Genomic DNA, 144,179 nt, shown 5'->3' on the forward strand with positions numbered 1-144,179 from the left:
CCTTCATAGGGCTGTGCTGACACCTTAGAGCCTGGAGCCTGCTTCCGATTCTGTTTCTTCAGCTCTCTCTGCCCCTCCCCTGCTCCCTCTCTCTCTCTCTCTCTCTCTCTCTCGCTCTCGCTCAAAAACAAATAAACCTTAAAAAATAAAAGAAAAAATAGAAGTGAATCAAACAATCGTTCTTGTGACAAAGTACACTCTCCGTTAGCATCTTCTAGTAGCAGGCATGCTGTTTGTCCACCTCAGTGCATTACGGTGCCAAAGCCTGATAAATTCCTTCCTCATGTCTTACCTGTGTAGTGTAGTATTTTCTTTTTTATTAGGAGTTCTCAGCTGAAGCTCCGAAAGAAAAGAAGAGCATTTTCATTTTTAAAATGCAATGCAATGCAATCCAAATTTGAATTAACTCTTTGTTAAAATTTAAGACACCTGGAAAAATACACATTTCCATGCTTTTATATTGTTTTTCATAAAGAGATATGGGTAACCATTGGAACCAATTTATGAGTTTTCATTGTTAGTCAATCCCCTAAAGGCAGAAACTCCCATCTCAAAGGAGAACACAATATGATCACATGCAGATCTATGGACTCAAACATCATTGGGACCCTTCACCACAGAGTACTTCTTGATCTCTATGTTACTTTAAGGGCTTGCCAAAGTAATTGATGAATCACTATATTATACACTGTATGTTGACTATGCTGGAATTTAAAGGAATTGAAAAATTGTCATTTGCCAAAAAAAAAAAAAATTAATTGGTTATTTGTTTCCTCTCTCTATGTATTGGTAGTTTATCCCAAATGGGTACATGGTCAACCACCAACTTATTATTCTTCCCTTGCCTTTTTAATAATTGAAAGAATTATTCTTTTCCTTTCTCTTTGTGTGTACATGTGTTTGTGATGTGTGTGTATGTGTGTGTGTGCATGTGTACAAGCACACACACTTTTTCCCTTTGGGCAAGTTTTATCCTTCAACCCAACTCGAGTCCTGAGTGAATTTCATAACAATGAGAAACTAAATCCATTGTACCATGTTTAAAGAATTACTACGCCCTGAGCAAATGAGACAATAGATGAGAAAACTTAACTTCTTTTTTTATGATTTTAGAGTTGTGTTGGCTTTTTGCAATTATTGTCTGTGATTCTGTCCCTAGATGGGGGTTAAAAAAACAACTTTCCATATCTAATTATAAAGAAAACAAGATGGCCAACAAATACACGGGGCATCCGTATGCACAGAGTCTATTTGCATAGAGAACTTGAAATATATTACATTTGTCCACTTAAATTCCCAATTAATCCTCCACACCAGTCTTTGAGGTTCACATTATTATTTTACACATTTTGTAGCTGAGGTTTCAAGCTATTAAATGACTTTTCAGTAGACAAATGGTTAGAAAGTGGGGGGATCAATTTGATCACAATTTTCAACAGAAAGAATATCCAGCTACCTAACTTTCTTATCTTGTTCCTTTTTATCATAGTCACTTAGAACATTATAAATAAATAAATAAATAAATAAATAAATGCACATATATGTACATATACACACACATATATACTGCACACATATGTTGCATGTATCTTCCAGTATGTAGAATCTTCCAATCATTAGACCAGGGAGAATACTTCTAAAAAAAGGTCTCTAACATCATGCAATATATTGCTTGAAAACATAACTTGATGTAAAGATGTCATCCTCATGCCATTAAAAACTACCTCCTAATTCATATATATATATACATATATGTATATATGTATATATATGTGTATATTTATATGTATATATACATATATATACATATGTATGTGTATATGTATATATGTATATATATACATATATATGTGTATATATGTATATATGTATATATATGTATATATGTGTATATATGTATATATGTGTGTATATATATATATATATATGTATATATATGTAATGTTTATTTATTTTTGAGAGAGAGAGAACAGGGCAGGGGAAGAGAGAGAAGGAGACAGAGGATCTGAAGCAGTCTCCATGCTGAAAGCAGAAAGCCCGATGTAGGGCTTGAAACATGAGATCATTAACCTAGCTAAAGTCAGATGCTTAATCAACTGAACCACCCAGGTGAGCCCATAATATTTATTTAAAATGTGTATGAGTTATCATGGGAGCAAGGGAAGGAGATAATGTTATGAACAAAAAAGAGATCAATGTTATTCAACCAAACTTAAAACAAAGACCAAAAACCAATATTAAAATGGGGCACCAGGGTGGCTCAGTCAGTTAAAAGTTCGACTTCAGCTCAGGTCTTGATCTCGTGGTTTGTGAGCTCGAGCCCTGCATTGGGCTCTGTGCTGACAGCTAGGAGCCCGGAACCTGCTTTGGATTCTGTGTCTCCCTCTCTCTCTGCCCCTTCCCCGCTCACACTCTGTCTCCCTCTGTTTGTCAAAAATGAATAAATGTTAAAAAAAATTAAAAATATATTACATTTATTGAACAAGAGATTATAACTGAAAATCTTGAGTTTCATTGGAGAAAAAGCAGAAAGGACAATAAATTTAATTTTTTTTTCCATTTAAAACATGGTTAAAAATGGTAAAATAATGAGTTGGAAGCTGTGAACTTTTAGTTTTTTTTTTTTTTTTAGTGTTTTATTTATTTTTGAGAGAGAGAGAGAGAGAGAGAGAGAGCGAAGGGGGAAGGCCAAAGAGAGAGGGAGACACAGAATCCAAAGCAGGATCCAGGCTCTGAACTCTCAGCATAGAGCCCAGTGTGAGGCTCAAACCCAAGAACCGTGAGATCATGACCTGAGCTGAAGTCAGATGCTTAACTGGCTGAACCACCCAGATGTCCCTGGAAGCTGTCAGATTTTTGAAGTCAGGTTTACTGTACCACAGTTTTCCTACAGTAAATTATCACCATGTTTAAGTACACAGTTTCATGATTTTTGACCAAGAAAGTCTTGCAAACACCAGCACAATCAAGACAGAATATTGCTGCTAGCCTAACAAATTCCATTATACCCCTTTATAGACAATTCCATCCTTTTCTCCAATCTCTGACAACCAAGGGGAAACCATTGATGTGATTTATCTCATGCTTTTTGTCCTCTGCAGGCTATGATCTAAATGGAATCATGCTGGAGGAGGTCATTGAGAGGATGTGACCTCTAGTTGAGTTGTGATCTGAAACTAGGCAATCAGAGGCTCCTTACTCCTCTCCTGTCTTTGAAATGCATGTTCGACCCATTATTCCAATGTTAGCAGCCATGACAAGGATGTAGCCTTGAGAGAGTAAGGTGATGTTGAGATCTTCTGGACTGAAAACATGACTAAATCCAGGTAAGGCCTCTGTATAAACTTTTAAATTTCCGGTGAGCAGGTGTAGCAACCTACTTGCCTTGCTTATTAAACCTGCCACCAATGGAGTGGTCTACCTCTTTCTTAAGTTTCTCTTTGCCATCCATGCTTGGGGCCAATTTGCAAACCAACCATAACAATGTAGCCTTTTGAGTGTGGCTTCTGTCCTTCATTGTAACTTTTGAGATTCAACAATGTTGTTACTTTTATCCATGTTCCCCCTTATATTACTAAGCTAGTCCCTTATATATATGCATCATCCATTGATGGCAATTGAGTCTGTTTCCAATTTAGAGCACTTATGTATAAAGCTCCTCTTCCTGTGGACCTATGTTTTTATCCTGAGTAAATAATAAAATTTCTAGAATCCATAGTAAGTGTTTAAAAGACTGCCAAACTTTAACAAAATTATCGTGTTGCTTTTTATTTCCACCAACAACGTCTGAGAAGTTCTGTTGCTTTTAATAATCTCCAGCACCTGGCATGTTCTTTCTGTTTTTTTTTTTTCTTTTTTAAAGTTTTAGCCATTTTAATAGTTATGAATGTGTTTCTTATTGTGATTTTAATTTGTTTCCTTAATGACTAATCATCTTGAACATTTTCATGGGCATATTTCCACCTTTATTTTACTTTGGTGAAATATCTGTGAAAATCTCTTGCTTATTCTGTTATTTGGTTGCTTGTTTTATTGCTACTGAGTTATAATAATTCCTTATATATTCTGGATACAAGTCTTTAAATGGATATGCACTTGCCAATATTTGTTTTCTAGTTTGTAGCTTGACTCTTTATATTTTTATAAAAATATAAAATATCACTTATAATAAAATATATTATATATATTATTTTTATATAGTGTATAATATTATATATTTTTATTAAAATAAACTATATTTTTATAGTGTCTTTTTGAAAACAAATTATGCTTTTAAGTACAGCTTATTAAATTTATTTGTGTTTGTGCTTTTTGTGCAATATTTAAGAGAAAGGTTCCTAACTCAAGGTGAAATTATTTCCTCCTGTGTTTTGTTCCAGAATTTTAAATTAAATTTTACTTCAGGTCTATCACTTTTCCCTTGACTTGGGTATATGGTTTGACATAATTTTCCTTTCTCCCTCCCTCCTTTCTTCCTTCTCTCTCTCATTTCCTCTCCTTCTTTTATTGCTTTTTCTTTTTCTTTCCTTTTTGTATTTTTTTTCCTGTGAATTAATGTCCAATTGATCAACCAGTGGGTTGAATCTTTCCGTGGGTTCCAAGGTCATCAAGTTCTGGGAAACTGGTGTTTCTCAGCACTCCTCTGAACAGCTGACTCAAATTCAGGCTTTGGCACCTGAGTCGATAATATTTGTCATTCAGGGGTAAGGCCACACACACACACACACACACACACACACAGGCACACACACACACACACACACAGGCGCACACACACACACACACACACACACACACACTGAATCCATAAAAAGAGAAAGCCACAGGGATAGGGCTGTCTTCCCGAAGTCAAGCTCACTATATATCTAGCAGGCTTTCCATGTCTCTATAGAATAATAAGGAGATGATAGGGATAGGTCTGGTCTACTTTCTGAAGACCTCTGTGTTATAAACTTTGCCAAAATCCTGATCTTTAATCTGATGTAAGTGGTTTGGTGTTTGCATTCGCCTGCTTTTGCACAGTAACTAATCAAAGTAGCCATGACTTTTATGACCTGGTCAGACCTAAAGGGAACATCTCATGGCATCATTTTCTTAACAGGGTTTAATGTTTATAGGTGCAAACTTTTCTGTCCTGCCACAGATGACTCCTCTTGTAATAATACTGGAAAAACAGAAAACACTATAGCTGCTCAGGCAGGCTTAGAATCCTGATGATGTTCTTAATTATTTCTTTTATAATGTACTCATTTCCATTACATAAACATAAATAATTAAGGCCTAAATATTGAGTTTGTTGGAATTACTTCCCACAAATAGAGAGGATTGGGTAATATATCCTTGAGCAGAGACGTCATAGAGTTTGAGACCCTTACATTGTATATTGTATCTTTGCTACTGTGGCCTTCTTTTCAATGCCATCAGTGACTTGCTTTTTGCTACATCCAATGGATTTATTTTACTTTTTAACTTAATAATGTCTCTGAAGAATTCTACACATCTGTGAAAACTTTCAGTGTGTGGATATATTCACTTGTATTTGATTCCTTCTGATTCTCTTACAGACTTTCACAGAAAGTGTCTAGGAAATAAACTCTAGTGTTTTGATAATTGCAATCTCTTGACTCAGTATAAATTGGACTCCTCAAAGAGCCATTACAGTTTATGAGATGTAAGGTAAGTCCTGTGTTTTCACATGTCATTTACTCAGTTATGACCAAACAAAAACGTTGACATAAAAATGGAGTTTGAAAGGATAATTTTAAGTAAGCTAAATATTTTTGTTATTCATTGAGTTACACGATGAAGAGGATATTCATTTATGTTGATTCAGATTTCTATATATCTTGACGTTATTACATAAGATTGTTGTGATATTTATATAGTTTTTAAAACTTCAACATCAAAGGTAGAATAAAGCCCTTAATTATTAAAGTTCATTCAATTATATTCTCAGGACATATTAATAACAAAATTTATCATTTTCAGTTACTGGTTTATGTATTTTTTCTTTTTTACTTTTGTAACAATTTTTTTGGAGCACAAAGCTTTATAATATTGACAGGTTAATAGAACAGTGTCTGTCGTATAGTAGACATTCAACAAGTATTTTAGAGAAATAAAAAAAAAAGTATGAATAGACTTGCTTATATTTTAAACTGTAAAATTATAAATCTTTAAGTCATTTTATACATAATTAGAATCATAATTCATCACTTCCTAGATGGTAAACATGTTTATCTATGCAATTTAAGGATCAAAATGTTAATATTTTATTATAATAGTTTAATTCAAATTAATAAAGCAAATACACATAATAAATTGTGCATTAATATTGTAGGAAAATTGGTTATTAATTTAGTCATTTCTGTTGCTGAAATTCATGAGTGGATTTTTTTAAACTTAGAAGAATGAAAAATATGTTGATTCATTAAGTAACTGTGATGTCTATTAATTTCTCTTGAGATTCAATAAGAAATAACATAATTAGGAAGCATTCTGATGTTGAGCCTTATATTTTTCCCAATGCAAAAGGTAGTAATTCACAATTTTCAAAGGGATTTATTACATTATAGTAAAAACAGTTAGTAAGGAGTCTTCATTTTCTTATCCTATAGTAATTATTTTTCTCTCACGGTATTCACCACCATGGTACTTATCCCTTCGGTAGTAATTGAACTGTATACTCCTGAAATTTAAGCTAAAAAATGCACCAAAGTTTGCTGTTGATGAGATCCATTGGGCATTAATTTTGAAAGGTTGATCTTTCTCAAAAGGTAATAACATCAGCGCTGCAAATTTGTGGCTTAAAAAGGTGAAATGATAATGCTTTTGAAAATAGTGGACAACCACCTTTAATGGCTTGTCTTGCTTTGCAATTTAATGGCTAAAAGTGTATGATTAGTTGCTTGAATTTTTGTTCCAAAAGATTTATCATTGAAAAAGTTTTTTTTTTCCTTTCCTTTTTTTTTTTCCTTTTTTGTATCTTCCTTTATGGTAACAATGGTACAAGACAAGCCAGATAAGTTGCATTTGGAGGCTCGAACATAATTTTGATTAAGATTTAAAATTAAATTGGCATACTGTTATCAAAACTAATAAACAAGGTTAGTTATATTCACTTTAAAATTAAATACAAAACAATGATGTTCAATGTTGTCAATTCTAGGTAGCAATTCAATGGAAGGTGCAGTTAGCAGAAAAAAAAAACAAAACAAAAACAAAACAAAATTTTAAAATGTATATGGAATAGATTCTTGGAAAAGGTAAGATAGAAATTAATGAGAATAAATAAAAACATTGTCTGAGTTGTTGAATTTAGGATGAATATCTGATCCAAAACTTAGTTGTATTTTCTGACCGCTTCAGAAAATACTTGGATGTAATTTTTTGAAGGTTAACATTTGTAATATTAAATGTCCTTAAAAAAATAATCGAGCAATGGATACTCAAAACATTTGTAAAGAAAATTATAAAACATTATTAAAAGATTTTAAATAATTATGAATTGTGACACCATGTTTATAAAGATGGCTTCATATTTTAAAGATACATGTGTTACAAAGTTGATCTTAAACACAGCACGGTTCCAAACAAAATTTCAAAAATATTCTGAAAGTAACAAGTTAATTTAAATATATGCTGAATAACCCAAAAGAAAAAGGCCTACTCATTCCTAAAGAAGAATCTAACAGAGAGCAATGTTATTACATGAAGAAAAACTTACCAATGAAGAAAGTTTAATATAGGCCGATGATTAGAAGAGTCAGATCCACATGTGATAATTAGAAGAAACAGATCTACACGTAAATAAAAATTTAATACAGTCCAGGATATCACTGCAAATGAATGGAAAACATATATTTTTTAAAAAGCAGCGAGGAAAATATATTGCCTGCATTCAAAAAAGAAAGATTCCTACTTAATATAATAGGCTAATAATAATAATAATAATAATAATTCCAGATATGTGTTAAAGATTTAAATATCTGACTCCCCCACTATGTTGGCAAAAACAATGTTAAATGCTTGACTATAACAAGTGTTAAGAAGTATATGGAACCTGAGGTATTTTGTGCTGTTTTGGGGAGTATAAATATGAGCAAGAAATTTACAAAACATTTTGTTATATTTTAAAGTTGAACATATATATACTCTGTATCTAATCAATGCCACATCTAGGGATGCACCTGGATAAAACTCATACTGTGCACCCAGTGACATATAAAGCAGCATTCATAGCAGCATTAGTCGTGATAGCACGTCAATGACAATTAATGTGACAGGTTAAGGAAAAATAATACTACAAAGCTGTAAAATTAAAGAGTGCAGCGGGATGCCTGGGTGGCTTGGTCAGTTAAGCCACTGACTCTTGATTTCAGCTCAGGTCAAAATCTCATGGTTTGGGGGGATTAAGCCCCGTGTCGGGCTCTGTGCTGACAGTGTGGAGCCTGCTTGGGATTCTTTCTCTTTCTGCCTTTCTCTGGCTTGCTCTCTCTCTCTCTCTCAAAATAAATAAATAAAAATAAACAAACAAACAAGCAAACAAATAAATAAGGCAGGAATACATAAGAACATTAGAAACATAATATTGAAGAAAAGCACAAGCAATCTAGCGGACAAACTGGATGCCAGCACGGTTCATAATATTCAAAAACAAAAAAAAAGTAGATTTGTTGAAAATATCTTTAAAGAATATGGATGAATCGATTTTTAAAACTGAAAGCTAGGGAATGAAAAATACAGAAGGGTGGTTGTCATTGTCACAGAAGCAGGGTTATAGGGGTGATCACAGAGACCTTCCAATCTGGGCAATTCTCAAAGTTCTTTGTTTTCTTTATTTAACTCAGGAGGTGAGTGTATATGTATTCATTTATTTTTGTTTTCTAATATTTGTTTTATATTTTTGAAGTCGATCAAGTTTCATCTTTTACGTGTGAAAGAACAATGAAGTTTAAAATCTTAATTAAAAGAAAAAAAAAGAGAAAGAAAACCACTTGAGGAAATTTTTTGAGTATAATACTTAGGTCAGAGGTGCCCAAGATGGCCATCGGGCTTGGTGATTTACTAGAAGGACCCCAAAAATTCAGGATCACAATTATGGTTATGGTTCATTGTAGCTACAGTTTGGGATTAAAATTGGCAAAGGAAAAAGGTGTGCGAGGCAGTGTCCAGAGGAAACCAGGCATAGCCTGCTCTTGTCCACTCTCAGTGATATCACACAGACTGCACTTGGTTTTCCCAGCAAATGTTGTCTGATGACTGGTATGAAGTCTTGCCAATCAGAAAAGCTTAATCAAATCTTTGTGTCCAGGGTTTCAATGAAGGGCAGTACTTAGGCTTGGAGAGCCCGCATAACTGTCCTTAGTTACTTAGTTTCCAACTGCTCCACTCCAGAATTCAAGCTGATTCAGCCTAGCCCAAGGTGTTCAAAGAAACCCCAGGTATACAAAAATAGGCATTTACCATAAATCACATCATTAGCTTAAACTGTTTGTGGTGGGAACCTGGCATCCAAATATGCTCTCATCAGGTAGGATATTCCAAGATTTCAAAAGTTATCTGTTGGGAGTCAGTCAAAGGCCCACTCTCGAAGATCTTTAGAATATGCAGAGTTTGGGCAATCCAAACTGACTGAGTTAACCCTCTACTGCACAGTACCAAAGTGAAAAAACTTGGTGACAGTGATTGTTACGTAATTATAAGCTGGCTTTTTAATTTTGTCAGTGTAGAAAATGAGTTAACTTTTAAAATGTTAGTTAATTATTCTTTATGAATATAATCAGCTGATTACTTCCCTTTATAACTATGATTCCTAATATGGTACTCTTACAGTACAGCCCATGATGATCCTGAATCATTTTGCTTTTTCTTGGCAGAGGAAACAAAAAACTTTCACCATTTTGTCTATAAATGTGTAAATCCCAGGTTCTTGGGAAATAAAAAAATAGATATATATTAGTTTGCCTTGCACTATCCCATGAAAATATACAACTATCTGCAATATTGAAGAACAGAATATTATATGGCATCTGCAAATACCAGCAATCTAGAAGCTCTGTTTCTGTGGGTACTGTCATTTAGGGCATATTGGTATATCCTGTGTTTGAGTTCTGTACTCAACTACCGATGTGTGGAAGGGGTGTTTTCCCCCAACACCACCAAGCAAGCTATGCTTTGTACACTAGCATAGTATATAGAAGGGTATCCTACAATGTAGCTCAATTCTGACACTGTCTACCTAAAGGTAGCATCAGATTCCACAGGTTAAGGATTCAGTCCTGCAAAACTGCCCTCGCCCTCAAATGCCATTCATAAGCCTGGATTGTTACCCATGTTTCTGATAGACTGGCTATTGATTGGAGCTTCCAAGGGCCCCCTCCTGGGATTATGATTTAAGGTCTCTGTCCTACAAGATTCTCATTCCCTTGAGGTGCCCATTACAAGTCCTGATTGTCACCTGTACTTTTGACTGAAATGGCTAAAAATCAGAGGTTCCCAGGTCCCTCCCTTGGGCTTAATTAAACTGCTACAGTGGCTTGAAGAACTCAGGGACATTTCACTTACCGGATTAGTAGTTTATTATAAAAGGACATAACTCAGAAACAGCCAGATGACAGTGATGCATGGGGCAAGGTATGAGAAAAGGGTGTGGAGCTTCCTTGCCTTCTGGGAGAGGGTTCCACTCTGCCTGAATCTCTAAGTGCTCACCAATATGGAAGCTTCCTAAATCCCATACCTTCAAGTTTTAATGGAGGCTTTATTACACAGGCATGATTGATTAAATCATTGGCCATTGTCAATAGATTCAACACCCAGCACTCTCACCTCCCCCTTCCCAGCCTTAGGTTGACATAGGGACATCCCAAAGGTTACCTCATTATTAACATAGCAGAAGACATCTTTATATCTCTCACCAGTTAGGAAACTTCCAAGGGTTTTATTTGTGTGTGTGTGTGTGTGTGTTTGTGTGTGTGTGTGTGTGTGTGTATGTTTATCCTTTTATTTTTTAAATGTAATTTATTGTCAAATTGGCTTACATACAACACCCAGTGCTCATCCCAACAAGTGCCCTCCTCAATGCCCATCACCCACTTTCCCCTCCCCTCCCACTTCCATCATCCCTTAGTTTGTTCTCTGTATTTAAGAGTCTCTTATGGTTTGCCTCCCTCCCTCTCTGTTTGTAACTATTTTTTTACTCTTCCCTTCCCCTATGGTCTTCTGGTAAGTTTCTCAAGATCCACAGATGAGTGAAAACATATATCTGTCTTTCTCTGACTTATTTCACGTAGCATAATACCCTCCAGTTCCATCCACGTTGCTGCTAATGTCATGATTTTATTTTTTCTCATTGCCAAGTAATATTCCATTGTATATATAAACCACATCTTCTTTACCCATTCATCAGTTGATGGGCATTTAGGCTCTTTCTATAATTTGGCTATTGTTGAAAGTGCTGTTTTAGAAGCCCTGTGCTAGAAACTGGGACAAAGAACAAATATCTATTTTTTATTATACATCACAATATCACATCCTTCCTAGGTGGAGGCACACTTTTCTAAACCTCGTGTTTCCTACCACATAAAAAATGCAACATACTGATTAACAGCTTTCAATTCTGGAGATTATATCTTCTATATGGGTGAGTCCACTTTTAACCCACTTGGTGGTTCCTTTTATAGGTTGACAACTCTGTGCAGGACGCACAGCAAGAAGGGCTTTTCCAACTGCAATGCAAGCAGTTCCAGACCTCAGTCATTTTTACAGCATTTCCCAAATTGACATGGGCATATCAAAATGATATGTGCAATAGCAGAAGCCTTTAGAAATTTTAAATAGATCAAATCTTTTTTCAGCAAATGTACTTCCCCCATCTTGAAAAACAGCATTATCTTCCTACTGGGTTCTGGCTAAGATAGAAATGACTGACCATAAGACACCAGGTTATCACGAGTCCTAAATTTTCTATTATGAACATGGTGTTATAAGGTCTCTTATTGATAAAGTCAGGTACTCTATGAAGAACAGTATTATTTCATGGAATTTGCATATGTGAAGCTGGGCCTGAGCAAATCCTGAAGGTTTAAGTAATTTTCAGGAGACCCTCACTTACTTTCCCAGCACAGTGTGGCACCAAGGGACTCTATGGCCAATTAACAGAAGAGTTTAAACAAAAGCAAAAGCAAAACAAAACAAAAAAATACAAAAACTAAGCCCGGTTTTTGGGAAGAAATACATACCGTAGTGATTGTACCTCAAAGAATGTACTGCAACAGTATTTTTACCCCAGGCTAGGGAATTCCTAAAGAATATTGGATGATTTATCCATTAAGTAGAGCTTCTAGAAGTTCTAGAACATTTTTATCTACACTGCTTGGTAGAAGAGATCTATTTCAGTTTGGCCAGTTGGTCAAGAACATGAAGGAATACAATTGGTAGCAAAGGAGAGATTCAGGGAAGTTATATGTGGATGGACTTCCTGGTATGGGTTGTGCACAGTTGACGACACACCCCTAAAAATGATTCTTCCCTACTCTGGTTCAACTGTTTGTATGAAGAAGAGTTAAATTTCCTCTGATGCACACAGTAGTGTTTGGACTGAATCGGAATCCTGTGGCAGGAATGTCACAATGCCCTTTCAGCCCCCCAACTAAGGTCATGGAGAGAAATATTTCATCCTGTAGCTCCCTAGAAACTAAAGCTCGAATATGTACACTACTCTTGGCTAATCAAAATTTCCAGTCCTAACTTAGAATTCAAAGCAAAATGAAAGATTATTCACAACAGCTGGAAATGCAAGGGGCCGGCGATTGTCCTATGTGAAACAGACTGTTTCCATGGTGAGATCCTAGCTCTTGTCTATTTCCTTTGGTTCCTGCCGGTTTCTCAAGGTCCTCACCTTCCCGATACTCTGAAGGAATTATCCAGTCTATTTTCTGCTTTCAAAGGGCATATCTGTCCTACTGCTGTTTCTCCCCATATCAATGTTTGTGAAACACGATAGTACCCTTAAAGTGAAGGATCTTTGTGTTTTAATAACAGACACACACTCCTTATAGAAAGGGAAATGTTCTTCACAATTACATATGTTGAAAACACAATGAAGAGATTGCTATTTTTTGCTATTTTTGTATTTCTTTTTGCCGGATGTGTAGGGTTAGTCAATGAAATAGGAAAAAAAGAAAGAAAGAAAGAAAGAAAGAAAGAAAGAAAGAAAGAAAGAAAGAAAGAGATTTTGGCATCTGATCTTTTGTTATTAAAGATCTGACCTTTTGCTTATTAAATAAGAAACCCTCTAGTTGCAACAAAAGTGATTTTAATTTTCCCACTAGCCATAAGAAAGAAGCCAGATGTTTACAACGTAATGTCTAGCATCCTGGATTTACCTGTTTTCCATTCTGTCTACCTTAAGAGTCTTAAGGTACAGACTCTACACCATTGCCGATAACTTAAAAGCTAGAACTGTGTTTGAATTACCAAGAAATACTGCTGTAAATGCTGCTATAATTGTTAAAGAAAGCTAATCGTTATTAAATGAATGCAACGTGCTGAACAAGGGGCTAGGTTTTACATGCATTGTCCCAATCCTCACATGAATATGATGAGATGGACTATTATTATTCATAATTTAAAAATTAATAACCACCGGGCGCCTGGGTGGCTCAGTCTGTTGAGCCTCCGACTTCAGCTCAGGTCACGATCTCGCGGTCCGTGAGTTTGAGCCCCGCGTCGGGCTCTGGGCTGATGGCTCAGAGCCTGGAGCCTGTTTCGGATTCTGTGTCTCCCTCTCTCTCTGCCCCTCCCCTGTTCATGCTCTGTCTCTCTCTGTCTCAAAAATAAATAAACGTTAAAAAAAATTGAAAAAAATTAATAACCACGAGGCTAAATAAGTAGCTTAGTGGCTCACAGTTACGAAATGGCAAAACGCCTATTCAGATCCAGGTTGCCTGAGTCATAAGCTCTTACTCCAGCATCTTATTATTCAAGGCATATTTTCTTATAGTCACTCAGATAATTGAATGCTAAACAAAAATCCGGGTGCCTAGGATTCTTAATAGTATTGAGACTGTACTTTAGAATCCCCTCAAATACCGAATGCTTTAAAGTGTCTTTCAGCATCTGATAGAAATCTTAGAATTTACAGGAGAGAGCATTTTTTTTGTTGTTGTTCAGTACTATTAAAATATTTACTTTATTCAGTCAAACGTTTTCCAGTGATGGAGACACGTGTTGTTTCCTAACTGGCTATATTAGAATCGATTATATTACCAGTTTTCATCTTTCTCATTTAAAAGAAGCCATTTAAGGGGTGCCTGGGTGGCTCAGTTAGTTGAGCATCTGACTCTTGAATTTGGCTTAGGTCATAATCCCAGGGTCTTGGGATCGAGCCCCGAGTCGGGCTCTGAGCCGAGTGTGGAGGCTGCTTGAGATTCTCTCTCTCTCTCTCTCTCTCTCTCTCTCTCTCTCTCTCTCTGTTTCTCTCTCTGTCTCTCCCTCTGCCCTTCTCCCTTGTGTTTTCTTTCTCTATAAAATAAAAAATAATACTAAAATAAAATAAAATAAATAAAATAAAATAAAATAAAATAAAATAAAATAAAATAAAATAAAAAATATAAAATAAAATAAACCCTTCAAGCCATACCACTGGAAACAAAGTGGTTGCACATCCCAAGTCCTCCTGGGGTTGGGGATTATCTTGAGGTAATGTCCCACTTGTCACACACTGGGAGATAAATACTCATCCCTCATAAGATCCATTTGTAAAATTTGGAGAGAAGTGTTGTCAATAGCTTATACAAGATAAATTCTACAATTCAGAATTCTAGATGGTTCTAAGGTAGGTGACTGCTGCGAATGGGACAGTGTAACGAAAGTAATGTTGTCTTAGAGAAAAGGTTATGCTCACTGATTATCTGTGGTATTTTCTTAGTTTATGTGTATATGTGGGCCAGGGGAGTAGACAGGGGATGATAGAGGCATTAATCTGCACTTACCTTACCTAGAGCTTTTTCCAAAAGTACCGCTTCATTCATTTTGCTCATTATTGCCAGGAGGCGAAAGCTGACTTGTGTCTAGGTTGGAATTTGGGAAAATCCAATGATTTAATTAATTGAGTAAAGCCTAAGTAAGCTCACCCTCATCAGTAAGGCGAATCTCACTTTCTATGAGCACATACGTATATTTGCATACAATGTGACTATTTTGTGTTTGTGCCTATAAATATCAATTTAGGGAACTTGTGACTTTGTGCCAGATATTGAATAATCATAATGGCATTAATGGTAATAATAGATAATAATGAATCCATTTGATGCATCTCTAATACAATAAGTTCTATAAATGGTGCTATAAATTATCCACGTTAATCCTGGTTTCAACCTTCTTTGTGGGATATTATTACGTTAATAAATGAAATAAAACAATTCAGGGATACAAATCTTGAATGGCTTACAAAATCTTAGAGACCACATCTGAGGTTAAAGTCAACTTTGGCTACCCCAAATCTTGCGTGTTTAACCACTACGGCACGGTGCCATTAGCTTGTTGATACCAATGGGAAAATAAAACATGTTTCAAGGAACGTGCCTGATTTTGAGAATTTCTATTAATATTCTACAAACAAAGATCAAAGTGTCCTACCCCGTCATGAAGCTCTTGAATATGCAGTCTTGTTTGCCTTACAGGACAATTCTATACAGTGAATAAAGTGGGTCTGATTTCATAAACAAGGATAGGTTGGCGTAAAGATGGAATGATTTGTAGTAGAAGAACCAGAATTAGAGCTCAGGTATCCAGACACTTCTTTTTTCCTATTTCCTAGTCCTTGCTATAGCCTCTTTTGCACCAGTGATAGCAAAATCAAGCCCGATAAGCAGGCAAACGTGACGATCTGGAGGTCTCAGTGTAGAGTGTTGTTACTCGTATAGCCAAAAAGCTGATGCTAATAGTGATATCTTGTCTGATACAACCCTTGGGAACCAATGACGAAAAACCTCCTAAATTTGGTACACTTTTGTTATTTAGCGGGTTCTTTAACACTAATTCTTTAATTGGAAGGTTCACACAAATTATTTAGAGGAAACCTTGTTATGATTATTGAATTGATTCCTTTTAAAAATTTTATTATTTATTTTGAGAGAGAGAGGGCGCAAGCAGGGGAGGGGTGGAGAGAAAGAGAGAATCCCAAGTAGGCACCAGGCTATCAGTGCAGAGCCCAACGAGGGGCTGGGCCTCACAAACCATGAGATCATGACCTGAGCCAAAATCAAGAGTTGGAGGCTTAACTGATTGAATTACTCGGGCACCCCATGATTATTGGATTGATTCTTTAACCACTGAATCTGTGCGAACGCCTTATTTAAAGTTCAATGTAGAATGTAGTTACAGCAAATAATTAATTATAGATTCTCTAGCCACTTTAATCACTGAGTTTATTTATTTATTTAAAAATGTTTAATGTTTATTTATTTTTGAGAGAGAGAGAGTGGGAGTGGGGGAAGGGCAGAGAGAGAGGGAGACACAGAGTCCGAAGCAGGCTCCAGGCTCTGAGCGGTCAGCACAGAGCCCAACACTGGGCTCGAATTCATGAGCTGTGAGATCATGACTTGAACTGAAGTTGGACACTTAACCAACTGAGTCACCCAGGTGCCCCACTGAATTGAGTTTTTAAACCACTACTTTAGAGAAAAAAGAAAAGACAGATTTAAGTTAGGATGTGAATATTACATAAAGCTTAAAAATGACAGTTGCACAGCATAGCCATGTAAACTTTTTTCTCTTTTATTTTAAGAGTTTGGATTGTTTCCCCATAGTTTCTGACATTCACCTTACATGTTTTCTTAGTCAAGTTCTTCCTTTCTACGATCTGGTTCCCAAAGAAGACGGACCACTCTTCTAAGTGTATCTGGAAGATTGCAGATGATTTTGTTGGGCGAGGCGACACTCTGAGGTTACCAAGCATGGCAGAGAGAATAGATCTCCAATATTTAATTGCCTTACTACTCACTACAGTGTTCCTCTAACATTACTAATCTTTAACTTCCTGCTGAATATATTCCATCACACTATGATTTATTTTGTATTTACACACATTCTGTTTTTTTTCCTTGATTAATTTCCCTCTGGTTATATAGCATATATTTTCTCATATAGCTAGCTTAGAAGTTCATTAATGATTGCAGAGATACAGTTTTTCCTCAAGACACTTCCTGTTTCCGGGATCTCACATCAGACATTGTCTTATCTCAGAGGTAAGAAAGAAACATAAACCCTAGGAGAGAAAAGCAATACTTATAGGACACGCGTATAAGATTTACTACTGCGAAACAATATATTTACATAGAACACACACACACACACACACACACTTTTCTTTATAAGAAAGCACAGATTGTGTATCCATGTTGTCAAAAATAAGATGAATTTTGAGACACCTGAGTATTTCATTAAAAAAATTGTCCTTCCCCTGCTCACACATGTGCTCTTTCTCTCTCAAAATAAACAAATAAACTTTTAAAAGGGGTTCCTGGGTATCTCAGTTGGTTACGTGGCTGACTCTTGGTTTTATCTCAGGTCATGATCTCACACTTCATGAGATCAAGCCCCACATGAGGTTACCATGCTGTCAGCATGGAAGTTACTTGGGATTCTCTCTCCCTTTCTCTCTGCCCCTTCCTGTCTCATGCTGTCACTCTCTCTCTCTCCCTGTCTCTATCTCTCTCTCTCAAAACAAATAAATAGGCTTTAAAAACTGAGTATTGAGTAAGCAATTAAAAAGAAACAAGATGTCCATTTATTTGCTTTAACGAATTTTATTTAATAAATTCTCATATTAGTGTTTATGAGATGCCAGTAACATAAACAATATTTACAAATATCCACTCATTTATTCCTCTAATCATCACAGAGTGGTTAAATAATTTAATCATTCTCACGCAACCAGTAAGCAGGAAAGCTAGGATTTGAATCCTTTCATCTCTTACAATAACTACTATGCCTTAACTGTTAAGTTCAACTACTTCCCAAGATCACAGTTATTTTTCTGTAGAATTATCTACAGAAAGTGGTAACTTTCTTCCTAGAGTTTTTCTCAACTTTCCTTTACATGGCAGAATGGGATTTCAGGATGGAAAAATAAAGCTTTGCTTCGAGGATTTTGCCAACTTTCACAATTCTACTGGTCTTAATCAACCAAGCCACATTCATCCCATTTCTGCTTGGAAGGAACAAATACATTCTTCATGCCTCCCAAAACACCACCTCTGAATAACATCCTCTAGTGTCAACAAAGATTTTTAATTACCTTTTTTAAAGAAAGTGACAGAAAAGAAAAAAAAAAGCAAATGTCACAGAAAAGGCCATCATAACTATGATTTTATTATCCTTCTATTTGCTTCCTTAGAAGAGAGAGTGAAGATGTTCTTGCTTCATACATCACTCAAGTCAACACGTGTGTTCTGATCCCATCTCTTTTGGACAAGGAAAACAAGAAAACCAGGATGTTGGAGAGTAATTATACCATGCCAACTGAGTTTCTTCTTGTTGGATTCACAGATTATTTGCCTCTCAGTGTCACACTCTTCTTGGTATTTCTTATAGTCTATACGCTAACTGTGTTGGGAAATCTGGGTTTAATAATCTTAGTTCATATCAATCCAAGCCTTCAAACCCCCATGTATTATTTTCTTAGCAACCTGTCTTTCTTAGACATCTGCTATTCTACCGCAATCGCTCCTAAAATGCTGGTGAATTTTTTAGCATCCAGGAAAAGCATCTCTCCCTATGGCTGTGCACTACAAATGTTTTTCTTTGGTTGCTTTGCTGATGCTGAGTGCCTCATTCTGGCAGCAATGGCCTATGACCGCTATGCAGCCATCTGTAACCCATTGCTCTATTCTACCCTTATGTCGAGGAGAGTCTGTATCTGCTTCGTTGTGTTGGCGTACTTCAGCGGGAGTATGACTTCCATGGTACATGTCTGCCTCACATTCAGGCTGTCATTTTGTGGCTCTAATATTGTCAATCATTTCTTCTGTGATATCCCACCTCTTCTGGCTTTATCATGCATGGACATCCATATCAATGAGCTTCTGCTCTTTGCCTTATGTGGTTTCATCCAGACCAGCACTTTTGTGGTCATATTTATCTCTTACTTCTGTATCCTCATCACTGTTTTGAGCATTAAGTCCTCAGGGGGCAGGAGCAAAACGTTCTCCACTTGTACTTCCCATTTCATAGCGGTCTCCTTGTTCTACGGAACACTCCTGTTTATGTACTTACGTCCCACCACTGACTATTCCCTGGACACTGACAAGGTAGTTGCAGTGTTTTATACTGTGGTCTTTCCCATGTTTAACCCAGTAATATACAGTTTCAGAAACAGGGATGTAAAAAATGCCCTCAAAAAGCTATTAGAAAGAAACTGGACTTTCAAATGAATAAGAATTAAAATCATTTAAGAATATTCAAGGTAGGGGCGCCTGGGTGGCTCAGTTGTTTAAGTGCCAGACTTTGGCTCAGGTCATGATCCCACAGTTCATGGGTTCGAGCCCCGTGTCAGGTTCTGTGCTGGCAACTCAGAGCCTGGTACCTGCTTCAGATTCTGTCTCTCCCTCTCTCTGCCCCTCCCCCGCTCACCCTCTGTCTCTCTCAAAAATAAATAAACACTTAAAAATTTTAAAAAAGGAATATTCAAGGTATAGTCTGCACTTCCAATATCATCATGCCATGAACACCTTGTATGTCAACTATTTTAAATTTATTATCATTTCTCAGAAATAAAGATAACGTTTCATCCTCCATACTTTAAAATGCTTTTGTCTTCTAAAAATCTTCTCTCCAAAATTACTCTACTCTATGAAATATGCTTGAGATAAAATAAGCAATAATATCTCTTTTCCAATTAGTGTTCACAAAATACTTTGTATATTGATTCATTATATTTGTTATCATGTTATACTCAAGGTCTATGTTGACTTGTCTATCAACCCATCCATAAGCAGAAACTCCTTGGCAGCAGGGGATATGTATCTTGGTTATTGTTCCAATTCCTATATAGTGCAGGAAATATGGCATATTCTCATCACATGTATGTTTAGTGGATGAATGGATGGAATAAATGGATGGATGGATGGATGGATGGATGGTGAAGTGAGTAAATGTAGCTTCCTGTGTCTGGGAAAATGAGTCTAGATTTTGCACTTTCAGAACACTTATCATCAGGGAAATTGATATCACTCATGATAAACAATGGTGGTTTCGCTGGTTCTTAGGAAGTTAGATGGAAGTCACATAGCAAGGGTCTCTTTAATATTAGTACAGTGTGAGGTTATAACACATTGATTTCTCTGGGATGCACTGATTAGTGTAAGAGATCCTCTACTGTCCCATTCACAGTGGGTACATGTGAAAACCAAACAAGTTTGTGAAGATCATCAAGATTATAAACTGTATACATTACTAATTATTTGCCCATCTGTTCCTGAGTGAATCTTTGAGTCCCCATCTTCAAAGGGGTGAACAATTGCTCTAGTTATTTTATTATGTATATTGACAACGCAAATCGATTGCAGTATAAACACTACTTTCTCTGCAATCACTTCTGGCGATTGAACTATCCGTAGTTGTTCTCATCCTTCGGTTCCCATTTCCTCTTTGTTTTATCTTGACAAAGTTGAAGGAATACATTGTATACATGTGAAAATATGATATTGTTCATTTTCTAGTAAATGTGGAAATATGAGTGACTGGATTAGTTTATAGTGGATGTAACCCTATAAATGGAGATAAGACAACAATAAGATATTGCCCATTGAAATGGGTTGTTTTGGGGATTAAATGAAACAATATATGTAAAGCTACTAATGTATGTATGATTTGAGAACTAGATGTTCAAATATGTATCAATCTCCTAGAAAACATGTAAAACTTGCACTTCTTGTTACAATCTAATGGAATATTAATGTTTATTATTTTTCTACCATTATATTATTATTTGATGTTAAGAAACAGTAAAGGTTTAATTTCCAGAAGAAATTAAGCATTAAAAAATATCTGTGAAGTTCAGGGTGCCTGGGTGGCTCAATCGGTTAAGCATCCAACTTCAGCTCAGGTCTTGATCTCACGGTTCGTGAGTTCGAGCACCCCATTGGGCTCTGTGCTGACAGCTAAGGTCTGGAGACTTCTTCAGATTCTGTGTCTCCCTCTGTCTCTGTCCCTTCCCTGCTCACACTCTGTCTCTCTCTGTCTCTCAAAAAATGAATAAACATTAAAAAAATTAAAAAAAAATCTGTGAAACAGTCCAACTGTTCTGAGATGTTACCAGGAAGCAAAAAACAAACAAACAAACAAAATAAAAATAAAGAAAACAAAAGAACAAAAACAAGATAAAAACACAACCTGGATTTCAATATTCAAATCAGTGACCTTCAACTTGTTAAAACACGTGTCCTACTATGAAGCATTTGTTCGAGTACACAATGTCATTCATTTGTAATTGTTTTTTTTTTTTTACTAGTTTCTGAAACTTATAGGTTAATTTGAATTATTCTTTTAATTTTAGAATACTCTGTTTTAAAAAAAACATTGCTGGGAATATTGTGGAATGAGCTGCTTCCTCTTCGTTATCCATCCATTGTGTGATGGACATAAGGTTGCATGAAAAGAAAAATATCAGCTTCCTTGTATGGACCTATTGAATCTAAGACTCATTTTTCCATTTTCCAAAACAAGTTATTTTTAAAATAAGTAAACCAAAATATATTTGGCTTTTTTTGTTGTTGGCATTGTTTTAATTTTCTTAAGTTTTTGTTTAAATTCTAGTTGGCTAACGTACAGTGGGATACCAATGTCAAGTGTACAATATGGAGATTCGATACTTCCATAGAACACTGGTGTTCATCACAGAAAGTACATTCCTTAACATGTATCACTTGTTTAACCCATCCCTTGCCCACCGCCCCTCTGGTAACCATCACTTTGTTCTCTATAGTGCAGGGTCTGTTTCTTGGTTTGCCTCCTGCTCTTTCTTCTCTTTATTCTTTTTGCTTTGTTTTTTAAACTCCACATGTGAGTAAAGTCATATGATATTTATCTTTCTCTGATTAACTTATTTCACTCAGCATAATGCTTTCTAGCTGCAGCCATGTCTTTGCCAATGGTAAGATTTCATTCTTTTTTATGACCAAGTAATATTCCATTGTATATACATACATATACATATAATATATTATAAATAACATGTATAATGTATATATATTATTCATAGTAACAATTTTATTATTATTAAATTTTTCAATGTCTAATCCTTATCTAAATAACAAATCATTCTTTACATGATTGAACTTTGCATTGATGAAAAGTGAAATTACAAAAGCTTTTAAAATAATGATGGAAATTCTAATGTTTGTCTAGGTTATGTATTGTCTTACAATTTATATTCAAAGTCATATGGATATTTTCTACCCCCCTCTCCTCTCTCTCTCTTTCTTCCTTCCTTCCTTCCTTCCTTCCTTCCTTTTTTCCTCCTTTGTTTTTTTTTTTTTTTTTTTTTTTTTTTTTTTTTTTTTTAATTTTTTTATTTATTTTTTTTGGGACAGAGAGAGACAGAGCATGAACGGGGGAGGGGCAGAGAGAGAGGGAGACACAGAATCTGAAACAGGCTCCAGGCTCCGAGCCATCAGCCCAGAGCCTGACGCGGGGCTCGAACTCACGGACCGCGCGAGATCGTGACCTGGCTGAAGTCGGACGCTTAACCGACTGCGCCACCCAGGCGCCCCTCCTCCTTTGTTTAATACTAGATCATGAGTGTGTATGGAAAGAGACTTTTTTTAATCCAATGTCACCAGAATTTCATGAATAATATATGGGTATCTGAATGTAATGAAATTTTCAGCGTGTAGTCAGCAATTAATATACTGATAAGTTACCATTATATCAGACTCCAAGTATCATTGATCTAAAATGCTGGAAATTAAGTAATGCGAAGAGTGATTTTGTTTTGGAATATTGTACACATAATTCCCCATCTATTTGTTGACAGACGAATTATTTGTTACCTTCAAGAACCGCTTTTCCACACAGTAATGACTATACACTGCTAATATGTTATCTTAGTTTACTTAACAAGCAATGCTTTTCTGTAATAAACATAAAAATAAAACTTTTTTCCTTATATTTTGATTCGTATAACAAAAACAGGGTAGTCTAATTATATAACTAGTGAATTTTCACCATTACATTCCTAAGTGCTCTTAAAAACTGCCACAATATATAGTCTTATTTAATTAAACTATATATTTTCCATTGAATTTATAGATTTCTTTTTATCTTCTTAGGCTTATTAGGTCAATAAATTGAATCAACACAAGAATATAAATGCTTTTTATTTTAATATATGAATATATAAATATAGTGAATTCCAAATTATCTTATTACTTTAATACTGTTTAAAATCATACTAACATTCCCTTCAACTGTTCACAAAACACCCAGTCTTAAGTCAGTTTCTGAATTACGTATTTGAAATTGGTTTCATGAATATGATAAATCTTAGGATCTAAATTTTCTAAAACGTTGTGTTTTATGAGCTTAAGTTTATTGTTTCTGTATTAAATCTAATCTTCCTGGGTTTCAAAATATTCCCCATTTATGAAGCAGCTAACCCATCTCAAGAAAGTTAGAGATTGCATTGCAGAAAACTCAAGTTGTGCATCAGCCATGGCATTTTTGGCCAGTATTTAATATTATCTTCTGGCCATTGACACTGATCCTTTGTTAGAGTTATTAAAACAATGTCTTTACAAATTATGAAAAAGCTGGTTTTATAGTATGTGCCATTAATTTGGCTACATTTAATAATATTGGGGTTTTTTTCCTGCTTCTAATTTCCAACCTTCCTAATTTTTTCTGCTTCATTATGTAGCTAACTTTATTCCTCCATTGACTGTTTTGTTGGATTTTGAACATTTTTTTCCTGTGATTACATGGTAATATCTTCCATTTTGTATCTAAAGACACTCTAATTTTGTTTTATTGGAATCTTCACAAGTGCATATAATTTTGTGATATGAATTTGATTTTTGCACAATATTTGGACTGACATGACTTTATTATTTTATTTATCTGCATATGTTGTAACTAATTTGCTTTTACGTTCAAGTAGCTAAGGCATTCTAATTAGCAATATGCTTTAATAAAAACATCCACCACCCTCTCCCAAATGTATAAATAGTGAATATATTATTTGTATGATTGAAGAGAGACGAATATGAAATTATGCAAAAAGCTAATAAAACTATGTGAAACATATGCAAAATCCCCACAGTGTCTCATGTGTCTCCTACCACTTCAGTAGAATGGAAGCTAAAAAAAGAATTACAAGGCACAATCCACAGCTCTATGATTCCTATTGAATTATTGCTGAAAAGAAAAGCATACATTTTAATTTTTTATATTTTTTTAATGTTATTTTATATGATTTTGAGAGAGACGGAGCGTGAGTGGGGGAGGAGCGGAAAGAGAGGGAGACAGTGAATCCGAAGCAGGCTCCAGGCTCTGAACTGTCAGCACATGGTCCGATGTGGGGCTCAAAATAACAAACCGTGAGATCATGACCTGAGCCGGGGTCAGATGCTCCCTGGACTGAGTCACCCAGGCACTCTGAGAAAAGCATATATTTTTATGTAAATAAACCAAAAGGAGAGTGTACAATTCAATCAATGCTCTGTGTGTGTGTGTATGTGTGTGTGTGTGTAAAATCTCATAAAAAGTGTAAATGTAAATTTATGTCAATGATTATTAAAGTTCGGAGAGTAAAATGTTATGCGTTTCCTTATATCAATTTCATAATGAACCAATGAGGGAGACAAAACATGTATGAATGTCCCCATTTCACAGGGGGAAAAAAAAGGTCAGTCTGAGCTCTTTCACCATGAGAACACTTGAACGTTTGTCTGAGTCGCATGCTTGTGATTGGAACACTTTTCTTCAGTTCCTGCACTAGGTTTATTCTCTGTATCGTTTATTCACCTTGACCCCAAGATGTTTGAGCGTTTTATGTACGAAAGGGAGTGCATTTTATCAAAGTGAAAGCAGAGACATCTAGTGGATGGTGATTGACGAGACTTCAGCCACGTGGCATGATTAGCTCTAGTCTTAAGAGACTGGGAAGGACGCTAATGATCCAACCTGTGGACATCTGAGATTCACATCTACACGTGAGCTACAGCTCATGTCCCCCAAAGAAAAGCCACCAAACGTTACAAAAATCTCCGCTCTCAACAATCAGTCTTTGAAGAATCATGAAAACCTGGTCTTCTTTACCAGATATTCTGTTTACTCTGGACTTTGCTTTGTTGTGAATGTGTTTAAGAAGTGGTAACGTAGCTTTATTTAAAACTTTTAATATTTCCTATCTCCTCACCCTAAAAGAATCTGTTACCAGCTCTATGATTACAGTAATGTTCCCAAATAGACAGAAAACAACGTCCTAACTTGTGGGTTATTTAGATTTCAAAGGTTTTCTTCTCATGTTATGAAAAAAGGGCAATGTGTATATAATCCTGCTGCACTTAATGTTTTCATGTATGCATGTGTGTTTACAATATTTAATATGTAGTTGATGCAGTAACTTAAGGCTATTTACACATATTTTTGCAAAGTCCTTAAAATAGATTATCTGAGAATTATAATGTTTTTATATCGCAAGGAAAATACTTTCTTTCATATCTATATAATAACATTTTGGAATATTTTGAAAACATTTGGAACATTTTGGAAATATTTTAGATATAATTTTATTTGATGGCTCCAATAATAATATTTTAAGAATTATTTTTCTATTTTCCTTGAGTTTGTCACTGCATCCTGTCTGTGATCAAACCAGGGCATGCACACAGACACTTGATTTTCAGAGCTTAACACTGTTTTCACTGCAGCCAGCTGATGCTTCTTCCCACTAGAAATCTAGTGTGCCTGGATAAAATAGTCCTCAAATCAAGGTGTATTGTTTTTAAAGTAGACTAGATAAACTATAGTTTCAAACTTGCAGGAAACCCATTTTTTTCCTCTTTCCCTACATTTAGGGAAATACATAAAATACATAAAAGGGAAAATCATGCAAACATTTAGGGAAATACATAAAATACATAAAAGGGAAATCATGCAAACTCTGCCATGTTGGCTCCTTTTTATAGTTTCTTACAAATAGGCAAAATATAAGGCAAATTAAGGGCTAAGCTATGGTGGAACCAAGCCTTCCTCATTCTGCTATACTCCAGAATGCCATGTTCCCATGATGCTAAACAGCCTTGCAGGATTTTAGCTCCAAAATCCAAAATATTGCTGCTCAGAAACCTACACAAAGTACGTTTTACCTCTAATGTTTTTTTAATTTTTGTTCTTGTTTTTGTTTTAGGTTGAGTTTATTTCCAGGTTATTTTTTTTAATTGTTAATGTTTATTTATTTTTGAAGGAGAGAGAAACAGAGCATGAGCAGGGGAGGAGCAGAGAGAGAGGGAGACACAGAATCCGAAGCAGGCTCCAGGCTCTGAGCTGTCAGCACAGAGCCCAACGCAGGGCTCAAACCCATGAACCGCGAGATCATGACTTGAGGGGAAGTTGGGCACTTAACCGACTGAGCCACCCAGGTGCCCCTCCAGGTTAAAAATTTGATTTTATACTTTATGATCTGGTTTTATTAACAGAAAAAAAAAGTACCGGTAATTTCCACAAATAGTTCCTTCTTTGCCTTGTATACAATTGAACGTGGATTCGCTGTGTTTCTCAGGGCCACTGATTTAAAATACAGATAGGATCTAATTAAAAAAAATTTTTTTTTAACGTTTTATTTATTTTTTGAGACAGGGAGAGACAGAGCATGAACAGGGGAGGGTCAGAGAGAGGGAGACACAGAATCTGAAACAGGGTCCAGGCTCTGAGCTGTCTGCACAGGGCCCGATGCGGGGCTCGAACTCATGGACCACGAGATCATGACCTGAGCCGAAGTCAGCCGCTTAACTGATTGAGCCACCCAGGCTCCCCAATAGGATCTAATTTATAACCTCAGTTGATAAGAGATAATATTATACTTACAGAATGAAGATTTTGCTTTTGATTTAGCAATACCATAAAGATCGTATTCCAAGCTTCCCCTTATCCCTACTTTAGTAGACCTCAAATTCCATAGAGCACAATTTTTTTGAGATCTCTAATGCCTTTTTTAAAATGCATGTTTGTTGTTCTAAGACACCGATTTTTGGTAATTTTTTATAGTAATGATACAGAACTAATATACTGCAGAATAGTGTACCTATCATCTCTTTTTACTCCCTCTTCTTTACCTTTCTTCATGGCACTTATTATTACTGTATATAGTATATCAATACTTGTTTATTTATTTCTCTAATAAAATGTGAGCTACTTGAAAGCATGGCATGTTTCTTGCTCACTGCTTCATTTCTAGCAAATTTAACATTTCTTGGCATAAGGTAGTAAGTAAGAATACCTACTGAGTGCATGAAAGTGTATATGAATGAATGAACTTATTAATATTTAACCATAAATATTATTGAATAAGTATAATATGTCAAAAAACAAGTGAAACTCTGTGGCAGTCTCCATTTTTGAAAGCAGGCATATCTGATAGGTATAGTTTTGGTCCCTCACACTCATATCTTGTCTCTATACATTGGGTTTTTGGAGGTTCTGTTTTAATGATGATAAAAAAAACAAAGATGTAAAGGTGAAATTATACAAAGATGCAAAAGGGAAGGATTTTCAAATTAAATTGTCCTGCTAGTTTTTGATTGGCCTTAACAATATCAAATGAAGAAAAGATTGTTCTACCTCTTTCTCTCAATTCAGCTCTTTCGGAGGACATGGTCATTGAACTTGCGAGTGTGGAATCTGGGCAAAACGTGAGGCAAAATAAAGTTCTGATGTTTGAGATTTGGAAAGGAAAGGGGTTGCCTATTATGAAAGTCAGAATCATGAGTTAACTGGGTATTAAAAAGTAGGAACAGGGGCACCTGGCTGGCTCAGTCAGGAGGCAGCGACTTCAGCTCAGGTCATGATCTCATGGTTCATGAGTTTGAGTCCCACATTGGGCTCTGTGTTGATGGTGCAGAGCCTTTTTGGGATTCTCTCTTTCTCCCTCTCTCTCAGCCCCTCCCCCCACCTCTCAAAATAGATACATAAACTAAAAAAAAAAAAAGTAGGAACAGTTTGGCCAAAAGATAAGGAAATTTTTTTTAAGTTTTATTTATTTATTTGAGAGAGAGAGAGAGAGAGGAGAGAGAGAGAGAGACAGAGAATCCAAAGCAGGCTCCAGGCTCTGAGCTGTCAGCACAGAGCCTGATGCATGGTTCGAATACACGAATCATGAGATCATGACTGGAGCCAAAGTCAGATGCTTAACCAACTGAGTCATCCCGGTGCCCGAAGAAATAATTTCTCTAATAAGGTGCAACAGTGTGTAGCCCATGTAAGCAGAGGACTTGTATATGTCCTAGAATGAGTCAGAGGTTTGATATGAAGCATAGTCGTGTTTGACTGTCAGTTCTACCAATTAATAATTTCTTGTCAGAGAGTTTCTGTTTTGTAATATTTATGATGTGGAAACTGAGAAGCAGGGAATAAAATAATCTCCAGTTCCCAAAATTTAAGACACTGTAGATGAATTGTCCGGTACTTATATAGTCCACTGCTGAAGTTAATTTCTTTCTTTCAACCAACTATAGGGTAGACATTAATGTCCCAATGCTATTATGGATCCTGGATCATGGAGGAAATTATATACATATATCTTTTTTCATCTGAGTGATATCACCTTGCTCTGCGACTGAAAAGCTACATGAACCTGAATGCATGGCAGGTTGGAACCAGACAGGGGTGAAGGAATTCCTTCTGGTAGGTTTAACTGAAAACCCTAATTTGCAGATTCCTCTCTTTTTCCTTTTCACCCTTATTTATTCCATCACTCTGGCAGGTAATTGGGGGATGATTATCTTGATCTGGTTAAATACCCAACTTCATACTCCAATGTACTTTTTCCTTAGCAACCTCTCTTTTTGTGATATCTGCTACTCTACTGTCTTTGCTCCAAAGATGTTGGTCAATTTTCTATCAAAACACAAAGCTAGCACATTTTCTGGTTGTGTTCTACAGAGTTTCTTTTTTGCAGTTTATGTAACCACAGAGGGCATCCTTCTGTCTATGATGGCTTATGACCGCTATGTGGCAATAGCTAATCCCTTGTCGTACACACTCATAATGACCCAAAAGGTTTGTATTCAGATGGTCCTTGCGTCATACTTGGGTGGGCTCATTAATTCGTTGACACACACAATAGGTTTGCTCAAGCTAGATTTCTGTGGTCCTAACATCGTGAATCATTATTTCTGTGACATTCCCCCTCTTCTGAGACTCTCTTGCTCTGATGCCCATAACAATGAGATGCTACTTTTAGTTTTCTCTGGGGTCATTGCAATGTTCACTTTCACTATCATCATGGTCTCTTATACGTGCATCATCATTGCCATCCAGAGAATCCGCTCAGCTGAGGGGAGGCACAAAGCCTTCTCCACTTGTGCCTCTCACCTCACTGCTGTGACCTTATTCTATGGGTCTGTAACCTTTAGTTACATCCAGCCAAGTTCTCAATATTCCCTGGAACAGGAGAAAGTCTCTGCTGTGTTTTATACATTGGTTATCCCCATGCTGAACCCAGTGATTTATAGCCTACGCAATAAGGATGTAAAAGAGGCAGCAAAAAGGTCGATGTGGTGGAAGAGAACCCCCACCTGACACAACCTTGGTGGTGGCTTTGTTGACCTAACATTAAATTGATAGCCTTTCCTGAAAATTGTATCACAGACACAAATGCCAACAAAACTATAATCAAGATACTCTTATGAAATTGAAGACATAAGTGTTGAGTTTGACATGAGTGTTAAGTGTTGAGAATTAATGGAAAATTACTGGAAAATCACTCTATTTGACCATTCATTGTTTTGTGACTTAACAGTTCCTTTCTCTCAAGAGCTAATACATTTTTTTTTCTGAGAAATTCTGATGCTAAACTGTGAAAGGGCTCAGCATGGATTTAAAAGAATCTGACATTGGTTCAAATGAAAAGAACATTCCAATACTCCAACAAATGCACTCTTACCTGAGAGGAAGAATGAAATAGTCCCTTGGCTTGATTATCTTGGAATCAGATCTTTTTGGTTATTGTTGTTGTTCTAAAAATGCTGCCTTTGAAGTAAGGACATAGATCTCCACTTCTGTATTTAAGTTACATATTTTAGTGATATCTTAGAAGAGTGGTTATAGAAGAAATGACATTCATTAGTTATAGTTTATTCATTCAACACACTTCTGTTGAATCGCTTTACTTGTACCAAGTATGCTGTGAGATCCAAACACAAATAGATTCAGGATACGGAGCAAAAGGTGTTAGAGGAATGGGTAATAGAGGAATATAATAAAAGAGTCTCCAAAGTGTTGTGTGAAGATGAATGCATTACCTAATATTGGATCGCAAACATTTGGAGAGCATGACTATGTACTGGATAATATAAAATAATATTATGTCATTACTATTATAAACATAAATATAAATATATGTATATAGACTCATACTTACGTACATACAGTAAGTAGAAATTGAGAAAGTAATAAAACAAATGTAGCAATTGCAGTTAGGATTTACAGGTAAAGAACACAGTAGAGATCATCTAAATATTCTTGAAAATCTGTCTTATTCTTGAGTCTGTTCTGCAAATTTGAAATGTTTCAAATTTTTTTTATAAAATTAAAACGAAATTTTAATGTTTATTTATTTTGGAGAGACAGAGAGAGACAGAGCACAAGGAGGGGAGGGGAAGAGAAAGAGAGGGAGACACAGAACCTGAAGCAGGCTCCAGGCTCTGACCTCTGAGCACAGAGCCTGATGAGGGGCTAGAACTCGTGAACTGCGAGATCATGACCTGAGCCAAAGTTGCATACTTCACTGACTGAGCCACCTGGGCACCCCTCAATTTTTTTTTAAGTTAGGATAATATGAGGAAAGTGCTTATAACATGACAGGAGCACTTTTACTTCTGGATGGAGTAGCTTGTGATCGAAACAGCATCTATGCAAAGATGACAAGACAAGCAAGATAAGACAAGACATCATCTCTGGAATAAAGTGAGTCTCTATGGAAGAAAAGAGAGTTGGAGTGGCTTAGGTTTCAGAGAGATGTAAATTTGAAGATGTGAGCTGACTTAATCTCACTGATTCAGAGCACACTTGGTGATTCACACATGGTTTGCCTGGAGGGTCTACGGAGGGTTCAGAGGACTCGGGAGAGGTTTGGGCAGATATTTGCAGGTTTTACCACACATGGTTGTATATCCTCTCAGGGCATTAGCCATATTCTGGGTCTGAGCAGGCCTGAAGGCCAGGTAAACAAATAAATGAAAGGATGGACATATAGTAGATCAGGTGGATAGATGATAGATAGATAGATAGATAGATAGATGATAGATAGATGACAGATAGATGATAGATGAAAAGGGGTAGATAAATGATTGACAGATGACAGATAGATGATAGATTAGAGAGACAAATAGATGGATAGACATATCTAAATGGAGAATTAATGGAAAACAGAGGAGGAACAGGAACAAGGAGGAACAAGAAAACAGAGGAACATTTGGTGTTGTCCCAAACAAAGTAAATATTAAAGATTGTAGTCTACCTAAAGGAGGGACTCCTGTGCTCTGTGGCTGCTTTTGGGGAAGAGAGAACAGTGGCCCTTTAGGCAGGTATGTGGCCTGTGGAGATGACTGGATTACCTGGGAGTTTAAACACACAGCTGTTTTTGGCCTCACAGGAAATTGGATGGTATGGGGGGCGGAGAACTTAAGCAATTGGTTCTGGACCGCAGGGTGGAGTAAAATCTCCCACTTTCCTGCTGTGCTTAGAAGATAGGAAATCCTGCTAGCACCAAATGTAATACGGGTTTCTTCCCCAAAGCATTGGCCAGATTTTGATCTTGCTGTAAGCCAGGCACAAATGGCTAGAGTTTTCTTTTTGGAGCACAAGAAGGTTCAGACTTTGCAGATTCGGATGTAGCTGGAAAGACAGTGACATCTTTCTCAGTGTTTAGGCGCTTGGCTGATAAGTTCCCACCCGACGTAGAGGTCTGCGTCGAACACAGGGCTGGCAGCCCCCTCAAGGCACTGGCTCCCATTTGAAGATGTACAGGCCCACCTCACTTGATTGTGCTTCACATTAACCTCACAGCTACTGCGTTTTTTTTGGTTTTTTTTGTTTTTTTTTTTAACAAATTGAAGGTTCTCGGCAACCCTGCATCAAGCAAGACTATTGGTGCCACTTTTCCACCAGAATTTTCTCACTTTGTAACTCTGTATCACATTTTGGTAATTCTTGGCAATATTCCAAAATTTTCATTGCGTATTTTTTTTACGTTTATTTATTTTTGAGACAGAGAGAGAGACAGAGCATGAACGGGGGAGGAGCAGAGAGAGAGGGAGACACAGAATCGGAAGCAGGCTCCAGGCTTGGAGCCATCAGCCCAGAGCCCCACGCGGGGCTCGAACTCAGGGACCGCGAGATCGTGACCTGAGCTGAAGTCGGAAGCTTAGCTCAGATGATAGTTAATATTTCGTAGCAATAAAATGTTTTTAAAGTACCACATTGCGTTTTTTTTGATACAGTGTTATTGCACACTTAATAGACTATCGCATAATGTCTATTATGTGACATAATAGCCAAAGAGTCAAGTAAATATTTTCCTTGACTCACTCTATTTCAGCATTCTGGAACTGAATCCACAATACCTCCAAGGTATGCCTTTATAGGGCAGGAGTCTAACTTTACCCCGCCAAAGAGTCAAAACTGAATTTTCTGCAGTATTTAAGGACTAGAAAGAGAGGCCCACCTGAACCCTGCAACAGGGACAAATCAGAAGAAAAATGAGTTCTAACTTCAACCCGGTCCAGAACTAGCCCAAATAATAATTGAATTAACTTAGTCAGCCTCTCATTCTTTCTGCCTTTTTAGAAAGAGTGAAGCCCTCCCTGGTGGAAAGTAATGTTATCCTCCCTTTCTATGAAACTTTCATTCACATGCAAACAGCCTGAAAGTATTTTAAAAAATTCACATTTATTCATTTTGAAGAGACAGAGCGCGAGCAGGGGAGGGGCCAAGACAGAGGGAGACACAGAATCCGAAGCAGGTTCCAGGCTCTGAGCTGTCAGCACAGAGCCCTACCGGGGGATCATGGATCTGAGCTGATCATGATCTGAGCTGAAGTCAGATCTGCTCTGATCATGATCTGAGCTGAAGTCAGACGCTCAACCGGCTGAGCCACCAAGCGGCCCAAGCCTGAAAGTATTTTTAAAAAAAGAGTAAGAAAGAGCAGGAAAACACAAAATATAAGCAGGGCTACAAAAGAGTTACAAACCTTAATTTTAACTCATATCATACGTGAAGATTGACTTAAGATGGATCATAGAAGTAAATGTGTGAGAGATGAAAACAAAACAAAACACTGAAGCCTCTAGAAATAAACATAAGTCTGTATCTTTATTACATCAGAATGGGCAAACGTTGGTTTTCTTTCTCTTTTTTTTTTCTTTTTTTTTTTTTTTGGAGGGGAGGGGCAAACATTTCTTAATAAGGATACACAAGTAGTAAAATAAAATGGACAATGGAAGTACAGGTCTTTGTTTTATTTTTTTCTTTCTCCAAAACTTTACTTAAATTCAAGTTAGTTAACATAGAGTGTAATATTAGTTCTGGGTATAGAATTGAGTGATTCATCACTTACATACAACACCTAGTGCGGTATTTGTTGTAAATGAGGACTTTTGTCTCTAGAAATACACCATTATGACACTGAAAAGGCAAGCCATACAATATGGAAAAATATTCACAGAATGTGTACTGACAAAAGATTCATCCAGAATATATTAAAAAGAATCACCAATCAATAAAAGACATGTAAGACAACTAAATATGGAAAAAAATAGAAAACAAACTTTGTATGAAAGACATCCAAAATGCCAACAAGCGTAGGTAAAAATGTTTCACATCATTGCTCACACATTTCCAACAGATATATGAAAATGGTACAGGCATTTTGGAGAAATGTCTGATGGTAAGCTGAATATATAGCTAACTATGTCCCAGGATTTCCACTTAGATATGAATGTGTGTGTTCACAAGCATAGAGGAACAAAAATGCTCTCACCATTTTATTCTTATTGTTTATAACTAGAACAATAAAACAGACCATTTTGAGAGAATAAGTTAATAAGTTTTGATATATTCACAAGATGGAGGGATACATAGTGCTTTTTTGAAACAGCTACCAAAACACAATGTCAATGAAGGTCACAAACATTATGATCAATAAAGGAAAGCAGACACAAAAAGTCCATATGCAAGATTCCATTTGTGTAAGGTTTAACAAATTAATTTAAAGTAATACAACTACCGGGGAGCATTCTGTAGTGCTAGAAATATCTACATCACTATGATTTATATGGTGGTTATGCTTATGGCCATAGACACAAAATTTAAATAAGCTGTATACTTAATACCAGGGCACTTTATAATGTGTGTCTATGTGTATGAGTGTGTATATAATTTTTAAATGCTCGGAGGAAAAGACAAAAATGGAATTTCAGTGAATAAAATATGGAAAGCAAAGGGAAGGGTAAGTTTGAGATTTGTGGGTAATTATAAATAGTGACTGAATTTTGACTGTACAACAACAATAATATTTTATTAGGAGGTTTAAAGTAAATAGAATACAAATGCATGGAAAAGACAATGAAAAATGCAGTGTGTATCAAAGGGGTTTAAACCTTCTAAGGCTCTATCATTATAAGAAAAGTGAAAAAGGGAACAGAGCGCAGTATATTTAATATTTCAAATTGCATGATTTAAAATGGAGGGCAATCAATCACACATAGTGAATGCAAAAGTTATACCAATAAAAAACCTGTATCGAGACATCTTAAACACTTAATAGGCATCATATTTCTTAAATATGACATAAAAAGTTCTGACCATTAAGGATAAAAATAGCAAATTGAACTATATTGATTTTTTTAAAGAAAAGTATAGAGTAAAACCACAGAGTCAACGAAAATATTTTTCCTACATAAATATGAAATTATAATCATAATATATAAAGAAATCCAATAAAACCTAGTAGTCAATGTAATAGAAAAAAAATAAAAGACGGGGGCAGGGAGCAAGGTACGTCACACCATAAATATCGAAAATCTCCCCAGTTGCAGTAAAAATGAAAGAAAGTTGTTCAACTTTATTAGTAATTTGGGGAAAGAAAATTAATCACAAAAATGTATGACAATAAAAATAGTATTTAATATTAGGGGTACGTGTTTTAGCTTAATTGTTGGAGCCAGTGACTCCTTAACTTGTGGTTGTGAGTTCGAGCCCCATGTCGCTTAAAAGAAACAAAAGCAACTGCTTAAAAGAAATAAAATCTTTATTGCTTAAAGAAATAAAATCTTTAAGATTGCTCAAAAGAAATAAAATCTTTAAAACAAATAGTGAGTGGGGAGAGGCAAATAAAAATGTTGGTGGGGGTGCCTGGGTGGCTCAGTCGGTAAGCATCCAACTTCAGCTTGGGTCATGATCTCACGGTTCGTGAGTTTGAGCCCCACATTGGGCTCTATGCCGACAGCTCAGAGCCTGGAGCCTGCTTCGGATTCTGTGTCTCCCTCTCTCTCTGCTCCTCCCCCACTCACACTCTGTCTCTCTCTCAAAAATAAACATTAAAAAAATTAAAATAAAAAAATAAAAAATAATAAAAAAGGTGAAGAAATGGAGGTGCTATTATTCTTATAAAGCACCGATGGAGATGTTACTCAGAACAACAATTTTGAAAGTTGCCAGTACTTAATAAAGTTGCACACACAAAATGCAGAGCATCTACACTGTACAAATAAAGAGAAGATTTTTTATTGTTTTAGTTTTTAGAGAGGGAGAGAGAGAGAGCATCAGCAAGGGAGAGGGGCAGAGGGAGAGAAAGAGGATCTTAGGCAGGTCCCATGCTAAGCACAGAACCCAATGTGGAGCTTGATCCCATGACCCTGGGATCACGACCTGAGCCGAAATCAAGAGTTAGATGCTCAATCGAGTCACCCGGGTGCCCCTATAAAGTGTAGTTTTTAACACAAGTTTACAAGACCTATAAAGGAACAGAAAAGTGTGATGCATTGAACTCAGGAAAAACAAAAGTCAGAAGGAACTGCATGGCCCAGATGTTAGCTTGAGCAGAAAAAGACTTCAAGGTATTATATAAATAATATGTTCAAATAGTTAAAGAAAATATATATAAAGAATTAAAAGAAAGTGTTAACAATAAGTATTCATCAAATAGAGAATCTCAGTAAAAAGAAAAGGATTAAAGAAAATACCAAATGAGAATTCTGTAGTTAAAAAATGTAATAACTGAAATGACAAATCTATCAAAAAGATCTAAAAACAAGCATGAGATGATGAAAGAAAGAATCGGTGAACTTAGAGATAAATCAATGGAAAGCATCCCATCTGAAGATCGAACATGAAAAGAATGAGGGAAAATAAACACAGCAGAGATTTGTGTGATACGATTCAGTATAACGATAGACACATAGTGAAGTTTCCAAGTTTCCAGAGAGGAAGAGAGGAGAAAGAGGTTAAAAAGCAAAACAATAAATAAATAAACAAATAAATAAATAAATACTAAATAAATAAATAAATAAATAAATAAATAAATAAATACCTGACATAGTATTGGACAAACTGCTTTTGGTAAAAAAATTCTATTGAATATTTTACTGGAGATTCCCATTATATAACATACAATTCACAAAAAATACACAAAAATAAGCTGCAGGAATAGATGGGCTTTACATTTAAGTAAAAGGTAGAACAATTCAAAAATGAGGCAAAAAATAAGGAAGGAAGGAATAAACAATACAAAATAAAGGAACAATACTAAATGAAAGAACAATAAAAAAAATAGAACATTACAGGAGCACCTGAGTGGCTCAGTGGGTTGAGCCTCTGACTTTGGCTCAGGTCATGATCTCAAAGTTCTTGTGTTCAAGCCCCTTGGGCTCTGTGCTGACAGCTCAGAGCCTGGAGCCTGCTTTGGACTCTGTGTCTCCCTCTCTCTACCCCTCCCCCGCTTGCATTCTGTCTCTCAGAAATAAACAAACATTAAAAAAATGAAAAAAACAAAATAGAATAACACAAAATAAATGAACAATATAAAGAAAATGCTAAAGGCAAGCAAATTAGAAAAGACTAAGTACAATTTTCATTATTCTTGGATGAAATTATTATGTATGTAAAACGTCTTACCAAGTCTTACAAAATCAATATGCAAAACTCAACTGTTTTCTGTGTATTGCTAGCAAACTGCTCAAATAATTAATAAAATGTCTCTATTAACGATAGTACAAAATGTATAAAACATTTTGGAATAAATCCAACAACAAAAAATCAACTTGATGGTAAAGACAGGAAAACTGTAAAACATTGCTGAGAGGAACGGGACATTTAAATAAATGGATATTCCCTGTTAATGAAGTGAAAGACTTCACTCTTAGATACTTATGGAGGAGAACTGAGTAATCATGTCCTTTCAAAACTTTTACTCTAGTATTTATAACAGGTTTATGCGAAGTAGCTGAAAATTGCAAACAACCCAAAAGTGCGTTAAGGGGTGAGTGGATAAACAAAGTGTGTATATGCATACAATGGAATGTTACCAAACAACAACAACAACAACTAATGATTGCTGTCACATGTTTCTGAAAACAGTATTCTGATTGAAAAAAAATCCAGACCAAAAAAACTTGTATTATCCCAACGTTATGAAACTCCGAAAAAGCATATCTCATAAATATATATGGCTGATCAGCAGCTCTTTGGAGCTGGGTTTCTGAAACAGGGGTTTCTTGGAGAGAGAACAAGATACTTTGAGGGTTATAGAAATGTTCTATGTTTTGATTATGGTAGTAATTGGCCTGGAGCATGCGTTTGTCAAAACTCGTTAAATTATACACTTATAACAGCACTGCTGCTTGTATCAGAATTATTCCTCCGTAACTTTTCTCGAAGAAAGTTATTTTCTATAACGTTTCAATATGTTGTATTAATTAATATAACTTCTTTTAACTTTTTTAATGTTTATGTATATTTGAGAAAGAGAGAGAAACTGAGTTTGAGAGGGAGACACAGAACCTAAACAGGCTCTGGACTCTAAGCTGTCAGCACAGAGCCCGACCTGGGGCTCGAACCCACAAGCCATGAGATCATGACCTGAGCCAAAATCTGATGCTTAATGGACTGAGCTGCCCAGATGCCCCTAATAAATATACTTCTGAATTACGTTTTTCACAAAAAAACTTCTTTCATGATCAAAAACCAATAATTATATGCTAAATTCATTTTAAATACTGCTGCTAAATTTTTCTATATGCCAAATTCAATTGCAGCCCTATAAATGGGTTTGATGTCAATACTTTTAAAATGTCAATACATTTAAATAAATAAAAGCATTTAAGTCAATATTTTTAAAAATGTCAGTTTTTATTGTTAATCCATTAGCTCTTAGCTTGGCTATTCATTTAAGGATCTGATAATCGGTATGAGGCCATTTCTAAGAAATAGGTGCATTTATGTATTTATGTATTTATTTATTTAAATGTTTACCTGTTTATTTTGAGAGACAGAGAGCATGGGCAGAGGAAGGACAGAGAAAGACACAGAATCTGAAGCAGGCTCCAGGCTCTGAGCTGTCAACACAGAGTCTGATGCAGGACTGGACCCCACGAACCACAAGATCATGACCTGAGTCATAGTAAGACCCTTAACTGAGTGAGCCACTCAGGCACCCCAAGAAATAGGTGCTTTTAAAGATAGCATTGCCCTGGGTGACTGCCTGACTCCGCAGTACAACATTTGAGTCTTGACCTTGGGGTCCTGAGTTAGGACCCATATTGGGTGTAGAGATTACTAAAAAAAAAAAAATAGTATCGCATATAATCTCAAGAGGTTTGTAGATCTACAGAAGATAGAGGACCTGGTAACGACTTTCTAAATGCAGGGGCTTGAACTCAGGAACAGTGAGATCATGACCTGAGCCAAAATCAAACACTTAACTGCCTGAGCCACCCAGATGCTCCTTTTTCTTCTTACACTAGTATGTTAAACTCACTTATTTGATTATCTCATATACATAAATTTTGCAAATCAGTTAAAATTACAAACAACAAGATGAAGGCACAAAAATGATGTTCCAATTTGAATCTTATAAACATACATACAGTACGTGTGTTTGCAACATACAGTACGTGTGTTTATTTGGGGATTTAGGGATTGCAGTGCAAGAAAGACAGATTCAACCCAAATCACAAGCGCGCTGAGGGGAAACAGAGGGAGTTAGAGTTTTTAAAGAGGAGAGAGGGAATTTACATAACTAATTTTGAAGGACATGTGATGGGTGCTGCTGTAGCTACAGTTACGCTAACCTGTATTTGATTGGTGGGTAGGGCTCATGTCAGGCAGAAAGGCCATTTGTGTCCATTTTAACACAGAACGCATGCGTTGGCTTCTAGCCCCACCTCCTCAATGTCCTCCCAGCTCCATTTTAAACAACCCTCTGAAAAATACTTATTCAGTTTTATTCTCTCCCTTGTCACCTGCAAATACAGAAATCTATCAAGTTTTTTTTTTTCCCACATACTTTTTGTCCTTAATCTACCATTTGCTAGGAGAAAAGATGATATTAGTCTGAGAAGCTTAATCTCTTCATACTTCTAGGTGGATCAGTTGGTTAAGCCTCCTGCTCTTGATTTCAGCTCAGGTCATGATCTCACCAGTCCTCCTAGGATTGAGACCTGCATTGGGCTGTGTGCTTGAGATTATCACTGTCTCTCCCCTCCCCCATTTGTGTGCACATTCTGTCTCTCTCTCTCAAAATAAATAAATAAACTTACCTTAAAAAGTCTCCTTATAGGTCTGATATATATTTGTTATATAATTCTTCATATATGGACTGGCAGTAAATTATATGCTTGGAAAAAACCAGAATGCACCAGGTACTTAGAATGTTCTAGGCCTTCTGAAATAATGAGTCCTCTTCTGGCCTAATTCAAATTTAGAATATCACTAATCCCCACTTGTACCAACGGCTCCATTAGCCTTTAATGAAGGAATTTAGGAAATGTACATTTAGGAAAGAAAAGTTAAATTGCTTTTAGAATCAACAACAAAGGACAATTCTTATTTACAGGATTATAAATAAACAATTTGCGGTTCAATAAATCAAGTTTACAATTCCACACTGTGCGGAAATAGTGCGAAATATTACCACCAGAAATCTTCATTATTCATTTAAAGATGGAGGCCAAATGCCAAAAGTTTCTATCAGTAGACACATGATAGAATGGAGGAACAATCATTCAAGCTTTAGGTGGTTGGGTTCATTTCGTGGAATCCTGTGAAGTAGTAATTTCAATTTCCTTTGATGTTATCCATAAAATCCAAGAAAAAAAAGGAATACATTTTTTTCTTAAACCACATGTTATTCTACTACCTTAAAACCCATCGATGTTGTGTTTTAGTTTCACTTTTGTGTGTGTGGGGGGGGAGGGGATGTGTGTGTGCGCGTGCGCGTATATGCTCGCGGTAGGCCCAACTAATGTATTCTTCTGAAAAGCTTCTCTTGGTAAAGTACCGAGCAGGCATCACTATCTATTCTATGGCATTGTTTTTCAGAGTTTATATATTCTTTTTTTTTTTTTTAGTACCTGTCCCATATTTCCTTTTATTCGCTGTAACATTCAGGTAATTAAATGTCTTCAGGGAGCCATTAAGTTCTTGAGAGTTTCCTCAATCCCTTAAGAGGAACTTTTAATCATGTATTTCTTAAATCCTTTTGATCAGACGATTAACTCCAGAGACTCTATTCCCATTTGAACTGAAGTAAACATATAACTGAATTTGCATCTAAGCCTGTCTTCGGACAGGATGGTTTTCTGACCATCTCGCGCTTGCTCTCACATCATGGAGCCTCTGCGTATGGTTCTCATATATTAAAGGATAAGTTTGAATTTCAATCCTGCTACCTCTAACTACTACCATTCACCAAATTTTTGTATTATTGTAAGTATAAGACAAATGAAACATTTTGTGTGATTGATGGGTTGCTTTGAGGGAAATATAGAGAAACAATCCATTAGAATGAGTGATTATAAGATTCCTAAATAAGTTAAAGTGTTGAATAGTTTTTCTTTAAAAGTGTTTTATTTATTTTTGAGAGAGAGAGTGAGAGACGGGGCCTAAGCAGGGGAGAGGCAGAGAGAGGAGGAGACACAGAATCCGAACCAGGCTTCAGGCTCAGAGCTGTCAGCACAGAGCCCCATGTGGGGCTTGAACTCAGGAACAGTGAGATCATGACCTGAGCCAAAATCAAACACTTAACTGCCTGAGCCACCCAGGTGCTCCTTTTTTTTTCTTACACTAGTATGTTAAACTCACTTATTTGATTATCTCATATACATAAATTTTGCAAATCAGTTAAAATTACAATCAACAAGATGAAGGAAGGCACAAAAATGATGCTCCAGTTTGAATCTTATAAACACAGTGTGGGAGAAATTTATAATTTGGCCATTTATTCACACCCCTTATCCCACACTTCGTTCTCTTTTTCCACGTTAACATAAAAATCACTAGGCAACATCTATTGAAACAATGAAAAACAATGTTTTCAATGTGTGTTTATTTTTGAGAGAGTGAGCACCAATGGGGGAGCGGCAGAGAGAGAGGAACATAGGATCCAAAGCCTGACCAAGGGCTCGAATGCAAAACCTGGAGATAATGACCTCCGCTGAAGTCAGTAGCTCAACCAACTGAGCCACCCAGGTGCCTCCCAAAACCAGCATTTTACAGTGTGAAATACTCTTCTCTAAAGGATGAATTGCAATCTGTCATAGCCGCATATAAACATAGGGATTACTCACCTATCATTGCAGATATTCCACATCTAACACAGTTGCCTCATTTCTTACTATTTCAGTAATTTTGCAATGTTTTTTTTTTTCTGAGTTTGACATCCTGTACCCAAGAAATAGTCTCTCAGTGAAAGGATGATGAAGCCATCAAGAGTGTCTCCCTTTATCCTATAGAAGTAAAACTGTATTATTGTGAACTGTTTAAAATATTTAGTTTTATATTCTATATAGATGTAGAAAGATAGCTATATTTTTTCAAACAAAATATAGTAATAATCAACAACTGTCCATTAAGTGGAAAAGACTTTGCATACCTCAGGAAACAGGCTGCCACATCCAAAAAATACTGTAAAAAAGTATCTGTATGTTTTATAGTTTTGCTTTACTTTATAGGTTTACTTAGCTCTTTCTCAAAAAGGTATAAAAATTGTGTTTCTTGAATCTTTGGAGTAAGGTATTTCTTTTTTTTATTTTTATAAAGTTTACTTATTTTTGAGAGAGATGGAGACAGGTGAGAGGGGAGAGGGGCAGAGAGAGACGGAAAGAGAGAATCCCAAGCAGGCTCCACGCTATCAGGGTAGAGTCTGATGTGGGGCTCGGACTCACGAAACCATGAGATCATGATCTGAGCCAAAACCAAGAGTCAGATCCTCAACTGACTGAACCACCCATATGCCCTGTAAGATATTTCTATTTGATATCAAAAGCTAAGTATAAGTTGATTATACGTTACTGTTCATCAGGTTTTGCATTCCAGCTCAGAGTATCCATCTCTCGTTTCCAGTGGACATTTTTCTAAGAAGCCAATGCCTTTGGCTATTTTACAAGGATGACCACAAGTTTTTTGGATGTTAGGGCTTTATCACTCATCACATCCAGCCTACAAAAAATGTGGAGCATGAACTAAATGTGAAGGCTTAGTGGATTTCTTAGTTCAGATGGTATAGTGCAGTTAATTCTTTTTTTTTTAATTTTTTTTAACGTTTATTTATTTTTGGGACAGAGAGAGACAGAGCATGAACAGGGGAGGGGCAGAGAGAGAGGGAGACACAGAATCGGAAATAGGCTGCAGGCTCCGAGCCATCAGCCCAGAGCCTGACGCGGGGCTCGAACTCACAGACTGCGAGATCATGACCTGAGCTGAAGTCGGATGCCCAACCGACTGAGCCACCCAGGTGCCCCAAGTATAGTTAATTCTTATATCTTGTTGTATTTGGCGTTAGCTACCATTAAACCCAAAGCGAGAAGTTTATTTTTTTTTTAATTTTTTAAAGCTCTATTTATTTATTTTGAGAGAGACAGTGCAAGTCAGGGAGGGGCAGAGAGAGAGAGGGAGACAAAGAATCCCAAGCAGGCTCTACACTGTCAGCATGGAGCCTGACCTGGGGCTCAGACTCATGAAACCATGAGATCATGACCCGAGGTGAAACTGAGAATTGGTTGCTTAATCAACTGAGCCACTCAGGAGCCCCCCAAAGTGAGAAGGTTAAAAGAACTTCAATGAGATCACAGATTAAAGTTCTAACCTTATTTATTACGCTTTATTAACTGGACTTTGCTTTGCATATTTTAGAATAAAATTCGCTTTAGTTTTTTTTTTTTCTTCACATAAAAACATAAACACTTGAATGCGTCCTGAAACTAAGACCCTAATGTTTTCTTTTCACACTCATGGAATTTCCTTAAAAAATAGACTAATAAACAGTCCTTGAAGAGATTAGAGACCTTCTAGTTAAAACAACCAGAAAAGAAAAATCAACAGCTCAAGTTGCCAGATGGGGATTCCAAATAGGCTTGATGGTGTGGCATGATTATTCTCAATTTATTCCAGTCTTATCATTAACAGGTGCCAAGAAACACACACATGGCTGATGATAATTTGACACTGGTTACAGAGTTTATCCTTTTGGGACTGACAGACCGTCCTGAACTGAAAGTGGTCCTCTTTACGCCGTTCCTTCTGATCTACACCATATCTTTGGTGGGGAATCTAGGAATGCTCTTTCTAATCCAAATAACTCCCAAACTCCACACACCCATGTATCATTTCCTTAGCTGCCTGTCATTTGTTGATGCCTGTTATTCGTCAGTCTTTGCACCGAAAATGCTGCTCAACTTCTTTGTTGAACGGGAGACAATCTCATTCTCTGCATGCATCGTGCAATATTTTTTCTTTGCGTCACTCCTTACCACTGAGGGTTTCTTGCTGGCGGCAATGGCTTATGACCGCTACGTGGCCATCGTGAACCCTTTACTTTATACAGTGGTGATGACTAAAATAGTTTGCGTTGTCCTGGTCATTGGGTCATGTGTAGGAGGCTTAATCAATTCGTTGACACACACAATTGGCTTGGTGAAATTGTCTTTCTGTGGGCCAAACATCATCAGTCACTTCTTCTGTGACCTTCCCCCACTGTTGAAGCTGTCGTGTTCTGACACGTCCATGAATGAACTGTTGCTTTTAATCTTTTCTGGAATTATTATCATCGTCACTTTCTTGACTGTGATGATCTCCTACATCTTCATTGTTGCCACCATCCTGAGGATCCGCTCAGCAGCAGGAAGACAAAAAGCCTTCTCTACCTGTGCTTCGCATCTAACGGCCGTGACTTTACTCTATGGCTCTGTAAGCTTTAGTTACATTCAACCAAGTCCCCAATATTCCTTAGAACAAGAGAAGGTGGTGTCTGTGCTTTATACCTTGGTGATTCCTATGTTAAACCCAATGATTTACAGCCTGAGGAATAAGGAAGTAAAGGATGCTGTGAAAAAGGCTATAGAAATGAAATACTTCCCTTGTTAATTTCACACCCTCTGCATCCCAAAATAGCATACAAAGAGGCACTCTGGATAAGAATGTTTATACGAATTTGTTAAAGTTTTGAGCCCACAGGAATCCTAGACTTTATTTAATAGGAACCTATGATTTATAGCAGAAGAAAAACGGCTAGAAGAATGTAACATGTTATAAGAGATATGTCTGGCTATTGTGTAAACAAACCTAAAAACCATAGTAAGATCTAGGCTTTTTATTAGTGGACAATTGAAGACACTTTCATTCCTGCATATGGGTAGAAGTGAGTGCATACAAATAGATATACAGACACATAAACACACACAAATAGATAAATGCAAACATAAGATAAATAAGTCATAAAATATCTCTTAACTCCATCTTTCTATTAAGCACAGAAATAAGTAATAACTTTCAAAGCAAAAAGTATTGGTACTTGAATTATCCACAAACCTGGCATGTGCATTTTCTTTTCTCTCTCTTTTTTTTAATGTTTATTTATTTTTGAGTGACACAGAGAGAAAGAGAGACAGAGCATGAGCAAGGAAAGGGCAGAGAGAGAGGGAGACACAGAATCTGAAGCAAGCTCCAGGCTCGGAGCTGTCTCACAGAGCCCGATGGGGGATTTGAACTCATGGACTGTGAGATCATGACCTGAGCCCAAAGTTGGAAGCTTAACCGACTGAGCCACCCAGGAGCCCCCTGGCATGTGCATTTTCTAAAATTAGCCTGGATTATTTATAGCCAGACATTCTTCAAAACAAATGTAGATACTCAAAAATAGTAAGAAAGAAAACTTGGGGAGAACTGTGGCTCAGTCAGTTAAGCACCTGACTCAATTTGGGCTCAGGTCATGATCTCACAGGTTTGTGAGATCGACCCCCCAGTCGGGCTCCTTGCTGACAGTGCAGTGCCTGCTTGGGATTCTCTTTCTGCCCCTTCGCACTTGCCCTCTCTTTTTTTCTCTCTCTCTCTCTCAAAATAAATAAACATTAAAAAAAGAGAGAGAGAACTTGAGTTCTAGATTGCCTGTGCAATTTCACTTGTAGTCGTCACTATGAGCTATTTCCCTATCCCCAGCCTTGGTTTCCATTACTACGTATGAATCTGAGCAGGAAAAAAATGCCACTGTTTTACTACTGCTCATTGTGGAAGGGTCACTAATACTCACAGAAAACTTACTCTGAAAGGTTTTACTTCCTGTTTGGAAAGAAGGTTTCCAAGATAACTAGGGAGTCATTAAAAAATCAGACTCATTTCCCTTTTTCCGTTAAGGATTTTCCAAAATCTTCTTTAGATATTAAACAAGAAATTCCCTGAAGGTATTGTATGCAGGGGAACACCTGTGCTGTGTATTCCAGGTAGAGAAAATACGTGAAGCCAATTGTTTTCCCTTTGATTCAAATTATACGTATAAGTGCATAATGATGAAATCAGGCCCATAGATACTGATTGTTCCATAGTGACCTCTTCCCCTAAAATGCTATAAAATCTTCTATCTGGAAACAAAACAGTATTCTAGAAAATATCTTCATTTACAAATAAACTTATATTTAATTTTTTGAGATTCTTTTAAATACTTAAATAACAAGAGGCATCTAGTCTAATCAGCAAATTAAGACAGTTGAATCCTCTGTAGGTATGAATTCATGGTTTTACATGGAAAGCTAGATTAAGCTTTTATTTTTTTCCTCTCAATGACAGCAAAACTCATGAGTGAATGGCTCCAATGTTTGTGAAGTTATCAGATTGAAATGTGTAAAAAAGAAAGATAGCAAATTGACATCCTCATTGTGTTAGACATCCATGCAAAGAAATTCAGAGGAAAGGTTGCTTTTCAGAATGAAATAATAGCACCACCACCAACAAAATAAGAACATCATATAACATTGGTAGAGCCCTTTATGATTTTCCAAAATCATTGAATATATTATTTGAAATTGGGGCCCGTAATGCTACATATATGTGACATTTATACGTAAGAGGCATTCATATAAATGAAGGACAAGTTTTAGTTTTCAGAAAAAATAAAAACAAATAATAATGATAGGTAAATCTGATTTCATATCGTGCTTCACAATTTTTTCAAAAGCATTCAATATCTTATACACTAGAGTATCAAACCCAAGGAACGATATACAGGCGAGATATTTAAAACTCAGAAAGACAAAACTAATCTGTTACAATACTCTCCTCATAAAATACGGGGCTGGCCAGAATGCAGAAAACAGTATATTATGTGGGTATGTGTGGGAGAGGAGTCATTCTATAGAAAAAAAAAAAAAAACTAGGATATTTGTTTATGTTTAATATTGACCTTCAACAAAAGGTTACTGTATTATATATAGTAACTATATTATACTATAAAGTCACTGGATACTAGAATAAGGGGGGGGGGGGAGTCCATTTTCTAAATTGTGAAGCAAATGAAGGGTGTGTGGCAGATTTGTTGAACGAAGATTGGAAAACGAGTAATATATTCTAGATAATGGGTAATATACCTTACATAATGAGTAATATACTGTCTATATATACCTGAGTGATCTCTATATATGTGTGTATCAATAAATGCAACTCAGTTAAACAGATTCCAAATGTCCTTAAATGGTTGATATAGTTAGCCAATAAGAAATAAATGAGGACTTCATGAGTGAAATATCTGATGCTATGCCATCAATTTTCCTGTAAAATATCAGGACAAATTTGAGAATGGGCACTTTCAGTTCCAGTCCCTTTACCCCATCTATAAAACTGGTTATTGCTCAACATCAACACTTGGAGAAATCAGAACTTAGCAGATGTCTATCAAACATAACTTTCCTCTCAGTTCACAGAGAATCTCTACTAAATATGTATTATTATTATTATTATTATTATTATTATTATTTAATTTCATGTGTGTAGGTTTGGAGTGTGCAGCTTGGAAATTGGCCTAACTCATCAAGGAAATAAGTTACTGACACTATTTGGATCAGTCATGGGTACAGTTGCACCATGGTCGGGTTTCTTATTTGTTAAGAGACCCATAAGCCAGTGTGATGAATTTATGGTTTCCAAAATCTGAGATTTGTCTTGTGCTGTGAACACAATAATTGATCCCAGCTTTGATGACAATTTTCATTTGTCTTTGGTCAAATGTGGCCTGTGAACAAATTGCAACTCCCGGAATTAAGGATACCTACGGCTCATATTGTCATCCCAACGAAACCCTAATCTGATATAGAATACCCTATTAAAATGGTCTAATGGCTATCATCTTTCTCCTATAAACTAGCTTATTCAATTTTACCAATTAAATATAACCTTTTTTTTTTCAGTTTGAGCAAGACCTTTCTTTGTAGAGCCAATATCAACAAGTCTTCAATACATCTTATGAAGTCTTAAAATTCATAAATTCTCACTCTTTATTCTTAGGTGGCTCAGATGTTCAGTTTGTGCTAGAATACTGTCCTGAGTCTAATTTTTCTCGCACTGGAAATTTCCTATATTTTCCACTATTCTTCATGCAATATGGTTTCCAATTCCATCATTTTTATGTTCACTCCTTAGTCTGTCAATACTGAAAGTCTGTCTAGAATAAATACTAAAAGCAGCACAAAGTTTTACTTCGGGCAATCACTGTATTAAGGTACTGTTCAACCATTTCCTAAAGTGTAAACTTAGACAATTCCTTTAAGTATGCTGGGCCACGTATAATGTAAATCATATGGATCAGAATATTCAATTAAATAAAATTACACAATGATTAGAGATAATAGTTGCGAAGTGGCTGGAACATATTGGGATTTAATACATAAAAAGCATTCCAACGAGGCTCCTACTTAATATTTAGTTGCCAGAGAAAAAGAAATACACTTGTTAGTAAAATTAATTATACTATTCCCTGTGTGTTAGTCTGTTTTAACTATGTAGTCTGTTGGTCTCATTTTAAAATTGCTGCAAATTTTCACCACCTTGTTCTTATATAGCTGTTTGAATGCATTTGACCTGTATCAATGACTTATTCATTCTTATTTGCCCCCTTTCCCTTTTTTATCATATGTAAATGCCTACCATTTCACTGTGATTTACTACCTTCTATATTTTTCATTCTATCCTCCAAATAGCAGCCTGCCTAGCATTTCTAGAAATTACATTTATGTTCAACCAGTACAGTGACAAAAATGTTAAACTTGAGATAAATTCCCTCCTACACTAAAGTGCAATCTGGTGTATGAACACACACACACACACACACACACACACACACACACCCCTGAATTCCATCTAGTGATTGCTGATTGCTTACGCTTCTTTTGAGTTACCTTACATTGAAATATAGGATATTTTCCATAACTGCTACCAAATATAATGTATGTATATAGAAGCATATGGTCATCAACAAATTGAATTTAGCACTCTTTAAAAAACTATATACATAAAATATTCATAACTATATTATGCAAATTATAATAACAAACACCGATGGAGTTCATTTTTAATAATGAGGCTCATATAGGTAAGACACAAATGTATGTGATGACTTTCTCTAAAACTGAAAAAAGGCAAATACATGAATTGCTGCAATTTGGAAAGATAGTGCTGGGACCTTGGCTTCCCCTGGTCTCTATTTGCTCTTTTAATGAAACGTAGTATCACAGAATCATTGGGGATTCCATTCTCCAAAGACCCTGAGCCAAATATAAATGCAAGTCAGGAAACTAAAAGAAAGGGCTAAGCTTCCCCTCAACACCAGGTAGGTGTTACGTTTCTGTGTTTTAACAAAGGAATTATAAACGCCTCTCTAGTTTTCAAAAACAGCAACTCTTGACACATGCTATGAATGCAAGACAAAGAAAAATCACATGCTTCAAATCCCTTCCAATTATTGAGATAAGGGAGATAAAATTAGACCATCGCCACATCAAATGGCTCTCTTAAGTAATTAGTGGGTTAATTCCCTATTTCCTCAGGTAGCTGTGTAGCTATGTGAATTACATATAGCTATGTAAATTACAAAAGGGAATTTAAAGACATTCTTTAAAATTTAAGTTTGATTATTACAAGCTGTTGAATTGTGTTAGATCTGAGGAAGAGAGTGGTGACTTTTGGCCCTTTAACCAGAGCTAATTTTTAGATTCAATGCTTTATAGCATTAGAAAAGTGGTGTGAAAGGCAGTCCAGATGAAAATTACTGCTAATTAAATGAAAATCAAAGAAACAAACATGAAATCAGTGAGATAAGAAGAAACTCATCATCATATTAACAAATTGGTTTGCTTAGAAACAAAGTCAGTGGAAGGAAAGCTATTTAAACAAAATGAAACAAACAACAAAAAAAGCAAAGATCCAAAAAATTACTTTCTTCAAAAGCCATTTGTCCAGTGTGTCAATAGTCCAGTTTCTGTTTTAGCTATTTGTTTCACTTTGACTCTACAGCAAACATTTAGGGAGTGTGCCAGTTTTAACATATTTTCTTATTTAGTTATTTCAACTACCTCCTGAGGAAGGTTCACAGAAACCAGTAGTAAAGCTAGAAACTAAGGCTGAGAAGTGAAATCACAGGTTTTGTGGCAAAAAAGAACTAGTCGTTCCTTTTCACGTCTGGCATTTCAGTAAAGTAGACATGATCAAAGCAATCTTGTCCCAAGGTTTGCAACATTTGAATTGTTACTAAATAACTTTATGTCACACTGGGAAAAGGGTAGAGATCCAAACCTATGTCTTTCTCACTTTTTATTCAACACCAGGGAAATATTCTCAAAGCCTGGATTGTGGAATACCATATCCATTACTGTTCAATGAAAATAAATTCAGCTGTCAAATTAACGTGAAGCATGCTTTATATTTACTTCTCCCCAAACTCCCCAAATATAATAGTGGACTATATATTCCTATAAATTCTGCAGTAAAGAAAACTTTCTTTTAAAAAGATTTAATCAAATATGTCCCTAATATATCTGCTATTATAATCTTATTTTTCATGTATTCTGGTGTATATGATGAAGCCCAAGATAAAATTAATTTAATAATCTTTTTCTCAATAAAAACCTACGACCTAATGTACCAAAAACATGTTCACGGTCCTTGAAATTAGACTTGTAATCTGTTGACTGCAGGGATCAAAACATATTGAAAAGTTTCTTGATTCAATCTTATGAAAAAAATCTGATATGGACTAATCCAAGCCATTGGATAATAAATGCTCTAGGAAATCAGAAAATAGAAAGGTAAGTTATTTGTTAGAACAGCAAAGAATGACTTCCTGCAACAAGGGAGTTTTAACAAAAAATAGTGTTATGATAGAAAATGTTTGATTTTTTTTTTATTCTCTATGCTAGACATCCCTAATTTCTCATTTTCCATTTTTATGGACCATCTATAAATTTAATCATTATATATATATATATATATATATATATATATATATATACATATATATATAGTATATGCATATTATTGTGAAACATGTGTCATGTATTGCTTGTCTAAATTAAAAAGACATCATAGACAATAATTTTGTTAGATGTCTCAGAAATTGATCTGTTAATATTGAGGGCTGTTTTGTTTTGTTTTGTTTTGTTTTTTAAGGGATGTTTTTCTTACAATATGGGGTCCTTGCCTTATGTTCTAGAATATGGAATATATTGTTATCCAGGGTCCATGTCTTAAACTTTCTGTTAAACCAACATTCCCATGAAGCTTTCCAAGGGGGCTAATTTCTCCAGGGTTCTTATGATGCATAATGCCAGTTTACATCAAAGTCCCTGATGGGACTTTGATTCAACCCAAGTCTCTTATCAGGCTGACTTTTCACAGTTGTGAGAACTGAATTTCCTGTGGACTGTGATTGTTAACTAAGACCATTCAGTTTTCTAAAGATGCTAGTAGATTGAATGCATATATTCGGGTTGTTATCATTGCCTTCTTGTTCCCTCCAGGGCCCCCACTGGGGAGACACACAGATGGCCAACAGAAATGTCAGTGTGGTAACTGAATTCATCCTCCTTGGGCTGACCGATAACCCTGAACTGAATACTGTCCTTTTTGTGCTGTTTCTCTCCATTTATTTTGTCACCGTGGTGGGCAATGTTTGGATTATAGCAATAATCTGGGCTAGTGCCCAGCTCCATTCCCCCAAGTGCTTTTTCCTTTGCCAGCTGGCTTTCTTGGATTTCTGCTATTCGTCAGTCTTTATTCCTAAAATGTTGGTGAATTACCTAGCAGGACAGAAAGTCATCTCCTATCACGGTTGCCTCCTTCAGTATTCCTTTGTCAGCATGATCCTGACCACTGAATGTTTCCTGCTGGCGGCCATGGCCTATGACCGCTATGTCGCCATTTGCCGCCCGCTTCACTACAAAGGCCTCATGACCCCCACGTTTTGCATCCACTTGGTGGCTGCTTGCTACCTGCTGGGTTCTGCCAGCTCACTCACCCACCTGAGAGGCTTGCTCAGCCTGTCTTTCTGTGGGCCCAACATCATCAACCATTACTTCTGTGATATCCCACTGCTCTTTCAACTGTCCTGTTCGGACACCCAACACAACAAGATTTTACTTACCGTCCTCTCTGGAATGACATCGGTGACCACCTTCCTGATGGTGGTTGGTTCCTATGCGGGAATCCTGCTCACTGTCCTGAAGTCACCCTCCACAAGGAGCAGATATAAAGCGTTCTCCACGTGCATATCTCACCTAACAGTAGTGACTCTCTTCTACGGAACAGTGATATTTACTTATCTGGGAAGCAGTTCCAGCTACCCACCAGATAGAGCCAAAATTCTGTCCATGTTTTACACCCTTTTGCTGCCAATCCTAAATTTCCTGATATACAGTGTGAGAAGCACAGAGGCCAACGAAGCAATGAAGAGAATTATTGTGAGAAAAATATTTGCTCTCTGACTATGAATTTTTAAGAAGTGACATTTAAGGAATGTTTATTGATTCTATAGGCAGGTGCATTGTTTAATACCTGTGAGACTTGTTGGAGGAAACAAAATGGTGTTTTCAAAGTATATATTCATTATTGGCTTTTGGAAACACACAGACATATGTTATATATGTATTATGTATTATGCACATTTGAACATATACATATGCAATACATTCTGTCTGGTAAGGAAGACATTTCCTCTGTCCTCTTAGGTTTACTGTTTGAGGACATGTGAACTAAACTGACAGGCGACAGACTATCAGGTGAATAGACAAAGTTTCCTCGTATGTATGTAAGATGCACACACAAAAAAAGTGGCTTGCTCAGTAATTAGAGGTGGGGTTTATATACTTAATTTAGCAGAGGAAACGCTTCTATGGGAAGAATAAAATGGCTTTTGAGGGAAAAAATGAGAGATAAATTTTGTGATATTGTTTACCAAGGGGTAAGTGGTCTCCTCAGTCTTCTTTCTTGTCAGACAAACCCCCCCTGGGGAGAGAGCAGTTATAGGCAGCCTCACTCTCAAAATTCCTGCCTTTAATCAGATAAGGGAAGTTCTGCAAAAGCCTCTTTGTGCATCTATTGAATCCTAAGTGTCTCCAGTTTAAAATAAGTTTATGTCATTATTTAATTTGGATCCCTTACATTCCCAAATTATTTTTTTTTAAATTTTTAATGTATTTTTAAAATTTATTATTAAGAGAGAAAGAGAGAGCATGAGCAGGGAGGGACAGGGAGAGACAGAGACACAGAATCCAAAGCAGGGTCCAGGCTCCCAGCTGTCAGAGCAGATCCAGACGCGGGGCTCTAACTCACCAGCCATGAGATCATGACCTGAGCCAAAGTTGGACACTTAACCGGCTGAGCCACCCAGGCGCCCCTCCCAAATTATTATTTTGAATCTCTACTAACTCAGTAAAATCCATTGCAAAGAATGCCGGAGACTTCCTTATTCTTTACGACTCTAGAGGAGCTGCCCTGTTTTACAGATGAGACAACAAAGGACCAATGGAGTTGAAAGCTCATCCAAGCTCAGACAAGATGAACATTTGAGACGTAGAATCCAAGCACACAAGCATACATGGCGCCAGGATGGCTTAGTCCATTGAAAGTCCCACTCTTGATTTCACCACAGCTCCTGGGAGTCAACCCTGTGTTGGGCCTCCATGCTGAGTGTGGAGCCTGCTTAGGATTCTCTCTCTCCCTCAGGCCCTCTCCTCCTCTCTTCTCTCTCTCTATTTCTCCCTAATTAAAAAAAAAATCAAGTATACATATATCCATATACTTACACAGGCCTCCTCCCATTTTACATAAACTAATAGAAGTTCCTATACGCATTTTGTACGCCATTTTTGCCTAGAACCATTACAATTTGAATATTTACCTTAAAAAATAATTCCACAGGTGGGGCTCCTGGGTGGCTCAGTCAGTTAGGTGTCCGACTTTAGCTCAGGTCATGATCTCACAGTCTGTGAGTTTGAGCCCTGCATCAGGCTCTGTGCTGATAGCTCAGAGCCTGGAGCCTGCTTCAGATTCTGGGTCTCCCTCTCTCTGCCCCCTCCCCTGCTTATGTCTCTGTCTCTCTCTCTCTCAAAAGTAAATAAACGTTAAAATGACAAAAATAATAATAATTCCACAGACTTCTTTTTTATGGCAATTCCATTTCTCCCAGTTGTTTAAAAGAAGTACCAAAATGGCAATGCAAAGGGATTCTGTCATATCAGAGTACATTGGATTCACTTAAAATCAGCCCTTAGGAAACTTCCACAAAAGAGTACAGCCACTTGAAAATGCTGATAGTTTTTTAAACAAAATGACTGTTGGTATTATATGTGTTCCTCTTTGCATATAGTGTTTATTGTTCTGCTTACTCAGACATGGATCAGAAACTGTCCGGTATCATTGTTAAAACCACAATTGCTAAGAAAGCAAGCATAACTTTGGTTAACGGCACTTTCGCAGTATGTAGCTAACAATGGTTTTGAGTTTATGAGAATGTTTATCAAATGGAATGATATTTAGCTCATGCCAGTAAATTTTTCCTGCTAAAACCTATTAACTTATGGAGTTTTTTTTTCTTATTTCTGAATAGTCAAATTTAGGTAAATATGTAATATAATGTGTTAAAGCAAATTTTATTTTACTGCTTCTATATGGCCCATATTTCTTTCCAGAATAATCCCATTGTCATATATTTTAACATAATAGCTATTCATTTTCCAAAATATAAGTAATCACTGTTGCTGTTATAAACAAACTTCCAATAAGGATGCCTGAGTGGCTCAATTGGATAAGTGACAGACTCTTGATTTTGGCTCAGGTCATGATCTCGCGGTTCCTGAGCTGGGACCCTGCACTGGGCTCTACACTGTCAGTGCCTGGGATTCTCCCTCTCTCACTCTCTCTCTGCCCCTCCCCTGTTCACTCTCTCTCTCAAAAATAAATAAATAAACCTTAAAAAATCAAACTTCCAATTGTAAACTATTACCTAGGAAGGAAGATTTTAGGCAATGGCAAGCAGTTTTCTGGATATCCCATAGTCACAGACTAAAATTTAACTCAATGTTGGCCCTACTAAGTATCCATCTCCCGGTGTCATATGCTTAAAGTTTATATGTTTTACAAAAAAATTGAGATAATAATGAAAACGTTTGTGTATAAATCTTTATTTTTGTAATTGGATTCGTCTCAATAAATTACTTTGGAAAATTCATAGAAAAAAATTTATTTTGATACTATCCTAAATTATTTTCCAAGAGACTTGTATGCAACCTAATTCTTTCATCAACACAATTATATTTATTTAAAATTTGAGTTATTATAGCTTTATAGAAATAAATAATAAATGCTCTGCATAATAAAATCTCATAAATAGGAAGTCAAAACCAATAATCTGAAAATTAATGAAGATACAATGAGTGATCGTGCTTTTCTTTCCCCAAATTATCGATTGATTTCATGAGAAGCAATATGAGGACATTAAGTTTCCTCTATTCTTTTTACTAAAAAAAGGGACTTGAAAATATGGTCATTGAACCAAAGTCAATAAACAGGAACATATTAAATCAAATGGAAGGGATAGGATAAAGGAAATTGGCATTCTGAAATATTATAAAATTGCAGATAGAGGGACTGTTTAAGAATACCATTGAAACCACAAAGAACCCAGATGTATTTAAATATTTCTTACAAAAGTTATAAATTGGTAGAGTGAATTTTCCTAATAGTTTAAGGCTGATATATAAAAGAACAACAAAAATTAACTTCTCAGATCCAATGATACCTTAGTTATCTACAAAGATAGTTCCTCCAACAATCAGTAAACTACCTTAAGCAAAGTTCACCCTGAAGTTTGCCTCATCTACTTCTGCACTTTGTGATGATCTTGTTTCTGGAAATATATTTATGCTTTTTAAAATTAAGGGGCGGCTGGGTGGCTCAGTCAGTTAAGCGTCCGACTTCAGCTCAGGTCACTATCTCGCGGTCCGTGAGTTCGAGCCCCGCGTCGGGCTCTGGACTGATGGCTCGGAGCCTGGAGCCTGCTTCCGATTCTGTGTCTCCCTCTCTCTCTGTCCCTCCCCCGTTCATGCTCTGTCTCTCTCTGTCTCAAAAATAAATAAATGTTAAAAAAATAAAAATAAAATAAAATTAAGCCAGTAATTTAGTATACTTTTATGGCATGTGATTGAATATAGTTTATTTCTGTAGATGTATAACCAGTCTGAAGATATGTGTTTGATTTTGTTGCTCTTAAAAGCCTCTGTTAATAGCCAAATTATGGAATGACCCTAAATGTCCATCAACGGATGAATGGATAAAGAAATTGTGGTTTATATACACAATGGAGTACTACGTGGCAATGAGAAAGAATGAAATATGGCCCTTTGTAGCAACATGGGTGGAACTGGAGAGTGTGATGCTAAGTGAAATAAGCCATACAGAGAAAGACAGATACCATATGGTTTCACCCTTAGGTGGATCCTGAGAAACTTAACAGAAACCCATGGGGAAGGGGAAGGAAAAAAAAAAAAGGAGGTTAGAGTGGGAGAGAGCCAAAGCATAAGAAGACTCTTAAAAACTGAGAACAAACTGAGGGTTGATGGGGGGTGGGAGGGAGGGGAGGGTGCGTGATGGGTATTGAGGAAGGCACCTTTTGGGATGAGCACTGGGTGTTGTATGGAAGCAATTTGACAATAAACTTCATATATTGAAAAAAAAATAAAATTAAATTAAAAAAATAAAAAAAGCCTCTGTTAGCAGTGCAATGCTGATAATAATATGTAACTATATCTATATCTAATCTATATCCGTATCTATATCTATATATATACATCTAAATATGTCTACAAATCTGTTTCCCTGCCTATACAGAGATAGATACACTGTATGGTAAAATTAAGGTATTAAGGTTTCAAGTTCTACTTTAATCCACAGTGGTCAAACAATCCTAAATTAATATATGTAGGTGTGACTATCACATATTTCAATGTTCCAATTTGTTTAAGTGCTTTTGTAGGGGAAAGCATATCATCCTGATGAATTAAAAATTAAAAAAGGACACCCATTATAATTGCCTCATTATTCATTATTGGAGAAAAATCATAAAAAGAAGAGATTAGGTTTGTCTTATAGGGTTTGAAGGAATACAATTATAAGAATTAAAAAAAAACACTTGAACTAAATGCATTTGAAAAATCAAAGAAATGTATCTTTAATGCTACCCTGACTTCTTAGAAGCTGTGTGGAAATACATTTCAACTCAACATAATGAGGCTTTGCAATATATGATATCCTGAGATCAGACGAGATGCAAGAGAGTAAAGATTGCTTAGACGATTCAAGCCAAAGAGGACAACAATTTGGTGAGAATTTGTAGGGAGCATTTTAAGTACCAGATTAACGGTATGTGTATTGGCCTCCAAGTGTCATTTTGAACAATGAGGAATTCTGCTGATGGATATTAAATAGTTTATAACTTATGAATTTCAAAGAGCTGAAAATGGTCTTTTCTTTGGTGCCATGTTCTTTCAGAATCATGGAAATTTCTAATTGAATCGGCCATTGTAATCTGTTCTGGTGAAAAAGCCAAGTACTGAAGAGAAGAAAATGCAACTATATACTATAAATGCATTTGGGCTCATTAATCATTGTGTAATTAGTGACTGTCTGAATTTCAGTTCTGTTCTCTCATATTGGATTAAGTATTGTTGACTCTGGTTCCCAAATGCCCTTAAAACAAGTTTTCTCTTCTTCATTAATCATCAGCACTGCTGTCTCAGTTCAGTCCCTATGTTCTCGAATCCTAACTATTAAAATAACCTTCTGACTTCTTCCATTGCCACTTTACCTTCAGTGTGTTTCTATTCTTATCTCAGAAACACACGTACGTCATAATTCTTTCCTTAATGTCACATATGTTCTCTTATCTTCGTAGGAAGTCCAAATTCCCTGAACTGTTTATACTTCTCTTTAATCATTCTCAAGGGCCAAGAGCAAGAATTCTCATCTTTCCCAAGATTTTCCTTGATAATATCCTTGAGAAAATTAGATTATTTCCTCCATTGTTCTATCATTGTGCACTGTATTGTAACAGTGGATTGTGAACTTTTGTTTTCACTTCTGATTCCTCTTCTGAACTGTTTAATCCTGTGAGGAAAAGACTGCATCTTATTCAAGGACTTTTGGGATAGTTTCAGGATTTCTGGCATAGTGATTATCACATAGTAGGTACACAATACTGACTCGTTTAATAAATCAGGGTGTTAATTATTTCAGAGTGTTTTTCTTTTTTACCTGTGTGGTAATGGCATGTTTGATATTGAGGAGTAAATAAAGATAAGTTTTAAATTAGAAGTTTTTCCATCTAGTATACTTTTTTTAAAAAAATTAGCTATTTATAGGAGTCAGGTTCTCAATAACATGTAAAGTGGTGAGCATATAAATAGTAAGCAAAAATATAAGGAAGTTTTCTTGATGCATAGTAATTAAATAAATACCTAATAAAATAACTTCTGATTTACCAAGCTATTGAGCTTTATTATATATGGAGCTTGAGGAGATGTAAATGATTAATGGAGGCAAGGTTATTATGACACTGATGATCAGGGACAAAGCTCATGGAAATTAAAATTTTCCGGACCACTCTAGAACGCCTCCCAGTGATAGGTCATAGAAAGTAGCAATGCTTCAGGTTATTTAACTGAAGGAAACAAATTAATGTGCATTCTGATTTATTATTTTTTTTTGAAAAGAGATATCATGATGAATGTAAATGTCCAATGGTGAAAGAAACAGCTTAATAGACATGGGTATATAGATATAATAGATTATTGCAAATTTCATTTATATTAAAGACATGAAACAAATGTCAATTGAATACCTAGTCTATCTTCAATATTATAACATATGTATTATAACATAACATCTTGCACTATATATAAATATATATATATATATGATATTTAGTTTTATTTTCAAAAACCATGAGGAAGTTACTACCATTGTACTATTGTCACTTTGCAGATGATGGATGCTGAGGATTAAAGACATTACAAAATTTTCACATGGTCACAAAGGCAGTAAATGGTATTTCAAAACACAAACTCAGAATTATGACTCCCAAATCTAAACGTTTTCAACTATAGCACCATCTTCTTTTGAAAAGTTATAATTACAAAGACTTGGACGTTTAAAAATATTGAAAATATGTGTGACATATTCTCAAGGGAAAAACATGGGTGCACACACAAAAATAGAATCTGTGGTCCAGATTCAGGTTTCCAAATACCATCCTCCCGTAAAAGATGGCAAGGATCCTTAGAGAAGTAGTTGTTTCTAGAGCTGAGTCTGGGAAAATAGAAGATGAGCCTGGAATATACTGTGCTGCCAGATTTAAGAGGTGAAAAAACAAACACAAAACAAAACAAAACAAAACAAAACAAAACAAAACAAAACGACACGAGCATGACCAAAGACCAAAGAGCAAAGTGCACAGAAACTAATTCAGTAATGGTTCCATTAGCAGAGCTATTTGAGCAATAAAATAAATGAAGGGGGTGTTGGATAACCCAAAGGAAAAGAATTCCGAGTACATATTCATACAACTATCTAACCAAATAAATACATAAAGAAGAAAGAACAACTCTTCCTTACAGAATCATTTCAGTTAAAATATCTGGGCACCTGTGTGGCTCAGTGTGTTGAGAGCCAACTTCGTCTGAGGTCATGATCTCATGGTTCGTGGGTTCGAGCCCTGAGTCGGGCTCTGTGCTGACAGCTTAGAGCCTGGAACCTGCTTTGGATTCTGTGTCTCCCTCTCTCTCTCTGCCCTCCCCTGTTTGCATTCTGCCTCTCTCTCAGAAATAAATAAACATTAAGAAAAATTAAATATATATATATATATATATATATATATTTAATTTTTCTTAATGTTTATTTATTTCTGAGAGAGAGGCAGAATAAACCCATATATATATATATATACATATATATATATATATATATATATATACACACATATATATGTTTGAAGGCCCTTTCATGAGGATGGCTGAGGCTGAAGAAGGAAGCTCATCCCCCTCAAAAAGCCACAGCCAAAGCAAAGGCTTTGAAGGCCAAGAAAGTGGTACTGAAAGGTGTCCACAGTCACACAAAAAAGAAGATCTGCAGGTCACGTACATTTCCGGGATCCAAGGCACTGAAGGCAGCCCAGATATCCTCTAAAAAGCACCCCCAGGAGAAACAAGCTTGACCACTAGGCCATCATTAAGTTCCCCCTGACTATAGATGGAGTCAGCCGTGAAGAAAATAGAAGACAACACACCTGTGCTCATTGTGGATGCCAAGGCCAACAAGCACCAGGTCCAACAGGCTTTGAAGAAGTTTTACCACATTGACATGGCCAAGGTCAACACCCTGATTAGGCTGGATGGAAAGAAGAAAGAGTGTGTTCTACTGGCTCCCAAGTATGACACTTTGGATGTTGACGACAAAATTGGGTTTATCTAAATTGAATCCAGCAGGTTAAATCTAAATCTAAATTTTTTCACCAAAATAAATAAAATAAAGTAAAATAATAAAATAATATAACGTAAAAAAATAAAAATAAAATAGTTGAAAGAATGGGAAGATGGAAATTTGCCACAAAAACACCACAGTAATAATAAGTAGAGGCAACATATTGATGGGTGTCGAAAAGAATAAATGGAATATTTGCATACCCTAAATTATCTTCCCCAAGTATACATAAACTACAAAGAAAAATCCTAAATTTATAGTGAAAAAGGCAGGCAGACACTATGTTAAGTAAATATCGAGTTTCAATCACTGGTAATATCACTCGGCGACATCATGTATCCTTGGAGAAGATGAAAAGGCATGCATATCACCTCTCTGGCACTTTTCCCCATAATCAATTACCTCAATTTCATCATGAGAAAAATATCATGTAAACTTACATGCAGGGACATTGTACAAAATACTTGATGAGTAATCTTGACAAATATCACAGTCGTGAAAGAAAAGGAAAGAAAATGGGACAGTCACAGATCTCAGGAGACGAGACAGAGGTAACAGTAATGGCAGCATGATGTTCTAGATTGCACCATAGTGACCCAGAGCCCTTATGCCAGTTATGTACTGGCAACCAGTATACTTACACCTCTAGGCTCACCAAAGATCAGACTACCAAAGAGCTGAGCCAAATTTTGAATCTCAAAAGAGGCAGTTAACTCTAAGTAATGGAAAAGCAATAGCAGTATCATTCTTTTTTTTTAATTTTTTTTTTAATGTTTATTTATTTTTGAGACAGAGAGAGACAGAGCATGAACAGGGAAGGAGCAGAGAGAGAGGGAGACACAGAATCGGAAGCAGGCTCCAGGCTCTGAGCCATTAGCCCAGAGCCCGACGCGGGGCTCGAACTCACGGACCGTGAGATCATGACCTGAGCTGAAGTCGGACTGCCCAACCGACTGAGCCACCCAGGTGCCCCTAGTATCATTCTTATCTTTGCAATCATACACAAAGCGGACATCCCAGAGTCCACTTGGGATTCTCTTTCCTCCTCTCTCTGCCCCTCCTCTTCTCATGGTCTATCTCTCTCTCTCTCAAAAAATAAGTGAATAAACTTTTCATTCACACCTCAGAGACCTTGTGCATTCAGTTCCAGACCACTGCAATAAAGTGGGTCAAATGAATTTTTTGGTTTCCCAGTGCCTATGAAAGTTATGTTTGCATTATGCTGTAGTCTATTAAGAATAAAACGTGCTTTACTGCTAAAAATGTTAACCATCATCTGAGCTTTCAGTGAGTCGTAATTTTTTTGGAGGGTCTTGTCTCAGTATTGATGGCTGCTGACTGACCAGGGTGATGGTTGCTGAAGGTTGGATGGCTGAGGCAATTTCTTAAAATGAGACGACATGAAGTTTGTTACATCAATTGATTCTTCCTTTAACAAACAATTTCTGCGTAGCGTGTGATTCTTTTTAATATCATTTTACCTACGGTAGAACTTCCTTAAAATTGGAGTCATTTCTCCCAAAGCCTCCCACCGCTTTATCCACTAAGTGTATGTGATAGTTTAGGTCTTTTTTCGTTTCAACAATTTTGATGGCTTTTTCACTAGGAGTAGATCCCATCTCAAGAAAACATTTTCTTTGCTCATTTTATAAGAAGCAATTACTCATGCATTAAAGGTTTATTATGAGATTATGGCCATTCAAACATAATAATGAGGAAAAGTTTGAAATATTGCAAAAATTACCAAAATGTGACAAAGGGACACAAAGTGAGTAAAAGATATTTGAAAAACGACACCTACGGTCTTGCTGACAATGAGTCTCCACAAACCTTCAATCTGCAGGCAACCGCCCCCCCACCAAAAAAAAAAAACAAAAAACCCAAAACAAACAAAAAAAAATGCAATATTGGTGACGCGTGGTAAAGTGCAAGAAAACAAGTCTTGTCCGTATCTGTCATTTAATAGCTTCTTAATAGATGGGTGTCGAAAAAATAAGAGAATGGATAGAAATTTGAGATTTCAGGTATACGATCCAAGACTTTCAACGTTTTATTTTTTTCAAGATACATAACAGGGCAAATAAAAAATGTTGTTCTGTTCCTTTTGTCTAAATATCTGAGTCTACTGATCATCTGTAAGTGATAGCACATATATAGCAGATTTTATTCCTTCTTAAAAATCTCTAGTGTGAAAAGTAGGATTAGAGAGGCATTTATCCCCTTTCCAATGCAGAATCTATCTTGTTTAATCATTGTAATACTAACTCCCTTTATTTTTTAGTGTATTTTTTTAAGCTTATTCATTTATTTTTTGAGAGAGAGGGATAGACCATGAGAAGAGGAGGGGCAGAGAGAGGAGGAAAGAGAATCCCAAGTGGAGTCTGCAACCCACTCGCCATGAGCTCATGACCTGAGCCGAAATCAAGAATCAGATGCTCAACAGACAGCCACCCAGGTGCTCTCTAACCCCTTTTTAGAGATAAGTCAAAAAGAGATGACAATTCCAGTAGAAAAATAATTTAGGCTAGTCTGTGAGGTCCTTCAAACCTGATGTTTGTCAATCACCAACGGACCTGATGCATTTTGAAAAATTTACCTTTGTGGGTCTGATCCTACTAACCCAGAAATGTTTTAGGGGTGTGGCCTAGGAAATGGCTTTAAAACAGTAAACAAACAACAAATGGAATAATGATGTGAATTGAGTTCTTATTAGCCATTCCTGAAACTGGGAGTAGAGTTTGAGTTTTTACTTCAGGTTTCTTGTCTATTTTCCTAGATGGCATTTTCATTCTTACTGATTCCATGTGTGCATCATTGAGCACAGTCAGCAAAAAATCAGAGTACCTGCATTAAAAATAAATACATAGTGGCGCCTGGGTGGTTCAGTCCATTAGGTGCTGACTTCAGCTCTGGTCATGATCTTGCAGTCCATGAGTTCCAGCCCTGCGAGGGGCTCTGTGCTGACAGCTCAGAGACTAGAGCCTGCTTTGGATTCTGTGTCTCCCTCTCTCTATCTCCTCCCCTGCTTGTGCTCTGTCTCTGTCTCTGAAAAAATAAATATACCTTAAAAAACATACATAGATGATTTGTTGACATCACGGTAATGTAATTTCAATGTATAATAACACCATTTAATCAGTAGATAGGAAAAGCTCACTTTTCCTTGCTGGGAGGGTTGTCTGAGAAGCCCAGGCGGAGGCAACAGTGATCTGATATTCTCTAACATCATGTATCTCATATATTGTCGTGGTGGTCAGTGTTTTAGAAAATCTTCATATATTTACATATTTATTATATATACATTATATTATAGTTGTATTACATATACATATATATTGCACTGTTATAATATCATATATGTGACATGATATATAACATATGATTATATATTATATTTTATCACATCATATGAATTATATATTATATATCATATAATCATATAACATCATATATCATGATACCATACTATATATTCTATATGAATATATTATTATATATAAAATATTTTTCAATATATTTTTAACAATTTTTTAATGTTTATTTATTTATTTTTTTTGAGAAAGAGAGACAGAGTGTGAGTGGGGAGGGACAGAGAGAGAGAGGGAGACAGAATCCAAAGCAGGCTCCAGGTTCTGAGCTATCAGCATAGAGCCCAAGTTGGGGCTCGAACTCACCAACCATGAGATCATAACCTGAGCTGAAGTCAGCCGCTTAACCAACTGAGCCACCCAGGTACCCCTCAATATATTTTATATGAGTAGATAAAATATATGATTAGAACATATTTTATAATAAAATAGATTTTATATAGAAAATATATGAATAGAATATATTTTTCCTATATTCTGTATGTATATATTATTATATATGATTTATATTCTATAAACATGTATTGTGTATATATTATATACTATGTATATATTATATATATGCTAATAATATAAAAAAATGACTTTCAAAACTATATCAATTATATTTTTCAGTATATCCATTGCCATTTAAAGTGAAATACACAAAAGGAAGGGGTATGTATTTCTGAACATTTCCATTGGAAATGTATCCCAGGCAAATTAAGAATAAGCCTTTGGGTACAATTAAAATGCAAATCTCAAGAGATCAAAGATGCTAATTGATCAATTCCTTTATGATATGAGTTTGAGATTTGGGAAGAGATGTTGCTATAAGAAGAGTGTTAACACACTACATTTCCGAAGACAATTCTTTGTCCTGGGACTGCATTAGAAATACATGAAGAACAACACGAATCCTAAATGTGAATCTAGCTTTGAGCTAAAGCAGTAGATATTAATTCTCAACAAGACACATGAAAATAAATAGTTATTGTAGTTAACTTGGGTGTCATTTCCATTCTATCAATGAAAGATAATAGACACATTACCCAGAACTCTCCTCAACACCAGCAATTTTTTTCATCAACTTCATAATATTAATAGAGTTCCATTATATAGGAAATAGAGCTCTGTGCTAAACCACAGCAACAGATGAAAGCTGTTGCATTAACAATTCATGAGCTCCAGAACTGCAAATAAGGGAAATATATGTCAAAAACTAATGGTGAATTTGGTGAATACTGAATGATGTCTTCTCTTCCTGTTATCTGATAATAAACCTCAAAATCACAGGAAGAAGACCGAAAGAGGCTTCGTTTGGATGACTAAATCTCAGGTTAAGTCTAATCTTATCTTCTTTCTGAAAATGTGTGCACGTGTTTTTCACACTGAAAACCTTTCTCTTCCTCTTTATACATGACTGCATCTTTCAGTAAACCTTAAGAAAAGTGCCTCCAGGGGTGCCTGGGTGACTCTGTCAGTTGAGCTTCTGACTTGATTTCATCTCAGGTCACGATCTCAGTTTGTGGGGTTGAGCCCTGCGTCAGGCTCAGCAATGGCAGTGCAGAGCATGTTTGAGATTCTTTCTCCCTCTGCCCCTCTATCCTGCTTTCTCGATTTCTCTCTCTCAAAATAAATAAATAAACAAGAAGAAAACTAAAGTGCCTCTAATGAAAGGCAAGAAAAAATGCCTTCATTGATTAAATGCTTGTTAAATGGATTGGTGATGAATAGGCACCCTCGAGAGGGTGGGAGACACTGAATGATCAAGTCTCCTTAATACAACATCAAGTCCCTTTGGATCACTTGGGTGGAGTGTTAAACATCTGGAACAAACTTGCATTAACCATCATATTTATGTCACCTGAATTAGGCAAATAACTTCTCTAATTTCTAGTAAGATCACCTTGTGTTTTAATACTTGGTTGTAAATCACATTTATTTTACTATTTTTAGCCTTTCTATTTTTGACTTGGAAACTACTGTTTTTGGCAATGAATTGTCTGTTGCCTGATGTCACAGATAACCATGTGCTTTATTTAGGAGCAAACATGTTTGCTGAGCGCATGCACAAAACAATTTGGCTGTATTATAGATTAACTCTCATATTTGGTCTTTCTTTACTCACCAATAGAAAGCGTATGTGACAAAAAAGGTGTAAAGAATTTTATCATTAACGTGTAAAGTAAGCAGGATTTTTCATATATATATACATGAATACATATGTGTGTGTGTATATATATCTATATATCTGTGTGTGTATATGTGTGTGTGTGTGTGTATATATATATATATATATATATATATATATATATATATGTTTTCTTTAAAAAACTTAGCAAAGCTTTATTGACTACAGGAAACTATTAGATGTGCTCATATAAGATCTTGTTAAGCTCCTAAAATGACCCTTTAAAGTATCTGTTAGGTGTTGACAAATTAAAACTGCCACACAAAGGTATCACTGAATTCACAAGTTATAGAACTTTCTTTCCTAAATAGCCTTTATATTCTCTAAGAGCATCATATAATTGATTCCAGTAGGTAAGTTGCAAAATGTATGATTTGGGGCCCAACGGTAGACTGGAGTAGAAGGTAGTATATTCCAGGAAGAATCTCTTCCAAAATCATTCTGCCATCTTTGACCCTCTCATAATTGGAGTCTAGGTCAACTCTGGGTACTAAGTCTTTAAGCTTGAATTCTTTTCTGACTTTTGTTTCTGCTTTTTGGCAGGTAAAGTAAAAGGCCTGAGTTGATAAAAATGACTGGGAACAATTTCACTGAGATCACTCTCTTCATCCTCTCTGGATTTGCAAATCACCCGGAACTACAAGTCAGTCTTTTTTTAATGTTCCTCTTTATTTATCTGTTCACTGTTCTGGGGAACCTTGGGCTGATCATGTTAATCAGAATTGACTCTCGTCTTCACACACCTATGTACTTTTTTCTTAGCAACTTAGCATTTATTGACATATTTTATTCTTCCACTGTAACACCCAAGGCGCTGGTAAATTTCCAATCCAAACAGAAAACCATCTCTTTCGTTGCCTGCTTTGTTCAAATGTACTTTTTTGTGGGTTTGGTGTGTAGTGAGTGTTTTCTTTTGGGATCAATGGCCTATGACCGCTATGTAGCAATCTGCAATCCCTTATTGTACTCAGTGGTTATGTCCCGGAAAGTGTGCAACAGGCTGGGAGTCATGCCATACGCAATAGGCTTCACGAATTCTCTGATATCCGTCTGTGTGATAAGCAGCTTGGCATTCTGTGATTCCAGCATCAATCATTTCTTCTGTGATACCACAGCTCTTTTGGCCCTGTCCTGTGCGGATGCGTTCAGCACAGAAATGGTGATCTTTGTCTTAGCTGGGACCACCCTTCTTAGCTCTCTGCTCATCATCACAGTCACTTACATTGCCATCATCTCGGCCATCCTCAAGATCCAGTCTGCAGCAGGCAGACAGAAGGCCTTTTCCACCTGTGCTTCCCACCTCATGGGCGTCACTATCTTCTATGGGTCCCTGATTTTCACCTATTTGCAGCCTGATAACACATCATCCCTGACCCAGGCACAGGTGGCGTCCGTATTCTATACCATCGTCATTCCGATGCTGAATCCACTGATCTATAGTCTGAGGAACAGAGATGTGAAAAATGCTCTCCTGAGAGTCATGCACAGAAAACTTTTTTCATGACAAATCTGTGCATGTTACAATTAAAACTCACCTGGGCGGTTTCAGGCATTCAATTACCGCAACAATCAGGAAAATCGGAAAATGAACCCAAAGGCTTACGCAAACTAAATCACAACTTAGAGTTTTGAAATTTGGGAGGTGAAATATTATTTTACTTGTTTATGCAGACTACTGGATCAGTGCACGAGGAGTTCGTTTCAGCATATAGATTATTTATACTGTCTACACAGTGAGTTGCAAATACAATGTCAACGGACACTGGGTAATATAGGCAATCTCTTGATCATGTGAATTCATTTGGCCACATAGTTAAACGTGAGCTTTGATGGCATAGAAAAGTGATGTCTATGTGGCGGAGTATGGTCTTAAACTCAAACACAGCAGAGTTTTATTTCGAAAAAACCATAATGTGCCTCCCAAACTTCAAACACTTGGTAAACATTTAAATGCCTGTGTGTGTCGATAAATAAAGCAGCAGCTGTAGCACAATTCCTGAGTCATTTGGAAGTATATTACAACTATGCTTGTTTTTCCAAATCAGGCAGACATGCTCGGTGAAGTCTATGGTATTAAAAGGAGAAACTGGGCTTTTGTTTTGTTTTTCCTTGAAAAGGGACTCCGTTCAATGGACTCCCTCAGGCACTGTTACAAATGACTACTGGAAAGAACATGTCCTTCAGTACTGCCTTTGCTGTGCATAAGTCACCGAGCAGTAGTCAAAGTTGCTGGCAACCACTTTTAAAAAATACGTTGAAGGATGCCTGGGTTGCTCAATCCGTTGAGCGTCCAACGTCAGCTCAGATCATGATCTCAAGGTTCATGAGTTCGAGCCCTGCATTGGGCTCACTGCTGTCAGTGTGGAGACCACCTCAGATCCTCTGTCTCCCTGCCCCCCCACCCCGCTCTCTCTCTGTTCCCCTCATCCACTCATGCTCTCTCTCTCTCAAAAATAAATAAACACTAAAAAATTAAAATATACATTGAGGGATGTCTTGGTGGCTTAGTCGGTTAAGCATCTGACTTCAGTTCAAAGTCGTGATCTCAGGGTTCCTGGGTCCCAGGCCCACATTGGGCTTTGCCCTGAGAGCGCAGAACCTACTTGAGATTCTCTCTGCCCCTCCCCCAGCGTGCTTTCTCTCTCTCTCTCTCTCTCTCTCTCTCTGAAAACAAATAATAAACTTAAAAGAAATAAAAAAATAAAAAATAAAATATATGCCCAAAGGGACTGAAGATAAATTTGATGAAGCTGTTTTACAAGAACATGTGTGTGATTAATAATATTTCTTTCTGGCCAACAAGAATGTAAGCTCTTTCAGAGCAGAGTTTACTTATTCATATCTGTGCTCTCCACATTTAGGAAACGTATCATGTGCACAATATGTAAGTAAACACTTTCTTTGCTTTCTGTGTCCTGTACAGTGATGGATGCATAGAGGGGATAGATTCTGCTTTTCTCCTGTTTGTGTCTTTCTTTGGTAGAAGTCAGATGGTCACGTGCATATTGATATTCAAAAACATTAGTAGAAAATTCCATTTCTAGAATTCTTTCAAAAAACATGGCTTATTTATAAATTAAAACTGGCATAATAACTAGCAGATATACTTCTTTTCAAAGGGCTTTTTTCATTCAACAGTTAGGATGTGTAAATAAATACACTCTGAATTATACTTGGTATAAATAATTTTAAATAATTGGCGTAAGTTGGAGGGGCTTCTCATAGGTCACACATCACAAACAACGTAAATGAAGAATCCCAGTTTTCAGCCTTGGGAGAGGCTGAAGGGATCTGTGTGTGCCCATATATGTATTTGCTTTGCAATTTTTAATTTTCTTCTCTGATATATATTACTGGGCTCTGACTCTTGCAACCTTCATTTTTCAAAGCAACATCTTACGTTATAAACTATGGTAAGTGACACCTTATGAGACATACTATGCTTTATTTTTTATTTTTTTTAATATGAATTTTGTTGTCAAATTGGTTTCCATACAACACCCAGTGCTCATCCCAACAGGTGCCCCCCTTACTATGCTTTAATTTATGGGCCTTTTGAGGCTACTGTTTGTCTAGCTCATCATTCATTCTCTTTCATTAAGCCTATGTGAGTTTCTTCTTCCTTCTGAGCACAGCGTCTGACTCAGATTGATTGCTCTGAAGGTTTTTCACCAGCAGCTTTCAAAACTATTCAACTGATTATATTTCCTTTCCCCCCGCCTCTTTCCACCAAGGATTTTCATTCATGCATTCTAAGTACACTGTTCAATTTGTTTTATAATTGTGTAGCTTTTGCACATGACTTATATTTACCCTGGATCTAATTGTATGTATTATTTTTATTTTCTTGCATTGCAAGTATATTCTGCTGTAGATAATTTCAAGATTTAACATTTATTTAGCATTTATAAAACTATGTATTTAATTTCTCTCTTACATTAATATTTTTTGCTGTTCTTGGTCTAGGAGCAAAAACATGACACACTTTTCTTGCCCAGCATAAGAAGTAGTAGTATATTTTATTTGCCCACACTTATGCCCAAATGTCCATCTTTGTTTTTCAATATGTTCTTCATATTTGTTGCTGGTATACTTTCCCTTATACTAGTCTATCTTCTAGCTGCTCTTTCTGTACCTTCTCTTTGGACCCTGTAATACAAATCTTTCCATAATAGGTCATGCATGCCTTTGTCGTTTCTTCAGTCCTTTTTTTCTGCCAGGCTCTCCCAAAACTTTTGCCCTTGACCAATCCAGATAATCCACTCCCTCATATCTGGGACCGTGTCCCAGAACTTATCAGGGCATATTTAATTTGCCATATATCTTCTTCTTTTAAAAAAATATGCTAAAAAACTATTCAATTTAAAATATATGATGCACTGGGCTTCAATATGAAAACGCAGAATGTTTTTGTTTTTCCGATCTGTTAAACTTACGGTGCCCTTATAACATTCCTGTTGACCATTTGTGTTCCTTGAGCTTGCCTTCTGTGTCACAACATTTAACATACCTTTATATCAAGATAAAAAATCATAAGATTATTCTTCTTAACTTGTTTTATTTTAAGAAGTATTGCAGGAACTCCTGAAGAAACAATTTACTCAATGAAAATAAAACATATAGAATGAAATTGACTTATTGATATCAGGTAGTGTTAGACTCACACTTGTGCTCATACACAAAGATCAGAGGCTTATTCAGAAATAAATTTCAGAGGCACCTGCATGTTCAGTTGGTTAAGCATCTGACTCTTGATTTTGGCACAGGCCATGATCTCAGGATTGTGAGATTGAGCCCTGTGTTGGGCTCTGCACTGAATGTGGAGCTTGCTTAAGATTCTCTCTCTTCCCCTCCCTATGCCCCTCTCCCTTGCTCAAGCTCTCTCTCTCTCTAAAATAATTTTTTAAAAATTAGAAATAAATCTCAGAATATTGTTTGATAAGTGTAGAATAATTTAGGACTTTGCACTGGATAACTGTCTTTCAAAGTATGGGGCAGAGAATGGGTAGATTAAACTATCTAAAAATAGCTAAAAGGCAACAAGTAAAAAAGAAAAAAATCATTTCAGGAAAGGAAACTAAAAATATTGGTGCTATGAGAAAATATAAGTTATTTTGCATTTACTCAGTGTAATACATTCCTCTAAAAGGACGAAAATTGTAAAAGTGAGTCAAAACACAAACTCTCTGGTGTTTATAGCAGCTTTATCGACAATTGTCAAATTATGGAAAGAGCCCAAATGTTCATCGACTGAGGAATGGATAAAGAAGATGTGGTGTGTGGGCGCCTGGGTGGCTCAGTCGGTTGAGCGTCCGACTTCGGCTCAGGTCATGATCTCACAGTCCGTGAGTTCAAGCCCTGCATCGGGCTCTGTGCTGACAGCTGAGAGCCTGGAGCCTGCTTCGGATTCTGTGTCTCCCTCTCTCTCTGACCCTCCCCCCGTTCATGCTCTGTCTCTCTCTGTCTCAAAAATAAATAAACATTAAAAAAAAATTAAAAGAAAAAGAAAAAGATGTGGTGTGTACATATGTATATACACATGTATATATACATACATATACACACACACACACACAATAGATTATTCAGCCATAAGAAAGAAGGAAATATTTGTATTCTTATTTTTTAGTGTTTTTATTTTTGAGAGAGAGAGACAGTGTGAGTGGGGATGAGAGACAGGGAGACACAGAATCTGAGGCAGGCTCCAGGCTCTGAGCTGTCAGCACAGAGCCCGATGCAGGGTTTAGACTCACAAACTGTGAGATCATGACCTGAGTCAAAGTTGGTCACTTGAACGACAGAGCTACCTAGGCACTCCAAGAAAGAATGAAATCTTAACTTTTGCAACAACATGGATGGAGCTAGAGGGTATTAGACTAAGTGAAATAAGTCAGTCAGAGAAAGACACATACTATATGATTCCAATCATGTAGAATTTAAGAAATGAAACAACTGAATACAGGGATAAAAAATAAAGAGAAGGAGAAAGAGAGAGAGAGAGAGAGAGAGAGAGAGAGAGGCAAAAGGCAAACCAAGAAACAGACTCTTAACTATAGATAACAAACTGATGGTTACTGGAGGGGAGGTGGGTGGGCAGTTAGGGAAATAGTTGTTGGGCATTAAGGGGGGCACTTGTTGTAATGAGAATTGGGAGTTGTATGTAAGTGATGAATCACTAAATTCTACACAAGAAACCAATAGCACACTGTGTGTCAGCTACCTGGAATTTAAATAAAAATTTGGAGGAAAAAAACCCCAAAATACAAACTCCAGTGTATCTTTACACAATTTTTGCCAAAATTAAGTGAGGTAAAACATTAAGAATGTAACCAAACCAAAGGAGAGTTTCTCCAACTCATGCACAGCAAGACAATAGAAATGGACACGGGGGCTTTGCCTGGAGAAAGAGGCTATTTATTGGTGTCGCACCACCCAGAAGAACAGGGAGCTAATGCTCTAAAGTCTTGAACTCCCTGATACCTTGAAAGTGAGGATTTTTAAGGGTAAAATTTGTGGCAGTGGTCCCTGGGAAGGTGGATGCGTTGACTGGAGGCCCATGCGGTCATGCTAGCATGCTCTGAGACTTGGGATATGAAAATATATCTTTACTCCTTATGTTGGAGAGCTCATTAAGCATGTCTGATGATTATATCCCTAGGGTGATTCTGGTTAAGTACTTGTCCTACGTACAGGCTCCTTTGAATGATAAGCAGGCATCTTTACCCGTTGAGCTCAGTGTTCCTTGACCGGCCCCATACCTGGAGCTGATAGAACCTCTGGTGTTCATCCTTCCATCTGAACTGACAAGATGGACGCTGGCTTCAGGAAGAAGGAAATCATTGTATAGAACATTATTTCTACTATTCCATTGATCTGCCCCTCACTTCCTCCAGATATTTTTGTGTGTCTCCACATCCTTCAGTGTGACCCTATCACTAAAGGTTTCTCTGAGAATAAAGGTTATTTGAAGATAGTAAGTCCAACTGTCTCCATGCTCTCTTCACTTTGCTCTTCCTCACCGCCTTTGTCACCATTGACAGCCAGGTACTTCACTGTTATTTCTCTGGTCACCTCTGCTCCCACAATAGAATGATACTTACTACACAGTATTTGCTATTCCTCCAACTGCTTGGTCCATCAACCGATGTTTCCAATGGTCTGAAACACTTTTGTCCAAGTACCTACATGACTAACTCTTCCTTCCTTCAAATCTTTGCTCAAATGCCAATGTTTCATTGAAGTCTACCTTGACCACTCTATGTCTGATTGCTTCCTCATGCCCCTACTCCGTCACTTAAGCTGTTTTACATTTTATTTTTTTTACAGCACTTCTCACCTCCTAACATGTTGTATCACTGATTTTCGTATTTTTGTTTGTTTCCCCCTGCTGAGAATTAACAATCTATAAATACTATAGTTGGTAAGCCAGACTTCCATATCAACATATAAGCCTTTCTTTCCTGGTATATATGAGCTGTTTATACTAATTGATTGCAATTAATCCATAAATATCAATAAATTTACACAATTTAACTTAAAAGAGGTCACATTTCCTGCATGCATGCAACACAATTTAAAATTAATATTTGAGGGTTACCTGGGTGGCTCAGTCAGTTGAGCATCCAACTTCGGCTCAGGTCCTGATCTCACAGCTCGTGAGTTTGAGCCCCGCGTCGGGCTCTGTGCTGACCGCTCGGAGCCTGGAGCCTGCTACAGATTCTGTGCTTCCCTCTCTCTCTGCCCCAACCCACTTGCATTCTGTCTCTGTCTCTCTCAAAAATATATAAACATTAAAAAAATAAAATTAATATTAAAAAAAGAAAAAAATGTGTCATTTAGCTTGCAAATTAAAAACACAGACTTTTTAAAATATTGAATTATTATTAGTCAAGTAAGAAATAAAAAAAATATAACTTTACCTTATCTAATAATAGGCCACAATGGGAATAATTAATATCACTACATATAAGTTAAAAGTGAAGTAACACTCAGATTAATAATGCAAATATGAATTTCCTGTATTATTAAACAGATAGCAAAATGTGAATAAAACAAGAAGTCATTACTAGGTGCAGAAGCAAAAACAAACAAAAAATTAATTGAACCTGAAGGGAAGTGGAATTTGCCACTCCCAAAATATGTCTCTTTGGCGTAAGCGTTTTTCTTGTGCTGGTGATTTTTAAGAAATAGTAGACACAACAGAAACTCTGGAAACCAAGTAGAACTCACTGTTTTGTAAAAGACATTTACATTTATAAGGAAAATCTCCATTGATGTAAATGTCTCCCTCCTTGTACCAGGAAGAAGAGAACTAAATCTCTAGAAACTACCAAGAATGGAGAAGGCATGAATTTAAATCTGAATAACGAGCATGCCCTTTTTTTCTGTGATTTTCCTAGTAACTTCCTACACCTGGCTTCCATCTTTTGTGTTTAACAGGAGATAGTGTTTAAGGTGGTGACTTGGGCCACTTGGGGAGTTAGTTTTCTTGGTCATCTTGTCACCCGAAACTAGGTTCACCTCTTGGTGGGTGTGGAGCCAAAAGATACAACCATGTCAAGGAGTAGAAAGGAAGGATTTTACTTGCAACAAGTAAAATAGAACACTGGGGATATTTCCCTAAACAGTGTCTCCTCAGACAACAAAATTGGGGAAGTTTTAAGCTAAGGGTGCATGCATATTCATGAAGGGGCTGACACAATGGGGGATTCAGCATAGAATTGGAGCAAAAGTCACCTTAAGGTGATAGAGTCTGTCATAGTTGACCAAAGTTGAGTGGGCGGGCAAGAGTCAGTATCATCAATTACCTGGCTCCAACTGGTCCAGTGTTTGAGGGCTCAAAGAGACTTAAATCCTGCAAAAATAACTCAAAAATATGTTTGGGGTAAGATGTGCTGGTCAGGCATAGATCACAAGATGGCCAGGACCTAAAATGATTTTTCTTATGTTAAGAAAGCTCTCTCTTTTTCTGGGGCCCCCTAACTCTTTCTGGTTACAATCTCCCATGTATACAATAAATATACAAGTTATTACACTTCTGTTTGTTTTTCTTTTGTTAATATGTCTTTTATTTTGAGAGGAGGGGGTGTCTCAGCCAAGAATCTAGAAAGGTAGAGGAAAAATTATTCTTCCTTGCCCGTAAGCCTTATAAAATAGAAATAAAATGGTAAAACTTTGATATAAATTGATGTATTTGAACACAAGAAAAAATAGAAATAACTTCTTCACCATCCCAGTCAAAAATTTAGAGCATCCCAAAAGAAAATCACACCATCAGACTCTTCATTGTGTGACTTCTAAGGAAAAAGACAACTATTTTCTCAAACCTATCATAGCTACATTTAGTCATTGAACTTTTGTCCTTGGAGACATGCCAAGCAATCTTCCTTAGAAATTGTCCACAGGGATGACCAAATGTTGCATTATCTTCAGTCCCCAGTACATGAGGTGTCCTGGGATTATCAGGATGACAGGTAAGACATATTCTGCTCTCCTTATGTTCAGAATAGATTCCTGATATTCTTTTTAGAAATAATTTTCCTGTTTGACCAGGACCTGAACAAAATTTCCAGGTTGATTATTTTTTATTTCAGAATAAAATAAAATGAATGCACTAAAATTTAAAGAGAAGTTATCTCAAAGAAAACAAATATTATATTACAGAAATTTTCAGCTCAAATGTTTTTCATATTTGATTTGTGAGCAGAACGTGAGGCTGACAAACTTCTAGGCGGATCGTGTTGGAAGAAAGGTTTTTCCCCTCCAATTCTGGTTCACAGTAAGTATTATTCTCCCAAAATTAGAGGTCTTAATTTAGTTGGGATCAAATATAATGGGGACATTATCAGAACAGTGTGCATACACATGTCATTTAGACTTTCCCCAAGTAATGTCAGGATTTGTGGAATCAGAAATATAGAGTTAGTGGAATCAGGGTCTATGAGTAATGAATATATTTTCAAACTTTTATTTTAAATGTTCAGATTAGGAAAACACACCTTTTGGAAACTAAAACTAATATGGGGTCTACAATTTTAATACACTTAACTAAAGTCCTCTAAGTTTGAAATTTGTCATTTGTATTACATAATATTGAAAAAAAAAGGACACTGAATGATGCGTTAAAATTGTTTTTATATCATCATTTATGATTTATCTTTTTTTCAGGTTTGCTGAAATTAATTATAAACAAGAATATAGTAGTATGAGCATGTTCTCTGGAGTCAATCTAACTTGTAGAATCACAGAGCAACATTTAATAGCTCTGACTCTGAATAAGTTTCTTGAACTTTTTCTCATATAAAAAATGTGGCTAAGAGTAGTAGCACCTGGGGTACAATATGTCGCATGGACTAAATACACTAAGAAGCACTTAGAACAGACTGGGCTCATTTTAATTATTCAACATGTTAGCTTTCATTATCTTGTATTCAAAGGTGAATTTATTTCCGCTTTTGTATTTGGCAATCAAATTAAGATTTTTTTCAGTCATATTTTATAAATCACTCATTACCATCAATTTCTAGAAACACCCCACTAACGTAAATACGCCATGTCATTCACATAAACACACTTTTTGAAGTCATTCCTGTTAAGGGTCAACTTTGATTTTTTTCACAGTTGAAAGCAATTGAAAGCTATGGGTAGAAAGAATAACACACATGTGCCTGACTTCATCCTTATGGGGCTGACAGATTCTGAAGAGATCCAGCTGGTCCTTTTCATGCTGTTTCTCCTGATATACCTGGTTACTGTGCTGGGAAATGCTGGGATGATATTAATCATCCGCCTGGATCTCCAGCTTCACACCCCCATGTATTTTTTCCTCCGTCACCTGTCATTTCTCGACCTCAGTTACTCAACTGTCATCACACCTAAAACCTTACAGAACTTACTGACTTCCACCAAGTATATTTCATACACGAGCTGCTTCACCCAGATGTCCTTTTTTGTCTTCTTGGGCGCCACTGAATGTTTCCTTCTCTCCTCAATGGCCTATGATCGCTATGTCGCTATCTGCAATCCTCTGCACTACCCAGTGGTTATGTCCGCAAGGTTCTGCTCTCACCTCATCTTTGGGTCCTATGTGATTGGCTTTGTGGACTCCTTTGTCAATGGGCTTTGCATGAGCAGGTTGCATTTCTGCGACTCCAATGTAATCCGTCACTTTTTCTGTGACACAACCCCAGTTTTAGCCTTGTCTTGCACAGACACACATGACGTTGAAATCATGATATTTATTGTCGCTGGCTCCACTCTAATGGTGTCTCTTATCACAATATCTGTGTCCTATGTGTCCATTCTGTCTACTATCCTGAAAATTACTTCCACTTCAGGAAAGAAAAAAGCCTTCTCTACTTGTGCCTCTCATCTCCTGGGAGTCGCCATCTTTTATGGCACTATGATTTTTACTTATTTAAAGCCAAGTAAGTCTTATTCCTTGGGAAAGGATCAAGTGGCTTCTGTTTTTTATACTATTGTGATCCCCATGCTGAATCCGCTCATTTATAGTCTCAGGAACAGAGAAGTGAAAAATGCTCTCCTTAGAGTCATGCGGAAGGGCGAGGGCTCTGGGCAATTGAAATAGGTGATGCTCAACTTTTCAGTTCATTGTTCTTCTTCTTCCATATAGTGTATTTCTGTTGTCTCTCTCCAAAAACTCCTTTAACTTGTTTGTATTTCCATTGAACCATTCTTGACCAAATATGATCTCGGACATTTCCAGGAAGATATCTTTAGAAATTCCATGTTGTAATTGAAAACCATGAAATATGTTTTAAATCTATGGTATAAATGCATGTTTTTTTTTTTCAGTGTTGAATGTTTTTATTTATTTTTATTTATTGTCAGTGAACAAACATACAGTGCAGTCTTGGCTTCAGGAGTAGATTCCCAGGATTCATCACTTATATACAACACCTAGTGCTTATCAGAACAAGTGCCCTTCGCAATGCCCATCACTCATTTTTCCCACCCCCCACTGCCATCAATCCTCAGTTTATTCTCTGTATTTAAAAGTCTCTTAAGGTTTGTGTCTCTCTCTCTGTATCTTATTTTTCCTTCCCTTTCCTTGTGGTCTTCTGTTAAGTTTCTCAAGTTCCTCATATGAGTCATATCATATGATATCTGTCTTTCTCTGATTGACTTATTTCACTTGGCATAATACCTTCCAGTTCCACCCACGTTGTTGCAAATGGCAAGATTTTATTCTTTTTCATCACCAAGTAGTATTCCATTGTGTATATATACCACATCTTCTTTATCCATTCATCAGTTGATGGACATGTGGACTTTTTCCATAATTTGGCTATTGTTGATAGTGCTTCTATAAACATTACGGTAAATGCATGTGTTTTAAGGGCAACTGATGTGCAAAATGAGACAATATAGTAGTCATCTTTTAAACTCTATCAAACAAATTCCCATGAATAGAGTTCTTCAGAGATGTTTATTATGGAAAAGAACTCCATTTTTGGCACAATACCAGTTTCAGAAATCATTTTGTTTATTATATAGAGAAAAAATTAGCAGAGTGATTATGAGAACTTGCTGTGAAACCAAACATTCAAGTATTTGGATTCTACACTACCCTTTTAGCTGTATAACCCTCAATGGATCACTGAAAATCTAAGCCTCAGTTTTCTCAACTGTACAAGATAAATAATAATTCCAGGGCTATTTAGTTAATTATAAAGATTAGATCAGATAATAGATGTGAAGCATTCAAGGAAGTCCTAATAAATGTGGGCCATTATCATTAGAAGCCTTACATTCCTGCAATATTTTCAATGCACAATGGCTTTTTCTTAAAGAATATTCACTCGTGTTTTATAAATTATTTTTTGCCAACTTAACTGACAAACAACTAAGGAAAAGCTCAGCACTTCACAGTTTTGGATTTAAAATGGTTTATGTTAACATTGGAGAATGCTTGGAAACCACGGAAAAGAGGAAGGAAATAGAAATGCCTTAACAGTCTTTAACAGTTTTGTGTGTGTTCTTCTGGATCTATAGTTATGTACGCATGTGAGTATATTACATACATAAGCGAAATTTCTGTCATATTCCATGTGTTTTTCTACACTTTCTGTATACACTTGAAAGTTTAACTTTTGATAATTCCTTTGTCGTTGAAATCTGAGATGAACGTGTTCTGAATATTTGGGAAAAAAATTAAGAGTCTCATGTTGCAGTGCTTTGGATCTGAAATGTAAATATATCAACTTAAAAATCTGTATGCAGTGACATCTCTTTGGTGGCTACCTGCTAAACATTTAAAAACCTTACCTTTCTGTGACATTTAATAAGCTTCAGTAGACAGCTGCTTTGTTGAAGCTTTGTGTGTTTTCTCAAAACTCATTGCTTTTCTCCTAACTTTTATAGATTTGCTATGGTCACTAAAAATAAATGTTGAATTAAGTGTTCGACTCATTTGTTTTAATTTTTTAACAGAGACAAGCTGTAAAGCCAAGAATTGACAATGAATTCAGAATTTGTGGCAACCCATAAACTGTAGTCATACTGCTGAAATTTCCTTTATTTTTACATTTTCTCTCTCCATAATCTGAATTACAATTTTAGTTTTCTCTGCCATGTAAATGTTAAGAATGTATTTTTCCACTTTCCAAGTATCTGTTTCTTTTGTTTAAACTTTTGTAACTAGATAGTTTTCATTCAAGCAATAATTTTATAACATTTTCACTTTTTGAAATGTATCACATTTTTTGTATAACTATAGTTCATTATTTTTCCTACATGCTTTTTTAAGTGTTCAAAATAAAGTGCAAAAGTGTAAACTTTCTTTTAGAAGTTAAAAGTTTAAAAATTTTTCACTAATTCAGAGCGCCCGGTGGCTCAGTCGGTTGAACGTCTGACTTCAGCTCAGGTCATGATCTTACGGCTTGTGAGTTCCAGTCCCGTGTCCCTCTCTGTTAACAACCGAAGCCTGCTTCGGATGCTGTGTCTCCCTCTCTCTCTGCCCCTCCCCTGCTCGTGCTCCATCTCTCTCTCAAAAATAAACATTAAAAAAATGTAAAAAAATTGTTTTCACTAATTCAAAACTACTGAAAAACCTATTCAAACCTTCTAAATATGCGTTATTTTCCTCCACTTAACTTATTTTACAAGTTTCCTGCTCATATATCATGCCATTTAAAATTATTATGACTTAGTTTTTGCTTTGATATCCATGTGGTCTAGACTCTTTCTTTAGAGCTATTGTTACCTGTTTTTGTTTGCAATTGGTAACGAGTGTATGATAAACACTTGTTGATAACAAGTGTATGATAAATACTATATTATTGTTGAATAATATACTTTTTGGCTGCTCTTTCGTCTTTTACATGCACTATGTCATTTAATACATTTACCGGTCTTTTCATTTTTCTGATCTTTTTTATAAACTATCTTTCCACCTTGTTTTCATTTAGGTCTACTTCTGTGATTAGGAAATGCACTCTGCTGGCTTGAATTGGCAAAGATGGCCAATAGATTCTGTGACTGTGTAGACAGCACTTAGGTTGAACACATGCTAATTAAATTAAATTAAATTTATAATTAAAATAGGACCACTGTAATTTTTTATAATATAATTTGGAAAGCGTTATGCATTACATACATGTAACTATAATCTATGCACAATATGAAAGATTTAGACTGTTTGTGTTTGCCCTATAAAATTCCCTGTTACGTAAGTGCATATCATATTTTATGTAAAATGCGGTCTAGACATAATTTAAGACATATTATTTTTGCTTATGGTGCCATGCCAAAATGCTATTTAATACAAATATGTTAAAGAAATAAGAGTAGAATAGAGTATGTCAAAAATATGAGGGGTGTGTGAGTGGCTCAGTTGATTAAGCGACTGACCCTTGATCTCAGCTCAGGTCATGATCTCATGGGTTTGTGAGTTCAAGCCCTGAATTGGGCCACACGCTGTCAGTGTGGAACCTGCTTGAGATTCTCTCTCTCTCTCTCTCTCTCTCTCTCTCTCTCTGTCTCTCTGTCTCTCTGTCTCTCTCTATCTCTCTCCATCCCTCCCCCCACCCCGTCTCTCTCTGCCTCTCTCTCTCTCTCGGAATAAACTTAAAAAGACATTAGAAAAAAAGAGCATGTCAAAAATATGAAAAGCTGTGCCTGCTTCCAGGTAATTGATAGTGTTGGTAATAACATATTTTGTTGAGCACTTATCATGTGCCAGACAATATTCAAAGGATATAACATATCCTCACAAGATAACTTTTAGGTAGGTACTAGCAATATCCAAATGTTAATCTCACATAACAGAAAGCAATCCTTCTATCCCTTCAGGTGGAGATGTAAGAATAATCCTATAATTTTCTTTATAGAAAATCACACCTAGTTCAGCTGCATACTATGTTGACTCTAGATACAGAATATATCTAGAGTCTATCTCTCAGCACATTCTCTGTCACCACATTGGCCCAAGGGACCTGGTCTCAGAATTATTGCTGCAGCCTTTCACTTTGGCCTTACCCATCATGAGTCTGATCTTGCTGTAAAAGCCAGGGTGATACTCTAAACCAGTAAACTGGATCATATCCACTTTCACAAATCCTACCAGACTTCTCATCCCACTAAGAATAAAAACCAAAACTTTTACAAGCACCTATTGGTCCCAAATGATCTTGTGCCCACTCCTTACATATAATAACTCATTCCTTAGTGTTCTGTCCATCATGCTTACTTTGTTTCAATAACATGCCCTCCTAACTCTGCCTGTACACATTAGTCTTCATACTTCCTGGAATTTTCTCTTTTCTCCTCTTCACCCTGACACTTCCTTTTCATAGACAACTGCATGACTTGGTCCTTATTCTGTTCTGAAGAATATCCCTTACCACCCAATTTAAAATTGTACCCGTTCGTAGCCCTCTTTCATGCTCCATTTGTTTCCCATAATGTTTTCTCTCCAACTAACATTTTATGTATTTAGCTCATGCCTTTTCTTTCTTGTCCCTCCTCTTCTGCCCTTGCATCCTGTAAGCTCTATGAGCACAGGATTTTTACTTGTTTGTTCAATGTCATACCCCCATCACCTAGGGAATGGCCTCAACAGCTGTATCTGAAGGCTGCATTTTGCAGCTAATAAACCTAGAGCACAAAGAGATTAAGTAACTGGTTCAACTACTCCGTGTTAAAGAACAAGCTCACGTTGGAACTCAGAGACTTTTCTCAGAGGTGAAAAAATAGAATTCATTGTTATATTAAAGCAAGTGTTAAATAAAATACCAGGAGCTGTTAAAAGGTGTATATTGCCGGCACTCTAGAATTGCTGATGGAAGGCAGCGTGGTTTTGACGATACTAGCTAAATTTTCTCAAACAGGTACAGTCCTACTTACAAAAAGAGAGATTCTGGAAGAGAAAGAACAATTTATCAGATGATGGTATGGTTCTGGAGAGAGAACCTGTAATAGTCAGGGCACAGGCTATGGTAGTGTAATGAAGGGATTCAGAAATCAAGTGTCCCAACAAAGACAAAAACAAGTACCCTCGGTTGTAACATTGCAGAGTTTAACTGGCTAAGGTTTGTGGATGGCTCTTTTTCACCAGGTCATCCTGGGACCTGGGTTTCTTCTATGTTGTTGAATTGGTGTCGCCCGGATGTGTCCTCTTGTGCATCAGTGAAGAGGGTTCACCCAGCACTCTGCACATTGCGGTCTGGGAGAAAGGGGCAATTTTCACAATGGGAAAGCAATTCCCCTATTTTTGTTCATACAGACTTTTAAGGAGTTATTCAATTCATTTAATACATATAGGACTGTTCAGGTCACCCGTTTCTTCCGAAGTGACTATCTTTATGCAACTGCACGTTTCATTTAATTTTCAAAATTATTAACAGAGTTGTTTATACTATTCTATCATTACCCTTTTACTATTTCTGGGGACAAAGCGGCGCCCCTTCTTTCATTACTGATGTGGGAATGTATCTTCTGTCTTTACAATGGTGACCACGGGAATTATAATATGCATGTTTAGTATAGTACAGTTTACCTAAAATAATATAAAATACAACTTTTAATGTCAGAAACCCAAAGCAGTAAAGACCCAATTCTTCTCTCTTTTTCTTTCTTTTGTTGTCACAAATTTTACTTTTATGCCTGATTTAAGCCAATAACGCATCAGCATAGTTTTACCTCATCTATTCTTTAAAGCACTTATAATTAAGTGTCCAATATGTGTTAAATTTATCTTCATTGTAACATTTTTGGTATTACTCATATCCTTGTGTAGACACAAATTTTCTTCTGTTATCATGTTTCCATTGTCCGGAAAAGTGCTGAAATATAAGTTTCCTGGCTATAAATTATTTCAGTGTGTGTATATTTATTTCCAGAAAGATTCTATTTTGTTTTTTATATTTTAAAGATTTTTAAAATATTTCCATGCGTATTACATTCTGATTGACAGTGATTATCTTTCACTACTTTAAATGTTTCTTCATTATATCTGGTATGAATCATTTCTGATGGCATCTTCTATAAATCATATAATTTTTACTTTGTATGTGACATGCATTTTCCTCTGAATGCTGTCATAATTATCTATTTATCTTCATTATCAATCAGTGGGACTAATGAGTCTAGGTGTGTTTTGTTTGTTGATTGGTTTGCTGTTTGTATTTTTCCTGCCTAGGGTCCACTGACCTTGGACCCATGGTTCGATGTTCCCTTAATTTTAGAAAAGTCATGGCCATTATCTTTTTAAATATTTCTTCTGATTAATTCCTTCTCTATTTTGTTCTGGATATTAGACTCTTTGATATTGTGCCATGATTATTAGATACTTTTATTCTCACTTTTTCTATAGCTTTCATTCTGTTGGCTTAATTCCTGTAGTTTATCTTCCAGTTTTCTGCCTGTTTCTCAACCTCTTTGATATACTGAGGAACCTGTTGAAGGAATTATTTGTCTCTGATATTGTGAGTGTGTAGGTGTGTGTTTATTTCTAGAGTTTCACTGGACACTTCTTCATGGTTTCCATCCATCTGATGAAATACATACTCACTTATCTAATGTTACTGTCTCTACTAGATATTTCAACCTAGTAATTTCAATGTTTAGTCAAGACCCCCAGCAACACCTGCTTTTAAAAAGTTGATTTATTATGATTCTTATGAGCTATTCTTACTATTTTTGGCTGGAGGCTGCAGAGAAAACTACAGTGAAGCCAAAAGTTCTCTTTCTAGGCTCCTCTGCTTTTCCCAGTCGCCCAAACCTGGCTTTCATGTACACATATACATACATATATTTTAAAAAATAACATTTTTATTTATTTTTGAAAGACAGAGCATGAGTGGAGGAGGAACAGAGAGAGAAGGAGACACAGAATCCAAAACAGGCTCCAGACTCCGAGCTGTCAGCACAGAACCCGACGCAGGGCTCGAACTCACAAACCGTGAGATCATGACCTGAGCCCAAGTCAGACGCTTAACTGACTGAGCCACCTAGGCCCCCTGATATATTTAATTTAGTTACTTTCTTCCTACCTTCTTGCCTGGCGGCTACATCTTTCTCCCACCTAGTACAAAGGTGAAACAGTTCCTGTGTCTCATCTCCTCCTGGAGGAACTTGTCTCCCCTTTCGATTCAGATTACTTGGATGTTTGCAAATTCTGCTTTCTGATAGACTCATGAAAAGTTATAATTGTGTAGATTGCCTGGATTTTTAAAAACATTATTTGCAGCTTTCTAAACCCAAGTGGAAGTGGAAATTTATTTATTTATTTATTTATTTATTTATTTATTTATTTAAAATTTTAATTCCAGTGTAGTTACGATACAGTGTTATGTTAGTTTCAGGTATAGGGTATAGCGATTCAACAATTCCATTTAGTACTCAGCGGTCATCAAAATAAGTGTTCTCTTAATCCCCTTCACCTATTTATATACCCTTTTAAGTCCCATCCAGTGGGGTAATTTCAAATATCTCCTTTCTAGATAATGCCACATGTATAGTGCAATATTTACCTGGCATTCCAGTTCTGCACCTTGAACATGTAATGAAATTTCAGAATCAGCATAGATATAACTGATAACATTGATCTCCTTTCTTTCTTTCTTCCTCCCTCTCTCCCCTCTCTTTTTCTTGCCTTTTTATTCTGTCTTCATCTTATTGATCATCCACGCTCAAAACCTGAACATTCTACATGTTTCAATAAATGGAATACATTTTGAAATCTAGTGGAAACCATTTTAAATGTATTCCTTTTCATTTCTGCCAATGACTTAAAGAAGATTTTTACTACTTCCGAAATTACGGGCTGGAAGCCAGATAATGCAGTTGGCAAAGTGAAAAACTTAGTGTATTCTTCCATTCCATGTCACAATGTGCTTAAAACCAGGGACAGACATCCAACATACTTTTCAGTTTTGCTTAATGGAAAAAGTGTCCTTGGGGCACCTGGGTGGCTCAGTCAGTTAAGAGACTTCAGCTTAGGTCATGATCTCACAGTTCCTGGGTTTGAGCCCCACGTCGGGATCTGTGCTGACAGCTAAGAGCCTGGAGCCTGCTTCGGATTCTGTGTCTCCCTCTCTCTCTCTCTCTCTCTGCCCCTCCTCAGCTCAAGCTCTGTCTCTCTCTCTCAAAAAAAAAAAAAAGATAATAAACAAATAAGCATTAAAAATAATAAAAATATCCTTTTTTATGAACTAATTTCTTTTGAAATTGCTTTTCATTGCCTCTTCTAATGTTTGATCCTGGAACTGTAAGGTTATAGGTACAGGAAGCAAAATTGTAGGGGGGGGGGGTCACTAAGGATAGTAGTGAGTGGTACCACTCCCATTTCAACCTTTGGATTCCTGGACCTGTGAATCCTGGCTCTGGGAGAACTGGTACCATATACTAGATGCTAAATGAGAGCATATATAGCCTTTATTTATGATCTTTATTGAAAATGTCCAAGAAGAGAAAGACACTAAAAACAAACAAAATATTTTTATTGTAACTTCTTCAACTAGAGACAATATACGTCATTCTTAATTTTTTTTAATTTAATGTGAAATTTAATGTAAATTTAATATGAACAATACAATTAATTGATAAACCAATTTTTTTGAAACACTCTTTTCATTGCCTCTTTTACATCTTTGTTCCTTAAACTGTAGATAATGGGATTCAGCATGGGAATCACAATCGTGTAAAACATTGACACTATCATGTCATGGTCCAGAGCATAGCTGGAACTTGGTCTCACATACATGAAGAGGATGGTTCCATGATATATTGACACTGCAGTTAGGTGAGAGCCACATGTAGAAAAGACTTTCCGCCTCCCTGCAGCAGAATGAATTTTCAGAATGGCCAACAGAATGAAACCATAGGAGATCAGAACTGTCAGGATAGTGACGATCTCAATGGAGCCCACAAGGTAGAAGAGCAGGAGCTGGTTTGTGTGAGTGTCCGAACAAGAAATGGCGAGGAGAGGAGGGATGTCACAAAAGACATGTCTAATTTCATTGGATGCGCAGAAGGACAGGCTGAATGTGGCCACGGTGTGTACGGAAGCATGCAAAATGCCACCCACGTAGGAAGCAACGATGAGCGGCACATAGACTCTGGGTGACATGCTCACTGAGTACAGGAGAGGGTTGTAGATGGCGACATAGCGGTCATATGCCATTGCAGCCAAGAGAAAGCATTCTGTGGTCCCAAAGGTAACAGCCAGAAACATCTGTGTTGCACATCCAAGGAATGAAATGATTTTATTCTTTGACATGAAATCTACTAACATATTTGGAGTAATAACTGAGGAAAAACAAGCATCCACAGATGATAACACACTTAGAAAATAGTACATGGGATTGTGGAGCCGGGAATCCCCAATGACCAATGAAACTAAAACCAAATTCCCCATCATAATAAAGAGGTAGATTGCTAGAAACAGGAAGAATAAGATTGTCTGCAGCTCAAGCTTATCTGTGAAACCCTTCAGTACAAATATGGTGACTTCCGTGTCATTCTTCATGTCGATACCTCATGGAACAAACTTGAAGATATTAATACAATTGTAATTCATATTAATATGATAAAAGTGGCCATTCGTGTGACTCATGGAAAGTGAACTCTGTCCTCGTATTTATTTCTTGGCAATGAATAATATCCCATTAGTTGATGAGGAGACGGTGACAGGACGGTGGATCAAAGGTTGAATGCACTCACTGTAGAATTAAACGGAAGATTGGAGATTTTACTCACCGGCTCAACTTAGGTCATTTCTAAAACTGAGGCCAAATGGGTGATTTACAACTGATTTCTATTAGCTGTTTTCCTATTAAAGCACAGTGCACTGCTATGTATGTTTTTCTTATAACATAAAAACGGAAGATAGTATATCAATGAACACAACATTGGAATTCACATCAGAATTCTAAACGTTTCAGCAAGTGTGTAAAATGATTTGCTATAATCTACTCACCTATAACATTATGACATTAATATTTCTCTCAAAACATTGGAACAAATATTGAAGAAAATGTGTTAATGAAATTAAATGTTCAAATTAATTTTTTTTTCAAATTAATTTAAAATAGAGAATATACTAAATTAGGTTAGTTTGACAGATTAACAGCCAATTGGATAGTAATATTTTAGAGGTTTAAATCTAAAAGCTTTCTAACTCCATTAAGTTATTTTGAACAGAACAAACCAAGACTGTTTTCAAGAATATGGACCATGATTGGATATAAAATTCTATGACAACATGTGTTTCATTCAATGTGTTTTTGAAATACATATTATTCTTTGCAAGATAAATATTTGGTCATTTGTATGGGTTTTGGAGGTCTACATTATTGATAATGTATGTTTTTCTATTCTTTCAGAATTCTATGTTTAAAATGAAAGAATTATAATAAAAAAATAGGAAATCTGTTTTTCTTTCAGTATATTACACTTGATTATATAATGTTCATTTGGGATTCAGTGAATGAATAACTAGGTAATTATTATATAAAAGTAACAAATTCAGAAAATCAGTAATTAAAAATGTAACAAAAATCTTTGCACCTAGACATTACACTTAATATTTAAAAGAAGAAATAGTAGCAAGAAATGAAAGCTAGAAGATGTAGAAAAAAACTTTTCAGGCATAGTGTCATGGTTAATCAAACTAGGAGTGAAAGTATTAGCTGAACCTGAATTCAAAGTTCCATTATTTGCCCATAATATAACAATAGTTGGAGAATAGGTTTTATTCAAATTATTACACTTAAATTTTTTTTTAGATATTCACCCATAGGACATGTGAATCAGTCCTGAGGGCACATAATCTGCGGCAGATAATATTCGGTTAATTATTTAAATTCGTTATGCAAGTCGAGCCCTAGTTTCAATACATTGACATGGGCACCATCAGTAAGAGAGAGAGCCATTTGATAACAAATCGTGATAGAAAAAGAGGAAAGTGAATCCCAGCCACCTTCTAGGAACGGTAAAGTCAGTATCACTTAGAATTGTCAATATCGGCAGAAAACATTTTCATAGATTATTGGAAAGATTAAATGCAGAGAAAACCAGAAAAACTCATTGGAGACATCAAAAAAAAAAGCAAATTTAAGGTGAATCCTATGTATTGGAAATAAAAGTTACAACAAAACAAATTAAGACGCTCAAACAAACCACTTATCCTAATTAACTGAATATTTTTGAGCTTCTTTAACATAATGAAACGCTTTTAAATATATCATTTCATTAAAAAAACAAAAAACAAAACAAAACAAAAAAACAAAAAAAAACAACCTTGGCGCGCTAGGGTGGCTCAGTTGGTTAAGCATCTAACTTTGGCTTAGGTTATGATCTTACAGTTCATGGGTTCCAGCCCCGTGTCAGGCTCTGTGCTGACAGCTTGGAGACTAGAACCTGCTTTGGATTGTGTGTCTCCCTCTCTCTCTCTGCCCCTCCCCTGCTGGCATTCACTCTCTCTCTCAAATATAAATGAACATTTAAAAAAGAAGTAGGAGGATGGCTCCCCTCCCCGCAAAAAACAAAAACAAAAAAAACCAAAAAACACCTTAATGAATTGACTGTGAAAACCTGAACACGTTTTTTCTTATGTTAGAGAAAAGGAAGAGTGCCTGGGTGGGTCAGCCCATTGAGCTTCCAACTTTGGCTCAAATCATGATGTCATGATTCCTAAGTTCGAACCCCTCATCAGGCTCTCTGCTGTCATTGCAGAGCCTGCATCAGATCCTCTGTCCTCCTCTCTGTGCTCACGCTGTCTCCCTCTCTCTCAAAAACAAATAAACATTTAAAAAATTTTAAAAAGGAAAAAAAACGCCATGGGGAAAAATATCATGAATATTTACCAAAGGGAGGTTCACATAAGAGTTTATGTAGATGAGGTAAAAACAGAAAAGAAAAAAAAAAAAACAGACTTTCATAAATATGATGAAACCAATCTATGTTTTAATGCAGCAAAGAGTCACATGAAAAAGCTCAACCCCAATACAACTCGCGGCATCAGGTCAATGATATACCGGGTACAGGGACAATTACATAGATTTGGAATTTGGAGGTATGTTTTCTTCATTCAGCTCCATTAGTAAAAGTCATGCGTGATACCAGGCTTTCTCTCCAAAGCAACCCTTCTTTTTTTTTTTTTTCTTTAAGTTATTTTATTTCATTTTCAGTATAGTTACATTGTGTTATGGTAGTTTCAGGTGTAGGATACAGTGATTCAACTCCTCTTTCAAAGAGCAGTAAATTGAAGTGACAAAGTGGATACAATAATGTAAAACCAGGCAGACTAAGCATGTAAAACAAATATTTCAAACCATTTTCTTTAAATACGTCCATTTTTAATAATTTTAAGATTTTCATATAATTAAATTTGCCATTTTTAAAAAAAATTTATTTAAAAAATTTAAATTTTTTTTTTAAATAGTAAATATACGAGCACAACACCAATGTTACAGCTACATCATTGAAAACCAACGGACCAGAGCCTTGAACTAGTTATTTCATTCTTTAGCTGCACGTAACACATGTTTTTCTGATTGCCTATGTACTTAACCATTTTTCCAGTAGATTAAATCCAGTGATTTATATTATGATTCTGTTTTTCCCTCTGCACACAATTTATGTCTAGATTAGAGACTAGTTTTGTGAATTGCATGATCCATTAATAATAACAACAACAAAAACAAAAAATAAAAATGCACACACAGATCCCCATAATCCTATGTGTCACATTAGAGTGGGCTTAATTTTCTTTTTTTTGGGGGGGGGGTAAATAAGATAATAAAAAATTACAATATTTAACACTTCATTTAAATATTATATAAAACTATCTTTCTGTTAGGTGAGTATAACTAAATCAATATTAGTACATATATCAGACCCAGACTTACGAAGAGAGACTGTATTCTTAAAGAATTTAATAATGTATGATCAACATTTATAATTAATTTAAAGTCACTTCCAAAAATATAACTTTCATAGAAGGCAGAATACTCCAAATATTTTGGGCTCACTACTGAAGCTCTAAATTCACAAAGGAGTAGAGAACAGAGAACTAACACTTATTGACCTGTAGGAATGGTCTTGTGCACACATTACTTTATTTCCCTTTTGTAATAACTCTCACAGATAACAAGTGCCACAGCCAAGATTCAGTCTCAAGTGTCCTTCAGAGAGCACCCACTTTTCACCTTTTTTCATTGCTTCTTATTATGCCATAGCTTCATTCTGCAATTGACTTCCCTCCCCAGGACCTCCATTGGAATAAAACAAAATGTGTTTTTTTAAATGTATTTAAATATTTTAAGTCATCAAGACAAGAGAAACACTATGAAATAAGTCATCATCTGAAGTGGCCAGCAAAATAAAATGAAAGGAATTATTATTTGCCTTATTATATTAAAATATAATATAAAATATAATATAAAATATTATTTGCCTTATTGTATTAAAATATAAGTGCCCAGAGAGTTGAATGAGTTAAATGTTTCCTTGCCCTCGATTGAAACATTTTATCTTGTTTCACTTTGAACTGGTCTGCCTTCTGACATCAAGAAAATGAAAATATAGATGTATTTGGAGACTTCTAATTGCTTTTACAAATTCAAATTCATTATTTTCCATTTCTTTTGTTTTATTCCAGGAAGTGTTGTTATCCAATTTTTAGACAGATCTGCATAAGTCCAGTTTGTGAAGAATGTATTCTATTCACCTGTACAATAGGCAACAAGTAAAAGCTTTAATATTGAAGATTTCATCACATATTTGACCTTGATGTTTTAGGTTTCATTTCCTAAATATTTGGCAAATTATCTGAAAACTGCTCTTACCTACAGAACAGCAAAGGCAGGTTTAGGTACCTTATGAATGTAGTTCATTTAGATTGCTTATATCCACTTACTCAGCTGTTGATAAAACTCAGAGGAGATGCCCTAATGGGAATATGGTCCAATTATCTTCTGGTTCAAAATAGCAATACAAGGATTTACTCAATAATAAAGAAGTAAGTAGTCTGGAATAATGTATTGTATGTTAATATTATAGAAAATAAATAGTTGTTTGATCCCTGGTTTAAAATAATGCCCTAAAGATATATACAGACACTAGATAAAAAGTCTTTAGAACTGAGACATGCTCTTAATATAATAGCTCTGACACTGGGTTAGAACTAACTTCTCTGAGAATCAATTCCCTCATCTGGGCAATATAAGCCATTTTTTTAAATTGTGACAGGTCAGTAAACATGGTAAACTAAAATGATGTAAAACTACAATATATCTCCTGCAGAATCTAGCAGATAGATTTATAGTCAATGAAAGGTATTACACTTTTACTCTGTACAAATCATAGAGTACATGGGTTTGATGAATACATTTAGAAGTGTGGCGTCTAAGCTTGCTGGAAGATTGATCATTATTCAAGGTAATAAGAAAAATCCAAAAACTCCCATATAAATGTAGAGGAAACATTAAAAGTTTAAAGCTCTGTGGGACTTGAGAAATCATGTAATTTTGTGACTACTAAATGTTGATGTAGTGTTTATTCAAATTAAATAAAAATATCTATTGATTGGTTGACAAACAGATGTTTATCACGTATACACGTGCAGTTCACTCATACACACACATACCCCTGGGACCAAAATAGAGACATTTAACATTTTTATTTTTTTTTTTATTTTTCTTTAATTTTCTTAGGTGTCCCCCACTCTTACACAGGCTTAATCATGTTACAAAGGGTCCATAAAAAACTGGAATAGATCTTAGAAGTATGCCGTACATACTTGCTTTGGAAAAGACAGGGCTTCACTTAGAAGAAAAGCTGAGAATCATGTCAATTGAGTAAGGCAAATACACTAGGAAAGTAAGTTTCAACAAGGGAGGGGTCTTCTGGAAAATGCAGGACTTATAAAGGATTGCTAGAGCAATACACAAGTCTAAAGTGTAGAGTAATCCTTTACAAGGTAACATCTGCTGTGACACTTAAAGTAGCTGTACGATAATATTTTAAGACCTTCATAAAAACATGAGTCATCTTTGAACACAAAGCTGGAAAAGCTACTTGATATATCTCCAACTACACATGCGCCTCCTGATAGTCAAAATGCCCATCCTATTGACACATTGAATGAATCAAAGGATTATTATTGAACTCTTTATAATTACATTTAAATTGCAAAAGGGTAAAAATAACCAAATAATGTTCAAATGTTACCAAAATCAGAGCATCAACCCAGGCCATAAGGAATCAAATGAACCCATATCAAATACATCTTAATATAAAACAAAAACAATTAAATGACTGATGACTCAAGAATATCAAATGTATTGGAAATGAGAATACAAAATATCAGAAGGATGAGGACATATGCTACAAAGAGCTCGGAATAATAAACCAGAAAATGGAAATAAGGCAAAAATTCAGTAATCAAGAGTAATTTAATACATAGAAATTTAATATAAGAGTGGGTGGTCACTCCTGAAAGCATAATTAGGGAAAGAGAAGAGAAAGAGAGATGAAGAAAAATCAATTTCAAGTAAATAATTAAGAGAATTAAGAATTTGATAGAAAATGACAGATCTAAAAGTACTAAGATATAATTTAAAAAACAATAGAAATGTGACTCATACAAATATAAAATTGACATACAAAAATTTATAACTATCTGAATGAGTATATCAATAAAATGAGAGATATAGAATTTTTAAGAAATAAGGGTTTATGACATTTCTTTGGAAAAGTTACAATAAAACATTTAGTTTCCTTTTTAATTTTATTGAAAAAATGTACACATAGAAAAGTACATACATCTCAAGTGTATAGCTTGATGAATTTTTAAATCGAACATACCCTTATAAACAAGCCCAAGAAAAAGAACATTTCCAGAACCAGGGAACCTCCTGTATTCTTCCAGTCACTCTCTCCCATGTAAAGATAACCATAGTATGAAACAGAGACTAATTTATGTAATAGCTAGTTTTTTTCAAGGACAGAGTTATTGCATTTTAATAAAATACAGAAAATCTACCATTTATATGTACCAGTTACATGAATTTGAATAGACACACACAACTGTGTAACAATAACCACATTATGGGCAATAGAAATATTCTATATTGTAGAATTGTGGAATTCCTTTGTTAATTTCTACAAAAATGCTTTTCTTAGTTTTAACTCGGGTTGCAATGAATATATAGATAATTTGCAATTACATTTAATTAATAGATCAGTATCTGCTTTATCCCTTTTTTTCTTTCATTCTTTTGTTCTTAAATTCAAATCCCATGACCAATATTCCCTATCTATTAATTTAGTCTCCCCAGGTGTTGAGCTCAGGCACCTGTGTATTTTAAACACATTTTGAATAATTTATTTAAGTACATAGCCATGAACTAGTTTATAGATGAGTATACAAGATTTCCAAGACAAGACCCTGACCGACACAAAAAGTTTGACCTTGGGGCGCCTGGGTGGCTCAGTCGGTTAAGCGGCCGACTTCAGCTCAGGTCACGATCTCGCGGTCCGTGAGTTCGAGCCCCGCGTCGGGCTCTGGGCTGATGGCTCAGAGCCTGGAGCCTGCTTCTGATTCTGTGTCTCCCTCTCTCTCTCTGCCCCTCCCCCGTTCATGCTCTGTCTCTGTCTCAATAAATAAAACATTAAAAAAAAAAAAAAAAAATTTAAAAGTTTGACCTTTATCTCTGCCAGATCTCTCATATTTTGTTTATTACATAGAATATTAAATTTATCTATATAGTGTCCCATCTCTGTTTTCAATACTTCCTGTTTATGTATTCATATATTTTCTCCCTATTAAACTCTCAGTGAGCTTCAAGTATTTTTCATGCCACTTTAAAAGTTAAATATAGTAATCTTTATTAAATGATTATGAAGTTTGTCATACCTTATTTTGAGACAAGTAAACAGGTTATGTTCTCAGGAAGAAAGAACTGGGTTTTAGAGAATTTAAGTCATAAACCCAATGGCGTATATTTATTTAGTATCTGAGCCAGGATTGTGTCCTGTAGCATTAGATTGTTTTCCAGCCCTATGTATTGCTCTGCCCTGAGGGCTATTTTATACCAGAGGCCAAAGTGTATTCATGTGATCATTTTTATCATGTAGCTCATGGTTCCAGAGCCACTCATTTACTATGAAAGAAACACATGAAATTATCTGACTTTTCCGTCCCAGAAGATAATTACCTTATTTTCTCCTTGGAGCATCCCTGTGGACATCAAGAAGGGCTTGAAAGTCTGCTATAAAACTCCAAATGATCAGTGATCATAGGGTATGTTAACTGAATGAGCAGTTCATTTCCACAGGTAAGAGGAAAGTGTTTCTTATTACTTACAGAATTCTTCAGAAGTCATAACCTTGAATCTCAAACTAGATTCCACATTATAATATTTGAATCTGAGATGGAAATTTCTAGTTAACTGAGAATTAAATTAAAATTGAACAAGGAAATTCCAGGGAACATTACAAGGATAATAGGAAAGGCTCCTTGCATGTTTAGGTCAACAGATTTGGAAACTAGACATTTTATTTCACTTTCTTGATGGAATGTAACAGCTGGAATAAAGGTAGTTGAAATAAAGGGATGTATTACAAATTTAGGAAAATTATTAAATAGAGAGCAAATTGACTATCAACCAATCATCAGATACATGCCAGTTGAGGATCATAATTTGTTTTTCTAATGCAAACACATAAATGAATTTTAAATTTGTTTTACTGGTTAGCTGCTTGCTGAAGAAGCCATTTCAGTTTTATTTTCTTTTTTTTTAAGTCATGGTCTGCTTAAACTTGATGGCTTTATAAAAGAATTCAAACACACGAGGATGTTATTTTGTATTGTTTCCAGAAGACAACCTTTCCAGAATTATGGCATATCAAAATGAATTGCAACATAGTCAACTGCCCATAGCTTATTTTTTGATCATTACAAAAGTTAATTTAACAAAAGGTTCAATATGAAAATGCACATAACCTGATTTTTATATTGTAGTAAAACAGGTGCTGTGGAGAGGGGACATGTGGAAGCCATTTTGATTTCTTCTGATGAACACCCCCGTTGTTTATTTTCGTTCCAAAGCTTCTAACATGATGATGCTATTTCCTCATATACCACCATTCCAAGACTGCTCTGTTGCCCACTAGTTGCCATTTGCACACTTCCATCTATCACAAAATTCATAAAGGGATTGAACCCCTGCAATAGTCCTTGGACATGTCTGCCATTTGATTTCAATGACAGTTTCTTGTCCATAATTTTTTTTTTTCAACTCGGGAGGGTGAGCTTTGTTCATGGTGTCTACTCGACCACCTCAAAGATGCCCCCAAATGGAATTCATGGTGTCCTTCATGCTCCCGCTAGACACAGCTGCAAGTGTGGGACAGAGAAACCTGGTCTTCAATCCTGTCTTTGCTTCTAACTATCGGTATGACCACGGCCCGGTTATAGGTCAGGCTGCTTCTCAGTTTTCTCATCTATAAAAGGATGCTAAATTATTTAGTTTGCAGGTTGCTATGCAGATGACATAAGATAATGTACACACAATTTTTAACCCTCAGTAGCCACTTAATATCATGTGGTTGCACCTATCATTGCTGTCCTTCTCAAGCTTAGCATTTATGACATTGTTCTCATAGATGTGCCCTGTGTATGTTTTCCAACTGTATTACAGGTGAAGAATTGAAAAAATTAGTCTTCCAGATTGGTCTATTTTGTTAAAATTGAGAGTTTGTATTTTTGTCTATCTAATCTCTATCTCCTAAGATGAAATGAGCTAGATAAGGAAAAAAATTATTATGGACAAAATCATCAGGGGGATGTAAGTAGACGTACTATCATTTTACTGACATGACCAAAGTACAATGCAATGATAGCAATGAATTTCCAAGATGCCTGACACCATAGAGTATTGTGATGGTCAGAGAGGGCTGCCCTGTATGACAAGGGCTAATATCTAAATCTAACATCCTATATTGTACTCATTTGTGAATATTTTGAATTTAAATAATTTTCACACTGTATTTCTCATTTAAATGCATCCCAGGGATACACATGTAGTTGGTCCCATTTTAACAACTGGATACACACACACGCACACACACACACACACACACACACACACACACAAGGAATTTCACACACATTTTACAAAATCTAGGACTAGTAACAGGTATGTAATTTTTATTATATTATTTTCAGATTTTTAAATTTCTATATTCATTCATATTTGAGGATTTTCAGATGATGCAATATGAAGCAAGGTGGGAGAAAATTTAACAGAAAACAACTGGAAATTAACCCAATAATTGGCATAATTTGTTTAACATGAAAAATTTAGCCAACAACTTAATAAAATAATTTCTTTATTTACGCAGGATAATGTATCCTCTGGGACACAACTTCTTCATCACTGCCTTTTCCTTCACTGACAAGGATTTCAACATGTCCTTCTAAGAAACAAACATAAGAATACATAAAGTGGGTTCTATTTTCAAAAATATCTCCTTTAAAACCTGCAAATAAACACTAAAATGCCAGGGTTGACATTGGATTTAGATTTATACACAATTAAGTTGAAAAATGTAACTGAGTTCACTACGTTTATATTGACGGGTTTCACAGATGATTTTGAGGTGCAAATCTTCCTCTTTTTACTATTTCTAGCAATCTACCTTTTTACTCTGGTAGGAAATTTGGGACTAGTTATATTAGTCATTGGGGATTCTCGGCTCCACAACCCCATGTACTACTTTCTGAGCGTATTGTCTTTCCTGGATGCCTGTTATTCTTCAGTTGTCACCCCCAAAATGTTGGTCAATTTCCTCGCAGAGAATAAAGCCATTTCCTATGTTGGATGTGCAGCGCAGATGCTTCTCTTTGTTACTTTTGGGACCACAGAATGCTTTCTCTTGGCTGCAATGGCATATGACCGCTATGTCGCCATCTACAACCCTCTCCTGTACTCAGTGAGCATGTCACCCAGAGTCTATGTGCCGCTCATCATTGCTTCCTACGTGGGTGGCATTTTGCATGCTTGTGTACACACCGTGGCCACATTCAGCCTGTCCTTCTGCGCATCCAACGAAATTAGACATGTCTTTTGTGACATCCCTCCTCTCCTCGCCATTTCTTGTTCGGACACTCACACAAACCAGCTCCTGCTCTCCTACCTTGTGGGCTCCATTGAGATCGTCACTATCCTGACAGTTCTGATCTCCTATGGTTTCATTCTGTTGGCCATTCGGAAGATTCATTCTGCTGCAGGGAGGCGGAAAGTCTTTTCTACATGTGGCTCTCACCTAACTGGAGTGTCAATATATCATGCAACCATCCTCTTCACGTACGTGAGACCGAGTTCCAGCTATGCTCTGGACCATGACATGATAGCCTCAACATTTTACACGATTGTGATTCCCATGCTGAATCCCATCATCTACAGTTTAAGGAACAAAGATGTAAAAGAAGCGATGAAAAATCTGTTTGGTAAAAATTGGTATATCAATAAAGTCTACTTTTCACATTGACCGTTAAATTGAGAAAAATTATGAATGCTATTGATCATCTCAATATTAAAATAGAAATGTTTTGCTTTAGTTTATTTGTGTCTTTCTCTTCTTGCTATATATTTTTAAAGATTGTGATCACGTCTCCACCTGTACATTTTTCACATATGTAGAAAATCTCTTGTCATTCCTTTGCTTCTTCCTTAATTCACCCGGAAATACACACAGGCGCACACATGCATTTATACACACATGTGTAAATACATATGCATCTATGCTGAGGCTGATTGTATTAACCTGCTCAGGCTGCCATAACAAAGTGCCACAGACTGGTGGCTTTCACAGCAGCAATCTATTGCTCACCGTTATAGAATCTGTAAGTCTGAAGGTGAAACGGAGTGCATTTCTTCCTAGTCCTCTCTCCTTCACTTGTAGATGGCAGTCTTCTCTTTCTGTCTCCACATGGTCATTCCTCTCTGTGTTTCTGCGTTCTGATCTCTTTTTATGATACCAGTGATCTTGGATTAGGGTCCACTCTAACGACCTCATTTTAAGTTAATTATCTCCTCAAAGGCTTTATTGTCAAATATACTCATATTCTGAGGTATGGGGAGTTAGATTTTCAACATATGAATATTGGTGTGTATATATATATATATATATATATATATATATATATATATGTATATATGTATATATATGTATATACACCAATACACATACACATGTATATATACACATATATATACACATATATATATGTGGGTGTGCATGCATGTACATGTGCACACATGCATATATTCATTACATATAGATATATTTGCATATAGACACATACATATATTTATTATTTGTAAGTATATTTATAAATACAGAGTCACATATGTATGTGATCTTTACTTTAAAATGTATAGTATTACCTTTCATCCTCATATGAGTCAAACTGGATATTCTCCCATAGTTGCAATTATACATAACTTGAAGATCATATCTGAATAGCTTGAGCAAATACCACGTCACTGGGAAAAAAAAGCCAAGCTCACATAATCCCAGTCCACTTCCATTGAGTCACTGGTATCTGACTCCTGATAAAATAACTCCGCTCCATCCTTAAATCCATGCACTGACAGCAGGGACTATAGATAATATATTTAAATCCTTGGTGTCACTACCATGGTGCTTGTGAGAGTACGTCTCTCCTCTTTTCGTTATATCATTCAGAGCATGGACATTAAATCCATTTTTCTTCCTCACAGAATACAGAATGCAGAATACAGACGTTAGCACTGATCAAGATTATACTTAAACTCAAGAACAACAAAAAACAAGCACAATTCAGAGACTGAGTTACAGCTGGCTGGCGGAAGCTGAGCTAAGCTGCAGCCCAACTTTATGGGCTTTCCTACTAACCTGGTATAGACTCAGCTTTGGCTCTCTTTTCTTCTGACCACTACCACCTTATTATGGTCTTACAGACGCCACTACTCCTCGGTGCCCAGACCCAAGAACCAAGGCATAGGGGTGCCTGGTGGCTCAGTTGGTTGAACAACCGACTTCAGCTCAGGTCAGGATCTCATGGTCTGTGAGTTCGAGCACCCCATCGGGCTCTGTGCTGACAGCTTAGAGCTGCTTCAGATTCTGTGTCTCCCTCTCTCTCTCTGTCCCTCCCCAGCTAGTGACCGATCTCTCTCTCTCTTTCTATCAAAACTAAGAAGCATTAATTTTTTTTTAAAGAACCATCCCAACTATACTCATGCTTAGCCCTGTTTCCAACAGACCTCATTTTAATTGCAAGGACATGTGTCCTTCAAAGTTAATTAATTGTAAGTGGTTGTGTTTTTCAATCCTTCCTTCCTTTTTTTTTAAAAAGTTTTATTTTTACTTATTTTGAAAGAGAGAGAGAGAGTGAGCAAGCAAGGGGGGGCAGAGAGAGAGGGAGACGGAATCCCAAGCAGGGCCCACGCATCAGTGCTGAGTTCCACACAGGGCCCTAACCTACAAACTGCGAGATCGCAACCTGAGCTGAGACCAAGAGTCAGGTGCTTAACTGACTGAGCCCCCCTGGTGCCCCTCCATCCTTCCCTCTTACATTTCATTATCATCATCATCATCATCATCATCACTATTATTTTTTTATTTAGTTTTGAGAGAGGGAGAGAGAGAGACACTGGGGAGGGGCAGAGAGGGAGACAGAGAATCCCAAAGCAGGCTCCACAATGTCAGTGCCGAGCCACAAGCAGGGCTTGAACTCACAAACCATGAGATCGTTACCTGAGCCAAAATCAAGAGGCAGACACTTCACTGAGCCAAGCCGGAGCCCCTATTATTATTATTATTATTATTATTATTATTATTATTATTTTAAGTGTTGAATCCCTTTGGTTCCAACAAGATGATCTCCTTAGAACACAGAGTACCACTTAAGGATATTTCCCTAAAGTGGGATCATTAAGTATAAATAACACCTTAACTGTATAAATATAGATAATCTTTTACCACAATATATTTGCCCCAACAATTTTTCTGCATTATTTTCCTTCTGTTTGCAAGGTTTTCTGGGCTGTCATTCACATAACTCCTGTTTTTAAATGCCTATTCTTAGTGAGGAGTTCATTGACTACATTATGATTAGAATTTACTTCCTTTGAATATCCTCGTATTCTTTCCTTCTTAAATACACTCCTTTCACTTATCACAATTTCATGTAACATGCATTTAATTTATATTTGACTTATTGTCTGATCTATTTTCCAGACATATGTGTCTGGAATTTTATCTCACACATATTGTGGCTCAATCAACATTCCTTAAATGAACAAATTGTGTATATAAGAAATTGTCAAAAAGATTTTATTTAACTCAATGAAGGGATGCATGTGAAAAAAGAATGTTATCAGGTACTGCCTTAGATTTTCTAATTTACATTTTTCCTTTAAAATCTATCCTCTCTCTCTTGATCACTTTGCTATTTTTTTCTAGCTTTCTCATTTGGGTACAAATTTTCCAGTGAATATTATGTCAGTGGAATCACGCATATTTCAGCACTTCATGTTTTCATAATCAGTATTTCTGATTTTTTCCCATTTCTTTTGACTTAAGGATAGTTTAGTAACATACAAAAATGCTTAAATGAACACATTGAGAGGTTTTTTTTTTTTTTTTTTTACATTTGTCCTTCATTTCTAAATAGAATGAGATTTTGAGAAACTTTTTTTATTCAGGTCTTAGTCATCACTAATGTAGGGAAGTTTTCATAAATGCCGCACTACACTTGTAAAAACAATTATCACAAAGCTTTTCTACATACTTACCTACAAAAATAACCTTATTGAAGGTTTAAAGTCTTTATGTACGTTTTAAAAAAAATTTGAATGTTTGTTTATTCTCGAGAGAGAGAGAGACCGAGCATGAGCGGGGAGGGGCAGAGAGAGAGGGAAACACAGAATCTGAAGCAGGCTCCAGGCTCTGAGCTATCATCACAGAGCCTGACCTGAGGTACAAACTTGCAAAATGTGAGATCATGACCTGAGCCAAAGCCTGATGCTTAGCGGACTGAGCCACCCAAGTGCCCCTAAGTCTTTATGTCTTAATTAAAGTTTTCTTACTTGAAAACAATACAGGCGTATAAAGTTTTCCTAAAGTTAGCAGGCTTCGTTCCATTTCTCTCGTTGCATCTCCTGTATGAGAAGTTTCCTGTTTGGGATAGGTATTGCTACATAACCATTTGCATAGATAACATTCACTCTGGAGAGGTAGAGTCCAAGTGGAGGCATCCACCTGCAAGGACAGAGGGATGTGGTTACCCCCTAGGACTGTGGACTCAAAGCAGCGATCAGAATAGCCTTGCTCATTTATAAGCAAGGCGATGGCAAGTTGATCATGGTACTTCTAGAAGTGAAGCAGATGAAAAACACTAAATTCTGGCTTGATCTGTATAAGCAGGCTAAGTGAACAAAAGTCTAACTTGAATCATAAAAACTGTCATTGTGGGAGCTCAGCAATCAGTTTGTGAACTGAGGAAGCTTTTAGCCCTAGAACCTCTTTAGTGAAGGGAGGTCAGGTACCCTTGAGGGATGAACCTTGTATATTACCAAAAAATTTAAACTATCAATCTTTCTCCAAGCCTTTGCCAAAGGGACTTTGGACATTTACCAGGGTAACTGTGCATTAGTGAAAAAGAAATAGCCAGGTCTTTGGGAACTACTGGATACTAGTTCTGGACTCATGATGATAACTCCAGAAGACCCAAAATATCACTGTGTGTTTGCGTTTTTGTGATCCAAGAGTCAGGGGAGGGGCTTGTGGAAGTCAGGTGATCAATGGAGTTTTACTTCTGGCCGATGTTGCAGTGAGGCTAGTGTGTCCCTGGCCCATCCTCTGGTTATTTGTCCAGTTCCAGAATGTCTAATTGGAATAAAACAACTGAGCCCCTGGAAGAATCCCCACATTGGTTCTCTGACATGTGAGTTAGGGTTATCATGATGGAAAAAGCCAAGTGGGAGCAACTCTAACTGTCTCAACCAAGAAACCATATGATTGCTATATAGCAATCTACAACCCTCTCTTGTACTCAGTGAGCATGTCACCCAGAGTCTATGTAACACACTCAGTGTTTCTTCCTATGTGGGTGGCATTTTGCATGCTTTTGTACACACAGTGACGACATTCAGCCTGTCCTTCCATGCATCCAATGAAATTATACATGTCTTTTGTGGCATCCCTCCACTACTTGCCTTTTTTAAATTATTTTTTAGATGTTTTTAATGTTTATTTTCGAGAGAGAGAGAGAGAATGAGTGGGAGAGGGGAAGAAAGAGAGGGAGACATAGATTCTGAAACAGGCTCCAGGCTCTGAGCTGTCAGCACAGAGCTTGATGCAGGGCTCGAACTCACGAACTGTGAGATTACGACCTGAGCTGAAATCAAAAGTCAGATGCTTAACCGACTGAGCCACCCAGGCACCCCATTACTTGCCATTTTTTGTTCTGACACTCACACAAACCATATATACATACATAAATGCATATATGATGTATGTATGTATAATATGTTTATATATCATGTATGTATATAATGTAGATATAAGGTACACACATACATATTATATATACATATATTTATATATTTCAACAGTTGTTGCTTTTCTCTCAGCTCTATTTCTATTTGTCTTTCACGACACTTAAATACACCATCAACAGGGGGTGCCTGGGTGGCTTAGTCGGTTAAGCATCTGACTTCTGCCCAGGTCATGATCTCACGGCTCGTGGGTTTGAGCCCCGCATCGGGCTCTGGGATGACAGCTCAGACCCTGGGGCCTGTTTCAGATTCTGTGTCTGCCTCTCTCTCTGCCCCTCCCCCACTCGCACTCTGTCTCCCTCTGTCTCAAAAATAAACATTAAAAAAATTTTTTAAAAAATAAATACACTATCAATAAATGTTACTGTTCTATGACTGGACAGTAATAAGAAAAGATTCTGATAATGGAATAAAGATATATAATGTTGAGCCAAACAGTGGAAATGCCATGGCAATAAGCCTGGATGGATCTTACTCCTAAATAAGGCAAATGGGGGCGCCTGGGTGGCTCAGTCGGTTAAGCGTCTGACTTCAGCTCAGGTCATGATCTCGCGGTCCGTGAGTTCGAGCCCCGAGTTGGGTCCAGTGCTGACAGCTCAGAGCCTGGAGCCTGTTTCAGATTCTGTGTCTCCCTCTCTCTCTGACCATCCCCCATTCATGCTCTGTCTCTCTCTGTCTCAAAAGTAAATAAACATTAAAAAAAATTAATAAAAAATTTTTTTTAAAAATAAAAAAAAAATAAGGCAAATGAAGTAACATTAAGAAGGTCTTCACAGGACTCCAGAATGGAGAAGTAACCTCATAATGAGTGCTAAAGACATTCAGCGGTGTGAATGTGTTCTAATCCATAGGATCCCGAGAACATAAGCCATAGTAGTAGTGAGTGCAAATCACATTCCGCAATAACAGACAACAATACACTACATCAATTAATATTTAATATGAATCCATTTGAACACAATAAAAGTAAACAGATGATAAAAAATATCTATATTTGTAAAATGCTGTGTTCGAAGGCTGATAAATGCTTTGTTGGAAAATATTCTAGGATATACAAGCACTGTTACTGCAATCAAGACATTTTCTTTAGTTTCTGAGCAAAGAGACTTGGACTGGTATGAAACTCAGTGTTGAAAATGTATTTTACTTAGGAATCAATTTTTACCAATTTTTTCATCGCTTCTTTTACATCTTTGTTCCTTAAACTGTAGACGATGGGATTCAGCATGGGAATCACAATCGTGTAAAATGTTGAGGCTATCATGTCATGGTCCAGAGCATAGCTGGAACTTGGTCTCACGTACGTGAAGAGGATGGTTCCGTGATATATTGACACTCCAGTTAGGTGAGAGCCACATGTAGAAAAGACTTTCCGCCTCCCTGCAGCAGAATGAATCTTCCGAATGGCCAACAGAATGAAACCATAGGAGATCAGAACTGTCAGGATAGTGACGATCTCAATGGAGCCCACAAGGTAGAAGAGCAGGAGCTGGTTTGTGTGAGTGTCCGAACAAGAAATGGCGAGGAGAGGAGGGATGTCACAAAAGACATGTCTAATTTCATTGGATGCGCAGAAGGACAGGCTGAATGTGGCCACGGTGTGTACGGAAGCATGCAAAATGCCACCCACGTAGGAAGCAACGATGAGCGGCACGTAGACTCTGGGTGACATGCTCACTGAGTACAGGAGAGGGTTGTAGATGGCGACATAGCGGTCATATGCCATTGCAGCCAAGAGAAAGCATTCTGTGGTCCCAAAAGTAACAAAGAGAAGCATCTGCGCTGCACATCCAACATAGGAAATGGCTTTATTCTCTGCGAGGAAATTGACCAACATTTTTGGGGTGACAACTGAAGAATAACAGGCATCCAGGAAAGACAATACGCTCAGAAAGTAGTACATGGGGTTGTGTAGCCGAGAATCCCCAATGACTAATATAACTAGTCCCAAATTTCCTACCAGAGTAAAAAGGTAGATTGCTAGAAATAGTAAAAAGAGGAAGATTTGCACCTCAAAATCATCTGTGAAACCCGTCAATATAAACATGGTGACTTTGGTCACATTTTCCATCTGAATGCTGTGTAAATTTAAATCTGATGGGAACCCTGACATCCCACTTTCTATTTGTAGGTACTAAAGGCAATATCTTGTGAAAATAGAGTCCACCCAATCATATTCTCATATTTGTTTCTTAGCAGGGTATAAAGATTTCCTTGGCAGTGATAAAATAGGCGGTGATAATGATATTGTACCCAAGTGGTTGCATTTTGCTGTTAAATAAAAGGACAAAATGATTATATTCAGTCATTGAGTGCATTTATCAAGTGAAAAATATTCTGTTGATTGAAATGGTTTACTGTCTAATTCATTTTCAGTTAAATTCTTTGCGGTCTTATATTCATATCACGTAATCTTAAAATTCACAATGATTAATAAGCAGGCATATTTGAATCTTAAAAACATCATGATGGAAAGTACACATCTGAATACTGGTTCTGGATTGGCTACCATGCACATCAAACTCCTTGCTCTAATATTCCCAACTGTTAAAATGGGAGTAAGCATATTCTATCACGAGTTTGGGATGAATTTAAGTGAGAAATACTATGGAAATTATTTACTTCTAACATGTTTCCAGATGACTAGGAAATGAGATAAGTTACACATCTGAACTTGTACAAGGCTGTCTTTCCCAGCAAAACTGTTTACATTATTTTTTCTTACAGTTATCCTGTTCCATTGGTTTCCATTCCAGAGCATGGGTGAATAGAATAGCGGAATATTCTGGAGATAGATGCACCTTATTTTCAAACATAAACAGTGCAATGTCTTTTTTTTCTTTCAGTTTTTTTTTCTCAACATATACATCATTAGGTTGTTCATTTTGACCTTTGTGGCTTATTATACTGTTATTTTTTTTTTCAAATTTTATCTTAATATATGTTTTCAATTTATGTGATTATTACTACAAAATCCTTTGATATATTTTTAAAAAATGTTTAATGTTTATTTATATTTTGAGATAGGACAGAGGGCGAGCAGGGGAGGCATAGACAGAGAGAGAAACACAGAATCCGAAGTAGGCTCAGGCTCTCAGCTGGAGTCAGCACAGAGCTCGAAACGAGGCTTGAACTCATGAACCATGAAATCATGACCTGAGCCGAAGTCAGAGGCTTAACTGGCTGAGTCACACAGGTGCCCCACCCTTGGATGTATTTTTAAGATATATTTCTATCAAAAAGAAATTCTGTCCATTTTTTAATGTTATAGCTGCTTATGGAGTTCCTAAAATAACTGTGAAATTAATGTCACCAGGCAGTAGATAATAAAATTGTTTCTGAACTTTTTGCTAAGAGAATCAAATCACTATATTTGTCACAAAATAATTTATTTGTTTTCTTGATGTCATCATACTCTTCCTCATTAAGTGGAGAACGAATAAATGAAACTTAAAAACAAGTTGAAGAGACACCTGTAATCTGGACCAAAATGTAGGTTATTGAAACACAATTAATTACTGGATTCATCATATTTAGGGGACAGATTTCAGCATGGTGACTTTTGCTTTTCCTTTGGCATGTTTTAACCAAAAAGTGTTTAAGAAGAGTAAAAAAAGTCCACAGTACATAAGGCCATGCTGGATTTACTCACTTACAAATGATTTATAGGCATGATGTGAAATATGCCACAGTTTTGTTATGTTGAGATATCCACACATCGGTAATGAATAAATAAGTTAAGGCTACTATTAGAAAGAAAAGAAAACCACGTGTCTTTATTTTCCCAGAAACGTTCTCAGACATTCTTGCGCTTCCGCAAGATATATTTCTGACATATATATTTCAGATATATTTCTTTTTTTAACGTTTATTTATTTTTGAGACAGAGAGAGACAGAGCATGAATGGGGGAGGGGCAGAGAGAGAGGGAGACACAGAATCAGAAGCAGGCTCCAGGCTCTGAGCCATCAGCCCAGAGCCCGACGCGGGGCTTGAACTCTCAGACCAAGAGATGGTGACCTGAGCTGAAGCCGGACACTTAACCGACTGAGCCACCTAGGTGCCCCTTTCAGATATATTGCTGACATATAGAATAGATTCATAAAGATGAGTCTCTGAAACCCCAAAATGCTCATTTGATTCTTAGAAAAATTGAGAATAAAAAATATATAATTAAGTTAAAATCTGATTTTTTTTTAATAAATCCAGATAACTTACATAATTCTCATATGTCTTTGGAGTATCACAAAAAATACATTTCTATTTAAAAAATTCCTATTCTCTCTCTTTCTCTCCCAAACTGTTCTCCTCTTCTCTCTCTTCTTCTCTCTCAAATCCGTGGAATCCAAACAAAAATGTTTACTAAAAAGAGTCAGATACAAAATAGGAGTTAAGCAGATAAGAATAAGTATAGTAAAAACAAAACACACAAGCAAATTTGAAAAATGCACCAATGGGTAGTATACTAAAAGCAATGTGACAATTCTAGCCTTTAATTAATGTGCCTGAGATAAGATAATTGTGGGAGATTAAGAACATTACATATGGACTCTAAAACCACCTGGTGACAACGTGAACTTGGAAAAGTTACTTCTCCTCATTAACCAAAGAATAACTAACATTGACCCAAATATTCAGGCAAATCTTGTTCAACTACAACTGTATGATGACTGCAGAGTGTTTATTGACCTGATGCGTTAAAATATCTTGAACTACCTTAAGGTGTTAATCATATGCAAAAGATGCATACAAATGAAATCTGACCTCCGAGTTTATTTAACTCCAACAAAATAAATAGGGATTATACAATCATTTTTTTAAATAAAAGCATTTTGGGGCACCTGGGTGACTCAGTCGGTTGGGCGTCTGACTTTAGTTCAGGTCATGATCCCCCGGTTCCTGAGTTCCAGCTCCAAGTCGGGCTCTGTGCTGCGAGCTCAGAGCCTGGAGTTTGCTTCAGATTCTGGGTCTGCTTTCTCTGCCCCTTCCTCTCTCACACTCCATCTCTCTCTTCAAAATGAATAAACTTTAAATAAATAAATAAATAAATAAATAAATAAATAAATAAAATAAAAGCATTTGCAGTTAAAGGATCCCAAACAGAAGCAAAGCACTTCAAGTTATGCAGATATTTGTTACATGGTAATATGTTAAAATACCAAACTGCTTTTACAGCAGGTACTTCTATTACCTGAAATTTAGGAAAACTAGAACTGGCTGTGTTGATGTCTCGATTTTCACTTTGCTGGGGGCCAGAGAGACAAAAGTAGAGGTCCTGAGTTTTTAACAAAGCACGATCATTCTGGAAGACTAAAATAAAATCAGTGTCTCAGCACTCATGGTCAAACATAAAAAGTACACGCACGGGAACAAACACCCAGTTCAACAACAAGGAAAATTACGACGGTAGCTACTGTATATCATGAACTGGCTACCAAGAGTTAGGAATTTTGTGCACAGTATTTAATACAATCTACATAGCAACCCAGAAGCTGAATAATTCAGTGTCATTTTATAGATGAAAAGACTGAAGTCTAACTAGACATATAACTCAACCAAGCTCATAATTTCTAAAAGATACAGGATTCAAGCCTCAATTTCTACAACTTCAGACTCTACACTGTTTCTACTTGGCCATGTTAAAACTACATTATGAGATGCCATAATTCTGGAAATGTTATCATGTAGAATCAATGAGAGAGCATCCTTGCACATTGGAATTCTTTTTTTTTTTTAAGCAGTTAAACATGAATAGACCATGAAAAAAGTACCCACTAAATTTGCTAGATCAGTGGGGTCAGTAGTAAAATAAAACTTAAAATTTGTTTGCATCCATCCATCAGAAAAAAAATACATTGTGATTTCAAAGTTATATATATACATTAGCTGGTTAATAGTTAATGTTACCTCCATTTAATACTTTTCTTAAACTTTAAATATAGCCCCTTAATTCTATTGTCCCTATATTGACCATAATCCTTCATCAAGAACATTAAAGCAAATTTCTAATTTATAGCTCTATTGACCAAATGTGTGGGAAGACCTGTCTATTTTTCCTGTTACATTCCCTGAAAGGCATGTGATCAATTGTCAGTATAACTTTGAGTTAACTAATTGACTAGCATCTTCTCTCTTAAATACAAACATTGAAGCATATACTCTAGTTTCCAACTTAAAGGTCTAATTACCAAAATATTTCGTAAGTTATGAAAAACCTTTCCTCTTACCTGTAGAAATGAATTGCCATTAGGGTTCGCTGTGAATATAACGTGTTTAGGTTCCATCTCAAGGTTTTAAGTTTGCCATGATGCCCCAAGAGGAAAATGCACTAATTCCTTTCTGGGACAGAGAAGTACGAAGATGATTTTTTTTTTCATTGTAGACAAGTGAATAGTTCTGGATGATGAACTACATGGTGAAAATGATTACATAAATGCACTTTGGCCTCTGGTTTGAAATGATCCCTCAGAGGAAAAGAAAGCTAATGAAATGGGAGATAGTCCCGGTTCTGATACTAAGTAGCTGTATGTCGCTGGGTTGATGACTTAAATTCTCTGAAGTCCAATATCATCCTCCTGGAAATAAAACCCATTTGCTTCCCTCAAAATCCTATAAACATGGACATAATGAAGTGATACGAAAGCATAACCTATGGCAAACTTCATAATAATTTAATAAAGATTATTTTATTTTCAATAAATTTTAAAATACTACACTTCCAAGTGGTCTGAGAAATACATTCAAGCTCCTTGAGAGTTAAATAGGAAAGATAAGATGTGACTACATGAATAGGAATTATTGACAGGAGAGATGGCACAGAGTACAGAAAATGGTAATATTCTATGTAATAGAAAAATAGAAATATGTAATAGGAAAATGGCAGAGATAAAGGTAAAAAAATTAGAGTTATAGGATTTTGTCTTGTATTTGAGATATTATACACTAATATAGAGTACTTACTATGTACATAAAGTACTCTTAAAAAATTATGGAAAGGGGTACCTGCGTAGCTCAATCAGTTAAGTGTCTGGCTCATGATTTTGGCTCAGGTCATGATTTCATGGTTTGTGGGTTTGAGCCCCGCATCAGGTTCTGTGCTAACAGTACCCGAGCCTACTTGGGATTCTCTTTCTTCCCACCTCCCCTCTCTCTCTCGAAGAAATTAAAATGAGAAAAAAGAAAAATTATGGAAACTATATGGATGCCTAGGTACCACACTCAGGGATTATAAGTTATTAGATAGGGAATATTGTTTATAGAAGTGGAATTTAAAAAAAGGATGATATTGGCAGGCAGCTCAACTGTGAAAAATTGATCTCTTCATTAAATGTAATCCTAAACTTATCTATAAATTTAATGCAACTCCAATTTAAGCTAAACAAGTATCTTGGCAGGAACTGACATGCCAATTCTATAATATTTATAAAGAAAAGAAAGAATTATGAAAATAAAAATAATTGGGATATTCACACATGTAAAGTTAAATAATCTTAATGAACCATTGAAAAGATAGACAACTAGATAAATGGAATAGAATAGTGTTAAGAAATAGATTCGTCCATAATTGCTAAGAAAAATCTATGAAGGAGAGTAATTTTTTAATGGTGCTTAATTTGTAAAATAGCCTTATGCCACAAAAAAAGAAACATTGACTCATTATTTGAACCATATGTAAAACTTATCAAAATGAATCTTACACCTTTAATATAAGTCCTATTACTATACATACCTAGAGAAAACTTGGGCATCTGTGTGATCATGGTTTAGTCAGAGATTTTTAGATAAATCTCAAAACACATGAGACATGAGAGAAAAAAAAAGTGATAAATTGTATTTCATCACATTTAAAATCTTCTGCTCTGAAGAAGATATTGTTGAGGGCATAAATAAAAAAAACCGTAGACTTGCATAAAATATTTGCTGAACCCAATAAAGAATATATGAAAAAACTCTAAAAACAAAACAAAACAAAAAAGAAAAACAACAAAAAAGTGGGCACAAATTTGAGCAAACGTTTCACCATGGAAGATACACAGATGGTAACTAAGACCATGAAAAAGGTTAACACCATTTTTGTGTTAAACTTTCTGGCTCAAATTCAAGAGCCAAACTCTTGATTTTGGCTCAGCTCAAGATACCAGGGTTGTGGGATCGAGCCCCATGTCAGGATCTACGCTGAGCTTGGAGTCTACTTGGGTCTCTCTCTCTCTCTCTCTATCTCTATCTCTATCTTCTCTCCCCATGCCCCACTTCCCTACTTGTGGGTACTCTCTCTGATAATAATAATTTTAAAAGTATGAAAACAGCTAATAGAATGCACTTACCTTGTATTTTACTAAATTATTCTTGATTTATGATTTTTTTACTTCTAGTTAATTCCTTCTTCTCTTACTCATGTTTTCAAATCCTTTCAATGTTTTGCCTTCTCAATTGTAACATATTCATATACTTTATTATTTCAATAAAACTTTACTATTTTAAATTTTCTTTAACCTTATTCTAAGATACTGAATTATCACATTAGCTTGCTTGCTCTAAAGCCTTGTTTTATTAGTGGATTTTGGTAACTTTGGAATATTGTTTACTTTTATTCCTTTGCAAGTTATGTGCCACAGTTGTCCCTTGAACAACACAGGTTTGGACTGTGTGGGTCCACTTATACTTGGATTTCTTTTAATAAATACAGTACAGTGCTATAGAGGTATTTTCTCTTCCTTATGACTTTATTAGTAACATTTTTTCTTTCTCTAGTTCACTTTATTGTAAGGATACAACATATAACATATATAACATACAAAATATGCGTTAATGACTTCATGTTGTTGATAAGACTTCTGGTCAACAGTAGGCTCTTAATAGTTAAGTTAGCAAGCAGTCAAAATTACAGACTTTTGACTGGGAGGGATGGCACCCCTAGTCATGTTGTTCAAGGGTCAACTCTATTTCATTAATTCTTTTATTGCCCTTTCCCCCATGTTTATATATGATGGGCATTTTGACTATCATAAAGAGGTACGTGTGTGTGTGTGTGTATGTGTGTGTGTGTGTGTGTGTGTTTAGTGCCCTAAAATTTCTCTTTGCTCTGTCTTTTCATCTTCTCTCTCCAAACATCTGGCAACCACTCATCATTTTACCTTCTCCGGAGTTTTGCCTTTTCTCCAACATCATATTGTTGGAATCATACTGGTTATGGTAGCATTTCAGATTAGCTTTGCTCACTTATTAAAATACATTTGTTGCCTTCTTCTCTTTTCGTGACTTGATAGCTCTTTCAGCAGTGCATAATAATTAATTGTCTGCGTATAACACACTTTATGTATCCATTCATATATTGAAAGACATGTGGTTGCTTCTAGATGCAATTCTGGCAATTACAAATAAAGTTGCTACGAACATCTGTGTGCAAGCTTCTGAGTGAATGTTAAGTTCTCAACTCCTTTGGATAAATACCAAAGAATGTGATTGCTGGATCAGAGAGTAAGAGTATGTCTGGCTTTGCAATTCCTTCCTCCTTTATCTGTTATTGCTGGTCATTTATTTCCCTTATAGGTAAGCACACATAAGCATATATGTAGGTAAGATACATACATATGCATATATGATCGAGTACATTGTTCCTTTTCTATCATTTCATTACACTTGCTTCTTGTTTGAATATTTACTATGAAGTTGGATGTGATTCTTATTTGCGTTCCTTTGTAGGTGAGGTGTTTTTTTTTTTCTCTACCTTCTTTCAAAGCTTTTGGGTTTTTAAAATTTGTTTTAGTTTTTAATTTTGTTTTATTTGTGATTCTCTGCAGTTTGAAAATGATATGCCAAGGTATAATTTCTATGGCATTTATCTTGCTTAGCATCATCTGAACTTTCTGGACCTGGATCTGCGGTCTAGTGTCTGGAATTAATTTGAGGAAATTGTCAGTCATTTTGTTTCAAATACTTCTTCTTTCCTTTTCCACAATCTTTGGATATTCTATTCTAGTTTTCTGGGGTTTTTTGTTTGTTTGTTTTGTTTTGTTTGGGTTCTTTTTAAGTGTTCATTCTCTTTACTTTTCAGTTTCCAAAGTTTCTATTCAGGTATGCTCAAGTTCAGAGATTCTCTCTTCCGTGTCTAATCCACCAGTCAGCCCATTAAAGGCATTCTTCACTTCAGAAGGTTTCGTCATTGTCCTTCCGTTTCTTTTGTTTTTTTTTCCTTAAGATTTCCATTTCCACTCATCTGTGCTTCCATGCTGTCTACTTGATCCATTAGAACCCTTAGCATATTACTCATTGCTGTTTTAAATGCCCCATCTGACATTTAATTCCAAAATCTCTGCCAAGTCTGGCTCTGGTACTTGTTTTGTGCCTTCAAAGTGCTCTATTTTGCCTTTTAGTTTAACTGTAATTTTTTTTTTTTTTGGGTAGCCAGACATAATGTACTGAGTAAAAGGAACTGCTTTAAATAGACCTTAAGTAACAATGTAGTCAGGTGTGGGAGCTAGAGAAGTGTTCTTTAGTCTTAAGATTGGATCTCAGTCTTTTAGCTGGCCTGTGCCACCCGATTGTGAACTTCACAATTGTTTCTTAATCTTCTTCTTTCCCTTAGGTGTGTCTGGATGGCTAGAGTATCTGGAGTTGGGTATTTCCCTCCTCCCTCCTTACTTAGGCTCTGATAATACCCCACCAGCCTGGGCACTGGTTAGCTAATTTCTCCTGAGGGCAGGCTTTCTTTTACTATATATATGTGTGTGTGTGTGTATGTGTGTGTGTGTGTATGCTTCATGTAAAGGGAGACAGAAGGAACTATTTTTAAGTATATATATATATATATATATATATATATATATATATATGTGTGTGTGTATATATGTATATATATGTATATTTATATATGTATTTATATATTTATATATTTATATATGTATATATATACATATATATACATATATATATATATATATATATATATATATATATATATGTATATATATACTTCAAAATAGTTCCTTCTGTCTCCCTTTACAGGAAGCACAGGATGTTTTCTTCAGTATTTACTGGTGGGAATCAGGTCAAGCTTCTGAAGGTAAATTAAAGCAGGGGTGGGGCACCCTCTAGATACCCCTGAAATCTTTAAGACTCAGAGTTGTTCACACTCCACCTTCAACAATATGTCAGTTTTAGTTCAGGTTTTCTTATCTAGGTGCTGGTTCCATGGTGTTTTCTGCTTCTGAGTTTCTGCTCAAGGAAGATTTGACTCCCTGTATTTGCCTGTTTTCTGCTATCTTGGAGGCTGCTACTTGCTTCTGTCCTCTTCTCTTTAAGGATCTGAGAAGCATATAGTGTGTTCAGTTTTTTGTTTTTTACTCATTGATAGGACAGAGTTGTGCCCTCCAAGCTCTTTACTCTGGAGCTAGAAACCGAAGTCACCAATTTTGTTTTATTACTTGTTTCTTTTTTTCTGTTTCCCATAGTAAAGGATTTAATCAAATGTCTGGTAGCATATGTTGTCTGTCCATCATTACATGTAGGTAACTAAAAGGAATTCTTTTTTTAAGTTTATTTATTTATTTTGAGAGACAGAGTGGGGGGGGGGGGGCAGAGAAAGAGAGAGCAAGAGATAGAATCCCAAGCTGTCTCCACACTGTCAGCCCAGAGCCCCATGCAGGGTTTAAACTCACAAACTGTGAGATCATGACCTGAGCCGAGATCAAGAGTCAGATGCTTAACCCAGATGCCCTGAAATTAATTCTTAATATCATGTTACATCACTTCATTCAAATTTGTTTCTGACATCATCATAGAAATACACTACACCACCTCTAAAATACTCCCAATCCCCCCCGCAACGTCCCACTTTACCTTCTTTGTTTCTATCCTTGGTGTTTATAGTCCTCGGCATTGTTTTTCTATTTCTTCCCAACTTAGTAAGCCCTCAAAACTATTTTTGGACAGATAAATATATGAATGATCGTCAGGTCATTTTACCACCACAGAGTTCATTTGTTCATCTTTAAAGGAAGAAATTGTTCACTAGATCTATTGTTTCCAGTCCAAACTGCTCATTGGGAACATCTGGAGAATTGATGAAAAATAAGATTGTTGATAAGCCTTCTTTGCCTATCAATGTTAAATGTCTGTATTTAGATTCTAGGAGCGTGTGTGTGTGTGTGTGTAGATATAGATATATAGATATTACCATGTCATCCAAATATGCTGTAGATTAGTATTCAGGAATCACAATATCGCATGATTTCCAGAGTCTTACTGAGCTGTAAGTGTCTACATCTTGCGTTCCACATGCTTATGGCATTTTGTATTTTTCTCATCTCTTGAATAGTAACCATTTCAATGAGTTCAAATCTTTTCCTTTTCACTTTACACATAGCATTTGATGATGTGAACAGAGTAGAACCATCATGAATGCCGCTCAACCACCCAGGCACCCCCCAACTGAGCCACCCAGGTGCCCCTATTTGCTTTTCAATATGTTCCTGCTCTTATATGTATGCACACACACATATATACCCACACATAATTATATGTAGAAGCTATACTGACGGATACAACACTAATGCACACATAGGCATATATGTATGTAACCTTTACCTTAGAATGTGGTATATTGTTTTCTTTCATCTCCATATTACTTGAATGTATAGACTACAATATTTGCAATTATAAATAACATCACAATTGTATCTGAATAGCTTGGTCAACTTCCACCTAATTGGTAGCAAACCACATCTCACATAATCCCAATCCACTTTCCACGGACTCATTGGTTCAGAGTCTAGTTCAGAGCACTCTGCTCCGTTCTTAGATTTGCGCATTGGCAGCAATCTAATCCCAGTTTACGGATCAGGGAACACAGATAATATGTTCAACTCCCTGGAGTTGCTAACACTCTGTTTGTGAGGATGCATTTCTCCCCTTTTTGTTATTTTGTCCAGAGCATGGGTATTCGACCAGCTTTAATTTCTCATAGAAAACAAGGTCTAGGCATTAGCATTTGTCAAGATCATACTTATATTCAAGAGTGACAAAAAAGGGTTCGTGGGTATGCGAGTTGGCTAAATGTCCAACTCTTGATTTCAGCTCAGGTCATGATCTCATGGTCCTGAGATTGAGCCCTGTATTGGGCTTTGCTTGGGCATGGAAACTACTTGGGATTCTCTCTCCCCCTCTCTCTCTGTTCCTCCCCAGCTTGTGCTCTCTCTCTCTCTCTCTCTGTCTCAAAATAAGTAAATAAACTATATCTATCTATCTATCTATCTATCTATCTATCTATCTATCTATCTAATTTCCTCTTATGGTCCACAATTTGTTATTTAAATAATTGTAGAGTCTAGAATGTGCCACACCTTTGTTAGATGTTAGGAGCACCAAGATGAAGAAGGAACAGTGTGTCCTACCCTAATGTAGTGAATATTCTAGAGAATGAGATGCCCATTGTCACCGTTTCTTTATCAAAGTCAAATCACATTAAAGACACTTGACAGAGCTAAAAGCAAACCCTCATATTTGGTTTCAGAATTCTAAGATGAATGTTATATTCACTCATGCACTGAATCTTCACTCATTCCATCAGTCAGTAAATCAGTGAATAACTTTTCAACACCTACTCTTTCCTGGGTGTGATTTTAGAAACAATTAATACAAAGGCAAACTATTTAGACAGACCCTTTTCACTTATAATGCTTACAGACTAGAAAATCCCACACACAGTAAAATAAAATGTCATCGCTATTTAATTACAATATTTATACATGTGTAAGGAAAGATTGCAAGATTATGATAAAATTTTAATTAAAAACCAGCAATAGGACCAGGCATATTATGGGTGCGTTGTAAATTTTAATAAAACAATTGATAATTAGTCTTCTTAGGATGATGCACATTTTGAATGCGTGATGTATATCATCTGATTTTCATGGCAAATACATCAAGGCTTGTTCCCAACACCAGAATGGAGGCTTTGCAGTCAGTTCTTTCCCCAATATTCACAGTAAAATGGAACATTGAGCCAGAATCCTGTGCTTTCTAACTGTTGGATTTACTCCACCCCAGGACCAGCAGCCACACTGCCCAACCAATACAGGGGATGAGTCAAAACAAACACACACACAAAGGGTGGAATCATTGCACGTGATGGTTACTCAGTATGATCACCTACCTGTGTCCCTAGGCTAACCCCACATCTTCACTCCGGGGTGCAACTGTTGTGTGGAAACGAGTGTTTGGTCTTTCTTTCCCTGGGGAATCAGAACTTTCCCTGGGAATTCCTGGGTGCACGTGTGGGGACTGGAGCCATAAACCGGATTAGTTCAGTGTGCGGCTCTACAGGGACTTCAGACACTTGTAACACTCTTCAAAAGACTTCCTGCAGAACCTTAGAAGTGGGTCTCAGCAGACTTCTGTGCACAGGTAGGTTCAACCCAACGATTTACGAAGCGCTCATTCTGGGTGTGACGACCGAAGTACTCGGGGAGGTTTACCAATTCAAATCAGACTCAAGACTGAAATATCTGCGCTATTCTCTTCTCCTGAGGACTCAAATTCTCTGCCCCCTGATGGCCAGGTGGAAGGGACAGGGAAACGACTCAAACAATGGTCTCCAGAATCTCTATTGATAAATTGGACCGTGTGAGCATTTCTACAGAATAACCAATAGTCATTACGAGGAGTCTATTTCACCTTAAGATAAAGGGTAATGCTTTCTGTCTTAGAGCTGGCAGAATCGAAGGCACTCCACACCACACAGGCAGCATGTGAAGTGTCTTTGAAAGGTAAGATTTCTTCCCTAGGAAATACCTACTAACTTGTTTAACATCAACAAAAATAAGTTACTCTCCTTTCTGATTTTCATATTGCTCAGGGTGACAAACCATTTGGTGGAAAGATCCCCTGATGTCAACAGGCAGGTTTATGTTGCTGGTGGGCCCTGATAGCTCATATCGAGATGCAGTTTGTTCCCAGCACAACTCAAGTTTAAATAAGTTTAAGACAAATTGTATAGCTAGAGACCAATACCGAAATCATTTCAGAAGCAATTAAACAACTGTCGCAGTATTATTTCTCGGCCAAACTGTGATATAAATGACTAGTATTAGGTACATATTTAAAGTTCCTTCACTGATGTGTTATCATTTGTTAGGCCTATAAAATACAGTAAAACATTGGATTGTGCATAGCTTGTCCTGCGAGTGTTCCACAAGTCAAGCAAACATTTCCAATAAATTTAACTTGATAAACAATCAATGTCTTGCAATATGAGTAGTATGTAATGCCAAACATCACATGATCACAACTGAGCCAAGGGTTCTTCTCTCTTCTCCCTCTCTCTCTCTTTCTCTGTCTTTCTCTCTCTTGCTGTGGGATTGTGGGTGATCATCTCTCATGCTCGGAAGCTTGGTCTCAGGCCACAGTGTTTGGCAGAAATCAAGGAATTTTCAGAACGTTGGAAGGTGCCTACAACTGGCACTGGTGCATTTTTTTGTCACTTTAACGTACCTATGGAAAGTCCTCTGCTTTTCCATACAAGAGTAAGCTTAGGAATCCTTTGCTTCATTCTAGGCCATTGGATAAGTTCTTTGTTGAAACTGCATGAAAAGAAAAAGATTCCATTGAGTTAAGAGATAGAAGTGATTCCATTAGTGATAGTGAAAGTGGTTCTACACAACAGTCCTCCTCTCTCTTGTCTCCCTCACACCAACCACGAAGGTTTACAAAGGTAAGTGCAGGTGAATTTGTTTATTGGTCTTTATAATTTGTCTTTTATTTATTATTTTGTATTATATTACAGTATTGTGATCATTTTCATACGAATGTTTTTGGGTTGTGGAACAAACCACCTGAGTTTTGATTACATCTTATGGAGAAATTCGCTTTGATATACAAGTGCTTTGGATTACAAGCATGTTTTCAGAACGAATTGTGCTCTCAAGCCAAGGTTTTACTGTATTTCTTTTCAAAAACAAATTTGAAAAAATATGTGTAAAAAACTAATGTAACTAATCAGAAACAATTTTGTCAGAAACACTTCTGAAGAAACAGGAGAAAAATATTTTATTTCAGTGACTTATATCTCTAGAAACAAAAACCTAGCTTTGCCATTAATAATATTTCACTAGAAAAGGAAAATAATAGCTACTGATGCACGCAAATATATCTGTTTAAAAGTTAATTGCATGAATTCATAGTAGACAATGTATAATTAATGTTGTTAGTGGTTTCTCTTTTGCCTTTTGAAATTAAGTATACGTTTTTGAATATATTATTTCTCAAAGTGAAACATGCACTGAGCTGCAAACAAATAAATGTTTTGTATAAAGTGAATGTTGCCACTCAGTTTTCAACCATAAACTTGCCTGTGTATTTCTTTTCGGATGCAGTGGTAGGGGAAAAATGATACGGGGTACCTAGTGCAACCCAATTGTTCATATAAGCTCATCAGACATATATTTGATTTATGGACTACAGTATGTTTTTTAATTCTTTTGTTCAGTTAGAGACAGAGTGTGTGTGAGTGGGGGAGAAGGGCATAAGGAAAGAGAGAGAGAGAGAGAGAGGAGGACAGAGGGAGACAGAGAGAGAGAGAGAAAGAGAGAGAGAGGGAGAGAGAAATCTTAAGCAGGCTCCATACCAGGACCCTGGGATCATGACCTTAGCAGAAATCAAGAGTCAGATGCTCAAATGACTGAAACACTCAGGTGCACCTGGAATACAGTATCTTTCATTAGACAAACAAACATCACAGATTTAAGAAAGAATAAGGTTGTGGGAGAACACATCCTGATTTGTTTGTTAAATAGATAGCTAGAAATCACATGTCCCAGTTGCTTGGATATGCACAATAATAATTCACTTCCTATTCCTATTTCAACTATGAATTCCTCAGTCAGGTAGAATGGATTACTAGGACACAAACAGGAAACCACTATAGAAAATTGTTCAAAACATGCTAATAATAATAATTGCTGGCACCAATTATTTTGCATTTATTGTTATCAGTCTCTGTAGTAACCTGTGATTGTGTATTATCTCATTACATTTACACAACAAAGCATATAAATGCTTGATAAAAATCACAAACTAGTAATTGTTGGACTAACATCCAACCAACCAAGTAACCATACAAACAAGCAAACAAAACACATAAAGCAAAACCGTAAAGCTATACAATTTGCCAATATCCTATATAGACTCCTTGAGTCTTAATTTCATTGAGCTTCAACTGTCTCTTCAGACAAAGAAATAATTACAACCATCTTCTAGGACACTCTTGCAGAATAATGAGAGCATTATTTTGAAATGGATAGCATAGTTCTGGGTCCAGAGCACATACACTACATACTGAATAATGTTAGCAATCTTCTCCATATATTTCTCTGTACAAGTAACACAAAATGATCTAATTTGAGCAAAATAAAAGTAATATTTTTTAAAACATCAAAACAGGTCTTAAATAATTGATTTGATTTAAATTTTATTTATTTCGAGAAAGACAGAAGAGCATGAACAGGGGAAGGACAGAGAGAGAGGGAGACTGAGAACTCCAAGCAGGTTCCATGTTGTCAGTGCAGAGCCTGATGAGGGGCTCAAATTCACAAACCATGAGATCCTGACTTGAGCCAAAACCGAGAGCCGGATGCTTTACCAACTGAGCCACCCAGGCACCCCAAGGCCTTAAACAATTTAAAGGATAGAGGTATAAGCTGGGAAAAGAAAGGGCTGCCAGAGCACAATAATAGAGAACCATCAGAGCAGGTATGTCAGAATGAGAGAAAGAACTAGTTTATTTGGCCAAAGAAATGTGATTTTTTTTTAAATTAAGTTTCAGATTGGCACTAAGAACGAAGACTACTGAGATGTAGTCTGTCGGTGGACAGATGAAGCAGTGAGGTGTGGTAGAAACTGATAAGAGAAAAACAACATAGGCAAAATATTTCCTATGGAAATATTGAAATTCCCAAGGATGATGACATGGAATGGGCTAAAGAGAAAAACCAGTGGCAGCTAATGAAAAACTAACTGAATGTTAGTGAAAGTCACTCTGGCTCATCAGCTTCTTATAGGTACCTATCTTCTATCATAGGAAATATACACAGAGCCTGTGTGTATATGGAAATATATACAGGCATGAATATATATATATTATATATATATATATATATATATATATATATATATATATTCACACACACACACATATATTCTTCCAATATTATAATCAGTATATTTAATACTGTCATAAAACATTGATACATGTAATAATATAATAATGTATATTCATCCAATAAGCTATATCTAACACTGAATAAAAAAATGAAAGCTTGGTAAAACAGTGTTAAAAAACTGAAATTGGTTTTCAGAGTGTTCATATTTTTCAATTTTGTGAAAGAATTGGAACAAAAAAAATTAAGATCTGACACTTTTAAGTGTTTGTGAACAAAAGAATCTGATTTAAATAAAACATCTTACTTTCTAGCATCTACCAGAAAAATCTATCTCATCATCTATTAATTTCCTTCCATTTTCTCCATTAAAAAATGAAAGCCACCGAATACATGGCCCCAGGGAATCTCACCCCGGTGACTGAGTTCATTCTCATGGGAGTCTCAGACCGCCCAGAGCTCCAGATTCCACTCTTCTTTGTTTTCCTGGTGATCTATGGGCTGACCGTGGCAGGGAATCTGGGCATCATCACCCTCACCAGTGTTGACTCTCAGCTTCAAACCCCCATGTACTTCTTCCTTAGGCACTTGGCTATCATCAGTCTTGGCGATTCTACTGTCATTGCCCCGAAAATGCTGGTAAACTTCTTGGCTTCAAAGAAGACCATATCCTACTATGGATGTGCAGCCCAACTGGGTGGGTTCATAGTCTTTATTGTGGCTGAGATTTTCATGCTAGCTTTAATGGCCTACGACCGCTACGTGGCTATTTGCAACCCCCTGCTCTACGGGGTGGTAGTATCTCCACAGATCTGTCTGCTGCTCGTATCCCTCACATACCTCTACAGTCTGACCACAGCACTGACCATTACCTCCTGTGTGTTCTCTGTATCATACTGCTCTTCCAATGTAATCAATCATTTTTACTGTGATAATGTCCCTTTGTTGGCATTGTCCTGTTCTGATACCTACATTCCAGAAACAGAAGTGTTTACCTTTTCAGGGACCAATTTGCTTTTCTCTATGATTATTGTTCTAATTTCCTATCTCAACATCATCCTTGCCATTTTGAGGATACGTTCCTCAGAGGGTCGACAAAAAGCCTTTTCCACCTGTGCCTCCCACATGATGGCTGTCACTGTGTTCTACGGGACCCTTCTCTTCATGTATTTGCAACCAAGGAGCAACCACTCATTGGATACTGATAAAATGGCCTCTGTCTTCTACACCCTGGTGATACCCATGCTGAATCCCCTCATTTACAGCCTAAGGAACAAGGATGTGAAGGATGCATTGAAGAGTTTCCTAAATAAGGCATGTCAGTCTATCAAATTCATGTAAATTTAAAATTACAGGTGTCTTCTTTTAAGGGTTTTTATTTGCTCCTGAAAAGCTAATCTCTGCTAAGTGCAGAGACAATAAATAGTTAAAAATTCTATCAATTTCAATGGTAAAATCTTAACCCTTTCGATTCCAACCTGAAATACGCAACTCTCCCTAATACAAAATGTATTAGTTGACCAAAGAAAGTACATTTATTTAAATAGTAAACAATGATTTGAAAATAAGCATATTTTAGAGCTCAACACAACCTGTTACTGGGTTTTTAGGATTTCTAATCAAGGAAGAGAAAGTCTGGGAGCTTGGAAGTTGGTTAAGGGTCACGTTATCTTCCTCGCCAAATATATGGTTTGTTCAGCTGTTAAAAGTTTTATTTTTACTTGTTGCAGTATTTTATTGTTCAATTTCTTAACCTTTTATAATCCATTTTTATCTTGCACTTAACATAAATTTAAATCACCTTTCAGGGAAAATAAAAACCAAACAAGAATGCTTAGATATACATGGAAATAGGATACGTGGGAAAACAGAAAAAGAAAACACAAAAGAGGATTCCACTTTTTCATTCTTCTCACGTGGTGCATGTACACAATGGAAAATGTTGATATTCATACCAGCGTGACATAAAATCAATATTTCCATGTCATAATCTCGTAACAAACACTCATGTAGAGCTCATTGTCTGTATTATTGAACCATAACAACAAACACCACATCTTTTAGCATGTTTATTTAGTGTGCTTTGAAGTAAAGTGTTATTAGAACAAAAATAAAGCCAGTGTTCTCAAAGTGACACCAGTTCTCAAGGACCCCATGACCACACACACACACACACACACACACACACACAGTTAACAGTCATTATGTGTCATATCTCTGTCTGTACATGTAAAATGCTGCTAACTTACAATGGACTAAGGGAGACTGGTCAGGGCATGCAAGGGAATGCAAGGTCAGGCAATGTCTATGATTAAAGTAAATTCAGGAAATATCCAGGGAAGTCAGAAACAAGCCAAATACAGGAACCATGACACTCAGGTCCATGAGCTAATTTCTAACTTTAGTCATGAATAAAGAGCAAAGCTGAAAACATAAAGTCACCCTTTATGATGGATACTTCTGGTCTCATTTTACATAGCAGGGAACATCTTCACACTTCTGGGAGTTGCACATGGGCATTTTTGGTGGGTAGATGGGAGCATATTCTTCTGCCTAAAACATCTATATCCATATTGGCATATTTTGGGAAGCTGGGCAATCTAAAACATTATGTCTGTCTCATTCACTATTACTCACAAAAGCTTACATACTATATACCCTTTCTGCATGCATTACCTACAAAATTTGTCCTAAACAAACTACACACAAAGTCTTCTTTGAAATAAGGAAACGACAAAGCATTTGGCTCAAAGGTTCCAAAGTGTATGCGCACATACACATGCACTCACATATCTCTTGTACACATTTATCAGAAATGATGAATCAACATAATCAACCAACCAGGCAGGCACATCAGCCCAGCACCAAGCTTCCATGGAATAAGATAGGGAAAATAATTTATATGTCAGCTTTGATCTCCAATTGATCAAACCTCATCCTGTGAGATGTTAAGTCACCTGTGCTTCCAGCTTCTCCCTACCTAACTGCTCTGCAGTTTCCATGGCACCGGTGTCCAGAGACAATAAGATCCCCCTAGTGGTGAGGGGGGAGAGAAGATGCAAGACAGTCATAAGACAAAGTCTGACCACCTATAAAGCTAGGACAAACTTCAAATGACACCACAAGGCCCCTCATTCTGCAGCTGCCACAAAGGCAGTAGACTGACCTGACTCCGTAGGTAGGGATGCTCAGGGCAGAGAGCATCTCAAGTGCATAAATCTTGGGTGGCCCACCCTGAATCTTCTCAAGACCATGAAAATAAGAAAAACCATCAAACTTTCCCAAATTCTGCAGAGCAAATGCCATTTCATAAATTCAAACCCAAAAACTTACTGAAGGACTATTTTCACAGCAGCTCATTATGCTTTGAATCACCATAATCATACACCTTAATATTTTACTTATGTCCCAAGGCATATATCTAGTATTAAATATTGCCAACTATATCAATAATCTAATAGATAACAGAGATTGGTATGATTCTGAATTTTTTTTCAATGCAAAGCTTATATTGAGGAATTGTAAGTCTTCCAATGGAGATTTTTTTTTTTATCGCTTAAGGTTTATATAAGTTTGGTTTGATCTATTAACGTCATCTGCCTGGAAGTCCAGAAGCATTCACCAGATGTAAACATGCCATAGGTCATATCTATCAACTCTCCTTTTCAAATGGCTATTTCCACAAGCCACCTCCATGGCAATGAAAAAATATTGTTAAGGAAATCATTCAAAAAAGAAGTGACTTCACTGTAAATATGGGTGAAGGGAGGCAAAATAGAGATTTCTATGATAGCATCAGGCTTCTTTTGCTTAGAGAAACTTAGCTAAAGCCCAACAAAATAATTCTCCACTGCTTTTCTCTTATCATCAGACTTACACCTTAGACTAGTTCCTTGTCTTACTCCCTCTTTGTTCCACCTTTCTTTTCTCTCTGTGTCTCAATAAAAGCTACAGATATTTTTTTTTCTTCTTTCCTTCTGTGCAAGGCAGAAGTACTACTTACGAAGCTTGATATTCTTCCACAAATTATGCCCTGTGGCACTGTCTAAGCTTCTGTCCAGGATTGGTTTCGACTCTTTCAATAGCTAAACAGCCATTTTTACGAACAATCATTATTTGGGTTGGAGAAATTTTATTGACAGAATAGCTTTGGTAAACTTTTACCTCAGTACACAAAATACAAGACTTTGAGTTACCTAAAATGTAAATATGAGTATATCCAGCTCTTAAAAAGCAAATGCAATGGAATATTACTCAGCCATAAAAAAGGATGAGATTGTTCAATTTGTGCCAACATAGAGAGACCTATGTAATAGGTAGTAATAGGTAAATAGTGTAATAAGTTTGACAGAGAAAGGCAAATTCTATATGATTTCACTAATTGCCTGGTTGACCCACTCATTCGTTAGTAGGGTGTTCTTTAACCTCCATGCTTTTGGAGGTTTTCCAGACTTTTTCCTGTGGTTGATTTCAAGCTTCATAGCATTGTGGTCTGAAAGTATGCATGGTATAATTTCAATTCTTGTAAACTTATGAAGGGCTGTTTTGTGACCCAGTATATGATCTATCTTGGAGAATGTTCCATGTGCACTCGAGAAGAAAGTATATTCTGTTGCTTTGGGATGCAGAGTTCTAAATATATCTGTCAAGTCCATCTGATCCAATGTATCATTCAGGGCCCTTGTTTCTTTATTGACTGTGTGTCTAGATGATCTATCCATTTCTGTAAGTGGGGTGTTAAAGTCCCCTGCAATGACCACATTCTTATCAATAAGGTTGCTTATGTTTATGAGTAATTGTTTTATATATCTGGGGGCTCGGGTATTTGGCGCATAGACATTTATAATAGTTAGCTCTTCCTGGTGGATAGACCCTGTGATTATTATATAATGCCCTTCTTCATCTCTTGTTACAGCCTTTAATTTAAAGTCTAGTTTGTCTGATATAAGTATGGCTACTCCAGCTTTCTTTTGGCTTCCAGAAGCATGATAAATAGTTCTCCATCCCCTCACTCTCAATCTAAAGGTGTCCTCAGATCTAAAATGGGTCTCTTGTAGACAGCAAATAGATGGGTCTTGTTTTTTTATCCATTCTGATACCCTATGTCTTTTAGTTGGCGCATTTAATCCATTTACATTCAGTGTTATTATAGAAAGATATGGGTTTAGAGTCATTGTGATGTCTGTATGTTTTATGCTTGTAGTGATGTCTCTGGTACTTTGTCTCACAGGATCCCCCTTAGGATCTCTTGTAGGGCTGGTTTCGTGGTGACAAATTCCTTCAGTTTTTGTTTGTTTGGGAAGACCTTTATCTCTCCTTCTATTCTAAATGACAGACTTGCTGGATAAAGGATTCTCGGCTGCATATTTTTTCTGTTTAGCACACTGTAGATATCGTGCCAAGCCTTTCTGGCCTGCCAAGTTTCAAAGGAGAGATCAGTCACGAGTCTTATAGGTCTCCCTTTATATGTGAGGGCACGTTTATCTCTTGCTGCTTTCAGAATTTTCTCTTTATCCTTGTATTTTGCCAGTTTCACTATGATATGTCGTGCAGAAGATCGATTCAAGTTACGTCTGAAGGGAGTTCTCTGTGCCTCTTGGATTTCAATGCCTTTTTCCTTCCCCAGTTCAGGGAAGTTCTCAGCTATAATTTGTTCAAGTACCCCTTCAGCACCCTTCCCTCTCTCTTCCTCCTCTGGGATACCAATTATGCGTATATTATTTTTTTTTAGTGTATCACTTAGTTCTCTAATTTTCCCCTCATACTCCTGGATTTTTCTATCTCTCTTTCTTTCAGCTTCCTCTTTCTCCATAACTTTATCTTCTAGTTCACCTATTCTCTCCTCTGCCTCTTCAAGCCGAGCCATCGTGGATTCCATTTTGTTTTGCAATTCGTTTAAAGCGTTTTTCAACTCCTCGTGACTGTTCCTTAGTCCCTCGATCTTTGTGGCAAGAGATTCTCTGCTGTCCTGTATACTGTTTTCAAGCCCAGCGATTAATTTTATGACTATTATTCTAAATTCACTTTCTGTTATATTATTTAAATCCTTTTTGATCAGTTCATTAGCTGTTGTTATTTCCTGGAGATTCTTCTGAGGGGAATTCTTCCGTTTGGTCATTTTGGAGAGTCCCTGGCGTGGTGAGGACCTGCAGTGCACTTCCCCTGTGCTGTGGTGTATAACTAGAGTTAGTGGGCGGGGCCGCAGTCCGACCCGATGTCTGCCCCCAGCCCACTGCTGGGGCCACAGTCAGACTGGTGTGTGCCTTCTCTTCCCCTCTCCTAGGGGCGGGATTCACTGTGGGGTGGCGTGTCCCCTCTGGGCTACTTGCACACTGCCAGGCTTGTGTTGCTGGGGATCTGGCGTATTAGCTGGGGTGGGTAGGCAAGGTGCACGGGGGCTGGAGGGGCAGGCTTAGCTCGCTTCTCCTTAGGTGATCCACTTCAGGAGGAGCCCTGTGGCAGCGGGAGGGAGTCAGATCCGCTGCCGGAGGTTTGGCTCCGCAGAAGCACAGAGTTGGGTGTTTGCGCGGAGCGAGCAAGTTCCCTGGCAGGAACTGGTTCCCTTTGGGATTTTGGCTGGGGGATGGGCGGGGGAGATGGCGCTGGCGCCTTTGTTCCCCGCCAAGCTGAGCTCTGCCGTCCGGGGGCTCAGCAGCTCTCCCTCCCTTTGTCCTCCAGCCTTCCCGCTTTCCGAGCAGAGCTGTTAACTTATGACCTCCCAGACGCTAAGTCGCGCTTGCTGTCGGAACACAGTCCGTCCGGCCCCTCCGCTTTTGCAGCCAGACTCGGGGGCTCTGCTTGGCCGGCGAGCCGCCCCTCCGCCCCGGCTCCCTCCCGCCAGTCCGTGGAGCGCGCACCGCCTCGCCGCCCTTCCTACCCTCTTCCGTGGGCCTCTGGTCTGCGCTTGACTCCGGAGACTCCCTTCTGCTAATCCTCTGGCGGTTTTCTGGGTTCTTTAGGCAGGTGTAGGTGGAATCTAAGTGATCGGCAGGACGCGCTGTGAGCCCCGCGTCCTCCTACGCCGCCATCTTCCGGAACCCCTGGAATTCTTTTTCTAATGTTTTTATATACTTCCTCGTGCTGAATGAATTTACTGGTTCCCCAAATCCAAGTAGAAAATTTCTTATTTTGGGTCCATCTTCCTCGAGCAGCTGTGGTAAACCTTTCTCCACAGGGGTGAGAGAACACCGGACATATATCCTCTCTGTAGGCAGGATGTACTGGTAGGTGTCTGAATGAGTAGCTGGCCCAGTAGAAAGGTGAAGTAGACGTGCTCCCTTTAACAACCGGGTGGTATGAAGCGCTCTCCTTCTGACGCGACCTAGCTGGCGGGCGCCATCTTCCTGCTCTCCTCTATATGATTTCACTTACTTGTGGACTATCCAAACAAAACAAACGGACCAACAAGCAGTTTCTTAAGTACAGAGAACAAACTGGTGGTTGACAGAAAGAAGGTATGTGAGGACATGAACAAAATACAGAGAGGGGATTAAGAGATACAAACTTCCCGTTATAAAATAAATAAGTCACAGATATGGAAGGTACTATATAGAGAATATATTCAATAAATTTGTAATAGTAATCAATGGTGATAATGGTGACTATCCTTATCATGGTGAGCACTGTGTAATGTATAGAATTATAGAATCAATATGTTAGACACCTGAAACTGATATAAAATTGCATGCTAATTCTATTTCAATTTAAGAAGCATCTGACTACAAAAGCAATTTTAGCTATAATTGTCAGAAGAGGTTACTAATGATTTTTTAAATATAAAGTGCCAAAAAAGTACTTTAAAATGGCTATTTCAAAGATCTAATAGTTTTTGTGAATGATAAAGGTTATGAATGTTTGCACAATCACAAAAAGTGATCAAGACATGAACTCATGAGATATTACATTAATTTAAAACCTTTACGAAATATGTGCGTAAGATATTTTCATGTTAAGATATGGATGCCTAAAACATTGCATATTGATCACAGAATATATGACATTGGGGGAAAACTAATAGTTTCTTGATCTCTTTTGTAATAAATTTTCTCTCTGTTGGCTTCCTCTCTCACGATTTTTCGGCATTTTATCAGCATTGCATGGTCCACTAGAGGGAACTACAATCTCTGAAACAGAAAGGCGCTGTAGGAAGCATTCAGGGCAAGTGCACAGTGGAGGAGAGATTGGCTGCAGACGGGAGATGCTCTGTTACCACAGGTGAGTCAGGCTACAACTCGGCCACTTCTCCACTCCTAACTGCCAGGAGGCTGAGATCCCGCCAGCCGGGTGCCCAGGAGGAAAAGCAAGATTTGGAGGTCATCCCCCAACCTCTGCCTCAAGATATGTGTCAGGGTTTTGTCACCTCGGTAACTATTTTATTGGCATTATCACCGTTGTAGACATTCAAAAAGTAAGATTAATATTAAATTAAATTAAAATTTAATTTAATAAATTAAAATTAACATGTATCTGTCTTTGTTATAATTTCTGAACTTCTTTGTTGGCATGGATTATACTTAGTGCATGTTTCTATTTCAAATCTAGACCAATATTTGGATTCCTTAAGGAAAATAATGTATTGGGGCGTCTGGGTGGCTCAGTTGGTTGAGTGGCCGACTTCAGCTCAGGTCATGATCTCTTGGTTCGTGAGTTTGAGCCCTGCGTCAGGCTCTGTGCTGACAGCTTGGAGCCTGAAGCCTGCTTCAGATTCTGTGTCTCCCTCTCTTTCTCTCTCTCTCTCCCTCTCTCTCTCTCTCTCTGCCCCTCCCCCACTTACGCTCTGTCTCTCTCTGTCTCTCAAAACTGAATAAACATTGAAAAATAATAATAAAAATAATGTATTACACCAAGAAAAACAATTTTATCTCTATAAAGTTACATCCGATTTTAATTATTTGTTGCAACTTTTACCATTTGTACAAGTCAGACATATTCATAAATTAGATGTCCAGACTATGATGTGCTTGGATACTGATAGTGGAATATATATTAATGAAAGAAACCTTTAAGTAGAACTATCTTTATTTAAATAAATTAAATGTACCTATTTTTCCTAAGTCAGAGACACAGAAGATATATCACAGACATGTTCATTCACAGGTCAGTGGGGACCACACACACAAAGTTTTTAATTGTGGTGAGACATGTAAACATCAAAAGTTGGTAACTAACTACATACCTATTACTATGGGAGCAAAGCTACTGTAAATGAGGACAGAATCAGGTTATAGCAATTTTATTTAAATAGAAATCAACAAAATATTGGAATTCAGGTAATAAAATGAATATAATTCAAAAACATATAATTGAGTGAGAACCTTAGATATCAATGAGCTATGTAATATGTTGTTCAATTTAAAGCATATGTCATATTTATTTTATAAAACTATACTCCATTGTAAAGACATTTATTAGTTTTTGTAAAGGAGGACCTATGTGGAGAAGAGAAATACGAATGGAGAGGGAAAATTAGTACTCAAGATATACATGGATGTGAATTAGGGTGTCATTAACTCAATTTACTCCTTGAGGTTAGAAAAAGAAATAAATATAGGAGTTGCACACATATTCATAACTTTTATTCCTTCTGAATCTTTTAAAACCCTATAGGCCATATTTAGATAATTTTGTTTTTATCCTCACATATAAAATATGGAAGAAGTCTTTGCAGAAAATGCTGAAAATATGTACTTTGTAGTTGATCAAGACATATAAGAAATAATCTATTAAATCCAGATACCTGAGTAAATGCAATAAAAATAACAACTAATAAAAGCAGGTGAATTGTAGATGTAAACACACACACACACACACACACACACACACACACACACAAAACAAACAAACAAAAAACATTTCCTCAATAGAGAAATCAAAGTTACTCTGGATAATTAGCAAACACCAGTGGCATCATTTCCTGTTCTCAGAGGCTTTGGGAATAGCCAAGAAGTGCATTCAAGCTCCCAGGGGAATGTCGTGAAGGGAGGGGACACTCATAAATTCTTCTCACAGCAGTCAGGCTCATAATCGCATGGGGGAACAAGAAGCCAGTCCTCGCTTAGGGTAAGTAGATGTCACTGATTATAATGATTGCTAGATTAGCTGCAGCAATGATTTTTGATGGCTGTCTCCAATTTAAATGAAAGATATGAATATAGTCACCAATTCCAGACTCAGTAGATTCTATCAGGTATATTAATAACGTCTGTTCATAACCAGGTTTCTTTGGAGTAATGGTATATGTTTACCACTATTATTATGTTCATTGAAGGTGATAAGGAACGTCATTTTTATTTGTCATTATTCCTACATTTATGTTGAGATTCTAGACAGTAAACATCCTGAAGGGGGAGTCAGCATTTTTTGCAAGCTCAGCTTAAAGTCACCCTCTCTCCTTCCCTCCCTCTCCCTTTCCCTCCCTCCTCTGAGTGGGAGAGCAATGTTCTCCATTTAACCAACCCATTTATTTCATTTGAGGCTATTGGCAAAATGTTACAGAATATCGACTTGAGATTGGGTGCTTACATTTGCATAAGAGAACATCCTGGGACTCATGTCCATCCTCCTGGTCCTGGTACAGCTCTCGAGTTTCTGCTTTCATCTAATAAGAGTCAGGTGTGATGCTCAATTTCCTTGTTTCTTTTCAGGCAGTGCTTGGTTAGGGCTGGTGGGAGGAGGGCCACTTAATACTTACTCCATTGAATTTCAGAAGAACTCCAGGGTTTGTAAAATCACAATAAAATGGATGTTGGGATGAAGAGGTTTGGCCAACTGTACGAACTACTGTGGATTAGTCCTTTCTTTGGGTATAATTTTTGTAGCTTCAGGCATTAGACTTTGTCATTTGTTTGGTTGTCGCTAGCGAATGTTTGTTATTGCTTTGCTGTCGATATTTTGTTAATTTGAATAGATTTTTGGGTAGAGCAAATTTTGTGAAGTAGTTTTATCTCCCAAATTAAACTTGAATTTTTTATTTGTGGGCAACCAGAGGTTCTAGTTTTTAAGGTTATAAAAGGTTAACATTTTAAGGTTATAAAAGTTTAACATTTTCTTATAATGTTAAGTCCTTGACCTTGTAAGGATGAGCAAATATCGGATTTCTTCATCCTATACAGGGATAAACATTTTCCCTATCTCCACTGAATAGTTCGATTTTGCATGCTTGTCCTAACATGCTACTTCAGTCATAAACTATAGTTCTATACATTCATGGATCTTTTCCTGAAGTCCTTATTCTGTTCCACTGATGTATGCCATATTGTTTCAATAATTCCAGCTTTATAATTTTACCATTTGGTCTTTTCAAAATGTCTTGCTTATTCCATATAATTTGTATTTTCTCAATGCCTTTGAAATCATTGGCAAATTCTACAAATATCCTTAGATTTCAATTGTAAGGGCATCGAGAAAATAGACTAATTTCAGCAGAATTGACATTTTGTCACTGCATTGTGCAATCTACGAACATAGTATTTGTACTAATTTATTTAAGGCTTCTATAATGTTTCCATAAAACATTTTAATTTTTCTCCTTTTAAGAGTAGGTTCTGCCTAGTTTTTATAAGATATCCTACCATTATGGAATTTTCTTTTTATTCTTAAGTTTTATAGCTTTTATCTATCCTAAATATTATTAATTTCTCATCTACTCAAATGGTCATTTTGTTTTCTAATTCATTCTGATAATGTGGTGAATTCTAATTATAGATTTTCCAAAATTAAACCTTCCAGCCAAACATGGAATCAACACAGCTTGAACAAATGTTTTATAATTCTTATACATTTTTAAAAGTGATACCAATAATATATTAGTATTGTTTAGGGTTTTATATCTATATAAGTGAAATTATAGGCCTGAATATATTGTGGTTTTTTAAATTATATTTTTATTTTTTAAATCAGGATTTTGTGCCTCCTAGAATGAGTCACACTGTAGTTCTCATTTCTTATATATTGGAGAGTTTGAAATGATTTTTTTCCCCACAAAACTTTGGAAGCACCTACCTTTAAAAACAATCTGAAGGAGAACAGAGTTGGAAAAGTAGAGGTAGATAAAGTTCAATCCTTAAATTCAATGTGTTAGAACCAACCATTTTATGTATTTTTATGGAAGATGAAATAAAGGGGTAAGAATTGTATTCAAATTAAAATATAGTAATTATATTCCATGCAATATTATTTTCCAGTCTCTAAGTCATTTGAAATAGCACTGCCTACTTTGGAGTGACATTTCTCTTTGTTGAATCACTATTTTATAGCAGTTTTCTGGATAATTTTAGGGGGTACATTAACAAATACATTTTAATAATTTTTATTTGCTTTAATATGTGCTAGAAAACTGTAACTACAACATTAAGCCAACATCAGAGGTATTAGTTCTTAGGTCAAAGCAAATGTGAGAATGACACCTAGTGTTTTTCTCATACTGAGTAACTTCTAAATGCAGGTCTCACTTGGTATGCAACACAGCAAAAATCATAAACTGAAAAAAAACACATACATGTGCTAAAATTTCACATGCACTCTTCTAGAAAAAATAAAAGTTACTTATGTACGTTACAGTGCACATGTTGGGGACTTCTGCAAAATAGCTATCTTGTCTATCCTCAAAAAATCATCAACAATATTTAAAGCTCATAAAAGCATAGTGAAATGATAATATGGTTTCAAAAATGAAATGAATGGTGGAATGGGAATGCCATTAGTATGCAGAGTTATAGTGGGAAAGTAAATCAAAGTCTATTCAATTAGTTAATCACGGTTTTCTCTGGAGGTTGAGACTAAGGTTGCAAGGGCAAGGAGTAGAGGGCATTCCTTTTATTATAATTCCTTCCAGTTTTTAAGCGAAAAACATTTCTAAAAAAGATATCAGGATTCCCACTCAAGATCAAACGTTTCTAATGATGCATTGTTGACAAAGTCATAAAGGAGTTGTATATATTTGATAATTGTAGCTAGCATTTGGCACAAAAAAAATGGCTACTATATATCTTAGGTTATAACACTTTCTAAATTTGGTTCCAGCTTCAATGTTGGCGGTGAGTCTTGTTTCAAGTCACCTCATCTAAATTTTTTTTAGTGTTTAATTAAGAGACAGAGACAGAGCGTGAGTTGGGGAGGGGCAGAGAGAGAGGGAGGCACAGAATCCAAAGCGGGCTCCGGGCTCTGAGCTGCCAGCACAGAGCCAGACATAAGGCTCAAACCCACGAACTGTGAGATCATGACCTAAGTCAAAGTCAGATGCTTAAGTGACTAAGCCACTCAGGCGCCCCTTAAGTCACCTCATCTAAAAACTTGGATTTGTGTTACCCATAATGACTTTGGGTTCTAAAATGGGAACAGATGCTGTCTCCAGAATCTCAAGGACTCTTGTGATGTTTCTTCCCACAGCATTCTTCCTTCATGGCCAGGATGAACCAACCAAATCAAACAGTGCTAACAGAATTCATCCTAATGGGAATTACAGACCGGCCTGAGCTGCAGGCTCCCGTCTTTGGACTCTTCCTCATCATCTATGTGATCTCAGTGGTGGGCAACCTGGGCATGATCATCCTCACCAAGGTGGACTCCAGGCTACAAACACCCATGTACTTCTTCCTCAGACACCTGGCTTTCATTGATCTTGGTTATTCAACAGCTGTGGGGCCCAAAATGTTAGTCAATTTCATAGCTAATCAAAACACAATCCCCTATAATGGGTGCGCCACACAGCTGGCTTTCTTCATCTTGTTCATCATCAGCGAGCTTTTCATTCTGTCAGCAATGGCCTATGACCGCTATGTGGCCATCTGTCATCCTCTGCTTTATACGGTTGTTATGTCACAAAAGGTGTGCTGGGTGCTGGTGGCTGTCCCCTATGTCTACAGTGCCTTTCTTTCTCTGATAATCACCATAAAGATTTTTATGTCATCCTTTTGTGACCATAATGTCATTAGACATTTTTATTGTGACAATCTTCCCTTATTAACTTTGTTGTGCTCAAGCACACGTGACATTGAGTTGATAATACTGATCTTTTCAGCATTTAATTTGGTGTCATCTCTTCTGATAGTGCTTGTCTCCTACATCTTGATCCTGATGGCCATCCTCAGCATGAACTCCTCACAGGGCAGGCACAAGGCCTTCTCCACCTGTGGATCCCATATGACAGTGGTCATTGTATTATATGCAACTCTATTCTTCATGTACGTGCAACCCAAATCCAGTCATTCGTTTGATACTGATAAAATTGCCTCTGTATTTTATACTTTGATAATACCTATGCTGAATCCCATGATCTACAGCTTGAGGAACAAAGAGGTAAAAGGTGCCCTGCGTCGGATATGGAAAAATCTGCACAAACTGCCTATGTAGAGTTCACTGTGAACTACGTATATAATAAATTAGTTTATAGACTATTGTTGATTATATGCCATAGGCCTTAGAAAGGACTAATGTATAAAAGTCACGGAAAACTAGAATTGTTTTTCCCATTTTCAATGTATAGATGTTTCAGTAATGATGATCCTTCTGATATCATTTTTGGTTTCAGTGGAGGTGACTGAAGTCCAGACTACTGTTCTCACATTGCTAAGTACTTATGTTACAGTTGAAGACAACTTGTATTGTTTCTTGGGTTTGTTGTAATGCATCTCCCCTTAGATATTATTACTTAAAAGGCTTTCTAATGTCTTTGCCTAAATGTTAAATAAATGCTAGTCCCCACCACAATGGCATATGGCATATAGAAGATGGCAACTATTGTTCCTGTTGGGGGAAATACACACAATAATGAATAATCAATTGTATCTACCTTAATGACACTTGAACTCTATCCTCTTGTTGTGGGAAGCATCTCAGCTTTTATTAAGCGATATGTGTACCTGTATATGCTTGGGGAAAGCAGAAATAAAAGTGTATTTATTTTCAGGTGGCATAATTGTTTACATTAAAATTTCAAAACTGTTCATGCTGAAACATTAGAAATAATAACTGAATTTTGCAAGGTTAGTGCACATTAAGTCAGCATATTAAAGATCAGATTTGTTTTTTTGCTCTACAATAACAAAAAAAGGTAAAAGTAAAGTTTTAAACTATCAATTACACTAGAAATGAAAAGTCTGTAATACTTAGGGAAAATTTAATGAGCAAGTTGCATCACATCTCTGCCACAAACTATAAAAACATTACTGAATTATTAAAGAAGTCATAAATGTAGCATATACCATACCATTGCTGAGAAGAAATAAATGTTGCATGGTGGTTAGTTCTCCCTAAATTATTCTATATATTTAATGTAGTAACGATCAAAACTGCAGCAGCATTTTTTAATAGTCAAGTAGATTTTAAAGATTACATGGAAATCCAAATATCTAGACTATTATAGAAGAAAGAACACAGAGGCATTGCAATAACAGATACCAATTTATTTAATTAAGCAATATTATTTTAATGTGTAAACATTAATAAACTAGATAGTTTTAAATTATTATAGAAACTATTTTTTAATCTTCCCTTCTTCATTCTTTCATTCTTTTTCCTTCTTTATTTTAGATTTATGGAAGCTGATTATAAACTTAATTAAGAGAGGCAAAATGCCAAAAATACAAAGATAGTTTGAAGAACGATTAAAGTTACAGGAGTTATACTACCAGATTTCATGACCTATTACAAAGCTATAGTAATTAAATTTCTTTTTTCCTAAGTGGTATAGCCGCTGTGGAAATAGTGGCTCTAAAAACTTAAGAGGTTCCTCTAAAATTTAGAAATGAGAATGCCACGTGATCCAAGAATGTCATTACTGGGTATTTGCCCTAAGAATAGAAAAGAATACAAAAACACTAATTCAAAAAGTTATATGCACCTCTATAGTCACTGCAGGAGTATTTACAGTAGCCAAAATATGGAATCAGCCCAAGTAGCCACTGTTAGATGATAGAATAAAGAAGATGTGGAATTTATACACGATGGAATATTACTCAGCCTTAAAATGGATGAGATCTTGCGGCACCTGGGTGGCTCAGTTGGTTAAGCACCCGACTTTGGCTCAGGTCATGATCTCACGGTTCATGGGTTCGAGCCCCACGTCGTGCTCTGCGAGGATGGCACAAAGCCTGCTTGGGATTCTGGTTCATCTTCTCCCTGCCCCTCCCCCACTTGTGCTCTGTCTCTATCAAAAATAAATAAATGTAAAAAAAAAAAGGATGAGATCTTGCCATTTGTGCCAACATGGGTAGACACAGAAAGTATTATGGTAAGCGAAACAAGCCAGACAGAGAAATACAAATACCATATGATTCACTAATATACGGAATCTAAAAACAAAACACTCAAATCAACAAACAAGCAAAGTTAGATGTAGACCTATAAATACGGAGAACAAATTTATGGTTGCCAGAGAGGAGGGGAATGGGGGATAGGCAAAAAGGCTGGGGGTGGGGGAGAGGAAGATAGAGGCTTCCAATTATGGAATGAGTTAAGTTACAGGAATAAAAGGTACAGCATAGAAAATATAGTCAATGGTATTGACAGGTGGTAGCTACACTTGTGGTTAGCATAACATAATGGATAAACACGTTGATTCACTGTGTTTTACATCTGAGACTAACATACATTGTGTGTCAATTATACTGCAATAAAAAAAAAAAAAAAAAGGAAAGAGAACATTGTCCAGAAAACAGACCAAATGATTGATGGAATACAATAGTGACTTCAGAAACAGATCTACAAATACACTGTTACCTAACTTATGATGGATGCATCACTATTTTCTCAAAGAGGAAGAACAATCTTTTCCATAAATACTCTTAGGCAATTTGTATATTTATTGGAGAGAAAAAAGGATCTGGGCGCGTATCCAGTCCCTATACAGACTCAGTTGTACTTGATTAAAGATCTCATTGTGAAATACAAACATCTAAAAGGAAAGAATAGTGAAACATCTTGGAGATATTGAAATATATAAAGCATTTTAAACAGACCTCATAAAACAATGGTTATCTAAGATTTAAAATGATTCATTGCACTGACTTAAGAAATTATGTTCATCACAATTAATAGTATGAGAAGGAAACTCTAACAATGGGAAAAGATGCTTTTTTTTAAATTTTTTTTTAGAGGGTGTGGAGGGGCAGAGAGAGAGAGAAGAGAAAATCCCTATCTGTCAGCACAGAGCCCAACACGAGGCTCAAACTCACAAACCAGGAGATCATGACCTGAGCCAATATCAAGAGTCAGACTCTTAACCAACTAAACCATCCAGATGCCCAAGGGAGTATTTTTTTTTTAACGTTTATTCACTTTTGAGAAATAGAGAGAGACAGAATGAGTGGGGGAGGGGCAGAGAGAGAGGGAGACACAAAATCCAAAGCAGTCTCCAGGCTCTGAACTGTCAGAGCCCCACCTGGGGCTTGAACCCATGGAGGGCGGGATCATGACCTGAGCTGAAGTCATATGCTCAACCAACTGAGCCACCCAGGCACCCCTAGATGCCGGAGGGAGAGGATACTTTTATCAGACCTACATAATCAGACAAATCGTGGACAAAGGCTTTGTAAGCATAATATAAAGGTAACTGTTCCAAATCCATAAAGAGTTGACAAGAAATACAATATGAAGATGACAAAAGATATTGGTGTGGACATAAAGGATGTGGGAGTAGCTGTTTTTAATTACCATTTTCAAGAAATTCTTCTCTATGTCAGGGCAATATGTTTTTATAAACTATAAATTATTATCCTTAAAAAATATATGACAGAGGTGCCTGGGTGGCTCAGTCCGTTGAGCGTCGGACTTCGGCTCAGGTCACGATCTCCCACTGCGTGAGTTCGAGCCCCGCTTCAGGCTTTGCGCTGATACTCAGAGCCTGGAGCCTGCTTCAGATTCTGTGTCTTCCTCTCTCTCTCTCTCTCTTTCTCTCTCTCTGCCCCTCCCCCACACATGCTCTGTCTCTCTCTGTCTTAAAAATAAATAAAACGTTTTTAAAAAATTAAAAAAATAAAAGTAACAAAAATAGATAAAAATAATTCACATTGTTAGCAGGCAGAAAAAGAATTATTCATGTGTGTGTGCACATGTGAGTGTGTGTGTTTAAGGGGACAGTTCATCGCAGACAGCAGACTGAAGGATTCTCCTGGGGTCCTGGTAATGTTTCAATTTTTCTATCATCATAGCTGTTTGATCTGGATTCTGATTACACAGTTGTCTTGAATTTGCAAAAATGTACGATGCATGCATTTGTTAATAAGTATATTATGTTTAAATAAGTTAAAACACCACAAAAAAAGGGGAAAACAAGTACTTGTAAATTTTTACTTTTACTTGTAAATTTTTTTAATGATGTAGTAAGCATCATTCAATCATCTTCATTCTGCCCCCAGAGATAAACTCATAAAAAGCCATTGTAGTAGAAGAAGATCATTAAGGATTACAAGAAAAATGAAAACATCTTTCCTACAAATACAACGATTTGATTCCAGATCGCTGGGTTACAATAGAAAGACTTTACCAGGAGACATTGTGGAAAGGTATCTAACATAACTTTATTAGCAGGGGAATATAAAGATGTCCTGTAGAATTAGGAGATATACTACGCCTTTGTTTGATATTTTCAAATTCTTGAGGCATAATTAGCTTGTATTCTTTCTCCTCAGGGAGAGACTCAAAGGAGTAAAGTCATCCATAAATCCTTACTGGGTTGTGCCATGAACAAATGGGAGCCCAGAGATTTTCCACCTCGCAGGTGAGTACACTGTAGCTGTCTCTGTGACTAACTCTGAGTCTAGTGACTCTTCAGGACCCCACCTCCCTTTTACATTATTGTCCCCAAACCCCCACCCGCTTCCATGATTTAACCATCTCTTTAACTGTTCTCTTTTGTTAACTGAAGTTTCTGGGCAAATACAAGGTTGTAAACATCTTTATTATAATTTTTGGTGAAAGCTAGACGTTTGCTAAGATGCAGCAAGGTTGTAATCATTGAATAGTGGGGGAAAAAAAAGCAATCTCTGAAAAGGGAATTGGTTAAGAAATTCACACCCAAGACCTTAAGATTTTCCTGTTTAGTTTCTTTCACTTGGACCCTTAGTAAAATGTCAAATATGATACTATTATGCGTAGTTAATTGGATATTTTCAGAATTTCTAACTCAAATCACACATTTCCATAGTGGTTTCCAGTCCCTCTAAAGTAAAAGGATTGCCTCAATGTGTTTGTAACACTTGCAATTTCTCTGTTTCAAATACATCATGTGTTTCCCAAATTTATCAATGTCCTTTTCAAACCATCCCTTTTAGTTGGAAGTGAGGTGAAAGCAAACTATTAAAGCATTGATATCAGTATGTAATGCCTCCATCACCCCATAACATCTGATTAATAACAGGATTGCCCCTCTTCCTTACCTGTAAGCTTTGGAATAGTCTCTGAAATGCCATCAGATTATCCCTTAAATAACGAAAAGCATATCTCATGTAGATTGGAATTAAGATTAAAATATGTGCACATACAAATTTCAATAAAGAAGAATTCTTGCAAAATTTTAAAGCAGTAATATGTATTTTGATTACAATTACAGTGTATTTTCCACTTATTTAATAGTTTTTTTTCTAAAACTCTATTCCCCCTTGAAAATTACTTTGATGTGTAAGTATATATATTTAAATCTATATTTTGTTGACCTTCCATGTTGAATATACTCATTGTCACCTAATTTAGTGCAAAAAGATGTATTTGGCAATAGGAGGGGGCAGGGCTGGGGAATAATTTAATTCTCTCACCTCTATCCTTAGGGTAGTTTTATAGTGAAGGTCCAACTCTAATCTCATTGTGTTTTTTACATGTTTGAAGAAAAGTTGGGAGGGAAAAAAACAGATCTAAAAGGTAAGAACCAGGTTACCTTCAATAATCGTACAAAGTAATGTAAATAGAACCATGTAAAATAAAGTTTAGTGTTTTACATAGAACTCTAAAGATAATTAGAAACACGTCATATCTTTTCTCATATATAAGGGGACTTGTATTTAGTAGCATGGATTTAAAAGAGAGCACACACTCTGATATTCTCATTTATTCCGTGAGATTTATGATGCTTTTAATATCCACCCGAAATATGTCCCTAACTGAATTGTCTCCTGAGAATGAATTTGGTGTTCCTGACCGCTAATCTGCTTTCTCTCTCTATGGATTCATCTCTTTTGGATATTTCATATAATGGAATTATATAATATAATACGCACAGATGTGCCCTTTTATACTTGGCTTCTTTTGCTTAGCACGTGTTAAAGGCTCATCCATGTTGTTGCATATAACAATACTTCTTTCCTTGTATGGCTTCCTAATTTCTTATTGTGTGGAGACAACAGAGATGTTATCCATGCATTGGTTGATGGACATTTGGGTTGTCCCCAAGTTTTGACTATCATGAACTGGTGTATCTCTTACGAATGCTGTCATGAACATTTACCTGCAAAGTTTTTGTATGAACTCTTGTGGTTGTCTGTACTTTGGGGGTACACATCTGGAAAGGAATTACTGGATCAGAATGGTAATTCTTAGCTTGATGTATGGAGTCACCGTCAAACTCCATCCATAGTGACTGTACTGTTTTACCTTCCCATTAATACACAAGGATTCTCATCTCTACACCCTTGTCAACGTTTGTGATTTTTTTTCTTTTCTTATCTTTTCTTTTTTAAGCCACCTTACGACAAGCAAAGTGGTATCTCCTTGTGGTGTGGATTTGCATTGCCCTCATGGCTAATGATGTTGAATATCTTTTCATATGCCAATGTCCATTCGCATATATTCTGTAAGAAATGTCTCTAACTTTTTTGCCTGTTTTTTTTGTTTGTTTGTTTAAGTTGGGTAATTTTTCATTTAGATATTGGACTGTAAGAGTCCTTTGTATATTTTATATAGTAGACACCAGATAGAAGATTGACAATTTTTTTCATTATATGAGTTAATTTTTCATTCCGTAATAATGTCCATTAATGCATACAACTTGTCTGTTTTTTACATTTTGATAAATCCAATTTAGGAGATTTTAACTTTGTTGTTTGTCATTTTGTTGTCATATCTAAGAAAGCTATAAAGAGCTCAGCTAAGCTGAGAGAGGGAAAGAAAGAGAGAGGAAGGGAGAGAAAGAGAGAAATGAGCTGCCAGGTGCTGGAACAGACAATTACGGCCACAGGCCATAATGAAAGATTTAGGCCTTTAATCATTATTAAAATGGTCCTCTCAGTCATGTCATGAAAGTTAATGATTATTTTTGTATTTATTCCCAGTATAGGTTTCCCGAATGGCCTGCACAGACAAACACAATCTAACACTGTTGAAAGAATTCATTCTAATGGGAATCACAGGACTCCCTGAGCTGCAGACTCCATTATTTGGACTACTCCTCACTGTTTATCTGGTCTCAGTCGTGGGTAATCTGGGTTTGATCATCCTCACCAAGATAGACTCTAGGCTACAAACACCCATGTACTTCTTCCTCAGACACCTGGCTTTCACTGATCTTGGTTATTCAACAGCTGTGGGACCCAAAATGCTGGTAAATTTTGCTGTAGATCAACATACAATCTCCTTTAATGGGTGTGCCACCCAACTCACTTTTTTCAGTATTTTTATCATTAATGAAATTTTCATTCTGTCGGCAATGGCCTGTGACCGCTATGTGGCCATCTGTAACCCTCTGCTCTACACAGCTGTTATGTCACAAAGATTATGTCAGGTGCTAGTGGTAATGGCTTATCTCTATAGTGTCTCTTTGTCTTTGTTGACCATCATGAAAATTTTCCTTTCATCATTTAGTGATTATAATGTCATCAGGCATTTCTACTGTGACAGTCTACCATTGATAGCTTTGCTCTGTTCAGGCACCGATGAAATTAGATTGATAATTCTGATCTTTTCTGCTTTTAATTTGGTGTCATCTCTTCTCACAGTCCTTGTGTCCTACATTCTAATCTCTGTTGCCATCTTCAGGATGAACTCTGCAAAAGGCAGGCACAAGGCTTTCTCCACCTGTGGATCCCATCTGGCAGTGATTGCCTTATTCTATGGCACTCTATTCTTTATGTATGTGCAGCCGAAATCTACTCATTCCTTTGATACTGATAATATGGCCTCCTTATTTTACACGTTGGTTATACCCATGCTGAATCCAATGATCTACAGCTTGAGGAACAAAGAGGTGAAAAATGCCCTACGAAGAACTTGGAGAAAGTGTGCAAATATAGACATACCTCAGAGATATTGCGGGTTTGGTTCCAGTCCACCACAATGAAGCAAATTTCACAGTAAACCAAATTGAATGAATTTTTGGTTGTCCAATACATATAAAAGTTATGTTGACCCTGTATTATAGTCTGTTAAGTGTTTTTTAGCATTAAAGGTAATCATACAATGTGTATACTTAAAAAAAAAAAACACTGTATTGCTTGAAAATGCTGTCATCTGAGCCTTCAAAGTCATAATATTTTGCCTAGAGGGTCTTGCTTCCATCTTGATGGCTGCTTACTGGTCAGGGTGGTGGTTGCCAAAGGTTAGGGTGACTGTAGTATTTTCTGTTTTTTTTTTTTTTAATTAAAAATTTTTTAAATGTTTCTTTATTTTTAAGAGAGAGAGAGAGACAGAGACAGAGCATGAGCGGGGGAGGA

General features: G+C 36.5%; 13 protein-coding genes across 14 annotated transcripts; 10 read left to right on the top strand and 3 right to left on the bottom strand.

Annotated features, from left to right (window-relative positions):
- The first annotated feature begins 12,650 nt into the window (after positions 1–12,650).
- Positions 12,651–29,802, top strand: LOC122200672 (olfactory receptor 1052-like). Its single transcript, XM_042906389.1, has 2 exons — positions 12,651–12,839; positions 28,737–29,802. The coding sequence occupies exon 2, from the start codon at positions 28,864–28,866 to the stop codon at positions 29,800–29,802; it is 939 nt and encodes a 312-aa protein (XP_042762323.1). The 5' UTR covers positions 12,651–12,839; positions 28,737–28,863.
- LOC122201316 (olfactory receptor 5AS1) lies at positions 18,498–19,436 on the top strand. Its single transcript, XM_042907196.1, has one exon. The coding sequence runs from the start codon at positions 18,498–18,500 to the stop codon at positions 19,434–19,436; it is 939 nt and encodes a 312-aa protein (XP_042763130.1).
- A 14,048-nt stretch (positions 29,803–43,850) lies between the features above and the next one.
- On the top strand, positions 43,851–44,859 carry LOC122200973 (olfactory receptor 1052-like). Its single transcript, XM_042906777.1, is given in 2 exon segments — positions 43,851–43,915; positions 43,917–44,859. Coding segments are annotated over 2 exon segments (1,005 nt in total). The 5' UTR covers positions 43,851–43,853.
- A 6,826-nt stretch (positions 44,860–51,685) lies between these two features.
- Positions 51,686–52,733, top strand: LOC122201317 (olfactory receptor 1052-like). The gene has a single exon (XM_042907198.1). It carries the CDS (start codon positions 51,726–51,728, stop codon positions 52,731–52,733), a length of 1,008 nt encoding a protein of 335 aa, XP_042763132.1. The 5' UTR covers positions 51,686–51,725.
- A 10,467-nt stretch (positions 52,734–63,200) lies between these two features.
- Positions 63,201–67,825, top strand: LOC122201318 (olfactory receptor 8I2). The gene is made up of 2 exons (XM_042907199.1): positions 63,201–63,235; positions 66,865–67,825. The coding sequence occupies exon 2, from the start codon at positions 66,893–66,895 to the stop codon at positions 67,823–67,825; it is 933 nt and encodes a 310-aa protein (XP_042763133.1). The 5' UTR covers positions 63,201–63,235; positions 66,865–66,892.
- Positions 67,826–76,960: 9,135 nt separating this feature from the next.
- On the top strand, positions 76,961–77,908 carry LOC122201319 (olfactory receptor 8H1-like). The gene has a single exon (XM_042907200.1). It carries the CDS (start codon positions 76,961–76,963, stop codon positions 77,906–77,908), a length of 948 nt encoding a protein of 315 aa, XP_042763134.1.
- Positions 77,909–86,377: 8,469 nt separating this feature from the next.
- LOC122200751 (olfactory receptor 5T2-like) lies at positions 86,378–87,310 on the bottom strand. Its single transcript, XM_042906474.1, has one exon. The coding sequence runs from the start codon at positions 87,308–87,310 to the stop codon at positions 86,378–86,380; it is 933 nt and encodes a 310-aa protein (XP_042762408.1).
- An 8,589-nt stretch (positions 87,311–95,899) lies between these two features.
- LOC122200319 (small nuclear ribonucleoprotein G-like) lies at positions 95,900–96,070 on the bottom strand. Its single transcript, XM_042905858.1, has one exon. The coding sequence runs from the start codon at positions 96,068–96,070 to the stop codon at positions 95,900–95,902; it is 171 nt and encodes a 56-aa protein (XP_042761792.1).
- A 1,262-nt stretch (positions 96,071–97,332) lies between these two features.
- Positions 97,333–98,340, top strand: LOC122201320 (olfactory receptor 5T1-like). The gene has a single exon (XM_042907201.1). It carries the CDS (start codon positions 97,348–97,350, stop codon positions 98,338–98,340), a length of 993 nt encoding a protein of 330 aa, XP_042763135.1. The 5' UTR covers positions 97,333–97,347.
- A 6,201-nt stretch (positions 98,341–104,541) lies between these two features.
- LOC122200660 (olfactory receptor 5T3-like) lies at positions 104,542–105,555 on the bottom strand. The gene has a single exon (XM_042906378.1). It carries the CDS (start codon positions 105,505–105,507, stop codon positions 104,542–104,544), a length of 966 nt encoding a protein of 321 aa, XP_042762312.1. The 5' UTR covers positions 105,508–105,555.
- A 14,474-nt stretch (positions 105,556–120,029) lies between these two features.
- LOC122200000 (olfactory receptor 8J2-like) lies at positions 120,030–122,886 on the top strand. 2 transcript variants are annotated; one of them, XM_042905404.1, is made up of 2 exons: positions 120,030–120,064; positions 121,968–122,886. In XM_042905404.1, exons 1-2 carry the CDS (start codon positions 120,030–120,032, stop codon positions 122,884–122,886), a joined length of 954 nt encoding a protein of 317 aa, XP_042761338.1. The 2 variants fall into 2 exon arrangements, with proteins under 2 accessions (XP_042761338.1, XP_042761339.1); XM_042905405.1 differs by lacking the exon at positions 120,030–120,064 and having other exon boundaries at positions 121,939–122,886.
- Positions 122,887–134,952: 12,066 nt separating this feature from the next.
- On the top strand, positions 134,953–135,894 carry LOC122200078 (olfactory receptor 8K3-like). The gene has a single exon (XM_042905495.1). It carries the CDS (start codon positions 134,953–134,955, stop codon positions 135,892–135,894), a length of 942 nt encoding a protein of 313 aa, XP_042761429.1.
- Positions 135,895–142,816: 6,922 nt separating this feature from the next.
- Positions 142,817–143,806, top strand: LOC122201321 (olfactory receptor 8K3-like). The gene has a single exon (XM_042907202.1). It carries the CDS (start codon positions 142,817–142,819, stop codon positions 143,804–143,806), a length of 990 nt encoding a protein of 329 aa, XP_042763136.1.
- Positions 143,807–144,179: the final 373 nt, after the last annotated feature.

The sequence above is a fragment of the Panthera leo genome, chromosome D1 (assembly GCF_018350215.1).
Source record: "Panthera leo isolate Ple1 chromosome D1, P.leo_Ple1_pat1.1, whole genome shotgun sequence".
In the NCBI taxonomy this organism is placed as follows: domain Eukaryota; kingdom Metazoa; phylum Chordata; class Mammalia; order Carnivora; family Felidae; genus Panthera; species Panthera leo.

Coding starts and splice junctions, on each gene's coding strand:
- LOC122201316 (XM_042907196.1), top strand. CDS start 18,498: ATGTTGGAGAGTAATTATACCATGCCAACTGAGTTTCTTCTTGTTGGA.
- LOC122200672 (XM_042906389.1), top strand. CDS start 28,864: ATGGCAGGTTGGAACCAGACAGGGGTGAAGGAATTCCTTCTGGTAGGT.
- LOC122201317 (XM_042907198.1), top strand. CDS start 51,726: ATGCATATATTCGGGTTGTTATCATTGCCTTCTTGTTCCCTCCAGGGC.
- LOC122201318 (XM_042907199.1), top strand. CDS start 66,893: ATGACTGGGAACAATTTCACTGAGATCACTCTCTTCATCCTCTCTGGA.
- LOC122201319 (XM_042907200.1), top strand. CDS start 76,961: ATGGGTAGAAAGAATAACACACATGTGCCTGACTTCATCCTTATGGGG.
- LOC122200751 (XM_042906474.1), bottom strand. CDS start 87,310: ATGAAGAATGACACGGAAGTCACCATATTTGTACTGAAGGGTTTCACA.
- LOC122200319 (XM_042905858.1), bottom strand. CDS start 96,070: ATGGACAAGAAACTGTCATTGAAATCAAATGGCAGACATGTCCAAGGA.
- LOC122201320 (XM_042907201.1), top strand. CDS start 97,348: ATGCCAGGGTTGACATTGGATTTAGATTTATACACAATTAAGTTGAAA.
- LOC122200660 (XM_042906378.1), bottom strand. CDS start 105,507: ATGTCAGGGTTCCCATCAGATTTAAATTTACACAGCATTCAGATGGAA.
- LOC122200000 (XM_042905404.1), top strand. CDS start 120,030: ATGACCTTAGCAGAAATCAAGAGTCAGATGCTCAA. Junction 120,065..121,967: donor ATCAAGAGTCAGATGCTCAA/ATGACTGAAACA, acceptor CACCCCGGTGAC/TGAGTTCATTCTCATGGGAG.
- LOC122200078 (XM_042905495.1), top strand. CDS start 134,953: ATGAACCAACCAAATCAAACAGTGCTAACAGAATTCATCCTAATGGGA.
- LOC122201321 (XM_042907202.1), top strand. CDS start 142,817: ATGGCCTGCACAGACAAACACAATCTAACACTGTTGAAAGAATTCATT.